We start from the raw sequence: 144179 nt of genomic DNA, 5'->3' as shown, positions 1-144179 counted from the left end.
AAAGAAAATGGTAACTTACTTTTCAAGCTTCTAGAGCATAGCCAAATCTTAAAGGCGTCTCTAATACGGAACACTTATCACAAATTTTTCTAAGAAATGATTTTCTCTCGATAACATTTTAATACTTATGTATATACCTTTTCATATTATATAACAAAAAAAAAACTGTAATTAAAAAAAGCATAAAAAAATTTATGATGTGTTTAAAGATTATATAAATGAGCCAAAATTGTCAAATTAATTATTACAACGTATGCTTTTTTTAATCTCTATGACATAGTTTTCAGGAAATTAACCGGTACTGACTTGTATAGATCCCAAATTTTTCAATCGTGATTTTCTTAAAAATTATTGATATTATTCTGTCTCCCTAAGTATTTCGCTTGTTGAGGGAGCGAAGTCTAGACTTATTTCTTGATAGAGCGGAATCGTAAAGAAAATTATGTTTTTTATTCATGTTAGCATATAATTTGAGTTTTCTCTAATAATTTAATATTTAACTTTTTAAATAAATCTATATACATAGTTTTTTTCAATTATTTTTGTTTGACACATTACAATGTGAATTTTATTAAACACCAAATTATTTTAAAATAAAGTATTATTTTTTTAAAGTATTTCGACAAAATTTCAAATATTGTCTCTTATGTTTTAACTAAATTTTTAGCAATTGTCATTTATTTTTAAAATTGATTTGATTTGTATTTTACATTTCCAAAAACTATAATGGTTGTCCTAGACCTAACCAAAACAGTTTTTCGTGAAGTCAAATCATATGCTTTAGACATGAGGCCAAGTCGGTCATTTTACTCATTTATTTAAATACTCATTTTATAAATAAATTTAAAAGAATACATGACTTTTATACTCTCTTTGTCTCTCTCCCTCTTTTGCTCTCTCTCCCTTTCTCCCTCCCTCCCCCTCCCTTCTCTCCATCTCGCCCTCTCTCTCCCCCTCCCTCTCCCTCTCCTCTCGCTCTCTCTCTCTCTCTCGTATTGGAAATGCATTATGTCGGTCTACGAAATGGGAATCGAAAGAAGTGGATCGGACACCACCATGTGTTGTAATTAGGGGTGGTAATCTTAACCTAAACCATTTCAAATTGGTCAATTTGGGTTGTTTTAAAAATCATATGGGTTGGTTTGGGTTATAGATTTTAATAGGATGGGTCAAAATGGGTCACTTGAAATTCCACCTTCTTATTTTCGGGTCAAAACGGGTCGACAAATTTAAAGAAATGGGTCAATGTGGGTTAGTGTCTTAAGGAAAAGTGGCAAGCGCGGGTTGAAACGGGTTTTGGATTAGAACGAGTTCGGTTTAGGTTTCGAGCCGACCCGAGTTTTCACACCAGACGTGTTGGGTTTCGGTTTCCTTTGTTTCTTTTTGGTCGGTTTCAAAGCACTGGACGGGTTGGGTTTCGGTTTCTTTTGTTTGTTTTTGTTCGGTTTCAGATTCGTTTTCGGCCTTTTGTTTCGTTGTGATCGGTTTTTTTCAGTTTCATTTCTGTTCGGTTTCAGTTTTTTAGTTTCGTTTTGATTTATTTTTTTTCTATTTCGATCAATTCAGTTCAGTTTTGGTTTATGTTTCGTTTTCTTGACTTTCGGTTTCAGTTCATTTCTCGGGGTTTTTTTTTGGTAGAACGTGGGGAAAGGCAGAAACATTTTAGTTTTTTTACATTTTTCGTTTTTGATTTATATTTTGAGTTATGATTTTTTAACCCCTCCAAAAAATATTCAAAAAATTAATAAAAAAATCATAACTCAAATATAAATCAAAAACGAAAAATGTAAAAAAAACTAAAACTTTTCCGCCTTTTCCCCCGTTCTACAAAAAAAAACCTCGATCCGAAACCCGTTTTGACCCGTTTCGACTTTAACCCATTCCAACCCGAACCTTTTGACCCAAACCCGTTCTGACCCGAACCAAAACAACCATTTTTTAAGTTGACTCATTCCGACTTTAACCCGTTCCGACCCATGACCCGTTTCGACACAACCCAGCCTATTTGCCACCTCTAGTTGTAATATTAAAATCACAATACAACCCTTTTTTAAGTTGACTCATTCCGACTTTAACCCGTTCCGACCCATGACCCGTTTCGACACAACCCAGCCTATTTACCACCTCTAGTTGTAATATTAAAATCAACAACATCATGTTGATGATTGTATTGTATCTCATAAAGAGATTGCATGCAGGTCAAGCATTTGTATATGATCTTTTTTATATCAATCAAACTTCGTTTAGAAGATGTTGAAATATTTGAATATGGATGAAGTTCATATCATTTGGAACAAATTACCCTTATTCTAAATAGAAATTTTTGGTCAAGAAGTATAATAATTTATTGTAATTCATGCAATATTTCTTGTTAGTTATATACAATTAGATATATTATTTGTTTATATTTATAGATAAGGTATAATTTGTATCAAGTAAAGAGACATTGAAATGAACAAAATACAAATATGTTCATACATGCAAGGTATAAAGGATATGAGTTAATATTATACTGGATATGATTTTATATTTTAGTAATTCGTAAAAAAAAGTTTTGATTAGTCGTATTAATGCAGAGAATGTAATATAGCAAAGTCATGGATCTCATGTTACTTATTTACAAGATGAGGCACTGCATGTCATTTATTTACAAGATGAGGCAGTACAAGTCATACACGAAGATAATACATCATTCTTCCAAATAAGGAAGTGTACGCTACAAGATCAAGTGGCAGATTGTTAACTACAAAAGTCTTAAACAAATTTTCTCACAAGATCGAAACCCGTCACTATGTATAAATGAGGGGGGAGTTTAATACGTGTTACACTTTTTTCCTTAGCTATGGTTTTATCCCAAGGGGTTTTCCTATAAAGGTTTTTAACGAGGCAACGTTACCAAGCATGTTAAAAGAGTATGATATTATTTTCTTTTATAATGTGGATAGTCAGGGGGTTTATGAACATTTATATTATGGTAACTATCAACATTCTAATTCTCATGTTAGCATTTAGTTTGTATCCATATTATGTTCTATAAATAGAGGCTTCTTGTCACACCACGACTTAGGGAAGGCTGTTAGTACATATTTTGTAAATATATCAGAGTTGCGGGTTGTTTTTAGCGGAAGACTTAGTTTATAATAAAATATTATTTATTTTGAAAACTTCTCGGATAGTGAATATCCAAGTGTTTGATTTATAAATTTTTCGTAAACATGTTTACAATATTGTAATAATTAAAAACTGAGTCATCTCCATATAGCGAGCCTCTAACTCCATTAGTGACTCTAATCTTTGCTACCTGTATTATACTTGCTTTCCTGAAATTTTAGGAAAAATACGTCAGCTATATGCTGGTGAACATGTTGACACAAAATATTTTATATACTTAATTATCCCCTCGGGTATCTTATGACCCGGCCCATCATGGCATCAGAAATAACCAAGTTCTGAAAGTCTGAATTACTATTATAAACATCAGCTCAACTCGAAACCGCTCAGCAAACACCGCAGCGTTCGAGTACTTAGCAACTACCAATATACACAAGATTATCGCCACTCGGGCATTACTTAGGTCTGGCCCAACATGACAGAGGCATAACCAGGCGTGGTGTAGTGTACCCACCGTCTACCCACATATGTAAAAATCCAGATAAACGTATACGATAGCCTGTAGGCCAATGACTACCTTTATTTATAAAATTTTAGGAATACATGTCCCATGTAAACATTTATACGAATCTATTAAAGAGTTTTTACTTGAAAAGAGTTTTTACTTGAAAAGACTATCTTCATTTTGAAGATTATTCCATTATCACACACATATGATATTTGGTGGTGGTAAAAAAGGAAAAGCTCTCTCATGCTTGTATGCAGGGCCGGCCCTTAAGCATTGGCAACCAAAGCCCTAGCTTATGGCCACCACAATTTTAAGGCCCTCAATTTTTACTTCTAGGTTAATTCTCTCGTTTGACAGTCTGGTTATATATAAACAAACATTTATTTGTTGAGCTTAAAAAAAAATAAATGTGATATTGGATTGTTTTTTTTATTGTTGTAAACCTTGATTTTGGATTGGATGTTATTAGCTTTTTGGCTGCAATATCGTGTGTGTATGTGGTAGGTTCTAATGCACATAAGTGTTTTTGATAAAATGTTATATGTTCCATTTTGGATTTACTGTATGATACAAAATTCTTTTCTTAAGCAATTGTTTAATTTATTTTCATTTCATCATTTCTTTTTCTTAATCTATTTTTCTTTCGACCAATTAATTTAGATAAATATCATTAGAACTTTGAACTGACACATTATAACAATATATGAATTGTAGTAGCTAACACAACATTTCACATAAAAATGTATTACCTAATATCATCATATTCCGACATGCGAGGACCGAAAACAAAAATAAAATATATTTTGAAAAAAGGCTTCAAAATGCTGCTTTGTATTGGCCCCTAAAATGATTGAGTTGGCTTTGTTTGTATGTATGTATAAGATAATAGAATGAGTATGGTAAAACTTGATAAACAATTATTCACACGTGTCGTTCAAAATGGTGATCCACCATTTTTCTTATTTTGTTTTACTTGAATTTTGTATTATTATTATTATTATTATTATTATTTAAATAAAAAGAATAGTAAATAAGTCGGTAGTAGAGAATTTGCTTAAGATTTATATATATATTTCGCCCCCTTCTAGTTTACTCATGAACCGAAACAATCCCTCAAGTCTTCTTCCTATTATTTCATTTTCTTTTTCTTCTGTTTCATATGTAACTTAACTCATAATTCATTATATTTATGTATGTTGAAATATTGATAAGAAATTTGTGCTACAAAACAACGTGGACTCTCAAAAATAAATAACTTCATCATGAAGATGTCACATATATTACTTAGAAATATATTATTACTAGCTTTTGAACCTGTGTATTACACAAGATTTGTCAAATAATAAAAATAAATATGGTCTGTTATTTGAAAGAAATAAACAAATTAAAGGTAAAAAGAAAATAAAATATATAGTAAAAATAATAAGAAATCTACAATCTTAAATTTACAAATTAGAAAAAATATCTTCATATACAACATTTGCCAAAATTGTTTTGACATATTAATCTATTACCCATGGATAATTATGATAAATGAGATGAGAGTTAGAGAATTAGAAGAAAAATTATAACTCATTTGTTAAAAGTGTTTTAACCCATGACCCATTGATATGTATGATAAATAAGATGATGAATTAAAGAATTATAAAGAAAATTATAACCTATTTGTCAAAATTATTTTGACTCATAACCCATGGAGAGATAGGATGAATGAGATGAAAGATTACAATGGAAATTATAACCCATTTGTCAAAATAGTTTTGCCCCTTAACCTATGGATATCTAGAATGAATGAGAAGAGAGATTAGACCAAGAATAAATGTGAGATTGCCACATCATCTCCATTATTTTATTTTATTAGTATTATTATTATTATTATTATTATTATTATTATTACCTCTTTGAAAATTTTATACATTCGTATACATATTTCATAACTTAAGTGATCATTTATTTTGCTAGACACTCGAGTAGTAATATTTTGAATATATATTGAAATATTATATTTATATTCAGAAAATAAGCCCACTATATATTTAAATCCACTTATTATGTTGGTTATTACTCTTTGGTCCTTACACTTTTTAAAAGTTGGTATCCTTGCAAGGAATTTTGACGGGTGTTACCCTTCTTGTATTTGATATTATACTCAATGAAGAGACTTCTCCCATTCATCATTCTATACTATCTCTCTATATTATGTTTTATGTTTATCTATTATGAATGTTGGTTGCTAATAGGCCGTTGTTTCACAACAATATACAAACAAAAGTTAATAGATAAAGGTCATATATTCATTTAATTTTATTTAGTAAAATGTTTTTTTTGTAAAAGATGGGTAAATTGACCGATTTGCTCTCATGCACAACGCGAATGACCTTAGTTAACGAGAAAAGCTAACTGAGTTCGGGCCAAAGAACAAATCAAGACAATATTCAAAATAAAGGGCAATCTCTGAAATTTAATACAAACATAAAAGACAATATTTGAATTTTTCATCTCATAAAAAACCTTCATTTTGAAAGAACTCAACACTCAATAAATTTTATTGTATATCGAATATAGGGGGAAAAGAAGCATTATGTTTCTTTAGTTTTTTTATTTTCTTTTTTGTTGAAAAAGTTTATTACAAACAATAAGAGACAAATCAAATTATATTTAACATAAGATGAAGATTAACGTAAAAATAATTACTTAACGTGTATAAGGTATACGAGAAATGCTTAAGGTAAACCAATTGTGTTCAGTTGAAATCCAAAACCCTAATACGCTCAATATGTAAAATGAAAAACGCTCGATAGAATTCCAAACCCTAATACGCTCAAGGTGTAAAATAAAAAAAAATAAAAAAAGCAGTCAAGGTTAAACCCAGTTACGCTAAAGTCTAAATTGATGCTATTGAAGATCCAGATCTGTTTGTTTAGATGAATTGATGATTAATTTGATCAATTTCATAGTTTATTGATTAATTGCTAAAACAAACTTGTGAACAAAGGGAGCGGCGTTTTGTCATTTTTCCAGCGAGTTGTCGGACACTCGTTGTCGATGACGGTGATGGTGACAGAGGAGGGTTAATGTCGACGAGTGGTGGATCGGTAACGGTTGAGATGGCTTGAGGGAGACCGCTGGGAAGAAGAGTGTATTGTGATTTAGGGTTTCTCGCATGTTTTATGAAATCGACGACGTATTAGTTGCATACCTATTGTACGATAACCCACTATTGTATTCTATCCTTATATGTAAAATAAACTATTAGATTAAAAAAGTCAAATCAAATTTGATTTAGACACCACTATATCAGAAAAAGGGCCTAGCTCGCTAGCTAACTCAACAAGCATAAGTACCTAGAAAGTACAAGCATAAGTACCTAGAAAATAGAAGCACGTAACCATCTCATGGACCACCTCGAAACATTTCAACATTTCCAAACCCCCTACAAATACAAAGCATAACTTGTTCTCCACTTCATTGGAGCAACGACGTGTCCTATAGTTGATGCCACTTGGATCATGGTGTCATCACATGCATTCATGTTGTCTTGTATCTATAAATTTCTGGATTATTTACCTGCTCGTTTTGACTTTATTTGGTCATCTTTTTTTGTAATGCTTTTATATCAATTTGCTCATTTCCTTGTATAGGTCTATTTTAATGGAGATAATATTGTAAACCTTTTTTTAACGCATGTAACTTTCATTCGTGAACTCAAGAGACAAAATTATTGATACCAAAATTACATGGTTTCAGAGCCAAGATCCTAAATCGTTCAAAGAAAACAAACCCTAAAAGAAAGAAAAGAAAAACTATCGCCCAACTCAGCAGCCATGGCCGATGGAAAGAAAGAAGAAGAAACCCATGCCAGCACCAACTCGCCATCCTTTATTCACGCTTTCGAAAGCAGTAAACCAATCCAAAGTTTTCTGGCAATAATCGACTCCGACTCGAGCCCAATACCAGGTTTGAACACTGAACAATATCATGCACTCTTGAGTTACCTTGTAAGAAACAGAGATGGGGATGAGCCACCACTAAAAGCCAACATGGCGGTTAAGGGTAATCAATGTGACGAATGGATAATTGATTCAGGTTGCACCGAACATATAACATCAAGCGGAATGGCTAGAAGGTAAAACAGTACCTGTTGAAGGTAATGGAAATTGTCATTTGCCAAACGGAACCACTACAAAAGGGGTTTACATATACCAAGTTTAAGTGTAATCTTTTATCTGTAAGTTGTTTGGCAAATGACCAACAACGCTCCGTAACATTTTTCCCACGATTTTGCTACATGTAAGACTTACGATCGAGGGAATTGATTGGAGTAGGTAAAAGCAAGAGCGGACTGTATCGAATCGAGATGGTACAGAATAAAAGGAAGGCAATGATGTCAACGACTGTCATATGGCACAAAAGACTAGGTCCATTAACTTTCTCGTTTTGATTTTATTAAGAATGTTTCTTAAATTGTGGATTGTGACTCGTGTGCTAAGGCTAAAAATATCACATCACCCTTTCAAATAAGCTCCATTAAAATCAAGGAATGCTTTGAATTGATCCATTGTGGTATATGGGGGAGGTATAGACATCCGTTACTTTTAAGGGCACATTATTTCTTAACAATCGTGGATGACTATAGTCGATCCGTTTGGATTTTTCTTTTGAAAAATAAGTTTGAAGCAGATGACCATATAATAAACTTTCACAAAATGGTTAAAACCAAATTTGGAAAGTTAATTAAAAGGATTTGTTGTGACAAAGAGGGAGAATTTATTTCAAATCGAATGAACGATTTTTATTCAAGCAAGAATGATGGTTGAAATGACTTGTTCTCACACGCCACAACAAAATGGTGTTGTGGAACGCAAGCACAGGCACTTACTTGAGACCACACGAGCCCTTAGATTGAGGCGAATTTGCCAACAAGACTTTGGGGGCGAGTACGTCATGACCACGGCCTATATAATCAATCGTCTACCTTTAAAGACCATTGGCAACAAGCCCCGTTTGTAATCCTATTAAAAAAAACCCAATCATGAACACATGAAGATTTTTGGATGTATCGCCACAACAAAATGGTGTCGTGGAACGCAAGCACATGCACTTGCTTGAGACCGCACGAGCCCTTAGATTTGAGGCAAATTTGCCAACAAGACTTTGGGGGCGGGTACGTCAAGACCACGGCCTATATAATCAATTGTCTACCTTTAAAGACCATTGGCAACAAGACCCCGTTTGTAATCCTATTCGAACAAAAGCCCGATCATGAACACATGAAGATTTTTGGAGGTATCGCATATTTCCGAAACACCAACACCAAGGAGACAAATTTGAATTAAGAGGGAAGCCCGGAATATTTTTGGGTTACCCACCGGAAACAAAAGGATAAAAAATACATGGCATCATTAACAACAAAATTGAGGTATCAAGGGATGTAAAGTTTGTTGAATACAAGTTCCCTTATGGCAACTCTAAACCCATTGACAAAGTTGAAAACAAAAAACTCTTTGATTTCCCTCCTTGGTATCACAAAACAACCGATGAAGTCACAAAGGATATAAGAGATCAAGTTAGTGACCCACAGCAAAATGAAACAAATGTTGATGGACCCGAAATACTAAACCATGATGTCCCTACACAATTTGAAAATGAAAATGAGCTTGATAATGTTGGCCCATCTATTGACAGTGAAGTCCACACATAAGAGGTCCACCAAGACGTGGACACCCACAGTGAAGCCTGCATTGAAACAAACTGTCAAGCTGAGCCCATCACAGAAAATGAAATGAGCCAGAAGGTCAGGAAGTTACCAGGAAACAAAGGGTCAGAACACCCGCCCCCAACGACTAGATGATTTTGTCGTTGACTTACCACCATCCATTGATCATACTCGAGTCCGCTCAACAAAGATGGTTAGCTAATTTACTAATACTCATAAAGCCTTTTTGGCGGCCATCAATTTGAATGATGAGCCAAAGTTTTTTAACCAAGCAGTGCTGAATGTACAATGGAGAGAGGCCATGAAAAGAGAAATAATAGCCTTGGAAGAAAATGAAACATGGACTCTTGAGGAGTTGCCGGAGGGAAAAGAGCCATATACTCGAAATGGGTATATAAGGTGAAGTACAAGCCTAATGGTGAAATAGAAAGGTATAAGGTGAGGCTTGTTGCTAAGGGATTTACACAGATGGAAGGGGTCGACTTTCATGACACATTTGCCCCGGTTGCTAAACTCGTCACGGTTCGAACCCTCCTGGCCGTAGTGGTGAAGAAAGATTGGCTCATTCATCAGTTAGATGTGAATAACGCCTTCTTGATTTATGAGGAAGTATAAATGAAGATCCCAGAAGGCTTTAACTGTAACATTTTGAGTTTTTTCGTATTCATACTTGTATTCGTTTTATCGATTTGCGAACATCATTCGGATATTTATCAATAATATTATTATGCATTTATCAGTATCTAAGAGTTGTATTTCCATTTTATACCCCTTAATAATCTTTAAGTTGCTTATTCTTTAATTTAACTTTAAAAAATATCAATATTTATGAACTTTTGATAGTACAAGGACCTTATTTGCCAAAAACCAAAAGTTCTTCCTCCTTGGTGCCGAAGCACCGCACGGTGGCTGACCACCATGGTGGCCGCGCACCGCTATGCCCACTCTGCACAGATTGTTTGTTGATTATACATTCCTAGTTCGTTTTTGGCATATAAATCGCTTATTTTTGGACTAAATCGAGTAAATTAAGCCCCAAGAAAGTAATATAGACCAAGTAAATGTCCATGTTCATTAACCCTTGCCTAAGAACGAATTTTACTGATCATTATATTGATTTGATTATTAAAAGCTTATTCGATTACTTAAACGAGCAAACTAACCAAAATTGGCTCATTTTTGCATATATTATATAAACACCACTTATATTATCTGCCAAAAACTTTACCTAAGCCCTAATTAAGCATTCCCAGCCATCACCCTCTTCTGGCCATCATCATCTTGCTCGTTTTTGCTTTATTGCTTGAAGATACAAGCTTTATTAGTTGACTTTGCTATCGTACGTGTTGATCTTTGACTCCACTTTGCAGTTGATTCTTTCGATTTCTGAGTAAGTTGTGAATTGTAAAATCATTCATACATATTCCCTAATCAATAACCTTCAATCAATTTCCATGTTTGAAGGGTTTTGACTGGTCAAGTCATTTAAAACCCGTTAAAGGGCAAAATAGTCAACAAGTTTGACTACTCGTTTTCTCATGCTTCTGGTCATAACCAACGTTCGGTCCAGAAGACTTTTATTCTAAAATTTTAAGGCTACTTACCAAAACCCGACTTCCAACTCGCTGTTTGAATTCTGGTCAGTACTGACTCGCTTAAATGTTAAATTTAACATAATTGGAGTTCTAGACATCTGTTTGGAATGATTCCAGTGGCAACGAGTTTGGTTTTACTCATATTTTCTTATCTCAAAGTTTCAGGTTTAGTTGGGTTATCTCATTTGACGCATTAATGGACGATTTGCTTATTTTCTCATAATTCATTCTTATTTTTATTCACATGCCTTCTATTTAAGGTGAGTTTTATCATTCCTCTATTTTACTGAATTTTCACAAGTTTTGGGAACATATACTTATTATTCATATTTCGTATTATCTATATATCTCAAACTAGCAAACATGTGTGTGATTGATCAAATATACTTGTTACATGCTTATTTGTTTACTTTATCGCATTCGGAGGGGCCCATCATATTCTCATTTATAGTATGATCATACGACTGACCAACGCCCCGCTCGCATGGCAACGGTCTAATTACTTGCTCATGGTTTGATTTTATTACCGCGTTTATTACGTTTTGCTTATTTACTATATTATTAATATATCATTGCAAAACTGGTGATAATCTCAATCAACTTTTTGTTGACAAACTCTATCGTATTTTTTACGCATATGCAGGTTTCGCTTGACTTGAAGATTGGAGTTTTAGACACCTAGAAAAGACCTTCGTGTTTAATGAAGACTATTTTTATTTAAGTTTTTATTTGGATTATATTTCTTTGTTTTCGGATTGTTTGTCATGTTTGGATATTGTGTGCATTTTTATGAAATAATTAACTTAATAGATATTGTCATTTTTATTTTATGATGGTACCTTTGAGCTGTGAACAATCAGCTCACGCTCGACAATTCCGCCTTAGGTTGAGGTGTGACATTAATAAAGGACAAGAGAACAAAGTTCGCAGATCAAGGAGATCACTATGGGTTGAAACAAGCCTGGCAGAATTGGTACCAAAAATTAACTTCTGCTCTCCTAGCACTTGGTTTCAAACAATCAAAGGCAGATTATTCTTTTTCATTTGCAAAAAAGGGAAGTCTTTTATAGCCGCCTTATTATATGTGGATGATGTTATCATTGTTGGAAATAACGCTTCAGAAATCAATGAAACAAAGGTTTGTCTTAGCGAGAAGTTTAGCATCAAAGACCTTAGGAATTTAAAGTACTTCCTAGGGATTGAAGTCGCACGGATAAAAGAGGGTTTGGTTCATAGTCAATGGAAGTACACTCTTGATAAATCAAAGGATTGTGAGGTCCTAGTGTCTCGACCTAGTGCGTTTCCTATGAAGCAAAACTTGAAATTAGGAAAAGACGATGAGGAACCGAGGGTAGATGCAACCACTATAGGCGTCTTGTCGGAAGGTTGCTCTACTTACAAGCAACTTGACCGGACATCGTTTACTCTGTAAACGTGTTAAGTTAATTTGTGTTCGACCCACGTCAAAGTCACCTGGAAGCGCCACTAGGATTTTGATATACTTAAAAACAACCCCGGGGCAAGGCATTCTGTTGCCAAAGGAAGGAGGATTAGACCTTGTCAGGACCGTCTATCTCAATTCTCATTCTGGATTGAGCTTGATATGCTACCATGCAATCATCCTCCAAACCTTTGATTTGACTTTCATATGTAGCCTCACTTTCAGCATACACATTTAGAAAGACATCCTTTCTACCACATTCAGTTTTCCATTTTCCAACCTCCTGATTTAATTCTTCAATTTTAGCAAGAAGATCAGAAATAGAAGTATCAGAATGTACTTGAGTGTTTGAAGATTCAGCCTTCTCATTAATTTTGGCCATGAATGCAACATTTGCTCTTTCTATCTCAGTAGCATGATTACTCCAGTCAAACTCTCCATCCTGAGCCACCCTTGCAACGGCCACTTTCCCTTGATCTCTTTGCTGGTTCACACCATTTTGAGATGGTCTGCTTTGATTTGTATGAACCTGCATTTGATTAGTTCTCTGAGGTTGAAATGTTTGTTGCTGGATTCTATTCTGATTTTGATAGGGATTTTGATTGGGCATTTGAGTCCTTTGCCGCTGAAAGTTCTTATTCTGATAGAACTGACTTTGATTGAGTTGATTTCCAAACTGTCTTGGCATGTTGCACTCTCTTACAAAGTGTCCAGTTTTTTGACTGTTATAACAGATGGCCTTGGATTTGTCAAATCCAATTCTTTCATTTGGTCAATTGAAACTACTTCTACCAGTTCGGTTATACAACCTTTTGCTTCTTACTGCCAACATGGTCGCTTGCCATTTGATGTCCATATCTTCTAAATCATCAGCATCAATTTGTTCTAAGTCTTCTTGCACGATGCTTGTGTTTATCAGATTCTTGGCCACAAAGGCATGATACGACTCAGTGAACATTGAGAACAAGGCCTGATAGTCTGTTCCTTGAGTCTGGTTGTCATATGCACAATTTGATTGCCCATTTCCAGTAGATGAATGGTCATCTTCAATCAGTTGCACATTGAATCTTGACTGATTGTTACATGAGGAGTGTGCATCTGATGGTTCCTCAACAATAGGCTGTTGATTCTTGACAGAGAGGTTGCCCATGGGTGCCATAAGTGCATTGTTCATTTCGAAGCTTGGCTTGTCCTCTCGAATCATGTGATTCTCTATCATTTCATGTTCAGCAGCCTTGAGGAAGACAATCACATCATCTAGTTTGAAGGTAGGAAAACTTGCCTTTTCCTTTATGAACTTGCTTGCAGTATACCATTCCCCAGATAGAGATGATAAAAGCTTCTTGTTAAGCTCAAAGTCGGAAATCTGCAAATCAGTGGTCCTTATTTCATTTACAATGGTCATGAACCTTCTCCTTCCTTAAACTTGAACCTGTCCAACTGCTGCTTCAGTCGATCTTTCTTTATGTCTCTTAACTCAGTATTACCTTCAAACATTTCAATCACTGCATCATACATATCCTTAGCATTCTTATGATGATTTACAGTGGTTAGAATCTCCCATGAAAGTCCCAACTTCAGCATGGACAGTGCTTTGTCATCCCTCTTTTTCATTCTTAGATCTACCGCAGCACTGTTATTTGGAACGGCTGAAGGAGTGTAATTCCCTTCAGTAATAGCCATCCAAAGTTCTGGATCGTTGTAGTTCACAGCAGCCTCAAACAACACCTTCCACTTTATGAAGTTCTCTTGTCCAAGTAATCTTGGAATCTTGTTGGTTGAAACTTCTTGATCTTCCATTTTATCAGATCTGATGTTATCAATAGCAATGCACAGTTAATCTTCACTTTTCCTCACAAACCTTCAGTCCCGTGGTCTTCAGTGAGCTTACTCAATCTCTGATACCACTTGTCAGGATCGTCTATCGGGTGCAACCTTAGCAAAGGTTTGATAAGAACACACTGACTTAATTACTCAAAGACCGATTTAGTATCCCGGAATCAGGATATTCAATGATTGAGAATGAAAGCTTGTGGAGAATTTATCAAACACAAAACAATAAATGATAATCGGTAAAGAATATTTCAACGACAAAGATTCACTATATTAAATGATACGTCAATGATACAGTGAATGGAATGTCTAGGGTTTTGTGTGACGGTGGCTTTTGATATTCGTTTGCAAAGATTGTCAGTATGCGTGCCAAAAACCGTCTCCTAGTCGTACCCTAGGATGTCTATATATAGACCCTAACATTCCATGTATACGTCCTAGACATTACATAATGAAAAATAAATCTAATACAAGTGTTTCAGACCTCACCTTGCTCGAGCAAGCTTCCTATACAGGGTGTGCTCGGAGAGTGTCCTCGAGCATACTTTACTTAGAATATATTCTCTTTCGGAGAATACATATTCTCTTCGAGTAAGCTTCATTCCTCTTGACTTGTTCAAACTTTGCTCGAATAAGTCCATCGAGCAAGCTCATTCTTCTTGATGTCTTCAGCTTTTCTTATTCAGCAATCTTTATCATGCTCGGATGTAAATCTTGCTCGGTAACTGAACTGTGCTCGAAGTCTTTGCTTTGATTCACGTGACATCCTCTTATTGCGTCCATGCTCGTCCCCATGTGCTCGATCATCCAGTGCTCGTAACACTTGGCTGGAACTTGTATGATCAAGTTGTTTGCCCGATTGGCAATCCATGCTCGATAGAAGAATACCCTTGCTCGTTGAAGTGTAGCTTGCTCGAAGCCTTCAACACTTAGAAGAATCGACCATTTAAGGTTCAGAACCTTGCTCGAAGTAGTAAAAACCATGCTCGATCGTATGGGCTTGCTCGAATTTCATACTTAGCCGTTTTCTGAGGAGGTTGAGAAGATTACAATCTTCCTTATCAAAAATCCGACTCAACAGACCTTGTAGCCTATAGTGACTCCGATTGGCTCGGGTGTTCTTACTCAAGGAGGTTGAGAACGGGTTATTTATTACTCTTATTGGGAGGAGCACCAATTTCATGTAAAAAACAAACCGTGGTCTCTCGTTCCTAGGATGAAGTAGAATACCACGTAATGGCAACCACAGCAAGTGAAATTCTATGGATGCGTTGACTGTTAAAGGAACTTGATCTACACCAAAGCCAACCGACCCAACTGTTTTATGGCAATCAAGTCGCCACACATATAGCCAACAAACCAGTTTATCATGAACACACAAAGCATGTCGAGATGGATTGTTTTTTGGTTCGTGAACGGATTGAGTCAAGAAATTCAACCAAAGGATATTTCTACAAAATCCTAGATCGCCGACATATTTACCAAGGCCTTGGGCTCGCAACAACTATTCTTTCTCCTAGGCAAGTTAGGCGTTCGTAGCCTACATGCTCACTTGAAGGGGAGTATAAATTTCCGGATTATTTACATGCTCGTTTTGACTTTATTTGGTCATAGCTTTGTTTATAACGCTTTAATATCAATTTGCTCATTTCCTAGTATAGGGTTATTTTAGTGGAGCTAATATTGTAAACCTTTCTTTTAAGACCTGTAGCTTTCATTCGTGAAATCTAGAGACAAAATTATTGATACTAAAATTTACAGTAGCATATGCATATATGATTTTAAAAGTTTTAGTTGTCAAATATTTTCGATACATTAGAAGTGCTTCCCCTCTCATTTTGAAATGTTTGTTCGCTTGAGTGTATCAGTTGATATAGTTGGTAGATAGTATATGCACTATGCACTAACCCTTTTGAAAGGAGTTCATCTCATGTGTCCACAATTAACCTTTAGATATATTATGTGTGGACCTAGTACTTCGTCTATCTTCTTCTTAGATTTTTATTTTATCCCTGAGGAGGAGATGAAAATTCATCCACGTCTTGGTTTATGGTGAATGGTTATAATGAGTGGAGATTGGTTGAATAAGTTTTAAGTATTCGTTATTTTGTGAATGAGAATAACTGGACAGGCGGTTTCACTATAACTAACACTTTCACTAAACGTGTATTATGGTTGGTGAAAATGACTTATCTAATTTTTTTAATGCATATTATTGATTTTCAAACAATTAATATTAATTATTTTTAAATAATTACTTGTCATCCAAATGTCGATCAACCACGTGTAAAAACCACTTACAAGATCAATAATATATTTTTTGAGTAGAACATTTTTTTTTTAAATTTATATTGAAACGTTTAGAAAAAGAAAAGAATATGCAAGACAACATATTTAGCTTTTATTAAAGGGGAAGGAATTTGTAAACGCATTTTGTGTTAATTCTGGTGTAAAAACACGAAGTCGAGGTCGACTAAGGGATAATGGGGTTGAGTGGTCCAGGTTTCCAAACATGAGGGACGTTCCAATGTTTAAGACAATGGGACCTTTTTCCTTCATATGATTGTTCTGATTCAAACTAATATTTGACAATTCTTCAGTTTTTGTTTAGTTACTTTTTTCATCACATTTTTTTTCTCTATCACGCAATCATCGTCGCCATATGTGTTTCTAGAAGAGTCATAAACGAACTTGAACGTAACGACACTTTAACCTATTTTGTAATTTCAAAAACAATTGACTCGCATTAAAAGTATGCTCTCTCTATTGTACTAATATATGTATTACTAGGATAGAGCCTGTGTGATACACCAGTGGTTAAAAAAATAAAAATAAAAAAGTTAAATTTAATAATATACATAATAACATATCTTATTGAATCCTAAGACAAATAATTTCCTAAAATATATAGATTAGTAAGCATAATTTGTATTGTATTTTAAAAGAAATTATAAAGGAAAGTTGAAAATTTATACCAATTAAGAAAAAGAGAAGGCTAATACCAAATCATCCTAGTTGCATTGGTAAGCCACAAACGTTTAAAAAGCAAGGTAGTGAGTTCGATTCCCACCAACAACATATTTTTCATTTTATCATTCATGAAGGGGAAATTGTAAAAATTGAAACGTGTACATTTGAAGCCTATGTGGAGGGTCAAATTGAATGGCATATGAAAAAATTGTATTGCTTTAATAGTATAGGTAGGGGTGTTTTTCGGGTCGGGTTCTTCAGGTTTCAAAGTTATAAATCTTAACCCGAAACCCAACCCAAATCTCTCACGGGTTTTTCGGGTTCGGGTTTTTTCGGGTTAGGGTAATCGGGTTTCGAGTATCTTAAAAAATGAAACTAAAAGCAAAAAAATTTAAAAACTTCAATGCTAAAATTAAAACAACATAATCTTCTTTACTCGTAACGCAAATAATCAAATAATAAACCAACATAACTTGATAAAGTCATAAAACAATTCAAAAGAAGAGTAAAACTAAGTAACTAACTCAAACCATAATCGTTTTCGATCAGACGTGATTTGGTTGTTAGATTACGGTTGATATTAGTAATAGGCGGATAACATAAATTAACAATAAACAATCGATTCATAATAGTTGGAATGACAATAGTCGATTAGGCTCAGATTCTGATAACTTTAGTGACTAAGACTAAGCATATTATACCTAAAAGTATATTTAATTTCAAAACTAAAAGTTTATTCGGGTTGACCTGAAACTTATAATCAAACCCGAGAACCAACCCGAATTACTTCGGTTCGGGTTCGGGTTCGGGTCGGGTTAATTCGGGTTCAGATACGGGTTTTTTCAGGTTGGATTTCGGGTAAAAGTGGCAGCCCTAACTATAGGTAGATTTCTATTTCGAAAAGTTCTAAAAAGTACTGGTTAGCTAACGAAAATAGAATCGTGTGATTTTAATTAGTTATATGCCTACTTTTCTATTTTATGACCAAAAGGGTTGTTAAATGTAATTCATTTATATATCTTCATTCATAACTGAATAAAATGATCTAATTACAATAGAGAGGTGGGTAAGTTGGCAACAAGTTGCGTCACCACCCCCATTTAAATGGCAAAACCGATCCTACTGAAAACAAAGTTATAAGTCTATGGCGTTGATAAGTTACTGTGCACAATCCGCCAAACTCTTTTTAGAAATGAAATAGCTTCGGGGGTATATAAAAGCGTTGATGAAAGTAAGTACGTAAATAGAATCGTGTGAAGTTGTTGCAACTACATTTTAAATATCGAAATGTCGTATAAAAGACTCCTTGCGGTATTCAACAAAATACGCTAAACAAATAAAGATAAGCACGTCACAGCGTCAAAACCGAAATTTTATAAAGCATCATATTTTATAACATGCAATAGGAAAACAAAAAAAAATCCATAAGAAAAGCAAAACAGGAAAAAAAATTCGTAAAAGACGAAACCTTAACGTAGCTTTGATGTTTTGCGTATGCGCTTCGGTGACATGTACATCATCAAGCACAACGAATCTTTGATTGAATTTAAATCAAAACGTTGAGAAAATTAAGTGTGTCGTAATGGTACATTCAAAATTTTATAAAACATCGTATTTTAAATTTTATAAGAAAACAAGTGAGACACCCTGAAACCCAAGGAGTCTCGAAAGTTGGGTAAAACACCGCCGCACCACCTGACCGCCACCACCATCACTGCCATGACAACCGTCGTGGCCTGGTCCCTAGAACTGTTGACACCGCCTCCTTCCACTCCACTGGCGCCACCATCACCACACCGTCACCATTGCCTTTTGTTTTTTTGGTAATTTTCTTTATTTTGAGATAAGGAATTTTTGTCATTTGTATTTCATTTTTGTTTTTTTTTTTAATTTACTTTTTGCTACAAACAACATAATGTAATAATTTATTTCATTCACATTGGTTAACCAAACAAAATAAAAGAATGATAATGATCAATTTCCTCTTAATTCCATTACCCCATATCAAAACCATTCCATTATCTTCTTGGTTACCATATGAGAATGAAATGAATCATTACTTTGTTTTGTTTGGTAAACATGAAAAGACGAAGGAATAAAATAAAATTGGTGCTAGTGGTGTGGGGTAGTGGTGGGTAGTAGTTGTGGTGATGTTTGGTGATGTTGGTGGGTGGCGGCAGCGGTAGTGGGCGACAATGGTGATGGGTGGCAGAGGCGGCGGGTGGCAACGGTTGATGGTGGTGGAAGGTGGTGGCGGTGGTACCTAGTAGCTGGTGGTAGTAGCAATGGTAGAGGCGGCGGCGATTGGTGATGGAGGTGGCGGGTAGCGGCAGCAGGTGGCGGCGATGGTCGGAGGCGGTGGGGTCGGTGGTAGTTGGTGGTGGTGGTGGACGGTGGGTGGCGACGGTTGTAGTGGTGGGAGGGTGGTGGAGGCGATTTATATTGAAAGACATAATGAAGAAAGGAAAAAAAAGTGTTAGATGGTTGAGTTGTTTTAGAGAGAATGAAATAAACTAGGTAATAGATAATTCTATTTTATTAACCAACCAAATACTCTTTTTTTTTTTCATTTCTTAAGAATTATCCATTCAATTCCGATTTCCACTCCTACATACCACGTTTTCAGTTTATGCAAATCTATGACGATCTTTAATGAGTTGTCACATTCCAAGTTTACTACATATGATAAGTGTTTATTATTCTAAAGAGTTTAGCGTCATTTTAATACCAGTGTTTTATCCAATTACGCAACTTTATTATCGTTTTTGAATTTATTGCAAATGACTACCTCACTTTTCTAAAACTTGCCTTTTTAGTACTTTTTAACCCGTTTATTTTGTCCATTAAGTCAGGGGTAAATTGGTAATTTAGTTTATTTTATTTATTTTCTCTTTTAAGCTAAGTGTCATTTTCATACATGTGGTTTGCTAAATCACGCAACTTTAGTACATTTTTTGAATTTATTGCAACTAAATACTTGATTTAGTCTTGGATACATAGATAATCTAAGAGAGACATTGCACATTACAATTAAAAGATAATCTCTAACCCTAAATAAACAGATCACCCCCCCCCCCCCCCACGCACGCACGCTCATCGATCCTTCAAACCCTAACTATTGTTCATCTTCAAGTTTAATGAATTACGATATGGTGTTTTTCCCATGTGGTTCATTAACCGTTGTTCATCTACATGTTCAAATGACGTTATACTGAGAGGTGCGAAGCTATGGGATTGTTATTTAGCTTGATGCTCCGATGTGACAAAGAGCTAATGTTATCATACCCGAACTTTTGAAAAAAAAAATTCAATTCACATGAAGAAATTGTAAGAAAAATGTTCAATTGACCATGTGGTTCGTCAACTGTTGTTCATCTACATGTTCAATTGACGTTATACTGAGAGGTGCGAAGCTATGAGATTGTTATTTAACTTGATCCTCCTATGTGTCAAAGAGATACTGTTATCATACACGGACTTTTTGGGAAAGAAAAATCAATGCACATGAAGAAAATGTAAGAAAAATGGTCAAGATGGACTCAGATATTGAGCTACTATAAGTACTATAAGTAAAGTGACAATAAAAAAACAAAAAGCTAAAAATATGTTATAAATTTCATGGTTGTTTTTCATCTTCTATCATATATTTTAGTTACCTTTTAATTATAATATGTAATATATAATGTCTCTTTTGGCTTGTCTATGCATCCAAAAGTAATCAAAGTATTCAGTTGCAATAAATTCAAAAAAGGTAATAAAGTTACGTAATTGAACAAACCGCATGTATGATAATGACTTTTAGCTCACAAGAGAAAATAAATAAAAATGAAATTACCAATTTACCCCTAGCTTAACGGAAAATATAGACAGGTTAAAAAAAGTACTAAAACGACAAATTTAGAAAGTGAGGTAGTCATTTATAATAAATTTAAAAATAGTACTAAAGTTGCAAAATTGTACGAACCATAAATACTAAAATAACTGTTACCTCTTATTTTGAATGAACTAGGTTATTACCCTGCGTGTTGCGCCGGACTATTCTGTTGGCTGGACGTCGTTTCTGTAAGTTGTCGTGAATTCGGTTGGTATCGGCTACGTTTTTTACGGTACCAAAACTAAACCAAAAATAATTCCTCAAAATAACGTATTTAAAACAAATTAAAAAAACGAAGCATCACACCACCTTACGTTTTTGTTGCTTGATTTAGTATGAAATCTATTTTAAAAAATAAAAAAAAATAATGCAAAAGAACACGGCCTCACAAAGGCTTGAACATGGGACTTCCATATCAACCATATTACAACACAACCACTACAACACCCTCCATTTCTTTTAATTTCACTACTTACAAATAGATAAATACTTTAAAAGATTTCGAAATATTAAAAAAAAAGGAAATTTAGTAGCTGCTACATGGCAGCCACTGATTGGACCAACACCAAAAGAACTGTAGCTAGATGTTTCTCTTTATATATAGTATAATATCGTGGACCTGCAAGCCAGCTGTTTGCTTATTTGATTATTTTATTCCGGAATTTAAAAGTCAATGGCATTCACATCCACATAATAAAACATATATACAATCATAATCGCAATTTCACATTGCTTCTCTATGAAATTGTTTTGTATCTTTCCCCCTAAAATAAAATTAGAATATTTGAAAGGTTCTAGATTTCTAGATCTGTCGTATTATTAAATTTGTCAACATTAAATACTATATTTTTTTTAAAATGTGTCGCACGAGTTTAATAGTATTCGATAACTAAAAATCATTTGCTAATGCTAATACCACAATTATTTCAATTATATGTTTGTTCTCAATTATATCCGAGCATGTATATGGTTATTGTTAAAAATAAACAAGTAATTTAGTTATTATATTTCCAGCAGGGGGGGACCTAAAGGTGAAAGCAATGCTGTCAAAATGATTGATGGACCCATAACCTTAGGGTGAAAAAAGTTGTTAAAAAAGTCGAATTAGTTAGCTTGGTAGCCATGGTGTGGTGTAGTCGGGATTTTTTTTCTTACGGGTTTGAAAATTTTCGAGAGATGGATAGCTAATTGTCTATAACTATCGTTCGGGGTTTTTTATCCGGTACAGTTAAGCGGTTTGGGTTGAGTCACATAATAAAAATAATAAAAATAACAAAAATCAAATTAGATGCAAAAATTAATAAAAGTACGCCGATCGATATTAAAAGTTAATAATAGATTTTCATTAAAGTTTTCATCTACGGATTTCAAAACCTATTCACTACATCTATCGAAATTTTTCTAAGCAATTCACTTGAATTTTCTTGAATCCTTGGAGCACTGCAACACTAGAGCCGTGGAGTATGTCGATGCTGCAAAAGTGTCAATCCCTTTTTTTTAATTAGCCATTTAGGTTTAAATGGTTGTGGGTTATGTTAAAAGGTTATAGGTTTGTGTTTATGGAATAAATGTTTTGGGCTTAACAAGTTATTATTTAATTGAAATGTTGATTAAGATTCATTGTCAAGGTTTATAAAAGTTCGATTTAAAGGTCTCTATAAATTCAATGTTGAGATTTCTGCAGATGCGATATCGAAATACACGAATATATAATGCTAGATTTTTCTTTTACGGGTACCTGCCTATGGGCCCAGAATTCCAAAAATATATCAGTGTTTTATTTTTATGTTCCAAAAATATATCAAGTAGTATTTCTCTTGAAAATACCATTTTCTATTTTGTTTTTAAAAGTTAAAAGTAATATATTCTTTTAACTAAAATATCCAGTAAAACACATGACAAAAACAAAATATTTTGTTTTAGTTGTCGGCATGCCCCCCTTGACACGTCTGCTAGTACTGTGATTGCTTTTTAAAAGTTTAATAAATTAATATATATGCTGGGATTAACTAATCAAAAAAGATAAAACTTAGTTGTAAAGCTTTTATGCTGTGAAGCTGTTTCCGGTATCTACATCCTTTTTAAATAATGTGTTGCTTAAAATTAAAATGTAATTATAAAACTACAAATGCATATTAAGCAGTGTGTTCCTTGCGTTATAATTGAAAATTTTAAGATCATCCGCTCTTTTTATTTATAGAATATTCTCTATGCATTATTATTTTACAAGAACAAACTATAATTTATTAAATTAAAGAACGACTTTTTTGAATTTAGCCTATCATACTTCTCAAATTTAGGGAGACTCGTTGTCTCACTCTGGCTAGACTATGTTCTCTTAACCGGGCTCACACTGGCTTCAGAGTTTGCCTTAGGCGTTCCTCAGGGAAACTACACCGCCAACAACCACTTGACAGTCGTTGTGCCGCTACAAGAGCAGAACTCCTTGATGTAACACACGGTAGGACGAAAACCCGGTGGGCTCGAAATTACTGACACTCTTACACAAGTCCCAGCTCAAACCTTCGTTGTCATAATCCACTAAAAATGACACAAATTGAAATCGAACCTGGGTCTTCACTGCCCAAGTCTTCTATCACTAGACCACAAATGATGAATGTTTAGTCTCCTTAAATTAAAATGTGAAAAAATAATTTTAGAAGACTAAAGGTTCCAACCCATTATTTATATTTTTAATGCCAACTTTCACTAAAACCTGCAAACCAAAGCTAGAGCAGAAAAAAAAAAGTTAGCAAAAATTACAAAAAGAAGTTACACAAATTCAAGTTAAAGGTTTTATTGAGGATCTATTTTTTTATATAAAGACAACCCAAAGACTTAACGTCTTCCTTTACCTTTAAAACTGCAACTACTTTATTTTCAAAGATGGTCTTGTTTCTCAATTTTCAAATACACCAACACACCGTTGTTACGATTCCATGTGAAATGTTTTTTCTCTTTTAATTTAGCGGGGGCAAGTTTTATGAATCTACTAGATATCTTGAACCGTAAAAGCATATATAGGCGGAATATTACACCACATACTTCGGAAACTCCAAACTTGGGTAGCAATTCGGCATGAGGTAAGCAAATGATTGGTAGTTTCCTAAACTTCACCACAAAGCCCATAATTACCCCGAATCAATTTGAATGTTCCGATGACGTAAACCAATCCGAGTCAATATCCTATCCTTCTCCGCTTTCCACAAGAACACGTTAACTTTCCGTGGGACTCAATTATTTCATTTATAGCGAACGGGGCGTTTGGGTCCATACCATTATCTACAACACTAATTACAGCTTCAAATATTGTTAGTTCAAATGATAATATGATAATCATATCATCGTTGATCATACAGAGGAAAAAAAATGTTCATCCAAATTAATTGCTAAAGGACGAGTTTCATCTGGATCAAATTCTATGCTACATATGTGTGTTAGCGAGAGTTAGTTATTGTTTATCAATGCTGAGTTGTTGGTAGTTAAAACATGTTTTATAGTTCCTTTTCATTTGGGAAATCAAGTAATGAAATCATAAAAAAAATTTCTTTGTCAAATCGGCATGAAATCGGTTAACTCGATTTTGGAATCAGATAACTTGGTAACACCTACATGTATCCTTTTGATTCATATTGATATTCATGTGTTTTGTTTTAGATATTAATAAACTTATGATATTTGACAAATACATAATCTTAAATAATAATAATAATCATAATTTCTTCATAATTTACATGAGTACTCGTGACTCCCCAATCGACTGACCTAGAAGCATTTAGCGACTTTTGTAACCTTGGAAACTGGTAACATGCTTGCTCGCGTTGCGACGTGATAAATGGTGTAAAAATTCAATGCCATTGAAAGTCTACGAAAGTTTGAAACACCAAGTGCATGGGTTTAAACAAGAGTAAGATACGCCCAGTAACGAAGCTTGGACAAAACACCGGGGTTGGGGGGGAGGGGGGGCTCAAATTGTATGAAAATTTTCATAAACAAAGGGGCTGGGCTCAAATTTTCGGTTGAAAACGGGTAAATTTAAATTGCGTATACAAATTTTCGACTGACAAATATATTAATTTACACTACGGCGAAAAAAACAGGAGGGACCTGGGCAGCCCCCGCTAATCTCCGCTCATGGATACACCCATTGAGGCAAAGCGTTGAGTTGTTGGTAAAAGTAAGTATTCTGCGCACGTAATACCAAAAAAGCTCGTATTCACGTCTAAATGTTGATAAAATAAAAAAATAATCTAGTGTTAAAACGTTTGTCCCCTTAAAAGTATGGTTGTGAGTTCAAATCATTTTTGTTAAAGACGAACTTTAATGAATTTAAAGTCAGAAAAAAAATTATTAATATATAATATAAATAAGAACTTTGATGCCACAAGTGGACTATTGGGCCATTTGGCGGCACCATATTAGCCGATAAATATATTTTTTTAGTTCAGTTACCATAATAAATGTAATGGAAATCGATCAAACATTATTTTTTTTGTTTTAGTTCCGGTAGCATAACAAATCTGAAAGGAACTGACTGAGTACGCGCATACTCCCGGCCTTATTTAAAGCCCATGACCGACAACGCTTGGGCTTTACCAATGCGCAATTTTACCGACCGCCCCCCCTCCCCCCAAAAAAAATTTGGTCGTTGGTCCACCTCAATTTTTATGTTTTTTTCGTTTTTTTAGTTCTGGTACCGTAATGCACATAATAAAAACCAACCGAATTCGTGTCAAGTTACCGCCTTAATGTTCGGGACAACAACGTTTTACCACCGTCCGGGTTTGCCATCCAAATAAACATCATCTTAAATATTTGTTTTCTTATATGTTAATTTGACAAATTAATTTCTTGTGTTTTAACGCTCAAATTTTGCCAATGGTGTCTGTATCATAACAAACGCAGCTGATACTGACCGAATTCGTGTCGAATGATAATCGTAACCTTGTTTAGGTTTAACCAACGCACGTGTTTTAACGCTGGGGTTTTGCCATCTACCTTGGTGCAATGCGCCAGATAGAAAAATTAGTTGTTTGTAAAATGTTTTTAAGACCGTATGTAGTGGATAGAGTCCTTATGGGGACGTTTTGCGCAATGCGGTGCCACGTCACCATAGGGGCTTTTTGGCTAAAATGGGTATAGTAGATGGAGCCCCTTCAAATCATTACATTATTATTGTTATATTATTATTCTTATATTAAAAAAAACAAATAAACCAACCAACCAATCAACAAACACCTTCTTCTCCCTATCAGGCGCTTTGCGGAAGTAAGGGCGCTCATGGGTCGGTTTGGGGTGATTTTAGGCCAAATCCATAACTATAATCAATATGTCGGTTAATCGATAACCATAACCATAATTGATTTGTTATGGCGGTTTTGGTTAATCGGTTTTGAAGGTGATAGCTAGTCGGTTATAGGTTGGTTAATCGTGACCAAAATAATGTAATTGAGCCTAAACTTTCGTACTAAATATTACCCAGAAAAAAAAATTAAAGATGACATGACATAGTTTAACAAAATATATAATCCATAACCTTAATAATATATACTCAAACAAGTGATAGATAAATGGAAAACTTTTTAGTAAAATTAAATCATATAGTAAAGAAAATAAGAGCATTATATAGTTTATTACCTTCTTTAATTTTTTTCAAATTATCAACAAAGTGCTCTAATTAAAGTTGAGAATCTTGTAAATGAGGCGGTTCGGTTATGGTGGATTTGAAATTATCTTTAACTAAAACCGACCCGAATTTGACGGTTTTCAAAAATTCATTAAACCGACCCACCAGTTATGCCGGTTATTGGTTAAAATCGGTTCAGTTATATCAGTTGTGGTTCAGTAACGGTTATGACGGTTCATTTACACATCCATCATGGGAAGCGCCCCCACCCCTATTAGCCCCGACGCTATAAAGGCTCTTCGAAAGGGAAGCGCCCCATCACGGACGGTTTAATTAGTTTTCTCCATATTTTTCATTAAAAAATAGTCATTGTCATGGCCGCACACACAGTACCTTGTGACACTGACACGTGTATCTTCCATAACACCTGACGTCACTAAAGAAGTCAACCATACCGCGTGTGAACACAACTCCGTTTGCCAGCTCATTCCTTAGCTGAACAGGAGCCACGGATCGGCTACCACGTGCGCGCCAAACCTAGCCCTTTTCAGGAGTTTTCATTCAAATCCGTGTGCGTTCAGTGTCTGAGCTGGCATCCACGTCAACCCCCTTTCATATATATACTTTGACTTCATTCTTCCAAACTCAAGTCTTCAAAAATCTTAGTAGCAACTTACTTTCTCTCTCTACAAAACATGCAAAGGATGATATTCAATAAACCCAAACAAGAAGCAACCGCCACCGCCGCCTGCCACCACCAACCGCCAATGATGCCGCAACCGCCGTGGCGGCGGCTCACGAGTGACGAAGAGGCTTCGGTTATGGTTAATGCTTTGAAGAATGTGATCATGGGAGGCTCGAGTTTAATGACCGCTAACAATCACAATGGATATGGTTTGAGAGTATTGTTGCAGCAGACAGAGTACCCCAATGTCAGTGCCACCAGTCCGGCACAGACAGGATACTCTGGGTACTCTGCTCCTGCGACAATAACTGCTCCAGACACCTGCCCAGTTTGTAAAATTGGCGGGTGTCTAGGGTGTAATTATTTTCACGACGATATGAATTTGAACGGTGTCGGTGTTGGTGACAGTGTTGTTGGTGGTGCTGGTGGTCCGATTAAGAAAAAGAAAAAGAATTACAGAGGAGTACGGCAGCGGCCGTGGGGGAAATGGGCGGCGGAGATTAGAGACCCACGTAAAGCGGCTCGGGTGTGGCTGGGAACGTTTGAGACTGCGGAAGCAGCGGCTCGGGCGTACGACAGGGCAGCTATCGAATTCAGGGGACCGCGAGCGAAGCTTAATTTCTCGTTTTCGGATTACACGACGACGTCTTCAATGCCAGAAATTAATCAGCCGGTGGAGCCGCGAAGAGAAAATCAAAATTTATTGCGAAAGAAGCCGGAAAGTAATAATCGCCGAAAAGTCGAGGTGGCTGGAGAAATGACGGTGACGGAGAATAAACCGGTAATAGAAAATGATTTTTTGGAAGCAATGGGTGAAGAAGACATTCAAGAATGGGTAACAATGATGATGGATTTTAATGGTGATTTGTCTGATTCAACTCTTAGTGGGACTGTTTATAGTGTTTGATGCATCTTGAAGAATACTTTGACCAATTGTTTGGTCAATATATACAATTCATAACCGTTAAGTATTTAGAGTACTCATTTTTTTTTACGCTTTTTTCTTTTCCTTATCATAGTTGCAAATTTGCAATTACTAATTTGTTTAAGAAAGAAGATTAATGTAATTTCTCCTGATTTTATTAAAGGAGATTGTAACTTTTAGAGGTGTTTTAGAGATGAAAATCTATCGTAAAACGTCTTAACTACAAATACAAATTCGTATAATTTGTATTTAGCAAATAAAGGTTTAATTTATTGAACTCTTAGTTGAACCGATTATAAGTAATTGAAGTGATGCCAGAGTGAGCCTACGCCTTTAAAACTAGTGTCGCGTCACGCTGGAAAATTTTAACATATGGCATGTTATTGATATTTGCACGACGTCATTTATTTTCAAACGATGGCATAATAAGCTAACAAAGAAGAAGTCTTAGGGGGCGTTTGGCTCACGGATTGTTTTGGAATTGGAATTGGAATTTAAGAAATCATTTGCAAATCCTTCATGTGTTTGGTTATACATTTGTTAATGAAATTGGAATGAGAAACTAGTTAAAAAAGACACAATTGCCCTTATATGATAAACATGTATCAAAGAAGATTACCCAGGTTATCTTCTCAAATCTCAACCAACCTCCCACTTTCCATCTCTCAAGCCACCATCTCCGGTAACATCCGTCGCCACCGTCGCCGGAAACCACCAACACCTACCCCTCTCTCACTTCAACCTATCTCTCTTTCTCTCTTCTCTCTTCTCATAAGGAATGAAATTTAAATTACAATTTCAATGAAATTCTATGGATTCTATCCAACCAAACAGGTCCCATTAGAATTATAAAATGCCTTTTGACTTCTATCATTACATGTAACCATTTACCATATCGTGTGTGCTATTATTAAACTTTTGATAAACTTCAGATAATTTTTTTTAAGTAGATATTTGAATGAAAAGCTCTAGTCTGACGGTAAAATATATTGAATACTGCCTTGTTTGGTTTTTATAATAATTAGTGATTATTTGAAGTCGTGAAATATAAAATTAGAGCTAAAATTATATAAGTTGCCTTTCTAAAATATTAGATATTTGAGACACGTGATTATATTAAAATAAACATGGAAAAAAACTACGAAATCCTCCAATGTCCGTTTCACATCAGTAGGCCAATGGGGGGCCTCAAATTGTACCATTAATATACTAATAATGATTTGAGTTTGGATAAGTTTTATTATATAAAAGGACAAAAAGGGAAAAGAACCACTTTATCCACTTGGATTTGGGCATCACTTTCATGTGTGAAAATTGAATTTTAACATGTTTTTTTCATGTAATAATGTCTATTTATGCCTCAATTGGTGACAGGTCGGCAGAAAAATCATGGGACTATGCTAAACAAGGAAGCTAGTTCCTTTAAGATAGATACACGGACAGATAGATACATGTTTAGGTTACGAACGTAACGTCTCGCTTGGAATATTTTGATTTTTTTTTATACAAAATCAATTTACAAAATATAAATATTGTAGGGAAATTTGGGTAGAAAAGATGAAACATAATTGGATATTTCGCCGATGGAACATTCGCCGAGGAACAACCCTTCGCACCCCTGTAGAGTGCGTGGAATGGGCTCGTCACGCTGCTCCCAGTGGTGCGTTGGGGGAAGCCATGGCTAGCTACCAGGAGGGTAGGCTAACCAATGAGCTTCGGGTTCTCCTGGCCCGGATGCAGCCCGCGTCGAGCTGCTTTGTCGTGAAAACGACAAGTTAAAAGCAGCTCGCCTTAAAGAAGTAGCTCAAGCGCGTGCTGTCCGGGAGGAGAACCAAAGGCTTTCCGCAGTCGCTGCGGAAAAGGAGAAGGCCTTCTAGGCCCTCGAGGTTGAAGTTCAAGCTCGACTCGAGGCCCGCTCCAAGGCTGCCCAAGCTGTTAATGAACAGCTTCGGCTGGCTAAGGAGACTGCGAGGAACGCAACCGAGAGGGCCACCAAGGCTGAAGCTGTTGCTGAGCCTTTACGCGTGGAGAATGAAGAGCTTAAAGCCAAATTAGAGGCTCTCCAGCAGGCTCATGATGCCTTGGCGATGGAAGACGCCAAAAAGCTCCAGGAGATCTTGGACCAGAGGGGGGTGCTTGACCATACTGAGCGGAAGCTAAAGGGCGTCGAAGAGGCTGCGGCTAAAGAAGTGTTGCTTGCCAACCTTAACAAGAGTGAAGCCGAACGCGCCCGTAACGAAGCTCAAGCTGCCCTCCAAGAAGCTCTGGTTGCCAAGGAATGGCTTCTTCGAGAAGCGTTGTCTCAGGTATGTTTTCATGTCTTTACGCTTTTCTTTGTAAATAGAAAAGGTTTTGACTTATATTTTCTTTTGTAGGTTGTGCATCGGGTCTTCTCAGAGACATCTTACGACGATGCTATGAGCGCAGCCCTCAACGCTTCTCACGAGGATGGGGAAAAGGTCGGCTTCCTGCTTGGTCTAGGGTTCGTTGAGAAAGGCATCCCGCCTTCCAACTTCCCTTTGTATAATGTTGATACTGAAGCTGTTTACGACCAAGCAGTGAACCAGTATGCTGCCATCCCGCATCCGGTGGTGGAGAAGGTGAACGAAGTTGCTGCTGCTGATGATGGGCTAGCTATCCTCAAAGCTTTCCTTGAACTGCCACGCTCTACTGATGGGGCTGGTCCAAGTGGAAGTGGCCCTGAAGCCTGATCCTGAAGATCCCTTCCCACTGCTAGGATAGATTTAGCTTGTGTAGATTTATTTTCTTGTAGGCGGGTAGTTACCCGGCCATTCTTGTAATGAATATTTATGAAATATAAATCTTTGTGCGGGTAAGACCGTTTCTTTTATTGGATTCCTTGCTTTATAAACGTTATATGACTTGCATACTTTAGTTTAAATTAACAATTTTCCAAGTGTAGAATAAGTTAACCTATTAACGTGGTAGATAATAGGTTGAAGTTTTGCTTCCTCTTTCGTGATTGTGCGGGTAGGACCGTCACTTGCACTTAGTAGGATGGCTAAACTTTACCATCTGACCTGCGTGTAGGTTTTCCTCATCTTTTTATGAAATTTCTAAGTGTTTAGGATAAGTTAACCTTTGAACGTGGCAGATAATAGGTGTGAAGTTTTGCTTCCTCTTTCGTGATTGTGCGGGTAGGACCGTCACTTGCACTTAGTAGGATGGCTAAACTTTACCTATATCTGACCTGCGTGTAGGTTTTTCTCATCCTTTTGTTAGAAATTTTCTTGAATTACCGTTCGACGCGCGGTTGTCAATAGGTTAGTGTTCATTTTCCTCATGATTCATGCGGATAGACCGGCACTTTCATTTAATGGGATGACTGAACTTTTCCCCTTCGACTGACCTGCGTGAAGGTTTGCTGGTTTTTGGGTTTATGCGGGTTTTGCCGCCTTCCCCATGCAACGACTTTTCACGTAATTATGCAGTGAAAACCGGCATATCCGTGTTGAATAAATTAACCGTTCGACGCTTGGTTGTTGATAGGTTAGTGTTCAGTTTCCTCTCATGATTCATGCGGATAGACCGGCACTTTCATTTAGTGGGATGACTGAACTTTTCCCCGTCAACTGACCTGCGTGAAGGTTTGCCGTTTTTTGGGTTTATGCGGGTTTTGCCGCCTTCCCCATGCAACGACTTTTCACGTAATTATGCGGTGAAAACCGGCATATCCGTGTTGATAGTTCAAAAAAGTATAAATGTAAAATCATCAGCGTCGATGTTTTAAGGAGAATCATTTCCATTAGAAGTGGCTCTTGGCCTTTTCTTTACAAATTTGGAATTGATTTACATGCAAACTGTGTAAATGAGCTCCTTTCCATGTTGTTGGGATGGGAGTGCCATCGAGCCGATACGCACCTGGTTCGGGATCTCGTTCTTTACGCAGCATGTAGTCTCCACATTGAAGCTGGAATTTTTATTCGTGTTTTCCCCAGCTGGGGTTCTACACGCATCAACCTGCTCAGCGTTCATTGCGCCACGAGGCGCGCGAGCGTCCCATCTCTGACAAATGCTTCGACCATGTCTTTTACGTCTATGCATTCTTCGGTGTTGTGGCCTTTTGTCCTGTGAAAGTCACAGTATTTGCTTCGATCAGCATTGTGACGATGTCGGATTATTGGAGGCTTTGGCCATGGGAGCTCCTCAGTGGCGAATATCTCGGTGACGCTTTTGGTGAGCGGCGTCCATCTGGAGTTCTGGTTCGACCGTACGTTATCCCTTCCGCCTAACCGATGTTGCAAGCCGGATGAGGTGTCAAAGTTTACCCTTGACTGCCAAATGCCTAGCTTTCGCTTTTTGTTTAATCGGGCGGTAAGGACGTTGTCTTCCCTTGTTTTCTGGGTGTAGAGGTTTGTGCTCTGAGGGAGATCTCTACCCAGTTGCTTCTCCGTTTCCGCAAAGCGTTTAGCTGCTGTCATGATGGCATCCCATGTGGATGGCATGCCATCTTTACCCGTTAAGGTGCGGATGAGCTCTGGGTCGTTCGCGCCCTGAATAAAAGCAGCGCGAACAAGATCTTCGCTAATGTTACCCAGGCTTAGCTTCTTCGAGTTGAAGCGAGTGATGAAGTCTAGCAAAGATTCATCTTCCTCTCGAATGCATTTGAGGATTGTCCATTGCTCCTCGGTATACTTTCTTTGCTGGCTGAAGTGTTGGCTAAACTTCTGTTGGAAGTCTGCCCAGTCGTAGATGTGGTTAACCGGTAGACGATCGAACCACGCTCTAGCAGCCCCCACAAGTGTCATTTGGAACATGTAACACCACGTAGGTTCCGTCCAACTACTGACGGTTGCCCCCGCTATGAATCTGTTCAAATGATTATCTGGGTCAGATATACCATCATATGTGCCTATGCTTGACATTTGTTTGGCACTTTTTGGGGCGATTGCTTCCGCAATGTCCTTTGCAAATTTGGACGTTCCCGCATTTGCAACGTTTGGTCTGAATGTTTTGGAGAAGTCACGTGGACTTCCACCTGTGTTTTTTGGTTTGAAGGCTTGTCCAAAATGCCTTGTCGGTTGGGAATCCGTTTCCCTACGCTTCCCTTTTGCCCCATGGCGAGGGTTCGCGTCGGAGTCGGATTCCTCCGAGTCAACGCCCAAGTATTCGAATTCGTCGGCCTGTTGGACGGAACGCAAGCGTTCGTCCAACTCAGCTTGGAATTCCTTTTGTCGTGCCTCCGCCCATGCCTTAACTTCATCGAGAGTTTGGCGGGGGAGTCTTGTTCGTTTCTCAAACTGGGTTTCGGTAAATCCCAGTGGGCGATTATTTACTGCACTTGCCCCAGCTGGGGTAGTGTTCGTAAAATTTACTTCACTTGCCCCGGCTTGGGTAACCGGGGTAGTGTTTGTAAGGACTGTGTTGCCGGTATTCCCCCCAGTAGCTGGGGTTGTGGTTACCGGAGTTTCTTTAACCATCTTAGAAGTTTGAGAAACTGGAGAAAAATGTTCTAGCTTGTCCCACGGATGGCGCCAATGAAGAAACACTAACCGGACCCCGGACAGATTACGGGTAACCTAGGGGTTAGATAGATGTTTCCCACGAAGGGTTAGACCCAGAGAAGATGGTTCTTCTGATAACCTGCAAAACAGATACCGTGAGCTTGTCACTGAGAAGGGGGGGGGGGTTCCTCCTTGTGACCACCCTCCAGCGTGAGAATCAGACTAGATTGCTCTTTAAATATAAATGTATATTAAGAGATTGCTAGAGCAGATATCAGGTATAATATGATATGTTAAGATAAGATGAGATGGTCATACCATTTGTGGTATTTATAGCCGAATGTAGGTTTCCAAGGAGGTGTGGCCGGCTGCAATAGTATTCCTGTTCAACCAACAGTAGCCTACGCACGTGCCCTGCTGGTAGTTGGTGGGTAGGCAGCGGCTGATAGTGACCAGGCCTGCTGTATACTATTCCTTTTCCACCAACTGCCGGCTACGCACGTGGTATGACAGGAGTTGGTGAGTAGGCAGCGGCTAATAGTGACATACAGTGCAGGAGCATGCTGCTCGCCATACTGTTGTCAATAAGCTGTCGTATCTTTAGTCAGATCTTTTGCCCATACCTCGTCAGGTACAGTACAGAAGATCTTCCTGTATTGTACGGACTGGCTTATTTGGGCGGGAGTATTCCCCCTCCCGCCACTGTGCGGGATTGTTCCCGGCTTTGCTCATTCCTTCAGGTGACACTGAATGATTGAGAGCTAAGTGCCTTGTGCGTGTAGCCTTGCTGCGCGGGTGGCCTTCCCTAATGACTTGTATCCGAGGCTGCGGGAACAGGCGGAGTCCTTCACCATTGGGAGGCATTTCCTGCGGGAACAGCTTGCGTACTGCGCGTAAGGACGTCACGTCTCTGAGCATGGTTGGTCCTGCGGATCCAGTTGGTTTCTGCGCAGACGTCCCTCTTCAAGGTTAGTCTTGCGGGTCCAACTGGGCTCTGCTGGGACCTACCACTTCAACCCTACTAGGATTCCCGAATTTTAACTTCAAGATATAATCTATTAAAGTAAATTTGATTATGGCTAATGATCATCAAAATCAAACGAACTGATGAGTTTATGATTTGATTGAAAAGAAGAGTGCTAATCTTTGGGTTTTGCTGGAGGGTATATAAAAAAAATAAAAGTTACGTACATAAAAAGAAAAAAATAACTTAAAAAAAAATTCCTAAAATGTCTCCTTTTAAAAACGAGATTCAAAATTTGTTTTTCAAGTTCAAGTTTTCAAATTTGTCTTCTGCCTATCTAGCCGTTGGTAATGTGTTTGGTATTTTCGCCGACATGTTGGTAAACCAATCAGAAAGTCGTCGCCAACGTGTTCTCTAGCCCACCTCGTCGGCAACGTTATGTTATCCACATCCATGTTTGTAGTCGTCAACGCCGGACTGCCACATCGAACGCCATTGTTCCCATTGTGCGCCGGCGACCTGTTTACAAAGCATGTCGCCGGCGATGCATTTATGTGTGCGTTTTAATTATAAAAATGTCGTCTCGTTTTATGTTAATTCTAGATCACGTCGTCTCCCTTTGGTTTACTAGCACGTTGGCGGTAATACCTAACACATCGCTGACGACTAGATAGGTTGAGGACATAGCTGAAAACAAACCATATTTGAAATCAGTTTGTAAAAAGATGAGGATTTTCTATAAAAAAAACTTATGTTTATATGATTATATATCTGAACTATATCTCCCAAATATATGGATAAGGTTGAATCCCACAAAACCGCTTTCTGTTTAGACGGTTTCAAAGGAAACCATTTACGAAATAAAATCATTTATTAAAAATCAAATAATTAAACCTATTAAAATCATTTTAATTATTTAAACTTAATACCTCTAAATATCTTTTTATTTTTAAACTTGTTTTATATACAAGCGTACACTTCGCATGGTAAGGTTTAAATTCATTTTAGCACACGTGCAAATTCCAATTATCTAAAACTAGCATTGTTACCCGCACGTTGCGGCGGTGTATGTTGTGCTTGGTTACAAATATCATATATGCTTGGTACAATTTAACTTTTACATTCAAATTTAGATTATAGTAGTTAGCAATAATATTTGTGTTACATGTACAATAGTCAAAGGTGAAATTTCTTACAAACAGTTTGTGCTAGCTGATCTACTAACTATCATTCTAAAAGAAAGTTAGCTCCGAGTTTTCAAATATCAGCAATATACATTAATATAATTACCTCACATATATTTAACTTTCCCTATATAACAGCAACCAACCTTGACGTCAAAGATTTCAAATCTGGAATCGTAATCAGATTCGACCTGTTATCAGATACACCCGTAATTTTGCAGTGCAACGAATTTCCGGTTTTCCTCAAGTTACGAATTCCCGTAAATCTGCAGTGCAACAGGTGCGTTACTTTGATTCCTTTATGTCCAGTGAACAACTATAATAACATAAATAGTTTGTGATTAAAATAAACTTAACAAAAAGAAGAATATTTGAGTAAAATCATAACCCAAGTCGGCCCACGTCTCAATTACCTTCGAACTCTAAGAATCAAAGTAACGTAACCGTTATCCATAATCAAAACCACCTTCTTTTATGTTGTGAAAATAGAGCACAACATAAAAATATGGTTGAACTTAAGACCTATAATATAACAATATGTATATTCACAACTGCTAAAAGCCATGGAAAGTCTTTGCAAATAAATGTTTTAATCGTTCTCAACAATCATATTATGGAATGCATATGATGAATAAGTTGCTTGTAAATAAATAAAATGGAAAATTAATTGCCTTTGCACCAATTCTAAAAATGCTGCGGAATTTTATCACCACGGTATTGCTAGAAAGTTTAGTGAATAAGAATTTATACACTTGCTTTCTATTTCACTAAATCAAAACTTGAAACATGGTACAACACATATAGAAACCCAATAAGCCAAACCCAATTTGAACATGATCAATAGTTGAATACACTTCATATCTTTAACAAAATGCTTAACGAAAACTTCCATTAGACAAATAGGCAACCATTCAAACATCAATCAGTTTCCAGGACTTAAGAACACGTACACACTACTGTAGCGTGTTTAACTTTTCTTTGAGATAAAGTGGGTGCACATACTTGTGGTTGATTTCCTCAAAAATGTTGGCCCAACTTGCATGCAAAAGGAAAATCATGGTATTGCATGATCTGTACCATATACATATTGATTGAACCTCGATTCTAAGACTGATTGCACTGCCGTGATCCGCGCCGATGTAAAAGAACCGCTGTAAAACTGAGTACATCGATTGTTAATCACTCCAAATGATTTGTAGCGGATCACACGAATGGCGGTTGAAGGGTATGGTAACAACGACGGTGGTTACGCCGGTTAATGATCATGAGGGCTCCGATGTACAAATCTTCATCTGGTCTCGGTGACGACGGCGGCAGTTCTGCAAATCAATATCCGGTTGTTGCGCGTGACGCTTCATCTCTACAGGCGGCATTTCGATTTACCGATGGTTCTGCAAATATGTAGGATGTATGGCATGTTTGGAGGGGATGCAAAATATATATGGATGTGATGTAGGGCCGACTGTTATATGACATTTAGACTGTATGCTATGGTAAGGAGCATCGAAGCCCCTCCACAGTGCCACGTCAGCGCCACGTAGGCACCGGGGGCTTCGAAGCACTTCTCCATAACGCCCCGCTATGGTTAAAGCCCCCTTAGGCGCCCCATTATATATATAAATGCATATGTATATGTGTATGTGTGTGTATAACAGGAAGAGAGAGAGAAGGCGCCGAAGAGAGAGAGAGAGAAGGCGCCGGTCATCCCATCCACGCTCTCCCTCTCCGCGCCCCTACCCACCGCGCCCCAAAATCTCCCATGAGGACACCCATAGCGACCAGCCTTATTGTGACTATTAATTGATTTGTTACCAACGATAAACCTAAGCGGTTGGCCGGAAACTGCCATACCATAACGGTAATGTAGAAATTATTTATTTATTTACTTATTTTAATCGACAGTTTAGAAATAATTGAATGAAGATGAAATGGAAAGTTATATTTTTAAGTTTTTGTATAATATAACTATTAATTTAAATTTATCACCCCAATTCTAAATGTAGTTATTAGAATAGAATGACCTAACAAACCTTCCCAATTTTAATGTAATTCATGAATTTACACAAACAAATCAAAATTTGTACGTAAATGAAAAGAGTGAGATATTTTTACACTTGACAATGTCTAGCTTCTTATTTTGGTTAATTTATATATTTTTGTCTGTTAAAAGAAGAAACAACACATCTAAAACAATCCATATTAAAAGGAAATCTTTTTTCTTTTTCAGTTCTTTTACGTTCTAATTCCTTTACAAAATTTCAAATCAAACGCCTTACTATTTTTTTAAGAGGCAATTTCATATAATAGTAACCAATTTTCAAAAGTGTTCCAATTAGGTTACTCAACTTTAAAAAGTGTTCAAATTAAATCACTCAACTTTCATGTTTGATTAAATTAAAGGTTTTAACATTTTTTTGCAATTTTCTTTTTTGTTGCACATAGGAAATCTTTTTTATCTTTTTTTTTGAAGTCGACGCTGAGTGGTGACGTGAATTTTATTTTTTATTTTTAAATTTTAATATAATAAACGTTAATTTAAATTTTTTAAATTTAGCTACATATATTGCAAATTCCGACCCCCACATCTTATCCTTCATTCCTTTCTTGACCTACAAAAAAATCGGTGAGACTTGATTTAAAGATTTAGTGACCCGATTTAAGAAAAATATACATCAGTGACCTAATTGGGAAAAATATGCTTTCGGTACCACCAAATTCCATTTTGCTTTATGCATTCAAGTTTCTTTCAAAAAGAATTAATTATAGGAGAACGGTCAAGTTATTTTACAAATAGACCAAAAATGAAAAGGATGAAAACATTTGTAAGAAAAAAAGAAAAAAAACCCTAAATATAAACATTTAATAAAAAAAATCACAATTCAAATTTAATAAAAAAAACAAGAAAGTAAAAACACCAAAAATATTTCTACCGTTTTCCTCGTTAAAAAAATGTTGAGTAATAAAAATTATTATATCTTTTTATTTATCATTGTGTTTTATGTTTATTTTCGTTATTGATTGTGTTTTTTTTCCTTGACATTGTGTTTTTTTTCTTGATATTGTGTTATGTTACTCAACATTGTGTTATATTTTGTTCGGCATTGTTATAGTTTGAGGGGTTTTTTTTATGATCATAAGTCATTTTCATACTTCTCATTTTTGTCTTCCTTTGTATCTACTTTTCCCTATAGGGAAAATCTCCGGTATGTCGATTTTAATAGGGAAACTAAACAAAGCGCTCATAAATCAAAAAATTCTCTAATATGTCCGTCATAATATTATAAGCTCCGATCTTATTATCTGTCGCGCTATCTTTTTTCTGCCAATATGTCCATTTATACATAAAGTTTCTACCTTATCTATACTATATGTAATATATAAGACAAGGGTAAATTAAAACACTTGATTTTAAGAGTTTTACAAATTATAATGCATAAAGTACATGTGTTAATAGGGTTAAACTTGTCTTTTAAACATATCATAACTTATTTAACTTACAAGTTTACCCCCTTATCTTTAACCATATTATGCTTTTAATTTCAATTTTAAACTAATTTCCCACCCATGATTTTTAAATGACAATAAAATTTTCATACATTAATGTTTTTGTAGAAAAATTGCATCATAAAAACGAACATTTTATTCTCTTTAATTTGAATATGATATTGTTATAATTTTTAAATTTTAAACAAATTAATATGTTACGTAAGGGCGTTCAATGCCGATTTTGATGGTTTTTAAGTTAAACTTGTAAGCCTAACGTTAATATTATTTTTTGTCGTCCAAAACCAAAACTTAATCATTGAAAATTGAAACCAAAATGTACTTACGGTATGGTTCCGGTTTGGTTTCACAGTTTAAGCTATAATAATAAATGTTATTTAAAATAATTATAAATTTAACCGTACCATCAATCCTAACTAAGCATCAACAAAATATGATAACTTAGAGGATCATAATATGAAGAATGATAATTTTAGCCAACTGACCAAAAGTAAAAATATCAACTGTGAAACCACACTGATATCCGATTTAAACTGTTTCACGGTTTTAAACCAAACCATAACCATGAACACTAATAAGTGTTACGTGATTAACAGGGTCTACGTGATTAACAGGGTCTGCGCTCAAACACCCGCCGCGTCATGTGAGCACCCGTCTTGTAGGTTAAAAAACACGAGGTGACGATTCTATTGCAATATTCATGTCTCCGTCAGAACCTCGAGTCAGTTATCCTCATGTCATCATCGGAACCTATCTTATTATATTTTATTAGTATTTGTGGTATGTATGCATGTAGCCTCACTTATTTGTCACCTACCCGAATGGCCGAATGTATATGACATACAAATACCATATATTGTTAAAAAAAATATGTTACCCGCACCTTTTGTTTTAAAATGTTGTTGCATGTGGTTGTTTCATGTTTGTATACATTGTTGTTTTATTTTGGTGGTAAACTTTGTTGGCGGTCTCTTATATTATGGAAACGACATTGTTTATGTGGTTGAGGTTGATTGCTTAGGGTTGTTTAGGTATTTTGCAAACATTGTTATTATGGTTGTTATTTGGAAGTTTGTTGTATGTCCTTGTAACGGATCGATACATGAGATCACAAGTTCTAAGGGTTCGGAATCCCCTTAGTATTTGTTTACGAGTATTGACACAATCACAGAATAATAGAACACGCATTAAAACAAACGTTTACTTGTATTAAATAATAAAATAGTATCTTTCAATACACCGTAAAGCACTTCACAAGTTATCACTGCTGGAATGAACAACATTAAACCCTAAGCCGAAGATATGTTTATATACTGCATATCTTCGCCTATTGCAAACAATGTTGCAAAAGTCGCTAAGCGGACCTTAGGCGGCCGACTAGGGAGCTGGGAATAGTCGAAGTACTCGGGGAGTACTCGGGGAGTACTCGGCGAGTACTCAAGGATGGTAATTATAATGAAAATTAATTTTTGGACATTATATATTTGTCAAAATAAGCATAATTCACATCAAAAGGGTACTCTAGCTGACTCAGCAACTTTTGAATGACTTTTAACTGACTTTTAGAGAACCCTAGCCCGACTTTTGGCCGCCTAGCCCGACTTTTTGTCCGACTTTTAGAAATTTCTAGCCCGACTAGCCCGAATTTTGACCGCCTAGCCAGACTAGTCCAACTTTGACCGCCTCCGACTAATCCAGGCCAACTTGTTAAAAGTCTCCAATGTAGGGGTCCGAGGACCGACTAGTCGGAGTCTAGTCGGTCATGGAATCCGACTTTTACAACACTGATTACAGACTAGGCGAAGTTTGGCACAACTTCGCCAAAACCCTAACTTCGCTTAAGACTAACCCGTTTAAACACAAAACATAAACATAACATAATCGTTTATTACAGATAAGACAAACATTAAACCTATGGACCACTGACACACCAAGATGCACCAATAGACTCCCCTTGGCAGTAGCTCCATTTATTTTTTGCTTTCTTCAGTCTGCAAACAAATCCGTCTTCAAGCAAAGCTTCCAGCATACACTCCATGTCTCACACAAACTGAGACCACCTTCTAGTACTTATTTCCTTTTGACTTCCATGCAGGAATATAAAAGATCTTGATGTCACAGAGTACATGCAAATCAGATTTTGAAAGATTCACCAAGTGCATCGGATCATACACTCTCAATAATTCCTGCTCATCCTCATCTTCTATCACTACCTCAGCCGTCTCACTATCAACACACCACAACTTGATGGTTTTCAAGACATTCTGTGGCATCGACCACTTTCTTCAGACATCTAACGGGTTTGTATTTTACCATCATCCATGGTCTCCCATTAGATCTAACACCCCTCTCAGTACTTTCAACAAATTTATATTTTTGAGGCTTCAACAGGGTAAACTTTTTATCTTTCACCTCTTTCCACCTAGTCCTGCTAACCCAGTCAGCAAAGTTATCCTTGCTTTTATTGATCAACTTCAATTTCGCCAATTCCTTTACCTCACATTCCGGTAAAGTGTTCAACGATTTCAAGTACCTGTGAAAGAACTGAATCCCATCAAATCTCTTTAGCACAAACAGCTTCAAACTCTCATCATACAACCAACAAATAATACCCTTCTTAGACTCACTCAACCCCTTGATATTGTAACTCTTCTTGAACGAGGGTGGTACAGCTGGTTTCTTTTGTCTCATAAACTAATTAGCTGATGCTAGACTGTTGATATCTAGTCAAAAACAAGTAAATCAGTGTCCTAATCACCTTAAGCTAGTCAGGGTAAGTAGGGTGTCGAACCACGAGGAGTATGTGGTCAGTGTGCAGTGAAATCGATTCCTAACATTATGAAGTGAATTCTATCAAAGTGCTGATCACACTAGCAAACAATTTAGTTGTTTAAGAAACGAACAAGTACTCAAGATTCAGTCAATCAAATAAAGCAAATCACACCTGGGAATCCAAGTAAGCAATCAAACAACAATCTCATGCAACTTAACAGATTAACTATCCTGTGTCAACTATAATCTACTAACCGGTTAAACCTTAGGCATCCACGCTCGCTAACACATGGCACTGGTTATCAAACGGTCCCTGCCAGTGTGACTCAACTAAGGGCAAACATATGCTTTATTGTAATTAACAGGTCAAACAATCCTATGAGCAATTATTATAGTATTCGACAAACTAATCGTTCTGATCGAAATAAACCTAAATCGACTGATTGTACGAACATACTAAACATCAATACTCATATATTAACATCAAAACAATTACAATTAGTTGTTCTAGTACATGAGAAATGTCACACCCCGTTGAGCGATTTGCGGAAGCGTAAAACGGAAATGTAACAGACACCTCTGATATCAACCACATTGTTTATAAAGCATAATACAAACTAGTTTACAATATTTTACATCGATCTAACTTTGTTTACAACTAGGTGATACAAACTAGATCCAGCTCATTAAGCGACTTTACTTCTTACTAGCACACTTGGATCAATTCACCCAGCATTGATCGCAAGTCAAACACGTAGCACATTGACTTTCTAATCCAATACAGTACCTGAAAAACATGTTAAAACGGGTCAACTACAAATAGTTGGTGAGTTTCACGAGTTTCAAAAATCAGTTGTGCGTACAACAATCACAGTTGTAAGTACGTAAGTATGTTTATATGTACGTTCACAAGTACGTTTGTTTGTATGTTTATGATGTAATTATGCTAAGCAACAGTGAAGCCTTGACTGTCTGTGCTGCGTGCATTCATTTCCCACGCTCAATCAACCACTGTGGCTCCCCTTCCGCCCACAACATGCCCCGGTAGCTATGTCTAACACTACATAGCCTGTTTGTATAAGTATGGTCATGTGCAAACGGCGCTATGTGACACGGCAACCAGGCCGATTCCGTTTGGGTTTGTCAAACCAATAGTACTATTCACAAGCCACTGGCTCGAAGTTAATCACTGTGTTCGTGGGGACTTTCGTGTATTATCACTTAGATAATTTCCATCATCAAACAATTCAGAGTATATATAGATATGTATCAACATGTTTTTTACCCCAAAAGTTCGTAAAAGCAATTAAAAAGCGGGGTCATGAAACTCACCGTTTAATCAGTAATCAGTAGTGTAACAGTTCAGGGTTTGCTCGTCTCGTAATTACTGGTCCCTATAATTAATATTATAATAATATTAATATTTTAATATTATTATAATCTCAATACTAAATTGGGCTGTATAACTAAGCTGGGGAATAGCTAGAACCCCCAGAAAGTGTCAATAGGCTTAGGTTGTGATGTTGTTCAATGTTTAATACTTAAAACCGAACTTGGCTCAGTTTCCAGTTTTCCCAGCTGGGCCAAGTTGTTCGTTTATGCGTTCAGAAAACAGTTATGGGGAAATAAGCTTGCGTAAATGTGTTGGTTAATAAAATGATTAAGTTATCAAAAAAGATCACATATTGGGGTCCCGGATTAGCTACGGGACCCGTTTTCGTTTATTCAGTTTGATTTGAGAAGAAACGCGTAAAATCTATCCAGATTGTCCAAGTTTCTCATAAAAAGGTTCGTTTTTTACTTAATTAATCCAAAAATATGATTTTTGATCACTCTTGGTGTTTTGATATTCCCGTAGGTTCGTTACTCGCGAACTTGCCGGTTTTTATTAAAATTGAATTCGTTTAATCTTCAAATTAGCATAATTAATTAACCATTAATCATTAAATTATGAAAATTTAGCCACTTATCAAATAAAATATGTATATTTTTATAAAAATATTTCTGTAATTATTTAATGATTTATTAATTTATTAAAATTCATTTTATCAGCTATATTTAGCCTGAAAATCGTCTGTTTATCTCAAACGATTTCCAAAAATTCCATAAAAATTTTTGAATGTTCAAATTATATCCCAAAAGCATCTGTGTCAATTCCAGAATGCAACAAGCTTGTTCAATATTCTTTTCGGCCCAAATTCTGCTATAAAAATTCATACGAACGCATATACACAAAACACCCTTAGACTTTTCCAAATTATCTCAAATTTCATATGTGATCAAAATATACCAATTCTGAGTTTCCAACCAAATTTCATAATTTGTCAAGCATCTTAACTATTTTTCCCAATTAAACGTTTCAATTCGGTAATAAATTCGCCAAATATTCTCGGATGGTCAAAAAATTACCAAATTTGAACAGGGACTCAATGACATCTTCCCTGATGTCCCTGACAAAATTTCAAGACCTAACAATATGCACATCACAACCTTAATCTAAATAGCCCGTAATCGAGTGTTTCGGTATTACCTTAGCGGTTACGGTTCGTTTTCGCTCCATTAATCCAATTTCCGGGTTCTCGTGCTTCTATATAAGCTAAGTATAGGTCCTATATCACAAACCAAGCATGTATAATCAACATGGCAGCCTCTTAACTTAGGTTTTCGGCTAGGGTATTAAACCAAACTTTTAAACCGTAAAAACATCGTTTAAACTCTTTAATCCGTGTTTATGGCCAAAAAAAACTATCAAGCCAGGTTCCTAACCATGTGTGGGATCAAAAAATATTTTTGGACCATTTTTAGGATTTTTGCATGGTTAGAAGTGATTTTTGGCAATCAAACTATGTTTTTATATGATTAAACATGATTAACAAGTTGAAAAATTGATTAAAATCAAGAAATTTACCAAGGTTTAGGCTGAGTTTTGTTAGAACCAATTGCGGAGGTCCAGAATCTGTGAGAACTTCTCACTAAAATATCTTATAAATGGTTAAAATAAAAAAAATATGATTTAAGGGGTTTTTAAGTCCACTTTGGCGGGCTAGGATTGTTGGCCCCCCTTTGAGCCCAATTTTGGCCCATTAGTCTCGTTTTGCATGCCTGAACGTGAAATCACGATTCCAAATTTATTTTGGGTTTGGTTTTTGGTGCGAAAAATACATCGGGTACGACAAATAGCGCGAAAACGAGTGTTTTTCGACTATTTTTGTGTAAATTTATAAAAACATAGTATTTATGTGTAAAAATCGAAAATATTTTCATGGATCGCATAAAGCATTCCCAATAATTGTTTTGTAAGTTTTTTCCGGCTTAACGGATGATACAATGCTTGTTTGGTAACTACCTTTCGCGTTTAAGTTCATAGCGAGTAGTTAAACGAGCATGTTTTCGTTTAACTGGTTTGCTTTCTTACTAAAGCCATAATACCAATATGATGGCTTATAATAAACGTATATCACTTATATATGGCCCCTCGAGATATCTGGGTCATAACCATACCCGTTTGGTTATCCGTTCGTTCGTTACGCAATAAGCGGTTAAACGCTTATTCGATTTGTGAATACTGAGGGGTATCCGGATTTGTCACGAATATCACAAGAAATAAACTGAAAGATTACAAACTATACATCCCGAGTATGACTCAAAGGGTCTAGTCGCGTCTCGGCATCTCTCAGTCTTCGATTCGGATGATTTGGATCATATCTATGGCCTTGAGATGAAAAGGAATGAAGGTTTTCTCCTCTTGCTGCTCTAGAAACTGCCTGAAGCTGAATTCTCCTCTCTAGGGTCGCAAAACGAAATAAAACATCAAACCCTAACTTTCCCGACTATGGGGACCATCGCGTAGCGCGATGGACATATGACCATTCCATCGCACTATGCGATGGAAGATAACCTCGTATTTGGATTCCTCTCGTTGAGAAACCCGAAATTCATATATTATGGGTCCCGTAACTCATTTTCTAGCCCAGGATATGCTCGTTTTACTTCCTGGTCGCTTTTCGTGAACCCATCTTGTTCAGTTTTAGCACCGGCTTTAGGTTCCTCATCCAAACTCTTCCCGAATCCTTCTAACACTTCCTAAGACTTCAAGTTATGCTCCAGTCATCCCGAGATATCATTCCATGCTCATACAAGTCTCCAATTTAGCATCTTTAACGATCAATGACCTAAAATACAAAAGCACGCATGAAGTACCAAAGTTCTAACAATATACTAAATAAAACTACATAATTAACACACTAATATATATATATATATACGAAATACCCGAACATCATTAGCACACCCTTCCTTCCAATTTGGTTGCTCCCCCCATTCATATTCATCAACTTCCTCATGAACAAGTCTACAAACCTTGTTCGCATCCACTGATTCGACACCATCAGTGTTTACCCAAACTTACTCATGAACAGGAGACAGTATGACATGCTCTACCCCCTCCTCAACGATCTCACCTTCTTCTAAAGTGTCATCAATCACAATCTTCTCACCTATCTCTCTTACCTCTCCCACTATCATCTGACATCTCATCATAATCATCTAAACCTTGAAGAAAACCAATATCCTCATTAACTACCATAGTCTTATCACCATCAGTGCCAGCTTCCTATTGACTTGACTCCAACTGATCTGTAGTTTGAATACAAAGAACTTGTGAAGTGCTTGGCATCTTACATCACTGATGAACTTGATTCTATCGAAGACCTTAACTTGTGCTCCTATAGCGAATTCTTCAGGCCAGAAATGAGTAGATTATCGTGTAGAAACCGCACCGAAACCGCATTGACCGAAACCCGAGCATCACCTCTTAGTCGTGTCTTCATTCTCTTGGGGAACCCGTCTTGATCACCTGAAGCCATACGTACCTTCATAACTACAAGACTGAACAAATTGTTGTTCCCGGTTGTAGCTAAGGATTTCTGTTAAATAGAGGTCCCTTAAAACATATTTTAGGCTACCTTCGCGAGCTCGTCTGTTTCCCAGGTTATAACAGCTAAGTAGTATCTATTTCCGGGATTACCCTAGCACCCGAACCATATTTTTAACGAGATTTCATGATCATGAAAGTTGGAAACTAACTAAACTATTTGTGTTGTGTGACTCGATTGTTGTGTGTTCGGTGTCGAGTGTGTATACGTTTTGTGACCGATCTGGTTTTCGGTGTGTCAAAACTGCTCACCAACCTTTCTATATATAGTAAGTCAGATAATGAGTCACCATGACACGTATCAGCTCCTGGAGCACACATCAACAAAAGATGACATCTAGCATGCTCACTCATTACAGGTAATGACACTTGACGCAAGATTCATCAGGACATGATATGTGTCCAGTGACTCACCCACATGCATGACACTTATCACAACTAAGCTACACAATCGACACTTGTCATGACACTTTTCTGGTGACGACACATGTTGTGCCCTTCACCCGAGCCCATGTTCGTGCACGTGCGCGTTGGGTGCTTAACACCCCTGCTAATGCTACTAAGTGTGTCTAGTCACACATTTTAAAGTATTGATGTCGCATTTATATCTACTCTTTAGACCCGCTAATAATTAGTTTATTAGCAACATAACCTAATATTTATTATTAGTCCAAAAATTTTCTACTCAACTTTATCACTTCATTCATATTTTACCTTTAAAAGCCTTTTCTAAGAGAAACATTACCGACTTACTGGCCTCAAGATCACTGGCAGACCCTCGAGCCAAACCATCCCTACATCGGCATTCGGCGCTTGCCGGAAGTGCCTACGGGCATATTTACACGCTTACGGGCCGAAATAAATGACATTGCTGCAGCCATTGTACTCGAAACATATTTCGTACTGACCTAATTGAAAAACAAACCCGTCGAAAGTCTACCACACCGCCACTCGCTCACCGGAATCCATATCACATACCGACGTCAGGGTTCGATAAATACAGTTTTATTTTACCAGTTAAGTAACTAACAACTTCCTTTTATTTTCTCTAAAATGCATACACAACTCAATCTTTCGAAGAGAATAAAAGAAGGAATGAAGCAAGTCGCATCATAATTATTTATTTTTTTTCTTTTCTATTATTTAATTTCTTTTCGAAGAAAAACAATCCTTTCTTTTCTTACTTAAAATTAAATTGTTGTTGTAGTTTTTATTTATTTATTATTATGTCGTCGTTGGGTCGTCAAGTCGTCGCTTCTGCCGACTCAATCATAAGTCCTGTCATTGCAATCGAAGCTTCTATCATTACGCCCAGCTATCGTTTGACCACGGTCAAGACGCCGCAGATCGTTTTAAATCTTACAATTGATCGAGTTCCTGCTCTACATGACAGCTTATCTTGTACCTTCATAAGCTTTGTGCTGCAGTCCAAATGTCCAATTTCTTACCGCTCTGACTGCGAGGGAATATTAAAGAATATGTTATTAGAGTATGGTTATTATACTGTTACCATAGTTAGAAGATTGTATTTAATTATGTTTCCTTGTACTATGTATAATTGATCAATAATAAATTACACCTTACGGGTTTTTCATTATCATATTATACTCTAATGGAATCATGTTAATCTACACATTTTAAACCAATACGGATTCAAAAATTCATACATAGAGATATCTTAATGTGTACTGGGACACTTGTTAAGTGGGTCCACTTATACGATATCCAAAAAGATAAAGTAATTTCCAAAGTCTGATTGATCACAAGATCAATATCTGCTCATGGTTAATTCGTATTGTTTGGATCAATTCCTCATGCAAGTAGTGTGACGTTAGATAGTTTTGTACCTATCGGCCCGCTGGTAGACAAACTTCCCTTGTAATTGATCGGACGATTGGATGCTAGAAGATTGGATGAAGAGGACACCATGTACATCTCGAATGCACAATAAAAAATTAAGCATAGCGATAGTAATTCGATGTGGTAGAGACTTACTCAAAGGAATCTATCATCTTGCCTTCGTTACTGATTGTCTGACTTATCGTTTGAAATACTACTATACTTCCATTTGTTGCATTGATGTTTTGACTCAAACCACGGCTTCAATCAACTAACTAAGCAAAAGAAATAAGCATATGCCTCTAGTCCAACTAACATATCTTTATAAGCGATTATTTCCAGCATTATTGTAAGCATGTTGTTTTGAACATCAACTTTGTAAAATAAAGTAGCTGATGAACGGACCAGAAATGTGAGAGTGTCAAAGAATGAGGTTATGTTAGTTATTAGGCTATGATTGTGGGTTAACTAGCATGTGCTAGTAAAGCGTCACATCATTGGCACGTATATAATGGGATTATAACCGTTTTAACTATACCGCTCATTAACTTGGGCGTTCTGGGTTAACTAACTAGTTATGAAGTAGAGAAATTAAAGAAAAATAAAGTTCGATTGGCTGTTTGAACTAGTCCCACACATTAATCATTTACAACACTCATTAAAGGGTAAACACCCCCTCCTTAACGCCAGCAAATATTCGCCTCGACATTATATGACAACACATAACTTACAACAAAATAGAAAGGAGGCGGCGTGCAAAACTGCGAATGCATACGATGTCAATGGACATTGAATATGTATAGTTATGTTTTGGTGTTTTTGTTTCATTTATATGTCTTGAGTATTATTCAATCATACTACAAGCAATACATTCTTCAAATTTACAAATACTTCTCCAAATAAGAAACTCAACGACGCCGAAGAGTTCAGCGGGTCGTGCACAGTAACTCAACGACGTCGAAGAAGTTTTTACTAGGATCTGTTTTGCTATTCAAAAGGGGGTAGCGGCACAACTTGTTGCCCGCTTACCTGCCTCTTTAGTGTAATTGGATCCTTTTATTTTTCAATACATTGAACTTTATGAAAAGAAAAAAAGAAAAAGAAAAGAAACGATATCAAAGCTTCATAACATCTAAACCCGCATTCAAATTTACAGATCCTAAAAATGCCGAACTCATGTTGCATTGAATTTGGTAAGTAAAATTTATGCTTGATGATCACACACGAGTAAAGAGTATATGCGGGTAATGTTTCACGTATGACATATTTTCAACCGTTGTTTTACTCTACTATGCTAGCCAGAGTGAATGAATATACACAACAATGGCTTGTTTTAATTAATAATGATAAATAGTTAAACGAGTAACATAACGGAATTTGAATTTGAATTTAAATGATAAATAAAAATGGGTTAAATTTACCTATAAAGGGGGACAAAAATGAAAAGAACGAGAAGAAGTTATAGCCACACAAAAAAACCTCTAAAAATAATAAATAAACCATAACTTAAAATTTAATAAAAAAGTGAAAAAAGTAAAAATACAAAAATGTTTCCCCCTGTCTTCTCGTTCTTAAAAAATAATAATAAATAAATAAAAGAAAAAATTAAAATGTTGAGTGAAAAACACCATTGTTTCTTTTTGTTTATCATTGTGTTTTGTGTTTATTTTCGTCATTGATTGTGTCTTTTTTCCTTGACATTGTGTCTTTTTTTTCTTAATATTGTGTTATATTTTGCGATCTATTATGCCTTTTTTTAGTTATAATTGTGTCTTTTGATTATTTTCGTCATTGTGTTTTTGATCTGGCATTGTGTCTTTTTGTCGGCCTTTTTTTTGAACAGAAATGATGAGGGAAACATTTTAGTTTTTAAATTTTTTTATTTTTTATTTATATTTTGAGTTATGATTTTTTTTAAATTTATTTTTAAAAAGTTTTTTTTTTCATATTTTTTACTTTTATCCTCTTTTGTATTTAGAATTTATCCAATAAAGAATTTCTTACAGACAACTTCACCTTTTCCGTTTGAGTAAATTAAATATTTAAATGTATAGTCCCTTCTAATTAAATTGGATTTTCATTCAACGTTTTAGTGGTATGGACCCATTGAGTTTCTAGAAACCTCGGTAGGGGTGGTTGTAGCTTGTTGGGAGAGGTAGCGACTTTTCAGGCGAACTGTAATTCTTTTTCTTTATATTTTTATGTTTTATATATTATGCTATCCCTAAAATTATATTACGCGGCCTCTCTATAAATTTTAAAAGCCCAAAATTTCACCTTTCAATTATTAAAAACCCAAGATGGTAAAAAGCCTACTAATTAATTATAACTTAAAAGCCCAACTTAAATAACAGGGCGAATGCGCGTGTGAAACGTGCTACCACGTGCCGAAAACGAACGAAACGGACAACCGGGCGGCCGTACGCGTCAAATGGGTAACCATGCGCGGTACGTATACCAAACGGGTAATCCGAAGCGGGTACATTCGTAACGCGAACCGGGCCCAGAACACAGGAAACGCGTACCCTGGCGCTTGTACGAGCGAAACGGGACACCGAACAGGTATCCCGAGCTGGCACGCATGTAACCCGGAACGGGGCACATGACTCGCAAAATACCTAACTAACCGCCGGTACGGGCGAAATGCGTTACCGGGTACCCACACTCGCAAAACAAGTAAAAAAAATTTCTTATCGTACAATTAAAATTTTTTTTACGCTGCCTCTGAAATTGTGTTCTAGATCCGTCACTAAACCTCGGGATGTGCTGCACGTTGTGTACATGTACATGCTCTACGGGGGAGAGGGGGTATACGGGTACCATGAATCGGGTACCCTACCCGATTCGGTAACGCCGCCACCGTTGGTTATTGGGGAAATCGGCTATAGAAAATTGGGTTATACAGCCCGATGTACAGAAAATTTAAAGTGAACGTTGAGACTTGAGTAGCCGTTGGGGTGTGTGTGTGTGTGTGTGAGAGAGAGAGAGAGAGAGCCAAAAAATGCATCACCGGCTAGAGGGTGGGCTGGGTGAATGAGAGAATAAGAGATGCATCATGCATGTTTTTGTTTATTAGGTTTATTATTTGAGTCTTTAAAGAATATTAAATGGCCTAAATCAAAGCCCAACAAAAATAGTTCAAATTTTATTCATTTATTTTATTTTATTTGAGTGTTAGCCATTTTTCGAAAAATCTGTGTTTTTGTTATGAAACAAGCTTAATAGCCAAACATATGAGCAAGAGGTGTATGGAGAAAAATGGAGATTTCATTAATTATGTACATACTACCATGAGGTATAATGAGATTTATATATAGGATATGAAAACTTGGGGAAGAAGGTAATCTATATTAGGTGTTGATAACCATAATATTAATATATTTATAACACTCCCCCTTGGTTATCAACTTAATACGCTTGGAGATGCTGCATCATTAAAAACCTTGCTAGGAAAACCCAGTGGGACAAAACCATAGCTAAAGGAAAAGAGTGCAGCGCATATTGTCTCCCCCTGATTTATATATAAAATATCGATCTTCTGTGAAAGCTTCAAAACTTTTGTACTCAATCATTTGTGCATTCGTCTCTTGACATGTGAATTGTTAAGTTGAACAATGTTGCATGATCTTCACGTGAAAACTTCTCTTGTGTCATCTCGTAACCATATACTATTGTATTGATACCCTGTTGTATTTCTCTGCATTACAAGACTAACAAAACTTGTTTTGATGGGTTAGTAAAATATAAACGCATATCTTTCATACCTGAAATATATGTTTTAATCCATTTCGATGTCTCCTAGCTAGACATATGCCGATAAATGTAAATAAAGAAAATAAATCATATATAGCTAACAATACGATATAATGCACTTATGCATTTATTGTGGTATTTCAGAATTAATAATAATTCATATTCAGGGAGGAAATGATATTAGAGTGCATTGTTGGACATCCTTTAACATACTCAAAGAATAATTACACATATACTCGAACTATAGGTCGAGCAATAATCACATCATGCAAGGTATTTCAAAAATTCTCCTTCTAAAAGTTCTGCAGTTTCTCTCGATGATGCGTACATCATCCTGTAAACTGTGATTATATAAACTTTTAAGAGTAAAATTTTGGTAAAAGTATGGCTAATTACATCCAACTTATCTCCCTCTTTATCAAAATATTTCCTGATTGTACGTGCTACGTTGAATCTGACTATTTAGTCCATATGCAATATCTTAACCTTGTAGAACATTTATTGATGCTTTCATGCCGATGCTTAGGCATTTTAAATCCAACACAAAATTCTTTCCATCTTAACCAATTATTGATGTGCATTCACTCCTCATGAGTTTTGATACATGAACTTGCTCATTTGCCACATCAATTTATATATCATATATCAAAACTCATATTGTACCATTCCATTAGGTACAATTTATTCTATGTATACTTATTGGTGCACAAGAATTACATCCTTAAGATGTTTCAATTAACCTTTTAAGCATTCACGTGTTAGGAACTCTTCAGGAGTTCCAGCTATATTTAACATATAAAGTAATCATAGCGTATTCAAATATGAATCTGTATACAACATGAGTCATAGTGTTGTCGAGAACATAATTTACATGATTTGATCATTCAAATCCTTAATAGACTTTCATGTAAACTTTCACTATTAACTGAATCTCAATATTTATTAGACGCATATTAATTCTCTCTTTGTATTACCAGACTATTTAGGTATCAGAAAGTAATTGCTTCCACCATTGGAGAATGTGTCTCCTAAAAATTAATCATGGATCTTTGCAAAATCCTTGTGCCATCAATTTTGCCTTATGTCACTTAATTGAATTTTCATAACTCACATAAAAGACCTGTTTGTATCTAACACATTTTACAAGTTCTGTTGTACGGGCTACTGGTTCAAAAAACTTTCTGTTATTTAGAGAATTCAACTATGTCATATTTGCGTCTTTCCACTTTGGCCAATCATTAACATGTTTTTATTCATAGGCAGATCTTAAATCTTGATCCCTGTCATTCCATAATTTTAAGCGCTATATTGTATACAAAAGTATAACGACGTCGATTTTATTTCGATTCCATATATCTCATAGACATGATAATATATATTTATTGAGAGCTCTTTGTTTTCAGGTACCCGAGGTTCTTCAAGAACCATCATGTCTATTGTCTTTCAAGAGACCTTTCTACTATACCTCGACTTGACCATCTTTATTACTTGCTTCAATTTTCGAGGAAATTTTACCTTTGGAACCAATTAGTCTATCACGCTTCATGTGTATGTTGGACTCATTATTAATATGTGATTGCCCTTCTTGGACAATAACATTAATTGGAGCATTAACAGTTAATATAGGTGTCTTAGCTAGACGCTCTATTTTGGTCAGTGAATCGTCTTGTGATTGATTCATTAAGCTTTATGCATGAATTATCCATTGAACTTTTAGTTCATATATTTTAGTTTGAGGATCAATGATAATTCATTCCAACTAAATTCGTTTTTCAACTGCTTTATATCTCCCCTAATATTGGGAATATTGATTCACTAAAGTGAAAACAATGAGTCATAAACACATATTTCATTAGTGGCTCTAAGTATTTAATCATAGGTAATATTTAATACCAACATAAATTCCCAACTTCCTTTGTGGTCTCATCTTTGTGCGTTATGGTGGATTAGTTTCAACATATAACACACACGAAATATAAGATAAGAAATAATTGGTTACTGACCAAAACCAATTGCAATGGGGAGGAAGTAATATAACTTGTTGGCTCGATGTGAATGCATGTAAAATGATAAATACCCAAATAAAACATGAACTTTTGCTCTCATGATCATTGACGTTGCAACCAATTGTAGACGTTTGACGATCGTATCAACAAAATCAATTCGTCTATTAATAGTGATTTACCAAAATAAATATGAAATCTAGAATATAGTGCTTGCTATCTCATTAGCTAAGCCACATATCACACAAACTTTATGTTGTGAAATAGATAACCATTTAGACGATGCATCGATTTAAAACACTAAATGGTATCATGTTAGGATATGTGTATCCTTTTCTCATTCCGTAACATTTAGGGATTCACACCCTCCTTTAGTTGGTAAATAAATAATTCCCTCTGAGAGCAATATTACATGTATAATTACCAGGAAGAATCTTTTGATTCTTCAATAAAATTCACATTGTTGACTCGATGTGGTCTAACCGGTCATGCCATTAGGTAATTATGATCCATAAACTTCAGGTTTATGATCGTATATATATTATGTTTCCTTAATACAAGACTATAAATATGAAAGAGCATTGTATTATCGCTTCAAGCGGTCATGTGGTTTCACATTTGTATTTTCATATTTTGTTCGGTGGATCTAATTATTAGTATGATCATTCTTACAATCTTTTCAATGCCAATGATCACAACAATCAGTATATAGTCGCATTCACTTTAGGGAATGAGGTATAACCAAACCAATTTCATGGTTTGTCGTTATTTATCAAATATACTAATATAAAATCACTTCAAATGTTTCATGCACTTTAATGATATGCTAGGTTTGACTAACGAAAAATTCCTTTGTTTGATTTTTCCTCATGATTAATCTCCTCCTAATATAACAAGTATTGAGAAGTAATTATATGAATGAATCATGTAAGTTTTATCAGGCTAATATTTTAAAACCTTCAATAATGATATTTCGTAAGTGCAATACTTCGAGCGTCATATCTAAGCACGTTTATACTCATTCATGACGGTGATAATAAATCATAAATTTAATTTGGTCATGCATATAAATAAACAATATAGAAAATTATACACGAATACATGATGCACTATTATATCACTATATAAAACGATAAAACGATAATAAAATTTATGAAAATATTGTTCCTTAGATTTTATTGATAGATGCAAAGGGCAAATAAAAAGAAACAAATCAAGAAACTTAAAAATTAATTTAAAAGAAAACATATACAGAAGTCTTGTGAAAATAGAGCATACCCATCCATACATGCTACATCCTTAGGAAACTAAAAAACATCTTTATTGGTTTCTTGAATAGGGATGACAATGGGTCAGGTTTGGGTCGGGTTTAGGTATTTTCAAATCCATACCCGGTTATAAAAATTCATCCCAAACCCGTCGGGTTTTAATCGGGTAATTACCCGTCGGGTTTCGGGTTTTCCCATTGGGTTTCGGGTTTCCTATCGGGTTTTGACGAAATACTCGTCGGGTATACCCGGCTCAAAACACGTAGAGTTTCTACCAGGGTTTTGAAAAAATATAATTAATCGATTACAAAGATGGTTACCTTAAAGGTAAAATATCTCAAATAATTGACATAAACAAGTTTCGACAAATAATATATTTGGAATATAGTAATATATATATATATATATATATATAATATATAATAAGCTATATCGGGTACATAGGGTATATAATCGGGTAAATGGGTCTATGTTATCGGGTAATCGGGTCGGGTAATCGGGTATATTAGAAATCTCAAACCCGTCCCAAACCCGCTAAAAATTTCAAAACTATTCCCAAACCTGTCCCAAACCCTAACGGGTCGGGTATTACCCGTCCCATTTATGTCAGGTTTCGGGTTTTCCATCAGGTTCGGGTTTCATTGTCATCCCTATTCTTGAAAGAGTTTTAACCATATAATTAAATCAGACCCATAAATTGGATTAGAAACAGTTGATCAAATTTTTCAAAAATAATTATTTAGACACAAAATCTAAATTTTAATCAAACCTTCATAGTTAATATCTAAATAAAAATATATAATCAAATTTATCAAATCATCTTCAAAAAATCAAGTCATTAAATCTCTAATTTTGTAGATCTTTTATCAATATATAAAATTTTCTGCAAATAAATATATTCATCTTAAGGAGTCGACCTATTTGATTAATTGATATAAAATCTATGATGAACATATATATATGTTTTACTAAAGTCAAATTTATATAGAAAGAAAACTTTGTTTTTAAATCAATCACAATAATATATGTGTTAGTTAATGGGCTTTGGCTGTACTACATAACTATATGAGTTATGGCTGACCTGTAAATTGTAACCACAAGTAGAAAACGACAGTCGAAAAAAAAATATTTTATATGATCACATACTCAACTAATAAGATTTAAGAGTAAAAGCATTTATATGATCACCACACTCAATAAAAGGGCTAATTTATTTTATTATTTCAAACTTCAAAGTCCTTGAACAACAAAAATATTAACGTAAAACTTTTGTAAAATACGAAATCAATTTTCCGTAGCTAATTAGGATCTACTACTCTAATAAAAGAATACCATTTTGTACCACTTGTCATTCTCTTAGCTCTCCTCTTATTTTTAAACTTGTTTTGTTATTTGGATCCCGTGTGAATCATTACCCGACCCAAAAATATCCATAACTATCTTTCTATCTAATAAATTAATAGGATTTTCACCAAATCTCTTCATACTATCACATGAAATTCTAAACATTGCATCTGTCCATGTGGCATTTTGTAATTTTTCCTTTCATTTTTTGACGAACTATTGTGACGAAATTTTACCCGATTTGAATTTCAAATTACCTTTGCATTTACTATTAAAGGGTTGTTTTAATCATTAACAAACTAAATGCAGCGACCAAGCATAGTATGTCTTCTTCAAAGCGTATATTGTTACTTCAACACCAAACTCCTAATTAGCTTAGTTGTTCAGTTGGTAATGTTGCTTTAACTGAAAGTACTACATATATTCTTATTAAAGTACTTCTTTTTTACTCAAAACAGTATTTTAAATTTTTCAAAGGTTCATTATTTATTTTTTGTACAAAGTGAAGAACTTAACTCAAGTGACGTTGAGGTGGTGGAACTGAGCTCTAATGATGATTGTGAGAAAGTTACTCCTGCTGTTGTTGATATGGTTGTTCATGATTGATAGGTAAGATCATTTATTTACAACCTTTATTCTTTCATGTTATTTATTTTATTTTTTTATGCCACATATTAGGCATGAACATAGATTGGTCATGATAAATCTTGAAGGCGTTGACTTTAATACTCAGGTTCGTGTTGAACGCAATATTTGCATTTGAGAAGTTCAGGGTTCATAATTGGGTAAAGTTTGCTTAAGCAAATGATCTTTAAAAGAGTGACCATTGTGTTTTTTTTATACAACATAGACAAAGGTATTTTGCAACCTATTGATGTTACCAAGAACACCTAATCTATTTCTTTAGATAAAAACATCAATCTTTTCAAAGTTGTGATGTGGATGTTTGTTTCAAAACCGATTTTGTTTAATATTTTGTGACATAAAAATGATAATGTTAAATATTTAATTATGCTATTACTGTATTTTTTTTTATTATTTTGGTTTTTATTAACCTACATTCCTATAAATAGTATTTAATATTACCCGTCATTCATATCAAATTTTTCAAAATTTGATTTATAAAAAACCCCTTATATTCAGTATTTCAGTGTTGTTTTTATAGTTTCTTAAAATAAACAAGAACTAAAATTATAAAACACTAATATCATTAATTTTTAAAATTATTTTTGTTAACACTTGTACCGGGTTTTCAGAAAGCAAGTAAATGATAATATAATATTAAAGTATTTAAGTAAATCAATTTAAATTCTAAATTACCATTATTTTTGGTAAATATTGTTAATTGAATGATTTAATTATATTACAGATTATACTGTTATACTACTTTTATTTTTAAATTTTATGTTTATTTTGAACTTCAAAATAAGTTCTTAAAAGTTAAAACTTTACGTCACCTTTCAAGCTCAAGATTATAAAATATTTTTGTAGAATTTTATTATTTCATTATTTATTATTACTATATTGTAATTGTAATAATATTATTAAAATGTATTACTGTGTAAATTGGATGCCAGTGATCAATGATTATATTTCATTAAATCTTTTGTATTTTAACTTCAAAACTTTTGTTTTACCAACAAAATTTATCAGGAAAAAACTTAAAATATACAAGTTGGTCTTAAAAGTTGATGTCCCTGTGATGTTATCAAGAAATATTAATGACAAAGGTGGCATATGTAAGAGCACATGGTTAGTAATTACATCTCTACGAAACCAAAACGGCCACAAATTATATGATTAATTATGCGTAGTCATAACTTTCCACACTTAGGTGTTTTACGACACGTGACGGTCCAGCCAGTATTGGAGAGTTTTGTAAAATGTGTGTGTAGTGGTAAAAAAAAACCATGAATCATTACCCCTCTTTCTCTCTCCCCCTTCCTCTCACAAAACGCCAACATTAGAGAGTTATGTACCCAACTTTGCACCCAAAATGCTGCCGGGGGAGGGGGGGGGGAGGTTGGTGTTGCTCTCAGCGTTTTAGCCCAAAACTCCACAATAAGGCCACCACTATGGATGGTTTTATTATCTCATTATGTATCATAATTTTCAAATGATAAAATAACTTGTGACTTGAAATGTTTGTTTAATATTATTTTTTACTGGCCCGTGTATCACACGAGTTCTAGCCTAGTTTCATTATAAAATTATCAATCAAATTGTTTAACTTCATTTTGATAAAACACATATGTATATTACATTATGAAAAATACTATGCACAAATATATTACCATATAACTGTCATATAATTCAATTGGAGAGATATTACCACATAATTTAATAACTATATGACCACGTCATTGAATAACTATTTTAAGTTATGGGGTAATGCAATTGAAGGAATATAAAATTTTAGATGGCAAGATATCAATTCAAAATTTAACTAAATCAATTCCAAATTTAACTAAATCAAATAAATTGAAGACATCTATTATATGATTTCCATTTTTTTTTCAATATCATACGACTGAAATATCGTAATAAATCAAACACCAAAATTATTTATAATATGTTCTGTATGCACAGTTTAAATTTTGTATTTATTTAACAATCAATTCATTATTGTACCTAAGATTTTGGTTAATGCTCTACTAATTTATCCGTCTTTACCAATTTTTTGTTTATTCTATTATTACTCACAAAAGAACTCAATTTGGCCTCAAATACTTAAACATCATTACTCCATTAAAATATTATTTTTTGTTGAAGTTACTTTACTCCCCGACGAAGCCAGAGCATACTATTTTATTTTTATTTACGGCTTCAGAAATAGGTATCACATGCAACAAAACTAAATACGATAATTGACACGATAACTCAGACCATAAGAAAAAAAAAAAAGAAACCTGGGCAGAAGAAAAAGAAGCATGGACACATATCCGATATAACTCATAGAAAAAAATACGGGCCTACCTTGTGATAATACAATCCAACTCTGAAAGCAACCCGTGCTGATAACGTGTTGTGAAACAAACTTAATAGCCAAACATGTGAGAAAGAGGTGTATGGAGAAAAATAGAGATTTTATTAATTATGTACATACTACAATGAGGTATAATAAGATTTATATATAGAATAGGAAAACTTGGGAGGAAGCTAATCTATATTAGGTGTTGATAACCATAATATTAATATATTTATAACAGTTTTTTTTAAATTTACTTTATTTTATTTTTTACTTTAAGTGTTTAATGCATTTAAAAAGGAAAAAAAAATGGTCCTCGCGTACCATGCTAGCCAAAGTGAATGCCTCAACAATATACACGCCAATGGATTGATTTAATTAATGACTAGGTTAGAGCCCATGTTTTACACGGGTGAAAATATAATAAAAATAAAAAAATTATTATATGTAATACGTAAATTTAATTGTTTCATATAATAATTTTTATTTATTACTTTTCTACTAAGTTTTTGATATATTATGCATTATAATTTTAGTTTAAAACCAAATCTTGATGTTTGATTTATTTAAAATAAAACATTCATACCGATATGTTATATTAAATATTGTGTGTATAACAAAATGTTGTCACAGATTTAAAATTAAATTTACAAAGACTAAGATTTTGTTGTAAAAGAAAATAAATAAAAATACATTATATTTTAAAATAAAAAGAGAAACGATGAACAATCGTAAATGGTTGTGTTAAAGAGATATGAGAGACAATGTGATATTGTGAATTATGGAAATGCTAACAATTAAATATAATTTTAGTTTTATGAGGTTCACATTTATATATGTTAATTCAAGAACTCAAACACAATTTCCATTTTAGTGGAGTTGGTAAGCATGTTTGGTTAGAAACATGAGGTCTTGGGTTTGAAACTTGTATAACACAATAATTTATTTTTCAAAAATTTATAAAGCCTTACGAGTCATGGTTATAATAGAAAAATGGGTCATGGGTCATAATATAATAGGAAATAGTGACATGGCATCTACTTGACATTCTATGTAGATTGTTTAGTTAAATGTCATATAAACAACCTGTGTTGCTTTAATATAATAGTTAGATGATAAATAGTCAACGACTTTTTCAATTGAGTATGGTAAATGTATGGTCCCTTCGAATTAAATTGGATTTCGGTTCAATGTTTTTGAGGTACAATCAACTGCATTCACATGTGTGAGTGTATGAACCCAGTTGAGTTTCTAGAATGAGGGGCCACATCCTTTCGGACCTCGAGATGTGGTGCATGTATTACCCGGTTTTGTAAAAGTTCTTACTACGCTCTGAATAATCCCCGATCTGTAACGTCTCGGATTTTTCATATTTGTTTAAACCGATTCGAGAATGTAATTCGGATCTTTCGAATTATTTAAAACTTGTATTTATTGATTTTTAACTTATTTTATTTCATAACTTTTAATCATGCCAAATAGTCCTTAACAACCTTTAAATTAACTTATTTTATTTCATAACTTAAAATGACTAAAAATTGCATTTTCGGGAACTACATGGACTAATTTTGCCAATTCTTTCCTATTTTTGATTAAATTAACGAAACTTAAACTCCAAGAAATGTTATAGTTGGCCCAATTTCGTTTTCTTAGTGTCCAAGCCAAATTTTGTTAGTTATTGTACCAGCTTTTCTCATTAAATAGCTTATTTTGTTTCCTAATCAAGCGGATTACTTCATAAACAAGCTATAACCTATTATATTCAAAACACATATCTAAACCCTAAAAACTACTAAATACCAGCCCCCATATCTATATCCCATGAAATTCTTCTTCCCCCATTGTCGGTTTCTTCAATTTCTTCAAGTTTTTCAAGCGTTCGTTGACTTTCAAGTTTCAAGACCTTTTGACACGATTATCTCTTGTTACATTCATCTTTCGGGTAAGTTGTCTTCTTCAATATTGTATATTTTTATTTGTAGGACAAAAGCCCTCAATCAATTTTTCTAATTGAGGGAGTCTCGGTGGTCAATTGGACTGAAGCCCATTAAAGGGCAAAACAATCAACAAGTTTGACTATCCGTTTTCTCATACTTCTGGCCGGAACCGACTTTCGGTTCAGAATACTTTTATTCTCATAACGAAATTTTAAGGCTACTGCCCAAAACCTGACTTCCGAATCGCTATTCGGATTCTGGTCAGTACCGACTCGCTTAAATCTTTAATTTAACATAATCGGAGTTCTAAACATCCGTTTGAAATGATTCCAGCGGTCGCAAGTACGTTTTTACCCATATTTTCTTATCTCAAAGTTTCAGGATCTGTTGGTTTGTTTCGTTCGACGCGTTAGTGGACAACTCACTAAATTGTTAACTCGTTTATCATTATATTTATTCACTTGCCTTAGATTAAGGTGAGTTTTGTCATTCCACTATTTTACTGAATTTTCACAAAGTTTTGGGGACATATGCGCATTATCCGTATTTTGTATTATCTATATATCACAAAATAGCAAACGTGTAATTGTGTGTGAACTATCAAATATACTTGCTACCTACTTATTTGTTTACTTTATCACATTCGGAGAGGTCCAACATATTCTCATTAGTAGTATGATCACACTATTGGCCCACGCCCGATTCGCTTGGCAACGGTCTTATTACTTGCTCATGGTTGATTTACCGACGCCCGATTCGCTTGGCAATGGCTAATTGACACCTTATTTGCTCATGATTTGATTTAATTACCGCAATTTATTACATTTTGCTTATTTCTTTTATTTATTATATTAAGACAGAATTACAAATTTTGTCCTTTAAAAAAAGCCAAATTACGGTTCGTGTACTTTTTTAAGTTTCCTTGCAGGCGGTGTACTTTAAACTTTTTTTTTCTACAAGTTTTGTCCTTTACACTAACTGGGTTAGAAAAAGTCAGTTAAATCCCCTCACGTGAGGTGCATGTGAGGGCATATTGGTCTTTTTGCCTACCCTGCAACTTCTTCTTCTTCATTTTGCAGATCTTTACCTTCCCCTCCTTTCTCTCTTATTTCTCTCTCTACGCCACCACCATCACCATACCACAACCACTCCGCCCATGGATATCCTCAAACACCATCACCACCGCCACCACAGCTCCAGCTCCGACCACTCCTATGACGCAGACGCCGCCACAGCTCTGCCACCAGCCACTCCGGCCATGAATTAAGATCTGCGATTTCGATTTTTCAGATCTGCGACCACCAACCACAGCTCCGTACACCGCCGCCACCAACCACTCCGGCCACCACCACAGCTCCGCCACCACCACAGCTCCGCCACCACCGCTCCTGCTCCGACCACTCCTATATTTTTGTTCATGACATCTAGTAGAGATCCCGATATTGTCCCGAGAAACGCGTCACCACCCGACCCTGATGAAGTTTATGATATGCACACCCCTTCAATGGAGTGGATTCATGGAACAACTCCTCATTTAAGATTACCGAGAACAAAAGACGTTATTGTCAAACATCTGGTGTGCATTCCGATTTGTTATTTTAACAAATTCACTCAGACGAAATGAGGCGATTTCAGAGGGGATTGGTTTTTAAGGGTGGTTGCCCTCCTCTGTGTCAACTCTGATTTTGACTTTTTTTAAAGTCAAACATCACGCCAATGATTTTCTTCACAAACCAACAACCCTTAATATTTTATGACAATGGCTGCTACTACTGTCTACATTATTATTATTATTATTATTATTATTATTATTATTATTATTATTATGACCCGTGTACTAACAGGCTATGATGATGATATTATTTCAATGTGCCTGAGTGAAATCGAACAAAGTTGAGATTATCTGTATCTTGGCGGGGCAACCCGGATGGTCATGTGATTGACTTTGCGCTTTCACATGGCAACCGGTAAGTAACTATGCAGCCATGGCGGATTTATCCTCTTTGCTAGATTGTTTACAGATCTGAGCCTCGTAATTGTTTTGTCCCAATTTTTAGTCACTCCATGGGCGGAGTGGTTGTGGTATGGTGATGGTGGTGGCGTAGAGAGAGAAATAAGAGAGAAAGGAGGGGAAGGTAAAGATCTGCAAAATGAAGAAGAAGAAGAAGAAGTTGCAGGGTAGGCAAAAAGACCAATATGCCCTCACATGCACCTCACGTGAGGGGATTTAACTGACTTTTTCTAACCCAGTTAGCGTAAAGGACAAAACTTGTAGAAAAAAAAAGTTTAAAGTACACCGCCTGCAAGGAAACTAAAAAAAGGACACGAACCGTAATTCGTCTTATTTTAAAGGACAAAATTTGTAATTGGGTCTTATATTAATATTATATCATTGCAAAACTGGTGATAATCTCACTCAACATGTGTTGTTGACAAACTCTATTTTCTACGCATATGCAGGTTGCCTTTGAATTGAAGTTTAACGTGAAAAGGACATCTAGTAAAGACTATAAGGAATTTAATGAAGATTATATTTATCTTGATTGGATTATTTGTTTTAAATAACTTATTTGTGTTATGGATATTTATGCACTGTAATTTGAAATAATTAACTTAATAGATATTGTCATTTATATTTATGATAGTACCTTTGAGCTGTGAACAATCAGCTCACGCCCCGGCATTTCCACCTTAGGTTGGGGTGTGACACGATCAACCGCTAGCCTTCACTCCACCTATTAATATTGGGCTAATCGGTCAATGATCAAGCCCGACCAAAATCATGATTGATCAGACTTAGTCCACTTTTTTTGACGAAGTTTTGGCCAAAATCAGCAGTTTCCAGCGTGATTTTGGTCAAAATCAGCGGTTTCCAGCGAGATACCAACCAACTTCCGGCTAAAATGTGTTTATGTATATATAAATTTGAAAATTATACATTAAAGGCTGATCCGATTAATCCCAATAAATCTTGATTAATCCCAATTAATCATTAGTCCCACCCCACCGCCTGACTAGCGATTTCTACAATACTGATATTACCTCACATTAAAAGTTTGTAAGAGTATAAGACATGTAGGGTATTAGTTGATACTCAACTCAGTTATTCAAAATATGAATATGTGCTAACTAGTTCTTTGCCCGACGCGTTGTGCCGAGACAGGTCGATAAACCTTGGACGGTGATAAACTTAAGGGTTGTCGGTCCCGAACGTTTATGCGGTAAGTCGACGCGAATTCGGTCAGTTTCTATTATTTACGTTATGATACCGGAAATAAAATCCAAAAAAAATTTAAAAATAAATAAATAAATTAAGGTGGACCAATGGGGTAGCATCGGTCGTGAAAACTTGGGCATCGGGAAGACTCGACGTTGTTGATCCCTGACATTGAGGCGGCGAGTCTATGAAAATTCGGTTGCTTTCTGTCACGTTTGTTATGATACTTGAACTAAACCAAAAACAAAATTGGCATGCGATCGGTTTTCGTTACGTTCGTTAGGGTACCGGAATTAAAATAAATTACGATAAGCTTACATGAGTCCGGTCGGTTTCCGTCACGTTTGTTATGATACAAAAACAAAAATAAAAACAAAATTGACATTACACCTGTTTTCGTTACAATACCGAGAGTAAACCAAAAAAGCAAATTACTTTGTACGAACATGGTGCCGCCAAGGTTATAGATAATAATTCAGACAATGCATATAAATTTTTTCTTTCCTTTTCTATGAGATGCTAAACTAATCTACTAATTTTAATTTTTTATATTCTAATTTTACTAAGTAATATAATTGTATAAAGGTTAAAATAGTTAAAATGTATTAGAGAATACACTATCCGATTCCCAGCTGGTTTAAAACTCAAGTTGAGTATGAAACTAAAATTAACCATATCTTTCTATTTCCACACTTTTTATGATTTACACTTTATTGTATCTTATGACTTATGAGTCATAACTCATAATCGTTGCAACAACATTTCTACGCGCATAGATGATAAATGTAACGGCTCACCAACCACCCGAATCATCATTCAATTTTAGTTCACAAAACCATAACTTCGTTCGCCTTATTTCAACCACAATTTCTTCCAATCCTCCATCAAATCATCAATGGCTTCATCAACCGAAATTGCTCATGACTTCCCACCATTCATTCGGGTATACACCGATGGTCGAGTCGAACGCCTACTCACCACGCCCCGTCTCCCACCATCCACTGACCCCGTCACGGGCGTTCAATCAAAAGACGTCATTATTTCCTCCTCCGAAGTCAAATCACGCATTTTCCTACCGAAAGTCAACCCCATTGACCCGCCACAAAAGCTCCCTCTCATAATCTACATCCATGGAGGCCGTTAGTCTCCAGGACTCCTGCAGTTGCAGTAGCCATTGGGTACAGGCTCGCCCCTGAACACCCTCTCCCTGCAGCGTACCAGGACTGCTGGGACGCGTTCCAATGGATCGCGTCCCATGCAACTGGGTTAGGACCCGAGCCCTGGATCAATGACTACGTTGACACGGCCCGGGTTTACCTGGTGGGGGAGAGTGCTGGGGCGAACTTAGCCCATTACATTGCGGTCCAAGCGGGCATCAATAACACCCGTTGGTATTCGTGGGTTGATTGCATTGCACCCGTATTTCTCTCGGAAAGAACCCGATAAGATGATTCAATACTTGTACCCGGGTAGTTCGGGTTCAGATGATGACCCGAAACTGAACCCGTGTTCAGATCCGGATCTTGATAAAATGTGCTGCTCAAGGGTTTTGGTAGTAGTGGCGGAGCATGACTATTTGAAACCGAGAGGGGTCGGGTATAGAGAGACATTGGAAAAGAGTAAATGGGGAGGTAAGGTGGAGTTTTTGGAGAATGAAGGCGAAAATCATTGTTTTTACTTGTTTAATCCATCAACCGAAAAGACCAAGGGACTAATTCAAACAATTTATATCGTTTTTCAACGAGTAATCTTTATCTATGTGTATATTGGTCATTTTCTGGTACAAGTTAAAGTTAAAATAAGTCGTTATAATTCAACTAGAAGTCAGTGTAACTTATGATTAATTAATTAAACGGATGTACTATGAACATCTTGATTTGGTGGTTGTAAGGCTTTTGATATTGTCATCTATTATCATGTAGTGGTGGATGCAGTAATTGTTTGCATGATCTTTAGATCACATGAAACACATATTAGTCTGGGTTCTTTTGTCTAAGATAATAATGCTAGGTGTACTTATCGATTGTACCAAACAAGGTTCAAGGTACATCAAACTACAATCCAACTCGACGGTGGTTGAAACATTACTCCTTGTTTACATTCATTAAATAAATGTACGTGGGTTGTGGGCTCGATTATAGATAAGGAGTCATAATTAGTTTGAGTTAAAACCTTCCGTTTAAAAATAATATCAGCTAGGCTTGGTGGAAACTTGTCTCTAGGATCCCACGGATATCGGTTTTATAAAATTTTCTTTATACTTCCTAGAGAAACTTGCGGTTTAGATTCCGCTTGATTTATTAATATATGCCATCAAAGGGTTTATAACATAGTGATATCAAGCATATAGTAATGTGTTTCTTTAGGAGTTGGTTTGGAGATTTTGTGACGTGTGAGTTGGCAGTTCAAAGGAAAAGTTTCATCATGTACATTGGTGTACATTTAGGAGTTGGTTTGAAGAGTTTATGACGTATGAGTTTTTAGTTCAAAGGAAATTTAATGTTTGCTCACCGTAGTCTTTTGTCAGCATTGTCTATTTGAGAGTATTTAAGGGTCTCACGGTTTAAGCGATTCACATTGGCTGGTTCCATGGAACCTACCAGTTTGAATAAGTCATATCTACTAAGGTTTAGGTTGTTAAAATGCGATAGTTTAATGAATTAATCAACCATCATAACTCTTCATAGAGGTGTTCATTCGAAGAGGTTCTTGGTCATCCAAAGGTTACGAAGACGCCTTTATATAACATTCAAACTTCATTGTTAAAAAAAAAAAAATCTTCATACACGCTGAAATTTCGTATCTCTTATACTAGATTACTACTAATTCTGTTATTGCCAAACATAATTTTTAATCACATAAAATCAGAGCCATCTCTAAGGGAAGTAAAATCAAGTTAGGCCTTTAGACCCTACTTGGATAAGCCTCCGTTTAGACTAAAGTTAGACAAAAAATATACTGAATGATGAAAATTACATCGAAGTTAGACAAAAAAAATACATACTAAAAGACAAACATATTCCTGTTTTGTTATTTTTTCTTTATAACAATAAAATTCAAAAAAGGCCCCGAAATCTCGTTTCGTTTTAGGACTCCGAAAGAATCAGGCCGGCTCTGCATAAAAGAAACTCTCGTTTTGCTTTTCAACAAAGAAACAAACGTGCATGGGAATGGGATTAATAAGAAAGTAAAACAAAGTGTTGAATCAAAATGGGGACCACAAACGTATAACTGGGCTGGTCGACAACGGCCCAATAGTGAATGGACCTGAAAATATTGGGTTAAAACAAACAAACGTACAAGGTAATAAGCATACCTTACAAGTCACAAGCAACCAGTAGCAATACCATCAACGACAATGGCAAGAGAAGTATCAGAGAGCTGTATGGACAGTTTGTTGAGGGAGATAGTATCCTCCTATTCCAATGTACTCTACGCCACTAAGCCGGAGCTTGCGGCTCGGAGAATTGAAGCCATCGGCTATCAGCTCTCCGAAAGGTATTCCATCAGATCACATCGCAATTACTAATTCATTCAATCACAATTACAATTTCAGTAATGCTAATTGATTTTAGGTTTCTAGATCGAGTTAGAGCTCCTAAATATGTTTATTCGTTTAGATCTTAACCTGTTGATTTGTGAAATGTGAATGTACGTGCATTTGATTAGTTTTTAGATCGTGCTATTTATTCGTCTGGATATTGTTGTAGAATGTTGATCTCTGAACTGTCGAGTTGATTAGTTTAGATTGTGTTAGGGCTTGCTAGCAATAGAATCATGTTTATTCGTCTGGATCTTAGGATGTTGGTTTGTGAACTGTCAATTTACCGTCTATTTTATTAGTTTTCCGTTCATGTTGGGGCTAGCTAGCAATGGGATCATGTTTATTCGTCTGGATCTTAGAATGTTGATATGTGAACTGTTAATGTGCTCGTATTTGATTAATTTTTAGATCGTGTTAGGGCTCGCCAGCAATAGAATCATGTTTATTCATCGGGATCTTAGGATGTTAATCTATGAACTGTTAATGTATTTGTATTTGATTGGTTTATTTTAGATGATACAGTATACGAGTGGTTAGGTTTACAGATCTGGATATACATTACCAAATCGATTGATATAAGCATGTTTCTGAATAGAACCTTAATATTAGCTATACATTTTCAGAATGCAACACTAAAATCAACCACAGATACATTATTTCTTGGACAAAGTTGTTCTTAAATTCTGAATGTGTGTTGTTTTAAGGTAGCTAATGAGGGAAACAGATATGATATGATCTGAATTTGGTGTTATTTTCCTCCAATCAGGTTCTCAATAGTGGTTCAACTAGGTTAGAACCCGTGTACTACACGGGATGGGAATAAAAAAATGCATTAAAGTAATTAAAATTAATAGCACACACAATGGATGCATACGATATAAATAATTACAATGTTAAATAAAGTTTGTGTCCTCTACTTTTTACCCTGGATAACGCTACAGATAACTGGTCATGCATGAAAACTGGTTCCTTTAAAAACAAACCTGCGTGATAGAGATTCTCGTTGACTTCTTTGTGCTATTAAATAAACATACTTTCAACGATGCTAATAATCCACGTTAAAGAGTGTCTTGTACGAGATGTACTCTTAGCCAATTATGTCTAATTAATCTCAAAGACCTTAGATACAACGTATATAAAGTCACATAATTAATCTCAAAGTCACATAAACAAAAACCAAACTTAGAAAACAAAAGATGTTTCAAAGGCCACATATTTATGAAAATGTCACATAATTGGCCTTTTACCGATACAACACCACAACAACTATCAAAACATAAATTCGAAGTTTGACAGTCATATTGGTAGCAAAAACAATGTGCATTTAGCATGAGTACAAAAGTGAAAAGGGTTGCTGTTTAATAGCTAATAATAAATGAGCATTTACAAACATCTGCCTTACCCTGTTTTAGGCTTCATAGAATCATAACTTGTACACACTACCAAAAGATGGATCAAAACAAATAAGGGTTTGCATCAAGATCACAACAAACAATAAAAGTAGTGCACAAAATGCAATTGTTTCCTAGGAGAAGAAACACCATTTGAAGAATTTGGCTGCCCCAAATAACAGTAGACATGACCAAACAATAACCACCTGTATCATATAATAAAACCAAAATGGTAAGAGTGTATGAAAAAAGAATGAGAAAATTATGACCCGAATTCAGGGCAGATGTCTTACAAGTTACAAATAAGAATTTCTTTGGTTTGCTGGTGTTATGGCATTCAATGCTAGTAAATGAGTTTTTAGACCTGTGTAACTCTAATGAAGCATCCTGAAAACCTGAAACAATATAAGGTGGTGATTTCAAGTTACATACTCAAGAATAATGAGTAGCACGGATAGAATTTAAACTGACTTGTGTTTTTAATGCGTAAAACTTCCTAATCATTTTATTAAAAATATTTTCTTCTTATTAAAATAATATATTTGGCATACTAACTATTATATAAAAGACTTTACAAATGTCAGACAACATGCGTTTCCGGTAGCCCAACCCAACTCATTTCGACCCGTACTAAATAATAATATTACTCATTTTGCCATGAGCATGTTACCCAATTTGTCAGTACCAGGCATTTGTCTATGATGTTGTTATTGATGACATGATAACTGATTAAGTGCCAATAGTGTGTGTTAATATTACCTTTTAGACAAACATGTCTCTACACCATTGTTTGATGCCATTATCAGTTTCTGGCAGTTCACAAATGAAGCGTTTCTTGATGTGTATACCTACAAGAATCAGTGTTCATAGGTTTTTGTATAGCATGCAGCATCATACACTGAAAATGACTTGAAGTGGAAAAATATATACTTAAGCAAAGATGTCGATGTATTGGTATTTTAAGCCAAGAATATTGAGAAAATACCATCTACTTCAGGCTAAGAAAATAGGTTTCCCCAAGTCCTTTTGATCCTTAGCAAAGTTGACCATAAGAATTGTACATTAATAATGCTGGTTCAGCTACGCCTAATATAAGAAGTTGCTGCCCTCTAATTATAGAGTGAATAACCCCACAAATTGCAGTTGAGGCTAGAGTTTGGACGGCATTTCCCGCTGTATCAAATAAACATATTCAATTTTATTAGCAGGGGTGTGCAAGGGTCAGGTCGGTTCGATTTTGGGCTAAAACCAAAATGTTGGTTTTTGAGTTTTTGAAAACCGTTCAGTTTTAGCTTTCTCGGTTTTTGATTTAGGTTCTACTCGGTTTTGGTTTCTCACTTTTGCCATTTGGGCTAGAAAATTTTGGGCCGACAAAAAATGGCTAAAAATATTGTAAATGATTTAACAATTGCCTCCCAAACACAGGAGGTTAAAATTGGTCACCATCCTAGAAAGAAATAAGCACAAAATGCTCATGTTATACATTATATCCTTCTGAACTTCAAATCCAGGGTATTTTTGTCATTATCAAAAAAAAAAAAAAAAAAAAAAAAAAACCTGACGAAGGCGATTGCTTGGATCTATAGCAGAACTGTATATTTTTCAAAAAGAAATTTCAACCCAATTATCCACTCTGCAGAATATTTGTACTAACTTTTTATTGTAAAGTGAAATGTAATATTAAATGGAAGTATATATTGTCAATGTAGTATAAGAAGGAAAAGAAACACAGCCAAATGAATTAACTTTAACATGTAACTATAACCCTAATAATTGAACCGCATAGCACCAAGATTATGATATGCAATACGACTATTAAATTTTGGGACAAATTAAGGGATTTTAAGTTAAGAAATTGTTAAACGAAATAGAAATTTTTATTTAGGGTTTATATGATTGATACACGAAGATAGATTTATATGAGAACCAAAGTTCTTAAGTTAGAGCATACCTTTTTGAATCGAACGGAGAAGAATGTTGAGATGGCGAATGTTAATCGATGATGGCAGAATTGAATGAGGATACAAAGATTATCAAAATACTTTTAAGGGTTGAATGTAAAGCAGCGAATTAGGAAGAGGAGCCGATGAAATCAGAAAACGTAAGGATCCACCATGAATCGGCTAAGATGATTTCAAGGCATTAGAAAGATCAGGGAGATGAATTCTGGAATTGTGAACAGGGAGATGAACCCTAATCGTGAAAAAGGCTTCGCTGGAGTATAGGAATGTTAGTAAAATTAATGACCTGTGGAGAATAAACTCTAAATAAGGTATGGGCGGGAAAATAAAAATATGGGTGATTGTGGATGGGACAGCTGTCCCATATTGGTTTCCTTTATTACAGAGGTTAGGTTGGATGTGCGCTTAACATAATTGCTTCATGAAACTGAACACTCATATGCAATCTGACTGGTTTTTGTAAATTACTCTGTTAAAAAGTTCCATATTTTGTTTCTAGTTTCTAAATATTTCTTGCTGTTAAAGATAATAGTTGTTACCGAGTTTAAATCTTAATTAGGTACACAATGGAACGACCACGGTTTAGTGATCACTTGGAGGCAATCAAGTTCATCTGTAAAGATTTCTGGTCTGAGCTTTTCAAGAAGCAGATAGACAATTTAAAGACTAATCATAGGGCAAGCTTCAGCTTTCAGTTTTCACACTCCATATAGTGTATTACAGTTATAAATTTTGCAGAGGATTGATGAAGTGGCTTATTTATATTCTTTTAGGGTACATTTGTTTTGCAAGATGATAAATTTGCATGGCTTTCACGCATGTCGGGTGAGGGCTCTACTACTGATGCTGGAAACAAAGCTGCGGAAACAACTGGCATGCATCTTTACTTCCCTTGTGGGATTATAAGAGGGGCTCTTTCAAATCTGGGCATTCCTTGTGCTGTTTCCGCAGATATATCCAATCTTCCTGCTTGTAAGTTTTCAAGTGCTTCTTAGTAGGCCTGTAAACGAACCGAATGTTCATTGAACCATTTGTGGACCGTTTACTGAGTGTTCGTTTGTTTAGTAAACGAACAAACATGCACAAATGTTTGTGTTTTAGTTTAGCGAACAAGCATGTACAAATGCTTGTGTTCTTTAAGTTAAACGAACAAACATGTACAAATGTTGGTGTTCATTTAGTTAAACGAATGAATATGAATGCACGTCTGGTTCATTCATTAATGTTCGTGAATGCTTATTATGTTTGTTGTACATGTTTATTTTTGTCGGTTTACGTTTGTTTATATATTCGTTTAAAATATTTAGGCCTATTAGACTTTAGTCTAGTTTTATGAAATGAAAATATCACATCTTACAGTTTAGTCTAATTATATTGACTGTTTGTGATCAACAGATTGATGCTCACATTTTTTTTAATTGTGTTCTGTTGATCTGTTCACACCATTATGTTCGTCCATCTATGTTTATTTGTTTGTGTTCTTTTACTTTCGTGAACCGTTCATTTATACTATTACAAACGAACACGAGTGCATTCATTTTCTTAAGGAATGAACGCAACAAGAAAACCTTGTTCGTGCTAGATCGTTTGTTCAGCTAAAGTTAAACGAAGGAACACAAAGATGCCTCGTTCTTCTTTGTTCGGTTCATTTATGGGTTGAAAATCGCCAAAAGTTAAGCGTAAAATGTAAATAAAATATAAATGGTTGTACGGGCTAAAAATCATAAAAAGTGTATTCATTTACATAAGCCCGCCTTACTTACGCTAGAAAAAGGTTAGATTAGTATTGCTATACTATTAGCATCATCAAAATATAATATTTGCAATGTTATTTAACATGCTATTTATTTTGCAAAAAATTGATGAGCAGGTTCGTTTGTGATCCGGATAAAGGTGTAACAAACATCAACTTCTTTTGGGCTGCAATTCAAGCTCTGTATTTTCCTTTTTCAGTGCTACAGCAATGTAAGTAACCAAGTTTGTAACTGTTGTTTCTGTTTTAACTGTTGATAGTTGAAATCAATCAACAAGACTTTTAGAAGGTTGGAAATGTGTGAGATTTTATTATTATCGTATCAAAAAGACGACCATATGATCATTTTTTATGTGCAATGTGCTCGCAAGTGAGACTGACTGATTGCTTCAAATGATTGTGATTGCTTCAAATGATGCTTTAAAGTACTTCTAAATTTGATTATGATTGCTTCAAATGATGCTTGAAATAGCTTTGTTTTTGTTTGAAACTTTAAAAAACCGGCGGGGTTTGTAGTGACGGATCCAGAAAATATTTTTACAAGGGTCATTTTAATAAATGAGTTAACCTGAAAATGGCTTGTTTAACATGCTAATCTGTTTAAGGGTTTCATATTTAAATAACAAATTAGACTTTAGAGATAAAAACTTTGTTATAATTTTATTGTTCGATATATTGATTATTAATTTTCATCATAACTATTCATTTCTAGAAGCGGTCTTAAATTTACCTCTTGAACTTTTCATTTTCATCAATTTATTGCATAAGTTCTAACCCATCTTTCAACTATCTATTCTGCATTAGTGTTACTTTTTTTCGTACCTTCTCACCCATCGCAAAACCCATGATATTCGTCTTTTCCATCCCTAAACCTTTTTTTAATTGATAAATTAAAATACACAAAAACTAGTGTAGAATTGATTTAAAAAATATATAACTATAATTACAAATAAAATAACATTTCGCTTACTAGAAACAAACAAGAAGACTCAAGACTAAACACAATTGTGATTGCATCACGCATATTCGTTGTTACTCTTTCTAAAGGCATAACTTCTCCGGTCATATCCATTTTGTTTTTGTCATTTATCTTTGTTGAGTGCTAAATATGGAAACACTCTTTATCATCTCTTGTTGCCTTGGGGGTATGTTTATTTTGCGAGAACTAGGGTTGATTTTGCGAACCCTTAGCTTGTGTTTCGGCTTGGATTAGTTTTTGGCATTGTAAGGGCTGAATCCATTGATGGGCTTTGAAAATTTAAGAATCCGAAGAAACAATGATTTAAGATTGGTGTAAAGAAAATAAATATTTTAGTTGGTTTATACAATGATTAGGGATGGTTTTTAAATTAATTAATGGCTCCATTTTTAACGATGTTATGGTCGTTGCACATTGGGATGGTGTTGTGAGCTACTCACCGATTAGGGAAAGATAATGGTGGTGTCCACTAAGCATGCCAATGCTATCGCATGCCCCTAGCTCTCATGCAACACCCATATCGTGTCGCTAACTGTTGATTTTTTTGATTATTTTATTTGGTTCCTCTAAACCCGGCAAGATATGTAACCTAGTTTGTTGATTGAAAATTACAGATCAAGAAGCAAAGAATAATAAAAAAAGATGCCATATACAAAATCGTGCATTTGAGCTTGAGTTATTGGTTGATTAATTTGTTACTAAATTACCATGTATTACTCACCATTAACCAGGTCAACCTGAAACACGATACAAACCGATTTTTATTATGTCCAATACAAATGCAACATGAATAAATATATGGGTAGGGTTAGGATTCGTCTATTCAACCCGCCAATTAGGCACGTTTGACACCCCTAGCAAAACCGGCATTTTAAAATGAAATTTAGAAATAAAAAATCCAGTTTATTAAAAAATAAAAAAATATATATATGAATAGATGTAAAATATAATTTACAAAAATGTTAAAAACTTACAATTCGTATAATATTAGATGGTTATACGAACACGTAATAATGTCACAAAGAGGAATCAATACGTTACAAAATTATTTACGTATGTGATTGTGACATTCTGAATAACCAGAATTATTAAAAAATTGTCCTTTTGGCACATTTTCCAAAGTGTTTTTTTAGTATAATAAAGCAAGCAAAATCAATTTTGTGTAAATAAAGAAATGAAAGAAATAATGCAATCGGTGTTTGTTTTAGGTTATAAAGTCATTAAAAAATTACAAAATGTGTGACATCTTTTTTTTTTCAAATTGGATTTTAATGGCGATAATAATCTCAAGTAAGTTTATTTTTATTAGTGGTCCTAAATTTTGAAAAATATATTTTTATTGGTCCCGCGTTAATAAAAAAAACTTAACGGGTGTGACAACTGCCCGATCCGACCCGACCCAGGTACCCGTTTTCGAATCCGATTCTTTTTATGATTTAAAATTTGTTTATTAATCTTTATAAATCTAACATTAAATAAATTATATATATATATATATTTTTATATTACTTACTAATAATAATATTTCCTTTCCGCCGTCCCGCCTCTTTCTCTCTCTTGTCGCCGTCCCGCCCCTTTTTCTCTCTTGTCGCCGTCCCGCCCCTCTGCTTAACCCTTAAGCCTTGAAACCCCTTTTTCTCTTAACTCCTTGCTTGTCCTTTGGTTCTTCCCGCCTAAGGATGTCTGCGCAGCTCCACGCGCCAGACTCCTTACAAGGAAGCCTGCGTGAAGACCAGCTGTTCCTGCGATACGCGAGACGAATTCTTCTCGCAGCGCGCTAAGAACGGTAGTTCTTCCCGCGACGCGCTAAGGATTGTAGTTCTTCCCACAACGCGCTAAGAATTGTAGTTCTTCTCGCAGCGCGCTAAGAACGGTAGTTCTTCCCGCGACGCGCTAAGAATTGTAGTTCTTCTTGCAGGGCGCTAAGAATGGTAGTTCTTCCCGCGACGCGCTAAGGATTTTAGTTCTTCCCGCGGCGCGCTAAGGCTTGTTCTGTCTACCTTCGCCCTCGCGCGTGCGCTCGAGTCTTCTCGCGCTAGACCTTAAGTCTTTTCTTCTGTTTAGGTCAGCCTGTATTCTTTTGAGATATCTTATCTTTTGTTTGAGCTCTTTAGGTCAGTTCCAACATCTGTCCGAAAAGCCACTTTCGGCGCTGCATGCGCACCAATCCTATTGGTTGACAGAAAAAGTGATTGACATAATCTTTTGATATCTTCTTTTGCATGTCTTGAACAGTGTTTTCTCTGACACCTCCCATACTTTAATCTGTAACCTGTCAGCCTTCCCCATCCCCTGCAGCTGCCGCCATATCTTTTAATATCTTTTGCTTTTGGATTCTTGTGCTTTTTAATATCTTTTGTCTGATTTGAGAAGATCTTTTCCCCTTTTCTAGGGATTGTGTTCCCTAGGGTTTCCCTATATATAATACTATTTTCTTGTTATTTAACACAACACACACAAACACTTAAACTCCCCTCTGCTCTCTTCTCCTTGCCCTCTGCCGTTGTTCCTCAGCCGCCTCCTCTCTCTGCCTTCGTCTTTTCCCTTGTCCTGCCCAGATTTTCCGGTAATATATATATATAATAATTTGTTAAAGATACATATTACTATGCTAACATATATTCAAGGCATAAAACAAATCGTTAAACCAATAACCTCTTATTTATAGGTTAACTTGTGCTTGTTTAAGAGTTGGTTCTTGCATTATCTTTCAACACACCTTTTTCAGGTGAGTAATCTCGTACCTAATCCCTTTTTATTTTTAATGTTTTGGGATGTTCATGTGTTCGTACAAACTTGAGTCTTAAACTTGTTTATAAACTTTTGTCGCGCAAAACCCCATGTGTTATGGACGTAGACTTGGCTGTTTATTTGTATGTGTGGATCATTAACCGTCTTGTCGGCCTATTCCGCAGTTTTCATGGATCCATTAGATGAACACGGGAGAACTATCGTTTATGATTTCTCTTTTGTTTACACTTGCACAGTTTTCTTGTTTTTGTGCTCAATTGGGAGCACGGATTGAACTATGAGCTATGATCTAAGGCTTGATCACAATCTGATTACACCCTTGTTGAACACCAGTTATACACATGATGCGCGCAGTGTTTGTATTATCTATTTATATCTATTAAACTTGATTTCTCACCGACACGCAAGTGTTGACGTTTTATTTTAACACATGTTCAGGTTTGCTGTAGCTGTTTCTGGAAGCTTGAGGACACATTGGATGTTTTCTTTTCTTTTGGACCTAGTTTAAAATGTAACAAGACAAGCTTATGTTATTTGAATATTTTAAGTTATGATATGAATTATGTTACTTTATGTCATGTTCTGCGCGTGCGCAATGAAATGTATTTATTAAATATTGACACCCAAATAGTGTCGCGAGTAATGAAACAATACGTGGCGCCCCGATGTATAATCTGCCATCGGTCGGGGTGTTACAACGGGGGCGTTAAGTTTTTTTCTAAATTCAAAATAATGTTTTAGGGTTTTTGATCGAATAGAAAACAGGAGGTTCGACCCAATTGTTGATTGAGTTTTATCTTTGTCGGTGAGTCTTTCTCACTAAGGAGGAAAATCGTTGTGAGGATCTCAATGGTATTAATTTAGTTATTTGCTGAAAAACCAATTGATGTGCCATAGAAAAAATGAAAAAGTGAGGAGCTAAGGAATTGTCTGGCAACCGAATGATCGATCGGTAGGTGGTTGTTGTCTTTGTTAATGGTATTAGTGGGAAGTATCAAGGAGTGTGACAGGGCGATAAAACTGCAATCAAAAGGCTTTAACCGAAGAAGTGTAATAGGTGTTCAAACCCTGAAGTCCTAGGATGTGACCATGGTGGCGGTCAGGGGTTTTGCAAGAGGTTGATGGCAAGTTTTAGTACGATAAAGTTTGTATGTATGTATGTATGAAAGGAATATAAACAGGCTAAGTATGTAATGTGTATCTCCGGATACGTAGGTGTAAGTATGTGAATGTATGGTATATTGCCTGTTAAACTATAACTCACTCAGCGTAGTTGACTTTTAGTATACACGCAGATAGATAGAATGAGACAGCTGGCTTGAGGAGCACACATGGCATTGAAGAATAAAGGCTGGCATCGGAAGAAGGAGACCTATCATGTTTTATTATGTCTTGAATTTTAAGACATGGTTGAATGTTTGTTTAAGTTGAGATTATGTAATGATCGGTTGAAGTTTGTTATTCCCCAAATATAATTCACTCTGATGTTTAGAACTGCATTTATAAGTAAACCAAATATCTAAGTAGCACATTCGGATCCAAGGCCTTACAATTAGGGGTGTTAATCGGGTCAACCCGATCAGGTTTCGGGTTAATCGGGTCGGGTTAGTCGAGTTGTGAAAAAAAATAATCTAACCCACGACCCGACCTTATTAAGGTTCGGGTTTGTCGGGTTTGGGTTAATCGGGTTTCGGGTTATTCCGGTCGGGTTAGTCGGGTTAATTGGGTTGCTATATATTTTTAAGTTGAATTTTGTGTTGGTAACCAGTGGATTACAATATTTATCTTATTATTGCATATAGGATTGTAGACAAACCAAACGATTAGGAATGTTCATGGTTCGATACTTCGGTTTGAAACTGTTTAAACTGATCATTTGTTTAGTTTCATGGTCGGGCTTTCTTATTAACTTTCGGTCGGTCGGTTTCAAAAATTTCAAACCGCAAAGAACGGTTTGGTTTAGGATTTTAAAATTTTCAAACCGTATAACCAGATCAGACCGTAAGATGAATACACTTTATTTTTTGAAATATATATATTATACTACATGTAGTTAATTAGTTATATTTTGTGTTAGACTTAATAAAAGTAAAACTTGGCTATGACTATTAACTTGCTTAAACTGTACTGCTATAATGAGGCGTGTTTATGGTATTAAAATTTTCAATTCTATTTGTTATTTCATTTCAGATTAAGATTGAAGCTGATTTGTTGCATATCTATTATCAGTAGATCTAGTTGATTATTGTTAATTTTTAAGAACCTTACACATTTTCACTTTAGACAACACCACAAAACTTGAGTAGATCCTTTGTAGCATGATGGTATGCAATAAAGGAATTTTTGTAACTAATATAATTTGTTTCGTACCTTTTTTATATATATACCCAAACCGTGAAACCAAACGGTTAGTAACGGTTCAGTTTGGTTCGGTTTCCTATCTTAAAGGTTCAGTTTTTGTTTTTTATTAACGTTTGGCTCATGGTTTGTCCTAAAAACCGGACCGTGAACACCCTTACAAACGATCACGTACAAGGGCATATTTGTCTTCGTTCATTTAACTTTAAACGAACACGAACACTTAATCGAACAAATATTTGTGTTCTTGTTCGTTCGTTTAAAAAATGGACATGTTCATGTTCGTTTATATTCATTCATTTAAAATCTAAATGAACAGTTCACAAACATAAACGAACGTAAATGAACATATACGTGCATGCGTAAATGAACACAAACAAACATAAACGAACACAAATGAACATAATTAACTGAACACAAACAAACACCACTAGTCGGGTTATTCGGGTTAACCCGAAACCCAATTTTTTTCCAAAAACGAACCCGAAACCCAACCCTCTTAACAATTCGGGTTATTCGGGTCAACCCGAATAACCCGATTAATACTTTTTGACCATGTTTAACCCGACCCTAATAAGCTTATTAGGGTTCGGGTCGGGTCGGGTTAATCGGGTTCGGGTATTTTGAACACCCCAACTTACAATGCTTGCAAGCCCTATTGATTGTGAAAACATTTAAGCATGCGAACCAAAAATAAAAACAAAAACGGGGAGGACACCATAAATATAAAATGTGTGACATAAAAATGATCTTTTTAAATTCTCGTTTGCATATGATATAAGTAAAATTTTATGCCACTGGTAAATAAAAAGGGAAACAACTAAAACAATATTAAATTAATATTTTATATTCGTTATATAGGTATAACATTTTATACGGTCCAACGGATACGTGCCGACTGTTAGATTCTCTTTATTAACATTTCCTTTTGTAATTACTTTGTACTTAGTTAACTACACAACGTTATTTTTATATATAAGTTAAAGGTTAAAACATAAACTTATTTTATGAAACCACTCTAAGTTTGCCATTATAAATTAAATTAGGTAATTGACATAAATTGAACAAAAGTTAACATATGGTATAATGCATATAAATTCAAGGGCTGCTTAATCATGTGAAACTATACTAGTGAGTGTAATTATTATTAGAGTGGTGACGTCTATACAACAAAAAAATAATTTGTATGTGTAGCTATAATTCAAATATTTTACAAAAGAGACAATAACTCAAATAAGTTATAGGTGTTTTTGTAAATCTTAATATAGATATTTGAACTAGCCGACTATTAGCGATAGATCTCTTGCACTTGTCAAACCTATCAAGAGTTCCTAAATTGATTCAACTTCAAATACAGAAAAAGAAAAGGAAAAATTGAATCAAGATTTTATATTTGTAAACTTTTGTGGTTAAATCTTTATAGGGTACAATGTTTTTTTTTTCTTTTTAAGTTATAATTTAGCATTAATCTATGGGAATAATATATGTAACGGTGTGATAACTATTTTTATGATTCAGCAAATTAGACAAATGGTTTGAGCATTCTTTGATCACTTTTATTTAAATTGGTTGGTTATGTCACTGGTCGGTTGAACCAACTAAACAAATGAATGATTTATTAATTTTGTCCACTTTTACTTCATCGTTTGTTAGCATTTAATATTCGCACCAGAAGATAAGATAGTTTCACACAAATAGATAATTTATATTTGAATTACTCATGATGCCATTCAGTTTTTCAAAAACAATCTGACCAGCAAATCAGTAAAACTACAAGTTCAATAACCGATCGTCTTAGAGCATTCTCATCCCATTCTTTATCTCCAAATAAAAAATTACACTAAAACTCACTTTATTTTCTCTCTCTATTTCAATTAAATAATATTTTTTATATCTTTTATCATTACCCTTTCTCTTTCCTTCACTCACAACCACTTTCAAATTATATTAAAAAATTATAGGGGATGAACAGTAACTTTTCAAATATACAGAAAAAATTACTACTTTTTCTAAAATATAAAAACTCTTCACTCACAACACCCTGAATCACTCTATAAATAATAAAAACACCCCTCACATAATATAAGGGGTTAGATAAGAATGGTCTTACACTAACATCACAACTTTAACAAAATATTAAAAACACCCCAATAAGACAATTTCACATGTGAAGTCATACTGTCATTACAAACAATCGTCTTCACACACCCGTCTCTAGTTTCATAACGGTAGCGGTCCTCCTTCTCTCCTCCGTACTGATCAAGCCAATGCTAACAACTCGCCACTTCCTCATCATATATGGCCAAGAACAAAACCGTTGTTTTTTTTGTTGGAAAGAAAAATTAATTTCCTAACAAAACATAAGGTCACACATCACAACTTTTTAAAAGAGACAAAAGCCACATAGTTACGGTATTGTATTTGAAAATACAAATATCTTATCAATTATCATAGAACGGAATGGATGCATGATAATTAATTGGGATATGTTATTCACACACGCTTTGGCTATTCACAACCCTAATTTTATCACTCGATCTCGTTAAATCATCATCATCATCATCATCATCATCGTCATGTTCTCCTGGAACTTTGCTAAATCGGCTGAGGCTGTGTTCTCACGGTTAGCCGTGAAGAAGATTTGCAAGTTCTTATTGAAGAAGAAATTAGGGCAATTCATTCTCGGTGATATTGATCTCGATCACCTTGATGTTCAACTTACTAACGGCACCATTCAGCTCTCTGATTTGGCCATTAATGTTGATTTTATTAATCACAAGGTTTGTCTTTCGAATTGTGTTTTCGTATTGTTAATTTAGGGTTTCGTAAGTTAAGTTAAGTTTAGAATCTGATTGTGATATGAAATTGATGTCATTTGTTGAGGTAATTTAGGTTATGAACTTTTGTTTTGAATAAATTGGTAATAGTTAAACAATAGAGTTTGATTGTGTCATGAAATTGACCTAATCTGTTATGATAGTTAGGTTATGATTATGAACTTTAATTTTGAATGTAAAGTAGTTTTTAAATTGATGATAGTTATAGAGTTTAGAGTATGAAGCATTTGATGCATTTACAATTGTGTTTTCAGTTTGGTGGATCATCTATTTTGGTTGTGAAAGAAGGATCTATTGGAGCCCTAACTGTTAAGCTTCCATGGAAGAATAGAAATTGTGAGATTGAGTTGGATGAACTTGAGATTGTAGTCGGTCCGGGCCAGAAAAGAGATTCACATATCGTGAATGAAGCCTTTACGTCAGGTCAAGATGAGTTTGTGACACCTGGACATGAAGCGGTTAACAGTAGTATGGCAACTAGTACTGTTGATCTTCATGAAGGTGTTAAAACTATTGCTAAAATGGTTAAATGGTTGCTTACAAGCTTTCATGTCAAAGTTAGAAAACTAATCGTTGCTCTAGATCTGCCTGAAGAACCGGATGGAAAACGGTGTTCAACAACTTTGGTTTTGAGGTTTGGTGAGGTGGAATGCGGGACCGGGATTTCTGATGATGTTGACTCGAAAAGTCAGCAGACGGTTGACGGGTTTCTCGGGTTAAGTCGGCTTACAAACTTTGTGAAATTCGATGCGGGGACACTTGAGTTTATTCGACCGGACGGTAATGCAACGACGCCTGTCATTACAGGGCAAAAAGGTGGAGTTTCAGGGACGATTAAACTTAGCATACCATGGAAGAACGGTTCTCTAGATATCAGAAAATTGGATGCTGATGTGAATATTGATCCTTTAGAGTTAAGATTACAACCGAGTTCCATGAAAAGTGTTATGCATTTCATGAATGTTTTTGAGGAACTTGATAAAGATCGCAAGAGTTTTATGCATAACAAACCCACGGAATCTATATACCACAGTGTCTCATCATCTCATGGTTCATTTGAGTTTTCTTCTCAAAAACCTGATTCATATTCTCCCATTGAAAAAGATTCCGTATTTAACGCGTTGTTGCGAAGCTCACATTTAATATCCGACTGGATGACATCATCTGCCATCCCTGACCAAGAACAAAAAAATGAAGAATCAGAATTTGGGGCCAGGTATATATACTCTCAATACTTTTATATATTTGTATAGTTGACGTCAGTTTTGCTAACTTGTAGTTGGTCCCATCGTATTACAGTGTGGATCAATTTTTTGAATGTTTTGATGAATTGAGAAGTTCACAATCTGCATTGGGGAATAGTGGGATGTGGAACTGGACATGCTCGGTTTTCAGTGCAATAACTGCTGCATCAAATCTTGCTTCTGGGTCGCTATATATTGGTACGTGCCTTACAAATTTACAATTTTTGTGATATCTTTAGAGGTTTTAAACTTTAATTTATTCCTTTTTTTTCTAATCGTGATGCAGAGCAGAAACATGTTGAAACCAGTCTCAAAGCAAGGATCACACAGATTATGATTATGTTTTCATTTGTGGATGACGACGAGAAGAAAGACGTACATTATATAAACGCAGATATCAATGACATGCAGCTTGTGTTGCAGGTAATGAATTTTATTTTCAAATCAAGTTTTTCTTTAAACTTTTGCAAATGTTCAATCTTTATGTTCATACTAAGTTCATAATTTGATAAGGTCAACAGGTCTGTCCTCAAGAGTCGAACTTTGAAGCAACAGTCTACAATCTTGAAGTTTCTGATTGTTTTGGTAATCACAGTCTGCAATTTCAACTGATAAAAAACAAACAAGATGAAGTTGAACGCGCTTGTCCTCCTTTAGGCTTCTTAAACAATCACACGGTGTATTCTAGCGCCCATCCAAGAGAAGGAAGAGGTATTTACAGGAGTGACGTGGCGAAGGTTTTGTTGCTCAAATTTTCTTCCGTCACGCGGTTCCGATATATCTCACCTTCAGTTTCCCAAGATATTAAACCTGGGCCAAAATCGTTTTCACTAAATCTCCCACCACTAATTTTTTGGGTTAATTTTCAACTTATAAGCACGGCTTTGGATTTTTTTAAAGAAATTGAAAATTCGGTTAAAAGATATGGCAAAAAGGATCTCTCTATATCTCCAGATGATAGCTTAAAAGGTTCACCTAAAGAAACAATAAGAGGCAACATTTCACTTATGGATGCAAGACTCGTGTTATGTTTCCCGTGTGAAAAGATTGAATGTTATGGAAGTTACAAAAATTACTTATCTTGGAACAAGTTTATTGTCATTGATCTTTCGTCTCCAGCGGGTATAAAAGATAGAAAAACTCGATCGAGAGACCGATTTCGTGTGACGGTTTCGAGTTCTTTGCATATAAACGTGGGAAATGTTTCGGTTTACTTTGTTTCATCAAATACTAAGCTTAAATTTCAAGCTGAAAGGGTTTTAACTGTGTTTGATAAAACTGGTCATCCTTCTGTTATCAGCATGATTTGGCAAGACAATGCTGTTACAGGCCCATGGATCACAAAACGGGCCAAGGTTGTTGCTAGTTCAGGCGGTACTACTAGCAGGAATAATAGATCCAAAGGAAAAAGCCATGGGTTTGCGTTTGTAACTACCACTAAAGATATGGAAGACGTTAATTACCAAACACGTGAAGAATTAGTTTCCAGCTCTTCTTTTATTCTTCATGTGAATCTTGCACCCGTCACTATCAATCTGGACCGTTCATTATATCAAACTTTGCATGACCATTTACACCAAGTCACTATTTGGTTATCGTGCATATCACCAGATCCGGTTGTAACTACAGAAAATCAGTTATCTCAATCGTCAGTTATCGTGGAATGCGATCTTCTTGAGATTTCTGTTAGTGTATCACCAGTGGAGAATATTAAGGCCTCAATTCAGAGCGAGCTTCCAGGATCTTGGTGCAATTTAAGGTTAAAAGTTGTAAAATTTGACTTGCTGACTGTATCAAATACAGGTGGAATATCGGGTGCTAACTTTCTTTGGGTGGCCCACGGTGAGGGTGATCTGTGGGGATCCACCACAGGAGTTCCTGGTAAGCAGTTTCTTCTTATCTCTTGTGACAAGTCGAATCGGGGACGTGGGAACGGTGATGGATCAAATATATTGTCTTCTCGGTTTCCAGGGTCCGACATCATACACATGTGGGACCCAGACACGCTTGCGAGTCAAATATCTGTAAATATAAAGTGTGCTACTATTGTTGCGGTTGGGTGTCGTTTGGATTGGTTCGGTACCATCATATCATTTTTTAGTCTTGAAGGTGACGGTTCTAAGAATGAAGAGTCTAGAAGTTCTGGGTCTTCTTCATTCGTTCTTAATTTGATCGATATTGGCTTGAGTTATGAACCATACTCGAGTCACAACAATTCTTTTCAAGAACTGTGCGTTGGTGCTCTTTTAGCAGCATCAAGTTTAAAACTTTTAAACGTGTTTGAGACGGACTATGAAATCAAAGCTCACGATCTGGGTTTGCTGCTTTGTGAAGAGTCGGGGGTCAAGAATCTTAACGGGTCGTACAACGAGCAAACTCTTAGAAATAACGGGTATGTGAAAGTGGTGGAAGGGTCACACCTTGAAGCGGTTTTAAGAACTGATTGTAAGAACAGGTGTGAATGGGAATTAAAATGTTCCGATTCCCACATTGTTCTAGAAACTTGTCAAGATTCCACGTTTGGATTCGGTCGTCTTGCAGCTCAGATCCAGCAGATTTTTGCTCCCGATGTTGAAGAGTCGATGGTGCATTTGCAGACTCGGTGGGACAATTATAAGCTGGCGTTAAGTAAACATTCCACGTCATCAAGTTCCGACACAAATCAAGAAGTGTTTACAGTCAACTTAATGGATGAAATATGTGAAGAAACATTTAACTTGTCACACAAGTCATCTGCTAAAGTGTCGGTTCCTGTCTCGGGACCGGGTAATATAGAAACCTTGTCTTCACATGCAATATTTCCAGAGTTAATAGACGGGTATTTCTTATCTGACTCCTGCCCGTCACAGAGCGCCAAGTCAGCAACTGTTAAGGACCCCGAGGCTCAAACTGGAAGTGGATGGTACGGTGATTCACTGCTGAACATTGTTGAGGATCATGTTTTAGGTATTTGTGAAAAAACCAGTTCCAAACTTGTTGGAACCCAAGATTCTGTTTCACAAACTGGGAATGTAAAAGTTAAGGGTCTTGTCGTTTTAAAGAATATTGATGTAAGGTGGACACTTTATGCGGGTTCTGACTGGGAATATACGAGGAATAAAGCGGTTTGTTTAGAGTTTGCATTGTCTAAATTAGGTCTCCGATGCAATATATTCCCTGATGGTGAAATATGTGTTTCTAAGATGTCGCTTTCGGTTCAAGATTTTTCTCTTAATGACGTCAGCAAAGGTGCACCCTGGGTACAGGTCAGCAAGATTCTAGAATCAAGAATATTGATCATCGTGCATTTTGTTTTTTGTATAAGTTTTTTAATTTACCTTATAATGTTTTTTCAGGTTCTTGGTTGTTATCAATCGAAAGATCGGCCACGAGAATCACGTTCTAGAGCATTGAAACTAGATTTAGAATCTGTTAGACCGCATCCTTCAACCCCTCTTGAGGAATATCGGTAAGTTTAGATTTCTTATTACTTTTTAATATTTTCTATTGTTTTTTAATTCTTATTTAAATGTATCGAGTATTTTTTAGGTTACAAATTGCAGTGCTTCCGATGCGTTTGCATCTTCATCAAAGCCACCTTGAATTCCTAATCAGTTTCTTTGGAGGAAAAAACTTATCTGATCATCCTCAAGATATACCTGAAACCGATATATCCGCAGAGGCGCTACTTCCATTTTTTCAGGCAAGTTACATTTAATTATTTATGCATACGTGTTTATCTTTTATTATTAATGTGCTCATTTGCTCAATCTTGGTTGTATTATTGTTTCAGAAGTTTAGCATATCACCTGTTGTCATTCGGGTTGACTACATTCCTTCTCATGTGGACTTAGTTGCATTAGGCCATGGGAAGTTTGTGGAACTTGTTAATGTATTTCAATGGAAGGTAATAGTAATATTCTTGATTTCAAGGTAATAGTAAAACCCGATAATATACAACTAAACAAGTAACCCATTATTTACTTCCTCAGGGAGTAGAGTTAAAACTGAAACATGTTGAATCTGTTGGTGTTTACGGTTGGAGCAGTGTGTGCGAGACAATTATTGGCGAGTGGTTGGAAGATATTTCTCAAAATCAGGTATTAGACTTATTATATAACTATCATATCTATAGGGGTATCCACATGTAATGTTACTTTCGATATAATATATATATATGGTTGTATTGTTTACAGATTCATAAACTGTTGAAAGGCCTTCCGCCAATTAGGTCACTGGTTGCTGTCGGTTCTAGTGCTGCAAAGTTAGTTTCTTTACCCGTGAAAAACTATAAGAAAGATCGCAGAATAGTCAAGGGTATACAAAGGGGTATGTAATAAATATATAAAATGGCCATTGCTTTCATTTTTTTTTTCCCTTCTTTTTTTTTTATTTTTTTGTAAATATATGTTGATTTGTTTTATGTTAAATCATCAAAATTTGAGCAGGTACAATTGCATTTTTGAGGAGTGTATCACTTGAGGCTATTGGACTTGGAGCACATTTAGCAGCTGGGGCCCATGCTATCCTTGTCCAGGCAGAGGACATAGTTTCAACCAGTCCCCCGTCCTCACCTATACATATGCGAGTAAATCCTAATAATGCAAGATCCAGTCAGCCTAAAGATGCTCGTCAAGGAATACAGCAGGTAATTAGTCAACAACACAAACACACACACACACATATATAGGGATAGGTTCATTACAAAACAGTAAATTATTGCGAGAACCAAAAGAAAAAGAAAAACTTAAATTCAATTTTTTTATCAATGGTTCACGTATTTTAAAATTTTTACTTCTTACATACAAATCATATATGTGTGTGTTGTACATACACCCTCCCCAGACCCTGCTAACAGTTTTGCTATTGGTGGGATTTATACTGGGTATGGTGGTTGTTGTTGTACATACAAATCACTAAACTAATTTTTTAATATGTTTTTGTTTGTTTTACAATTTTTACCGATCATATATGTATATGTATATACATCTTTATGTGCATCTATATACGTGTATGTGTTTACAGACACATTATATGTATGTATAAGTTGATTATGACTTGATTTACTTGATGACAGGCTTTAGAGACCATGGGTGACGGTCTAGGAAAATCGGCTGCTGCTTTAGTCCAAGCGCCTCTGAAAAAGTATCAACGTGGGGCCGGTGTAGGTTCGGCTTTGTGCACTGCGATTCAGGCGGCTCCTGGAGCCGCCATAGCTCCTGCTTCAGCTGCTGCACGTGCGGTTCACTCGGCTCTTCTTGGTGCTAGAAACAGGTCGGTTTCTCTCTTTATGTTGATATCATTAATTAAGCCCATGACAGCAAATAAACTGACCGAGATTTATTTTTTACAGTCTTGATCCGGAGCACAAGAAAGATTCAATAGATAAATATTTAGGCACGACTCAGGCTGAGAGACGTTAATATGCATACAATAGGTTATATTAAAGTGTGAAACTAACAAGCTAGCTAACTTGTTTAGCAAGAAACAAGATGAATGATGGGCACTCGAAGGGAATGACAAGTGGTAATTTTGGTATTGGTTAAATTGGATTGATGACTCCCTGGAAAGGCTAGCTATTGTGCAGATTATCCCTGTCACAGGTCATTGGAATGGTTTGTTTATGATTGTTATTGAGGCCAGGGTAGGCCAGCTTCATATTCTGATGGAGTTTTTGTAGATATTAATCATATTAAAAATTATCTATTCATATCTTGTATCTCTTGAATTCTCAAGTTGTATAAAGTTCCACATTATTTTTTGTACATAATTTATAAACCGGACTGTTATAAAGCTTGATTATTACTGTAGACCGAAAGTTTGGCAGGATAGACTTGCCATGTTGGGTTACAGGTTAAAACGGGTCTGATCAAAACAGGCTAGAAGCTTGATGGTATAGAAGTTGGTTTGTCCTTTATATGGGTTGTCGGGTAAGGTTTTGTGACTGTCCGTAGAAACGGGTCAGTTTGGACAAACTTAACCTGGCATTCTTTTTCAACGTTTAGGCATTAGTTGAAGAACTAGTATTTTTACCTGCTCGTGATGAATTAAATAATTAAATAAAAACAAACAAAACATTCTGTATATTAAATCATTTATTTATTTACTAAATACAAAACTTAAAGCCATCACAAGAGGGTGTGGTAAACCTTATTTTGGACAGGTAGGTTGGGGAGTGTGCAAAAATTCCCGTTACTGTTTAATTTGGAGAGAAACAAAAGGTGCACGATTAGAGAGAAAACGATGGAGGGTCTTCAGTTAATTGGACCTGGATTATTGAGCCTTCCACCTCTCTAGAACTACAAAAATTTTGGGATGATTGCCGGGGGCGTAGGTGGAAATGGGCACTTTGGAAAAGAGGGCCGATTCACTACAAAATAGGTGGGTTCCATTGAAGATCAACCTCTTTGGATGGCGGGCGCAATATGGGTAGAATCGCGATATCGGATGCTCTCTTCAAAAGGAATGTTGTGAATGAAATAAAATGGTGCCCGCTATATGAAGAAAACGAATCGGCGGTTCGTAATATGACAATCCATTAGTAGTTGGTGTGGCATAAACTCGGTGTATGCTTTTAATATGACCTATTCACCTGGAGTTGATAAGATAAACCAAAGCTATCATCCTTCTAGCGTGTTGGTGTATTTGGAAGGCTAGAAATGAAACACTTTTTTATAATAAAAGAGTCTCAGTTAATAAAATCAAGGAAGACATCAAACATCTTAGCTTTCTATGGGTGAAAAATAGGGGGAAATTTTGAATTAGGAAAGTTGTGCGCTTTTTTGTTTTGATTTTTTTGTTTTGGGTGTTTGTTGTGTTTTGTCTAGCCTCTTACTCTAGTTTTTTTTTGGTTTAATAATATCAGCCGTTAGAAAAATAATAAAAAACTTAAAAAAACACAAATTACATGTGTCGTACAACTAAGGCCTTTAGAAACTGTAAATCATCATGGAGAAAGCATATGATGTTATGAACAATTATGAAAGGCAAAAGTAATATACATGTAATATTACAAAGATGCCAACTAAAGGCAAAGTAACTAACAAAACTATCATTACTATTAAAATATTATAAATGTTATCTACAGTAATATTTACTGAGATAACCGTCACTTCTCTTTTAATAGTTATTATATAACAGGTTAAGATTGCCATCCCTTGGTACAATTATATTTTGTTAAGTCAAAAGCCAATCGATATAAGAAGGAAAACATTTGAATATGTAGGTTTTAATGAAACCTATATCGTACACCGGATTTCCATCACTTCGATGCTTTTAAACCGTTTCTTTTACAGTCGGGTGGTTGTAACCCAGTTAGTAAACATAAAATTTAAAAAAGATTGACCTGACCTACTAACTTAGTAGGTCAGGTCAATCTTTTTTAAATTTTATGTTTGTATTTGAGAGTAGACAATTTATGTAGTTTAGCCGAACTTTATTTAAATTATGGGATCGATATGTCATGTTTGACTTGACAAATTAATAGAAAATTGAATTCAAGATACCTATAATAGTGAGTGTTGGGGAGGTGGGTTAGTTAAAGAAAACTTTCAACAAATAAAAAAAGAAAAAGAAAATATATTATTCGTTTTAAAACTTTTTATAATACCAGTATTCTTTGTTGCTTCTTAATTTCGTGTGTGAGGCATCTCATGATTCTCAATTCTCATACCACCAACTGATACTACTCAACCTAAAGCAAACGAAAAGATGTTCCCGTGTGGTAGCGGTACACTTTGCCTTGTCCCTTCTCAACCCATGCTTGTTTTGTTGCTTCTTCATTCCAAGACGTGTCTCACTTGTATTGATATAATGCGGTATCAAAGGCTAAGTGGTGGTGTGCCCCCTTGGTCTTTCTTCCACACCATCCAATATGCTAATAATTTAGGGCTGCCAAAATGAGTCTAATCTTATTTAAAAAAAAAGCCAAACACGATACGCTTAACACAAATACTAAAGTAATCAAACCCGAACAAAATAAAATAAACGAAAAGAGTAAAGTGTTATTTTCGTTCTTGTGCTTTGGCAAATAATGACAATTTAGTCCAAAAAGTTACTTTGTTGTATATGGACCATCCGCGTTTCCCAATTATTGTCAATTACATCCAAATCACTAACCCCGTTAAATTGAATCGTTAAGATGTCTTTTCACTCTTTCTTTATTATATATATAATATAATGAGCAAAGTGCCAAAATCGTCCCTGGGGTTTGGTCACATTTGCGAATTTCATCCAAAAGTATTTTTTTTCGCAATTAGACCCTCGATGTTTCCCAACCGTTGCCAATTTCGTACAAATTGTTAACTCGGTATAAATTCAAAGTTGACTCAGGGGGGTTACTGTATTTTTACATGTTTGTTTACGTTGTTGTTGTTATTATTATTATTATTATTACACTAAGCTAAACCCTTTATATGACTAAAATAAAGAAGAATAAACAAACGGATACTATATTGGATTCAAACATAGGAATCGTGAGATGTTATATATGTCATCGAACAAACATATACTAAATAATAATAATAATAGTAGTAGTAGTAGTAGTAGTGGTAGTAGTAGTAGTAGTAGTAAGCATGTAAAAGGACGGTAACACCCCCGAGTTAACATTGAATTTAGACCGAGTTAACAATTTGGAAGAAATTGGCAACAACTGGAAAGGTCTAATTACGAAAAAAAAATATTTTTGGACGAAATTCGCAAATGTGACCAAACCTCAGGGACGATTTTGGCACTTTGCTCATTATTATATATAATAAAGAAAAAGTGAAAAGACATGTCTACTTTTGACTTAACAATTCGATTTAATGAAGTTAGTAATTTAGATGCAATTGACAAGAATTAGAAAACATAGATGATCCATATGCAAAAAATGAACTTTTTGAACTAAATTTGCATTATTTATCAGTATTCTCGCAGCTACCGTACCCGACCCGTGAACCCCATATTAATCCATCTCTCACCTCATTTCACACATATCACTCATAATCATTAGGGTTTAACACCACAAACCTCAGCAATGGCTTCTCTAATGGCGATTCGCAGAGCCACTTCATGCAAGGTACGATCTTTACACTCTTCCATCTTCACTCGTAACGCTCTCAAATCATTCTCCACATCAGCTGCCCCAAACCACTTCAATTCCCAACCTCAATCAAACCCTAATAATCAGTGGAACCCACAACCCAATCACTGGAATAATAATAATAATCCAAATCAAGGATACCCAGTTCGCCAAAACTATCCCCCAAATGTTCCCAACCAAAACCCCAATCAAAGGCCCAATTTTTACCCACAAAATCAGTACCAAAATCCTAACCCTAATCACCGTCAAACTCAAAATTATCCACCGCAAGCCCCAATTCAAAATTATCCACCACAGCAACAAAACCCTAATCCTAGTGTCAAGAAAGTTGATTTGTTGAGTGTGTGTAAAGAGGGAAAGCTTAAGGAAGCTATTGAGTTACTGGGTCAAGGTGAGCTTGCAGATGCTGAGTGTTTTAATGTTCTGTTTGGGTTATGTGGGAAATTGAAGAAGCTTGAGGAGGCTAAGAAGGTGCATGATTACTTTTTGAGGTCGAGTTATCGGGGGGATGTGCAGTTGAATCATAAAGTGATTGATATGTATAGTAAATGTGGAAGCATGGTGGATGCACGCCGGGTGTTCGATCATATGCCTGAGAGAAACATGGAGTCTTGGCATTGTATAATTAACGGATATGCTGGGAACGGGTTAGGGGATGACGGGTTGGAGATGTATGAGCAGATGAGAAACCTCAGGTTACAACCGAATGAAGAGACTTTTCTTGCGGTTTTGGACTCTTGTGCTGGTGCGGATGCTATTGAGGAGGCGTTTCTACATTTTGAATCGATGCAGAAAGAGTATGGAATTAGCCCTAAAATGGAGCATTATTTGGGTTTGATCGGTGTGTTTGGAAAACCGGGGCATCTTGCTGAAGCTTTGGAGTACATCGAGAAGCTTCCGTTTGAACCCACATTAGAAATATGGGAAGCTGTAATGAACTATGCTAGAATTCATGGAGATGTTGATCTTGAAGACCGAGCCGAGGAGATATTAATCAGTTTCGACCCGTCCAAAGCCGACCCCAAGAAAATCCCAACCCCACTTCCTAAAAAGTATACTGCTATCAGCATGCTCGAGGGTAAGAACAGGGTTGGTGAGTTTAGAAACCCGACACTTTACAAAGATGAAGAAAAGTTTAGGGCTGCTAATAAAGAACAGAGCTATGTACCGGATACTAGATATGTTCTTCATGATATTGATCAAGAAGCTAAAGAGCAGGCTTTGCTTTATCATAGTGAACGGCTGGCGATCGCTTATGGGTTGATATCGACTCCAGCAAGAACGCCGTTAAGGATTATCAAGAATCTTCGTGTTTGTGGTGATTGTCACAATGCTATCAAGATTATGTCAAGGATTGTGGGTAGGGAGTTGATTGTTAGAGATAATAAAAGGTTTCATCATTTCAAGGACGGAAAGTGTTCTTGTGGAGATTACTGGTGAACGGTGTTATTGCTCCAACATGATGTGGTTATGATCTACTAGGTTATGTTTGAAGCATTAATAGATGGATCGTTGTTCTAGTGCTAGCAATGAATTCGGTTTTATTGTGGCCAAATAGGGCGAGTGATGATGTTTGGCGGTTTATGATTTGCTACATACATTTTCATGTATTAAGTTTGTTTTCCTCTTTTGTTATATTTAATCCTAGTTTTATCGTTGTAAACGGTTTCACTCGACTGTTTGATGCTAAACAACACATGATAGACGAGTAACGGATATTAAATAACATCAATGCATAACAAAGTGCTATATATGTAATATAAAACCAGCATCCTTGTATGAAGCTTAGTTGTTATCTTTTGTTTTCCAAACAGGAAACATGGTTTTTATCATTAAAAACTATAAAATGGTCAAGGACAAACCTCGTTATTTCCCACAATATTCATATGCATATATAAATGTTTCTGTAAACATCTAAATAGCAGAACAACATAACTACAATCAATGAAGAACGGATTTCAACTGTCTATTCATTTTAGTCTACTTGTGCTTGTGTATTGCTACGGTGGCGATGGTTATGACCCTCTTGAGAACACTTTAAAGATCCAACGTTCAAGAAGACCAACGTTCAAGAAGACCGGCATTGAATCATGCAAGCAATGAAGGTAACACAGTCGAGTATCCAACCTCACCGGTCTACATGGGCCCACAAGGCGGGTTGAAGGATGCTGACAAGATATCAGAGTTGCCAGGTCAGCCAGCCGGAACAGAATTTGACCAGTACTCGGGGTATGTAACTGTTGACCCGATCCATGGAAGAGCACTGTTCTACTATCTTGCAGAGTCACCGGTCAACTCTTCCACTAATCCTCTTGTACTCTGGCTCAATGGAGGTAATTATAATATTTTCAATTTTTTAATGTCAAGTGTGTTCATGAACTAACAAATGATATTAACCGTTCTAGGGCCGGGCTGCTCATCGTTTGGAAATGGGGCCATGATGGAACTTGGACCGTTTCGAGTCAGTGTCGATAATAAGACACTGTCACGTAATAAATATGCATGGAACAGCAGTAAGACTCCTTATTGTGTGCGTGTTTATACATATATATGTAACATTTTTGAAATGATGGATTGTAATCTTTGCAGTCGCAAATGTCTTGTTCTTGGAGTCCCCGGCTGGAGTTGGATTTTCTTGCTCAAACACGTCTTCCGATTATAAAACCGGAGACAAACAAACCACAAAAGACTCATACACGTTTCTAGTTAACTGGTTAGACAGATTCCCGGAATACAAAACTAGAGATGTTTACATAACGGGAGAAAGCTATGCCGGGCATTATGTGCCTCAACTCGCGCAGTTAATTCTTCAAAACAACAAGATCACTAAACAAACTGTCATTAACCTTAAAGGAATTGCTGTAAGTATTGGATTTACTAGTAACCTTTTGTTGATACCAAAGTGAAGAATGAACATGTGCATGTTATGCTTCAGATTGGGAATGCATACGTTGATTATGAAACACGATACACAGGAATGTTTGATTATTTCTGGACACACTCGTTAATTTCAGATGAAATCCATGAAGGAATCATTTCCAACTGCAATTTTTCTGAGGGTGCAACCGTAACAGATGCATGTCTTGATTATCAATATCAGACACGCGCTGCTCTGAGCAACTTCTTCCCCTATGATATCTATACCCCTTTATGCTCACCATTCAGCAATAGCACTCCATCAGTAAGATTTAACCTAAATACACATTTTTGGAGGACTGTAATCTAAATACTTCACATAATTGATACAGATATCAGGATTTGATCCATGCACTGACACTTATATTCTCGGATACCTGAACACTCCTCTTGTGCAACAGTCGCTTCATGCAAAACCGGTTCAGTGGGAATCTTGCAAGTAAGACTAACTTTTAATCTCAAAGATGTTCATCTAGCTAAAAGATTTTGTATTTAATGTAGTAAATTCATCGGTCTACACTGGAAAGACATGCCTTTTACAGTGTTGCCTGTGATTCAGGAACTAATGGCGAGTGGAATAAGTGTTTGGATCTACAGGTGACTTAAAACAGTATATGTCTGTGTGTATATACCTAACTGACTATAACATAACAAAAAATATAAAATCACAGTGGAGATACGGATGGGAGTGTACCAGTGACGACAAGCCGATATTCTATAAACAAACTGCAAGCATCAGTCAAGATGCCATGGTACCCATGGATGTACCAAGTGGAGGTAAAAGGCCTTATATTCAATCCTTATGTAAATAGTTTTCTATTATTAAGTGATATATTGAAACTTGCTTATGTTATTTAGGTTAGTGGATATGTTGTTGGATACGAAAACCTGACATTTGTGACCATAAGAGGATCTGGGCATTTCGTGCCAAGCTACCAACCAGGGCGTGCGCTAGCAGTCTTCACTTCTTTCTTGGAGGGAAAGCATCCTCCCAATCACTAACTAAAACTTGAAGAATAGTATGTTAAGATTGATCCACACACATGGGTTCAAGCAGTAACTTTGATGTGAGTTATCATAAGTTGTATTACATCCATGATGTTTTTATCTTCTAGTTGGTATCAATTTTACATGTGCAACATACCATGAAAAGTTGACATAAATGAGTGGTGGTACAAAATTTGGATAAATGGTGTGTGGTGTTCAAGCTAAGCTAGTTGTCTTCAAGGCCCTATGCATGCGGCACCCTTGGGTGCTCGAGGACAAGCCGTACTGTCCCACCACTTATTGATATGGGTAACTGATTTTGTCCTGCCTCGGACTCTTGGAGTCACCAAGAGTAAAAGCCCAGATCGAATTAAACACGAGAATATATTTGGCACAACTCACCAGTTTTATTAATCAAGAAAATAACTCAAAACTTGATCAATTCTCTTAACCCTAACATGAATTCTTTGGGCTATATAGAGGCTCGATTACAATTAGAGTCGCACACAACTCCTATTTATCTATCAAACAAAATTCCATCTCTACCTAATAAATAAAATAGATAATTATCTCTAATTACAATAACTAATTAATTAATGAGATTGATCCATTAGCTTAAACCGGCCCCACCTTCCCGACCCACAACTAGGTTCGGGAATTAACTCCAACAAAGAGTGGCCCCAACTCCCAATCAGTGGTACAACCAGATGTGCAAGCACTTGTAAGGATTGCAAAGTTGGCAATTAACCCGAGCGTTTCAACACAACCGAGTAGATATTATATTCAAACATTTGTGCCCTTGGTAGCACAGAACCGGGCATACATTCCCCTGGCTCTTCTAGTTTAGTCTTTTTCAAAATGAAACCAAAATTTACTCATTGATGTGTCTATGAATTCAATAAATATCTGACTACCAATTGATGCCAATCTTTCACCGCATATTAATTCTAGTTGTTGCACATGTAATATTGATATCGACTAGGAGATGAAAACATCATTAAAGTTTATGATCACCCGCAAAATGATAAGCAGCAACAAACATAGATTTAAAGAAATATTGTTCTGAAAATTACTAGCAACGAAAGTTATCACTTGAACAGTCGAACCCCCATGTGTTAGTGATTGGTAGGAAGCTTTCCCTTCAAGAAGGAAGTGAAGAATGCTAGAGCACGCCCCGGTTGGTAGCTCGGCACGAAATGTCCAGCTCCTCTTATCGTCACAAATGTTAGGTTCTCGTATCCCACAACATATCCACCAACCTAACATAACATAAATAAATTTCAATATATCATTTAGTGTTATATAATAACTATTTAAATAAGGATCATATAGATGGCTTTTTACCTCGCCTTGGTACATCCACGGGTACCATGGTGTCTTGACTGATGTTTGTCGTTTGTTTATAGAATACCTACTTGTTGTCACTGGTACTATCCCATCGGTATCTCCACTGCAATTTTATAAGTCCTTTTTCCGTTACGTTATAATCGGGTTACATAAATACACACATAGATGTTATTAAACTTAGTTACCTGTAGATCCAAACACTTATTCCACTCGCCATTAGATCCTGAATCACAGGCAACACTGTAAAAGGCATGTCTTGCCAGTGTGTATTGATGAAGTAACTGCATTCAAAGACGATGTCTTGTATAAAGATCGACTGATCGAGCTAGATAATGTACATTTGTACTTGTTTTTATATATGAACATATATCTTTGAGAATAACGTTATGTCCAAGGCTTGATGCAAAACTACTATCGAGCCGGGGGTCTCACCGGAAGCAGCCTCTCTATCCCTATGGGATAGAGGTAAGGCTGTCTACATCTTACCCTCCTCAGACCCTACCATAGCATTGCTATTGGTGGGATATACTGAGTACGATGATGATGATGATGATATATCTTTGAGATCAAAAATTTTATATTAGTGTATTACTTGCAAGATTCCCATTTAACTGGCTTTGCATGAAGCGACTGTTGCACAACAGGAGTGTTGAGGTATTCGTGAATATAACTCTTGGTGCAGGGATCAAATCCTGATATCTGTTACAATCATGTAAAATTGTGAATACAGCTTTGCAAATATGTGTATTTAGATTAAACTCACCGATGGAGTGCTATTACTGACTGGTGAGCATAAAGGGGCATAGATGTCATAGATAAAGATGTTGCTTTTAGCAGCGAATGCCTGACTTTGGTAGTCAATACATGCAGCTGTGATGGTTGCACTCTGGGAAAAATTGCAGTTGGAAATGATTCCTTCGTGGATTTCATCAGAAATGATCGCGTGTGTCCAGAAATAGTCAAACATTCCTGTGTTCTCCGTTTCATCATCAACATATGCATTTCCCATCTGAAGCGTAACATGAACATGTTCATATCACCAAATTAAATAGTTCAAAGTTACTAGTATATTCAACACTTACAGCAATTCCTTTTAAGTTAATGACAGTTTTATTCGTGATCTTGTTGTTTTGAAGAATTAGTTGTGCGAGTTGAGGCACATAATGGCCTGCATAGCTTTCTCCTGTGATGTAGAAATCTCTAGTTTTGTATTCCGGGAATCTTTCTAACCAGTTAACTAGAAATGTGTATGAGTCTTTTGCGGCTTGTTTGTCTCCGGTTATATAATCTGAAGACGTGTTTGAGTAAGAAAACCCAACTCCAGCCAGGGATTCCAAGAACAAGACATTTGCAACTGCAAAGTTTATAATCCATAATTTAAAAATGTTACGCATGTGTATACACACACACACGAGCCTTACCGTTGTTCCATGCATATTTGTTATGTGACAGTGTCGTATTATCAGCATTGACTCGAAACGGTCCAAGTTCCATCATGGCCCCGTTTCCAAACGAAGAGCAGCCCGGCCCTGCAAGGCTATTTATCATTTTTTAGTATATGAGCACAAATGAATTAAAAAGAAATTATATTTACCTCCATTGAGCCAGAGTACAAGAGGATTAGTGGAAGAGTTAGCTGGTGACTCTGCAAGATAGTAAAACAGTGCTCTTCCGTGACTGGATCAACAGTCACATACCCTGAGTACTGGTCAAAGTCAGTTCCGGCTGGCTGACCTGGCAACTCTGATATCTTGTCAGCATCCTTTAACCCGTCTTGAGGGCCTACATAGACCGGAATATATGAATTCTCATACGTAGCAGCTTGTTTACTTACATGATGCAATGCTCTTTTCGAACGTTGAATCATTAATGCGTTCTGAAGAGGATCATAACCATTGCCACCGTAACAAGACACGAAAATGAGTAGACTGAAATGAGCAAGCAAATGGGATGCAATCTTCATTGATTTAAGACTAATGTTGTGCTGTTGCTTAAAAGATATAAAAGTGTTCATATATATATAGAGAGAGAGATGGATACTCGTGGACGTGGTAAGTAACGACGTCTTGTTGAGTTTACAGTTGGAGTGACAAATCCTATGTTTTCATTGTTTGAAAACCAAAAGAAAACAATAGAAAGAAGACATCAATTTTCATTTTAATATACTTTGGATGCACAAGTTTGGGGGACTAGTCCAGAGTCAACCCCGTGCTTTTGGGACAGGTTTTAGAAATCTTATTTCCGTACCCAATTGTAAAATTGTGTCTCATCTATCCGTCAACTCATTACTTGTCGGCTTCGTGGATTCCCACACGGGTAATAGGTATATCCGTTTATTATCTTAGGTGGTTAAAGTTTACCTGTTGGGATTCTCTTCACCCGAGTCCATCTTAAACTCACATGAAAAATGACTTGAAATATCAATGCACTCTACTACACTTCTAACGTTTTTGTATTTTTAATAATTTCAATATTTATTATTATTTTTTTCATATGTGGGTAAATGCAGCAAAAACCGAACAACATATGAAACGAATCGGCCCAGATGGAACTGGACCGATCCAACCGGTTCTGGTTTATCTTTTCTAACCAAACCGATCAAACTGGACCATAAACACTATTTGTGTCTTATATGTCGTTAAAGATGGTACCACCATTAGTAACTGCGTGGTTTAATTATAGGAGTAGATTAGGAGCCATTCAAAGGAAAAAAATAGTAAAACAAACTATTTATATTTTCTATTACTAGGGTAATATTATTGTAGTAACATAGAACCGAGCATGCATGCCCTTAGCTCTTCTAGTTCATATATGAAGAAACACGAAACGTACCAGGCATAGTTCGGATCGTCTTCTACTTGATGATGTAACCAAATCTCGCTCTCCTCCGCTCAGATCTGCAATGGTTTTTGGGGGTGTGGAGGTGACTGCTAAGAAATCTCGAGGATCTCTTGTTTACAGACACAAAAATGGTTATGGTGGTGGCTTTTATTGAGAACAACCTTAATAAGGAGGTGGAGACCTCCTTATATAGGGAGCCTCATGGCCACCATCATGGTACCCTAATGGGCCTAGCCCAGTTAGGGTTACCTCCACAAAACCCCCTCAGCCCAATAATATTGTATTAGTCCATACAATAAAATAAGCCAAACATAATAAATTAAGGTCGTAAGCCGGGTTTAGTACCATACCCCTACAAGCCCCCCAAGTCAAGTGTTGCTCCTAGGCGTGCAAGCGTTTAGGTGGAGCGCTGGACTTCATAAGGTGTGTTAGGATATGAGGCGGTTTTTTCCCCTTTCTTCGGCCTTGTCTTTATTGTCTTTGAGTTTTGAGAGGTTTTCTCCATGATGGTGACATGTTGTGATCCTTATGATAATAATGGTGCACTGGCATGAATAAGATATAGCACGCATCATAACAATAGTGGCGCGGGGCCTGATAAAAGATAGAGTGCGCATCTCGATAATAATGTAATGCAACTTGCGCGCGAGGCAGCTTACGAGCTATAAAAATAAAGAAGCTTGCGCGCGAGGCGACTTACGAGCTATAAAATAATGAAGCATGCGCGAGTTGCGGCTTATGAGCTATAATATGATGATAATGACTGGCCCACAAGGGCCTCTTCTACGCAGGATGACTATCCCGGATTGTCTTCAAAATAATAATGGAGGCACAAACGGCCAGATAATAATAATAATGTCATAGGTGCTTGTGCGACTCGTAGCCGAACCTGCAAAAACATATCAACTAAAAGTGGATGTATTACAAGGTTCCCATCCTCGGGCAAATTATGAGGTGTGCCCAACCTACGTTGGCGCGTGGCCGTTTGAGATATTATTAGGCTCCCGACCTTTATGTTTGGCGCGTGGCCATGTGGGATATTATTAGGCTCCCGACCTTTATGTTTGGCGCGTGGCCATGTGGGATATTATTAGGCTCCCGACCCTTATGTTTGGCGCGTGGCCGTTTGGGATATTATTAGGCTCCCGGCCTTTATGTTTGGCGCGTGGCCATGTGGGATATTATTAGGCTCCCGACCTTTATGTTTGGCGCGTGGCCGTTTGGGATATTATTAGGCTCCCGACCTTTATGTTTGGCGCGTGGCCATGTGGGACATTATTAGGCTCCCGACCTTTATGTTTGGCGCGTGGCCATGTGGGACATTATTAGGCTCCCGACCTTTATGTTTGGCGCGTGGCCATGTGGGATATTATTAGGCTCCCGACCTAAGATTCGGATGTCTTCCATCGCGATAATGTAGTGGTGGTATACCACGATAGTCCCCCAGTTCATTGCTGCTAAATAATGTTAGGAGCATTGAACTTGTAATAATAAACTTGTTAATAAAGTTTTAATCACATGGGCGGATGAGGGGCTGTTATGAAAAATTGGAAATAATTCCTTCCTCTTTTAAATCATTTTGCCTCTGCACGTTCCTGCCACCATTTTGAACATTTGGGATGGTTGGATGGAGTTCGTAATTGCCGGAGTTAGCATTGAACTTCAAGAAGGTCGCATGCATTCCGCGACGGCGGAGTTTTACCCACCGGATCAAGTTGGTGGAATGGGATACGTGACTGCGCGCAAGCATCATGGCGGTGCGCGTGTAGAGTGGCGGAAGGGTTGATCTGCGACTGCGGTGGCAGAATGTTGATCCGCGGTGGCGCGCATGCGACGTGACTTGTATTCCACCCTGCTATAGTGGCGCTGTTGGTATGCTAGTGTGTATGTGATCCGCGGTGGCGGGTGTTAATCCGCCGTGCCTGTTTTTGTCCGCCTACGCGCATGAGAAAGCGGTTGACACGCCGTGAACGGATTACAAATAACAAGCATGGTGGTCTTCGTGATGGCGGCCTTCATGTCTTCCCACTTGAACAGTGATGCGGATGTAAGAAACCAAATTTTTGGAGGCGCCCATCCATAATGACGCGGTGTTGTTCCGCGACGGCGCCCACGCATGTGGCGCAGTGTTCTTTTGTGACGTGATTGCGTAGTGGTGATCCGCAAGTATGATGGCGGTGTGTTGTTTAGCGATGCGCATGCACGGTGGCGAGGTGTTGGATCGCGGTGGTGCGGTGCTCGGCGCCAGCGCGCATGCGTGATGGCGCGCTGCTGCTTCATAGCGGTGGAACTCATGCATGGTGGCATGCACCATGGCGGCCAGATGGTTATCCGCGGTGGCGTGTACGCGTGGTGGCGCAATGACATTACGCGGTGGCGAGGTTCACTTGTCGTGGCGCGCATGAATGTTGACGGAATGTTAATCCGCGACTGTGCGCATGTATGGTGGCGGAGGAGTATTGACTCGCGACGGCGCATCGTGATCCGCGGCGACGCGCTGCTGCTTCATTGCGGCGCGCTGTTGCCTCAAGGTGGCGCGAATGAATGGTGGCGGAATGTTGATCCGCGACGGTGTGCATGCATGGTGGCGGAGTATTGGCCCGCGACGGTGCATCGTGATCCGCGGCGACGCGCTGCTGCTTTATGGCGGCGCGATGTTGCCTCAAGGTGGCGCGAATGAATGGTGGCGGAATGTTGATCCGCGACGGTGTGCATGCATGGTGGCGATGTATTGAACCGCGGTGGCGCATGCGTGGTGGCGATGTATCGAACCGCGGTGACGCACGCGTGGTGGCGGTGTATCGAACCGCGGTGGCGCACGCGTGGTGGCGGTGTATCGAACCGCGGTGGCGCACGCGTGGTGGCGGTGTATCGAACCGCGGTGGCGCACGCGTGGTGGCGGTGTATCGAACCGCGGTGGCGCACGCGTGGTGGCGGTGTATCGAACCGCGGTGGCGCACGCGTGGTGGCGGTGTATCGAACCGCGGTGGCGCACTGTTGCTTATGGGCGCGGAATGGACATCACAGTGGTGGTGTTGGAAAGCCAGAGCGCTTATATGGTCCGCAATGACGCGCGGTGTTGATTCACGCCAGGGCTCATGGATGGCCGCGCGGTGCAGATCCTCGGCGGCGCACATGTATGGCGCCTTGATGGCGGAGACATCCCCGACGGAGCTGAATAGAAGAAGGAGGCGGAGTCTATCTGGCCAGCACTGTTCTGATGAGATTTGTACAAGACATCCCTGGATGACAAGACAATTGAAGCTGGGACCCACATGTCATGTAATGTCCCCTTTTACGTGACAAAATTGCACAGAAAATGAAACAACCACCATCCTTTTTTTTTTGTAAGGTAGCAGATCTAAAAGCTCATTTTTTGCATTATGAACTCGTATATGAAGATTTCTGCGCCGGATCTTGGCTGTATTACCGGAAAAAATGCAAATCTTGCACCGTTAGAATTTTTGGCCACAGAAATAAAGTAGATCTGGACGTCACAGTCAGATCTAATTAAAACCGTCACAGATCCGGAGCATTATTGTCCGAATCTGGTAGCTTTTTCTGAAAAATTATCAGATCTGAAAAGGTTTTCAGATATATTTCACCCTCTCATTCTTCCAAAAAGCAGATCTAGAAGTCAAAAAAGGAGAGTCGAAGATGCGACTCGTTTTCGATGTGGTCCCACGGATGGCGCCAATGAAGAAACACGAAACGTACCAGGCATAGTTCGGATCGTCTTCTACGGGATGATGTAACCAAATCTCGCTCTCCTCCGCTTAGATCTGCAATGGTTTTTGGGGACGTCGCAAGACTTGCTGGATGTTGTAATCAGTCAGGACTTCAATAGGATGACCATTGAAATATCTGTGAAGCTTGCGCGACGCATGCGTTAGTGATAAAACTAACTTTTCTATGATGGTGTAGCGCGTCTCAGGATCTGTCAGCACCCGACTTACATAATAAATTGGTGTTTGGATTCCCTTGCGATCCACCAATAATACTGCGCCAATGGCGCGCTCTCCTGCTGACAGGTACAACGTTAAAGTTTCACCAGGTAGTGGAGCTGTGAGCACAGACAGATTTATCAGACATTCTTTTATCTCACTGAAAGCTTGCTCGGCCTCAGACGTCCACTTGAATTGGCTTTTCTTTAAGCAATTTCTCAATGTGTTTATGAATGGGGTAGATTTGCTTGCATGGTTTGCTAAGAACCTGGTAATTGATACCAATCTACCATTCAACTTTTGAACTTCCTTCATGGTGGATGGTGAGGGCATGCCGAGGATAGCCTCCACCTTCTCTGCGTTCACCTTGAAACCATCCTTGGTGACCATTACGCCGAGAAATTTCCCTTCTTCCACGCCGAATGTGCATTTGCTCGGGTTGAGCTTCATGTTTACTTCCTTTAGGCGCCGAAGGGTTTCTTCGATGTCTTTGAGCATTTGTTTTTCCTCCCTGCTTTTAATCACCAAATCATCCACGTAGACTTCTAAGTTTTTTCCAATCTGCTCGTTGAAAATTGCATCCATGAGTCTTTGGTAAGTGGCTCCTGCATTCTTCAAACCAAAGGGCATTTTTGTGTAACAGAAAACACCCTTGTCAGTTCTGAAAGCAGTCTTGTCTTCATCCTGTGGTGCCATTTGAATTTGGTGATAGCCCTTATAGGCATCCAGGAAACATTTGAGCTTAAATGGCGCCACAGAGTCCACCTTCATGTCAATGTTTGGGAGGGGGTAACAATCTTTTGGACACGCCTTGTTGAGGTTCTTGAAATCAATGCACATTCTCCATGACCCATTGCTCTTCTTTACCATCACAGGATTGGCTACCCATGTTCAGTAGATCTTCTACTTGCTCATTCATGGCCTCTGTCTTCTCGTCTCCCATGACTCTTTTCTTTTGAGCAATTGGCTCCACGGACTTGAATGTGTTGAGAGAGTGCTGCGCCAGGTCTCGCGGAACCCCAGTCACATCAGAATGTTGCCACGCGAAGACTGACATATACGTTGTGAGCAATCTTTTCATTCTCACTCTTGTGTCATCTGATATCGTAGCTCCGATTGTGATTGTTTGTTCTGGGAATTTTGGGTTGAGAATCCATTCCTCTGGCGCGTTGTTTGCCACTGGAAGCTTCATTCTCCCCTCTCGAGGTATACTTATTACTGCGCATAAATGATCTTGGTACACAAATGTTACTCCTGTTGGTGTTGGGAACCCCAACGCGCCATGCGCTGGTGACGGTATGGCGTTGAATTGGGCAATCGTTCCTCTACCCAAGATCATACTATGGCATGAAGTGGTGGGCAAGACCAGGAAGTTGACAATTTCAGCTCGTTTGTGCTTCTCATCCCCCATAGTTAGTTCGAATTGTATCTGACCTAGGGGGTGAATAATTTCGTTTGAGACACCCGAGATTGGTGCACTCACAACTTCGAGCCTTGCTTGGTCTGTTGGATCCAACTTCCTGAAACATTGCTCATACATGATGTCTGACTCACTACCGTGTCCACCAGGACTCTTGACACCTCATAATGAGCGATGTGTGCAGTGATGACTAGAGGACTGCTGATAGACGGGCCTCCTCTGATTCTTGGAAAGATTACTTGTTGCTCGCGCCAATCCCCTTGGATTTGCGCGCTTCTCTTCCTCGATCCTTGCCCTTGCCTTCTTCCTTCAGCTACACAGATTCTTTTGAATTTTTTACTGGTTGAGGCTCCGTCTGGTTGTTCGTTCTCTGGTCTTGAATTTTTTACCAGGTGAGCCAACTTGCCTGATTTCACATCTTTTTCGATCGCATCCTTCAAATGATGGCATGCATCGGTGTTGTGCCCTGTGGATTTGTGAAACTCACAATATTTGCCACTGTTCGGTGGTCCCTTATGGAGTAATGGCCTGGGGTTTTTAAACTAGATATTCTCTGTGCTTAACACTTGCGAAGGCGTTTTGGTGAGGGGAGTCCATATTCTTGGTAGAGGTCTGTTAGGCTCTCTGCCGCCTTCCTTCTTGTCACCTTCTCCGCGATTAAGAATGTCTTTTTGGGGTTGGGGTGAACTTTGTTGCGCTTGCTTTTCTGCGGGAGAATAATTGGTTTGTTGCAACCTGGACCATACGGAGTTTTGTTTGCCCCTCCTTTCATTGTTGCGTGGTGCTTCTGTTTGATGCCCTTTATCTCTTGCTCTGTCTTGGGCAATTTGTTTTTCATTTCGCGCGAAGACTCGCGATGCTTCCATAAGCTTAGCCCAAGTGGTTGGCATGCCTTCTCTGCTCAAGAGAGCTCTGCGGAGTTGATCACTGCGCGCACCTTGTATAAAGGCCACGCGCAAGAGTTGTTCAGTGATGCCTCCAATTGCAAGAGATTCCTGATTGAAACGAGTTATGTAGTCTTCAATGGTTTCATCATTCCTGCGTACGCAGTGCATGATGTCATCGGGGTCGCGTGTGTGTCTGCGCTGCTGTACAAAGTGAGCCTGGAACTTTTCCAATAGCTCTTCGAACCCATCGATTTGTCCTGTCGGCAAGCTTTCGAACCAGACACGCGCTGCACCCGTGAGGCAGCGAGCAAACATGTGACACCATGTTGGCATCGTCCAGCTTTCGAAGTTTCCAGTGTTATAAAAACCTTGTAAGAAATCATCTGGATCTGTTGTACCATCGTACTTGCCTAAACCACTTGGCATCTTGGTTTTGTGTTGAATGGGAGCCTTCGCAATGCGCTCAGCGAATTTTGAATGTTTTACCAAGATGGCTGGCCTATATGGTGTGGTTACGTCCACTTGCCCTTTCGCTTGTGGGTTGTATGGTGTGTATAAATCCATATCAGCTTTGGCTCCAGGTGCTATGTGCATGTGTGCGCGAAGCTGTGAACCTCCTACATGAGTATCTCGCGTCTTCTTCATGCTGTGCACCTCTTCCTCATCACTAATATCAGCTTGTTCGGTGTGAACAGAATGACCGTCTTCCGGCGCGCGCGTCTTTTTTGTTGTTCCCTGAATGGTTTGTTTATCAAATGCGAGCCTTTGTGTTAAATCGGCTAACTTTTTGTGTTTTACCAACTCATTGTATTTGTCCATTAAACGCCGTTGTTCGTTTATGAGCCATTCTTTAGGGTCATTGGTTTCAAATTCCGGGCCCATTGGTCCTTTTTGTTTTGTACCAGTCAGATTTTGGAACGTGAGATCGTCTGGGGGAGTTTCAGTTTGACTATGAGGTGTTGTGTTGAAGGGATGGTTACTGGTGGTGCGCGTAGTGTCACGCGGCGCCTTCAGAACCTGATGTCCCTCATTAACATCCTCAAGCTCATTATCCTCCAGAACTTGATCGTTGTTTCGAACACCGGAAACCATGGTGAAGATTTTCAGAGAGAAAATTGATGAAATAGTGGTTTTGTTGCCGTTGTAACAGGTGATGGCGCCAATGAAGAAACACGAAACGTACCAGGCATAGTTCGGATCGTCTTCTACGGGATGATGTAACAAAATCTCGCTCTCCTCCGCTCAGATCTGCAATGGTTTTTGGGGGTGTGGAGGTGACTGCTAAGAAATCTCGAGGATCTCTTGTTTACAGACACAAAAATGGTTATGGTGGTGGCTTTTATTGAGAACAACCTTAATAAGGAGGTGGAGACCTCCTTATATAGGGAGCCTCATGGCCACCATCATGGTACCCGAATGGGCCTAGCCCAGTTAGGGTTACCTCCATAAAACCAGCTCAGCCCAATAACATTGTATTAGTCCATATAATAAAATAAGCCAAACATAATAAATTAAGGTCGTAAGCTGGGTTTAGTACCATACCACAACAATATACTATGTCAAAATGAAGCCAATATATATGCTTTGTCAAGGGAAAAGCGAATATTCATCATGATATAAGGAAGGGATTAGGAGAAAAGATTGCCACTCATTGTGTATATCTATGAATTCAAGTGAATATTTACTGCAGAGTTGAAGTTAATCATAATTATTGACTAGTGAACTTTGATGTTTGTGCTCGCTACCACGACAAAGATTCACATCAACCGAGTGAACCAGGTAAAATTCTTGGTTTTCTTCTTTGAGTTTATATTCGTGTTGCTAATTTTAGCATGTAGGTAGCATTATATCTCTGATTACCAAATTATGCCAATCTTTTCATGGGTTATTATAACTGTTGCACATATAATATTGATACTGATACAGACTAGATGGTGTAAACATCAGGGTTGTAATACAACTTATGATCACTCACAACAAAAGTATAACTAACTTGAACCCATGATTGAAGATCAATCGTAACATACTACTATATATTACAGTTTTACTTAGTGATCGGCAGGAAGCTTTCCCTCCAAGAAGGAAGTGAAGAATGCTAGAGCACGCCCTGGTTGGTAGCTTGGGACCAAATGTCCAGCTCCTCATATCGTCACAAATGTTAGGTTTTTGTATCCCACAACATAACCACCAACCTAAATACAACATATATAAATTTCAGTGTATCATTTACATAAGTAATATTTTAATTAGGAACGAATCTAAGGCATGCTACCTCGCCTTGGTACATCCACGGGTACCATGGTATCTTGACTGATGTTTGCAGTTTGTTTATAGCATACCTACTTGATGTCACTGGTATTCTCCCATCTGTATCTCCACTGCAATTTCATGAGTCTTTTTTCTGTTATGTTATAGCCCGTTTGGTATGTACACGCACATATATCACTAAGTTAAGTTACCTATAGATCCAAACACTGATTCCACTGGCCATTAGATCCTGAATTACAGGCAACACTGTAAAAGGTATGTCCTTCCAATGTGAATTGATAAAGTCACTGCATTCAAAAACAATATATATGTAATTGTTTCAAACTTTGCTTAGTATAAACATGTTTAAGATCAAAGGTTAGTATTACCTGCATGATTCCCACTGAACCGGTTTTGCATGAAGCGACAATTGCACAACAGGAGTGTTAAGATATCCATGAACATAATTCTCTGTGCAGGGATCGAATCCTGATATCTGTATCAATTATGTGAATTAATTACTTACTTTCATAGTTGCATGTGAATATGTTTCTCCAAATCTGTATTTAGATTAAATCTTACTGATGGAGTGCTTTTGCTAAATGATGAGCATAAAGGGGTATATATGTCATAGAAGTAGATATTGCTTTTAGCAGCGAATGCCTGATTTTGATAGTCATTACATGCATCTGTTCTGGTCGCACCCTCTGAAAAGTTGCAGTGGAAAATGATTCCTTCATGGATTTCATCAGAAATGATTGCGTGTGTCCAGAAATAATCATATATTCCTGTGTATGTGGTTTCATCATCAACATATGCGTTTCCAATCTGCAGCATAACATGAACAAGTTCATTCTCATAGCCAATATCAACAAAGAGTTTAAAGTTACTGGTAAATCCAACACTTACAGCAATTCCCTTAAGGTTAATGACAGTTTGATTCGTGATCTTGTTGTTTTGAAGGATTAGCTGTGCGAGTTGAGGCACATAATGTCCTGCATAGCTTTCTCCCGCTATGTAGAAGTCTCTAGTTTTGTATTCCGGGAATCTTTCTAACCAGTTAATAAGAAACGTATATGAATCTTTTGCGGTTTGTACGTCGTCAGTTATATAATCTGAAGACGTGTTCGAGTAAGAATATCCAACTCCAGCAGGGGATTCCAAGAAAAGAACATTTGCAACTGCAGAGTTTATAATCCATAATTATAAATATGTCATATGTATATGTATACACACGCACAAGAGTCTTACCTTTGTTCCATGCATATTTATTGTGTGACAGTGTCGTATTATCAGCGTTGACTCGAAAGGGTCCAAGTTCCATCATGGCCCCATTTCCAAATGAAGAGCAGCCAGGCCCTGCAACGGTTGATATCATCTTTTTACTTCATGAACACAAATGATTAAGAAAAAGAGTATTATTATTATTACCTCCATTGAGCCAGAGTACAAGAGGATTAGTGGAAGAGTTGACTGGTGACTCTGCAAGATAATAAAACAGTGCTCTTCCGTGGCTTGGGTCAACGGTCACATACCCTGAGTACTGGTCAAAGTCCGTGCCGGCTGGCTGACCTGGCAACTCTGATATCTTGTCAGCCTCCTTCAACCCGTCTTTTGGGCCCACGTAGACTGGAGTATACGAGTTCCCGACTGTTGCATCTTCTTTAGTTACATGATTTGGTATTGTTCTTTTTGAACGTTGAATCTTTAACGCGTTTTCAAGAGGGTCGTATCCGTAGCAAGACACGAACACGAGTAGACTGCAATGAACAAACAAATGAAATGCAATCTTCATTGATTAAATGTATGTTTTGCTGCTGCTTAGATATAAGAGCATTTATATACTGTACACATGGATAGTTGCAGGAAGTAACTGGGGTGGTTCTTATAGTTAAATTTATGGTCAAAGTGACAAAACTATGTTTTCATTGCTTGAAAACTGAAAGAAAATGACAAAAACAAGATACAAGGTTCTATGGTATATAAACAAGGCGTCAGTTAATATACTTTGAAGATGCACAAGTGGGGGATTGACCAGAGCCCACCTCAAAAGTTCAGTTTTGGACTATTGTAATGGATATCCGATATACCTGTTTATAATCTTAGGTGGTTAAAATTTACTCATTGGTAATAAAATTATTGTATAATTAAACTCGATCTTAATCTCACACGAAAAATGACTTGAAACTACAAATACTAAACTATACTTATAATATTTCTTTATTTTAAGTTTCAATGTCTAATATATTTTTTAAGATTGCTTGCTCTATATTATTATTATGTTGGGAATTTCGGTTCAAGGGCGTTACTTGGCATGCAAGGCTAAGTAAACATGATTTAAGGAGTGGATAACTATAAACAATTAAATGTGCTCAGATTTAATTTTTAGTATAATTATCATGTCTTATTATTTAGCAATCCTAGTTGTAGTCTAAACGTGATAGGTTAGATTATAAATACCCGTGCTTTGGGCTTTAGGAGATTGAAATCTGAACAATTGAGTTTTATGAAGTTTTCTCAATAACAAACGTGTTCTGTGTGTTCGTGTTCGTGTTCGATACCTGGTACCAATTCCATTAGTTTTCTGATATCAAATGATACTCGTTTCCAAGGTAATATGCTTGTTGCAGGGTAGAACATGACCCCTTATTATGATCATACACAATAAGATTATCTTTAAAGTAATATTGTCCTAAAAACTCAAAACAAATAACTAGAAATCGAGGCCGTGACTGAAGATCAATCTTAACACTTTCATCCTTGAAGTTTTAGAAATCCAAATGTGGAGATTGGATAATGGTTCATGGAAGCTTTCCCTCCAAAAAGGACGAGAAGAATGCAAGTCCGCGAGCTGGTTGGTAGCTTGGGACGAAGTGTCCGGCTCCTCTTATGGTCACAAACGTTAAGTTTTCGTATCCCACAACATATCCACCAACCTAAAAACCCCAAACAAACATATATCCGTAAATAATTTAGTTAACTAAAAAATTAAGGATTGCATAAAACGCGTTCGACCTCGCCTTGATACATCCATGGGTACCAAGGAGTCTTGACTGATGTTTGCAGTTTGTTTATAGAATATCTACTTGTAGTCACCGGTACTCTACCATCTGTATCGCCACTGCATTTTTATGTTTTCTGTATGTTATAATCGGTTAAGTATATAAACACATATATTATTAAATTAATTTACCTATATATCCAAACACTTATTCCACTGGCCATTAGATCTTGAATCACAGGCAGCACCGTAAAAGGCATGTCCTTCCAGAATAGACCAATCAACTCGCTGCATTTTGTATAAAGATTATATGCACGTTTCAAAGTGTTCACCTTTTTGAAATTATAAACATGATTGTGATCAAAAGTTGGTATTAGTGTATTACTTGCAAGATTCCCATTGAACCGGTTTCGCATGAAGCAACTGTTGCACAGCAGGAGTGTTCAAGTAGGTATAGATGTATTTGTCCGTGCATGGATCAAATTCTGATATCTGTATCAACCATGTTAAGTTAATATTACTTCCGTGTGAATATAATATGGACTATGTTGAGAGCTTACTGAGGGGGTGCTATTGCTTGATGATGAACATAAGGGAGCATATATGTCATAGAAGTAGATGTTGCTTCTAGCAGCTGTTGCTTGACCCTGATATTCATCGCACGCCTGTGTTATGGTTGCATTCTCTGAAAAATTGCAGTTAGAGATGATCCCTTCATGAATTTCATCAGAAATGATCGCATGTGACCAGAAATAATCGAACATTCCTGTGTTTTCCGTTTCATCATCAACATATGCATTTCCAATCTGCATAATAGATAATACCAACATCAACATATCAAAAGGATACTTTCAAACAGATGCAGATAGATAATACATTAACACTTACAGCGATTCCTTTAAGGTTAATGACAGTTTGATTGGTTATCTTGTTATTTTGAAGAATTAATTGTGCGAGTTGAGGCACGTAATGCCCTGCATAGCTTTCGCCAGTAATGTAAAAATCTCTAGTTTTGTATTCCGGGAATCTTTCTAACCAGTTGACCAGAAATGTGTATGAATCTTTTGCGGTTTGTATATCTCCGGTTTGATAATCTGTAGTCGTGTTTGAGTAAGAAAATCCAACTCCAGCAGGGGATTCCAAGAACAGTACATTTGCAACTGCAAAGATTATATATAATATAATGCTTACCAGGTTTATGTTATTATTAAAGATATAAAAGAATTATGATTCTTACCATTGTTCCATGCATATTTATTCCTTGACAGTGTTGTAGTATCAGCATTAACTCGAAACGGTCCAAGTTCCATCATGGCCCCATTTCCAAACGAAGAGCAGCCCGGCCCTGTAACGGTTGATATCATTTTTAACTTTGCAAACACAAATAACTTAACAAAAAAGAAAATATTATTATTACCTCCATTGAGCCAGAGTACAAGAGGATTAGTGGAAGAGTTGGCTGGTGACTCTGTAAGATAGTAGAACAGTGCTCTGCCATGGTTTGGGTCGACCGTTACATACCCCGAGTACTGGTCAAAGTCTGTTCCAGCTGGCTGACCTGGCAACTCTGATATCTTGTCAGCATCCTTCAACCCGTCTTGTGTGCCCACGTAGACCGGAATATACGAGTTCTCGACTTTGGCATGCTCTTTAGTTACATGATTCCGTATTGTTCTTCTTGAACGTTGAATCTTTAACGCGCTTTCAAGAGGGTCGTATCCGTTGCCACCATAGCAAGACACAAACACGAGTAGACTGAAATGAACAAGCAAATGAAATGCAATCTTCATTGATCAAATATGTATGTTGTGTTGTTGTTTAGAAGATATATATAAAGGCATTATATATTTATTTATATATACATGTGGGAAGTAACGTTTGATGTTTTGTTGAGTTTACAGTTTAGGTGACAAATCCTATGTTTTCATTGTTTGAAAACTGAAAGAAAACAACAAACTTGATACAAGGTTGCCGCCTCTTCATGGGCTTAGATGCCCATCCTCGGCTCCTCCCGAGTCGAGAATGGGTCAGTTCGGTTTGATTATTGTCTTAAACTGCACCATAACCGAACACTTCGGTTATTATAACCGAACTCTTCATGGGCTTACGCTAAATTTTTTTTTAGCGTTACCCTTGACATTTGGTTCTAGATCCGCCACTGTTGCATTCGCTGAGGCGTTCATTTTGGTCACCGCGAGCTCCAGGTCAGCTGCACTTACAAATCAAGCTTTTCTTCAATCCCTTAACTATTTTCCAAGGGTTATTAGATCGACTAATCAATTTTTTTTTTATTTAGTGTTATTAAGTGATATATAATTCTTTTCATTGTAAATTGTAGTTGTTGCACATATATAATATTTATACAACTTATGATGATCACTCGCTAAAATGATAAGCTCTAATAGAAGATTGATTTAGAGCAATATTGTCCCAGAAACTACTCACAGCAAACGTATAACCCGAACCCATTTGTATAGCATATTATTCTTCAAGTTTTAATCAGTGACTGGTAGGAAGCTTTCCCTTCAAGAAGGAAGTGAAGAACGCTAGAGCACGCCCCGGTTGGTAGCTCGGGACAAAATGTCCAGCTCCTCTTATTGTCACAAATGTTAGGTTCTCGTATCCCACAACATATCCACCAACCTAACATAACATAAGTTAAGTTATTACGTATCATTTAATATTATAAACTATTTAAATAAGGATCGAATATAATTGCTTTTCTACCTCGCCTTGGTACTTCCACGGGTACCATGGTGTCTTGACTGATGCTTGTAGTTTGTTTATAGCATACCTACTTGATGTCACCGATACTCTCCCGTCTGTATCTCCACTGCATTTTTTATGTTTGTTGCTATTTGCTATGATATAATCGGTTAAGTATATGCACAGAGATATTATTAAACTTAGTTACCTGTAGATCCAAACACTGATTCCACTGGCCATTAGATCCTGAATCACAGGCAACACTGTAAAAGGCATGTCTTTCCACTATAGACCAATCAATACACTGCATTTTGTATAAAGATTATAAACGCATTTCAAAGTTTTCTTTTTTTTTGTTAGATAAAAAAGTTGGTATTAGTGTGTTACTTGCAAGATTCCCACTGAGCCGGTTTCGCATGAAGCGACTGTTGCACAGCAGGAGTGTTCAAGTAACTATGGATGTAGTTGTCACTGCATGGATCAAATCCAGATATCTGTATCAATCATGTAGAATTGTGAATTACTTCCATGTGAATATAAATATGTCTGATTAGATTAGTTCTTACTGATGGGGTGCTATTGCTGAATGGTGAGCATAAAGGGGTATATGAAGAGGTAGGTCCCAGCATAGCCCAGTTGGACCCGCAAGACTCACCTCAAAGAGGGACGTCTGCGCAGTTGAACCCGCAAGACTCACCTTCAACAGGGACGTCTGCGCAAAGGCTAAACTCGCAAGACTCACCTTGAAGAGACGTCTGCGTAGAAACCAACTGGATCCGCAGGACCCACCATGCTCAGAGACGTGACGTCCTTACGCGCAGTACGCAAGCTGTTCCCGCAGGAAAAGCCTCCCAATGGTCGACGTACTCCGCCTGTTCCCGCAGTAACGGATACTAGCCATCAGGGAAGGCTACCCGCGCAGCAAGGCTACACGCACAAGGTACTTAACTCTTAAATAATTCAGTAATGTCACCTGAAGAAGGAGTGAGCAAGCCGGGAACACTCCCGCACAAAGCCGGGAACACTCCCGCACAAATGAGCCAGTCCGTACGATACTGGAGGATCTTTTGTACTGTACCTGACGAGGTATGGACAAAAGATCTGACCAAAGATACGACAGCTCACTGACAACAGTATGACGAGCAGCACGCTCTTATACTGTATGTCACTATCAGCCGCTGCCTACTCACCAACCTGTCGGAGGACGTGCATAGCCTGCAGTTGGTGGAACAGGAATAGTACACAGCCGGCCTGGTCACTATCAGCCGCTGCCTACCCACCAACCACCAGCATGGCACGTGCGTAGCCCACAGTTGGCAGAACAGGAATACTATTCAGCCGGCTGTACCTGCTTGGAAACCTAACTTCGGCTATAAATACTCCAACACCTTGGAACAGTATTATCATCTCATCTCATACCATCATATCTGCTCTAGTCATTTCTCTTAATATACACTTATATTCAAGAGCAATCTAGTCTGATTCTCACGCCGGAGGGTGGTCACAAGGAGGTACCCCCCCCTTCTCAGTGACGAGCTCACGGTGTCTGTTTTGCAGGTCATCAGAAGAACCATCTTTGCCGGACCTAACCCCTCGTAGGAAACATCTATTTAACCCCCAGATTATCCGTAATCTGCCCGGGGTCAATTAGTGTTTCTTCATTGGCGCCATCCGTGCATAAAAGCTAGAACTAATTCTCAGTTTTTTCAAAACCTCCGAAAAGATGGTTAACGTTACTCAGGTCCCCAGGCCAGGGAGTAACCAAGAAACCCCGGTAACCACAACCCCAGCTACTGGGAGGAACACTGGCGAGCACACAAATTTTACGAACACTACCCCGGTTACTCAAGCCGGGGCAAGTGCAGTAAATTTTACGAACACTACCCCGGTTACCCGAGCCGGGGCAAGTGCAGTAAACAATCCTCCCCTGGGATTCATTGATACCCAGGTGGAAAGACAACAGACGAGGCCCCCCCGCCAAACACTTGAACAAGTTAAAGCGTGGTCGGAAAAACGTCAAAGGGAATTCCAAGCTGAGTTGGATGAACGCTTGCGTTCACTCCAACAGGCTGACGAATTCGGAAGCACTCAACAGCTCAACATGAGCAATGAGTGCGAGTACTTGGACGATGATTCGGAGGAATCCGACGCCGACGCAAACCCTCGCCATAGGGCGAAAGGGAAGCGTAAGGAAACGGACTTCCAACCGAGAAGGAATTTTGGAGAAACCTTCAAACCAAAAAACGCGGGTGGAAACCCACGTGACTTCTCTAAAACCTTCAGACCAACCGCTGCAAATGCGGGAACCTCCAAGTTTGCAAGGGACATTGCGGAAGCAATCGCCCTAAGAAGTGCCAAACAGATGTCAAACATCGGCACCTATGATGGTATATGTGACCCAGACGATCATTTGAACAGATTCATAGCGGGGGCAACCGTCAGCAACTGGACGGAACCCACGTGGTGTTATATGTTCCAGATGACGCTGGTTGGAGCAGCCAGAGCGTGGTTCGACCGTCTATCGGTCCACCACATCTACGATTGGGCAGACTTCCAACAGAAGTTTAGCCAACACTTCAGCCAACAGAGAAAGTATACCGAAGAGCAATGGACAATCCTCAATTGCATTCGAGAGGAAGATGAATCTTTGCTAGACTTCATCACTCGCTTCAACTCAAAGAAGCTAAGTCTGGGTAGTATTAGCGAAGATCTTGTTCGCGCTGCTTTCATCCAGGGCGCGAAAGACCCAGAGCTCATCCGCACCTTAACGGGTAAAGATGGCATGCCATCCACATGGGATGCCATCATGACAGCAGCTAAACGCTTTGCGGAAACGGAAAAGCAATTGGGTAGAGATCTTCCCCAGAGCACAAACCTCTACACCCAGAAAACAAGAGAAAACAATGTCCTTACCACCCGACTAAACAAAAAGAGGAAGCTAGGCATTTGGCAGTCAAGGGTAAACTTTGACACCTCATCCGGCTCGCACCCTCGGTTAGGCGGAAAGGATAACATGCGGTCGTCGAACCAGAACTCCAGATGGACGCCACTCACCAAAAGCGTCACCGAAATATTTGACACCGAGAGGCTCCCATGGCCAAAGGCTCCAATAATCCGATAGCGTCACAACGCTGATCAGAGCAAATTCTGTGACTTCCACAGGACAAGAGGCCACAACACCGAGGAATGCGTAGACTTGAAGGACATTGTCAAAGCATTTGTCAGAGATGGGACGCTCACGCACCTCGTGGCGTAATGAACGCTGAGCAGGCTAATGCGTGAAGAACCCCAGTTGGGGAAAACACGAATAAAACTGCAGCTTCAATGTCGGAGACTACATACTGCGTAAACAACGAGATTCCGAACCAAGTGCATATCGGCTCGAAAGGCTCGATGACACTCCCAAGAACATGGAAGGGAGCTCAATTACACAGTCTGCATGTAGATCAATTCCAAACTTGTAAAAGAAAAGGCCCAGAGCCACTTCTAATGGAAATGATTCTCCTTATCACATTGACGCTGATGATCTTACATTTATACTTATAAACTTTCCACACTGATATGCCGGTCTTCACCGCATACATAAGTGGGGAAGTCGTTGCGTGTGGAAGGCGGCAAAACCCGCATAAACACAAAAAACGGCCAACCTTCACGCAGGTCAGTTATAGGTAAAGTTGGGTCATCCCACTAAATGAAAGTGCCGGTCCTACCCGCATAAATCATGATAGAGGAAACCGAAATAACCGATTGACAACCGCGCGTCGAACGGTTAATTTATTCAAAACACTGATGCCGGTTTTCACCGCATAAATAAGTGTGAAGTCGTTGCGTGTGGAAGGCGGCAAAACCCGCATAAACACAAAAAACGGCCAACCTTCACGCAGGTCAGTTATAGGTAAAGTTGGGTCATCCCACTAAATGAAAGTGTCGGGCCTAACCGCACAAATCATGATAGAGGAAACCAAACTAACCTATTGACAACCGCGCGTCGAACGGTTAATTTATTCAAAACACTGATATGCCGATTTTCACCGCATAAATAAGTGTGAAGAAATCGTTGCGTGTGGAAAGCGGCAAAACCCGCATAAACACAAAAAACGGCAAACCTTCACGCAGGTCAGTCATAGGTGAAGTTCGGTCATCCCACTAAATGAAAGTGCCGGGCCTAACCGCACAAATTATGATAGAGGAAACTGAACTTTAACCTATTAACAACCGCGCATCGAACGGTTAACTTATTCAGAACACTTAGAAAATATCTTCAAGGAAAAAATGAGGAAAACCTCCACGCAGGTCAGATATAGGTAAAGTTTAGCCATCCTACTAAATGCAAGTGACGGTCTTACCCGCACAATCACGAAAGAGGAAGCAAAACTTTAACCTATTATCTGCCACGTTGATAGGTTAACTTATTCAAAGTACTTAAGAAATTGCTAAGTTAAACTAAAGTATGCACAAGCGAATCATATATTGTTTATGCGACAAAACAAGTGCCAAATTAAACTATAATATGCATGAGCAAGTCGTATAACGTTTATAAAGCAAGAGTGACGGTCCTACCCGCACAAAGGATTTACATTCCATAAAAATTCAAGTATTACAAAAATGGCCGGGTATCTACCCGCCTACAAGAGTGTAAATCTATACAAAAACATAAACCTATCCTAACAGTGGAAAGGGATCTAAAGGTTCAAGCTTCAGGACCAACCCCTCCAAACCCACTTGTACCCGCACCATCACTTGGCTGTGGCGGTTCAAGGAAGGTCTTGAGAATGGTTAACCCATCATCAGCAGCAGCAACTTCGTTCACCTTCTCCACCACTGGATGCGGGAAGGCAGCATACTGGTTCACTGCTTGGTCATAAGCAGCTTCAGTATCCACATCATATAAAGGGAAGTTGGAAGGCGGGATGCCCTTCTCAACGAACCCTAGACCAAGCAGGAAGCCAGCCTTTTCCCCATCCTCATGAGAAGCGTTGAGGGCTGCGCTCATGGCATCGTCATATGATGTGTCCGTGAAGACCCGATGCACAACCTACAAAACAAAAATACAAGTATCAAAACCTTTTCTAAGTATAAAGAAAAGCGTGAAGACATTATGAAGCTAAGCTTACCTGCGACAACGCTTCTCGTAGAAGCCATTCCTTGGTAACCAGAGCCTCTTGGAGGGCAGCTTGAGCTTGGTTACGGGCGCGTTTGGCTTCATTTTTGTTAAGGTTGGCAAGCAACACTTCCTTAGCAGCAACCTCTTCAACGCCCTTTAGCTTACGCTCAGTATGGTCAAGCATACCCCTCTGGTCCAAGATTTCTTGAAGCTTCTTGGCGTCTTCCATGGCCAAGGCGTCATGAGCATGCTGGAGCCTCTCTAATTTGGCTTTGAGCTCCTCATTCTCGGTGCGTAGAGGCTCAGCAACAGCTTCAGCCCTGGTGGCTCTCTCAGTTGCGTTCCGAGCGGTTTCCTTAGCTAACCGAAGCTGTTCGTTAACAGCTTGGGCAGCCTTGGAACGGGCCTCGAGACGGGCCTGAACTTCAACCTCAAGGGCCTTGAAGGCCTTCTCCTTCTCCGCAGCAACGGCGGAGAGTCTCCTGTTCTCCTCCCGGACAGCCCGCGCCTGAGCTACTTCTTGGATACGAGCTGCTTTTAACTTGTCGTCTTCACGACAAAGCAGCTCGACGCGCGGCTGCATTCGGGCAAGGAGAATTCGAAGCTCGTTTGTCAGCCTACCCTCCTGGTAGCTTGACATAGCTTCTCCCAGTGCACCACTGGGGGCGGCGTGGCGCGCCCACTCGACGCAGTCCACAGCCGTCCGAAGGGTGGTTCCCCGGCGGATGTTCCACCGCGGAACAAACACCTCATTCGAATCCGACACTGCAAAAACAAAAAGCAGTTAGGAAAAGATGATATAAAAAATAAAAAAAATAAAAAATAAAAAAAAAAACATAACAGGCCAAAATAACCCTACGCACCTGTAGGGTCGACGACAGGCCTGTAGCCGCCAAACCCATCACCCGAACCTAACGGATATCCATCCAAGAGGTCAGGCAGATGGGAAGGAAGCAGAGATTGGCTAGACGCCCCAACCCCAAACATACCTGCTGAACCGGCCGGGGGCGAGGTGGTCGCCGGTGCCGGAGGTGCGGTTGAAGCCGCCGTCGTAGGAACCAACGGAGGTGAACTCACCGGAGGTGAACTCACAACCGTGGTCGCCGCTGTGGAAGAGCCCACAGAAAAACTCACCGCCGGCTCAGTGAAGGAATCAGTGAATATGGCACTGACAGCCGGCGAAGACGACGTCACAGTTGGAACAGTTGCCTCAACCGAGTGAGCAACTGAACCAACACGTGAAGCAGGCGCAGTCGCCTGGGTCATCGCCTCAAGTAGATTGACCAAACCTACCGTCATGGGTCCGGAGGTGCTCCTCCCCGCTCCACCCTGGAATGCGGTAGCATCCACGCCTACACGAAGACAAGATATATAAGTATAATGGCGGAAAGATATGAAGTTAAAAGTAAAGGAAGTTTGTACTTACGAGTCCTCTTGAGCTTGAAGGTACGAACAGGCGGGGACGAACCCGATGGAACCGGCCTCTTTACGCCGGTCACCGTCGCTGTACTGGGCTGCCCGGAGGTGACAGCCGTCTCAACCTCCGGAGCAGTGATCTCAACATCACCAGGGTTCCCCGCCACCTCCTCGCTTTCGGTCTCTGAGTCAGACCGATTCACCGGATCGGCAGTGAAGGCAACCTTTGCCTTCCCCTTCCCGCCAGCAGCCTTCTTCTTCCTCACGAAGAATGGACCATCTGCGGATTACTCATCAAAAGATGACAAGATTAGAGGAATTCCAGCAGAGGTTTGAGCATTGAGAGGGCGAGGGTCAAAAAGTTCTTTACCTGGCCGCCTGGCGCTCAGGATCTCGTGGCCTGGAGGGTAGACCTCCACGAACCGATCCGCCGTTTGCTCAAGGATGGGCAACTCGTTCTCATCTAGAGCACGAGTACCCATCCGAGCGGGACCATCACTCTCCCGCGGCTGCAGGAGAGACTGCAAGTCGTTTCCCTCTGAAAACAAAAATAAAAAACGGTTAGAACAAAAACCCTAAATTAACGGATAATATGAAGCATACCGTAAGGGACAGAGTTCAAACCGTATTCGAGGACGATGGGAATCTGTGACGCCTCCTTCCACACCCGGCTCATCCCGAGCATCACCATCCCGGACTCCGCAAAGCGGTAAACCGGAGACTGGATCCGGGAAACCTTGAACCATTCCGCCTCCTGGTAGTTGGAGGCGTGAAGGTTCGGGAGAGCTCTCCCGTTCTTGAACGTCATCACTATGGGGACGACGCGAGCGGAGATATAGAAGAACTCCCGCTTCCAAGATCGAAGACTGCGCTCGGTAGCGCAGATCTTCAAACCCTTGATCCGATTGACCAAGGTATACCACCCCTGGATGCACCTCCAGGAATAGAAGGTCATTAGGCGGTCAACATGGGGCTCCACACCCAGAATGAGACACACCCACTCGAAATGGCGGATCTTGGCGATCGCCATTGGGTGTACCTCAGTCAGATGCACACCGTGTCTCTCCAGAACACGGTATACAAACTTTGTCAATGGGAACCTGAGATTCCCATAGACGAAGAATGCTGCGTACACCCCTATCTTGCCCTTGGGGGCATCGTACACCGTCTGATGAGGTGCAGGAAACTCAGGCTCGAAAGGCTCGAGCATGAACTTCCTGACGACGTACTGATAAAGGTCGACCGGAAGAGCACACTGGCACTCGCCAGCAGTACTCTTGTCATCCTTGTTCGACGTGGACGACGGATTCTCGAGGTATACATCGGACTCCTCGACAGTAACCTCAGGATCATGAGAAGACATGTTTGGGAAGTAAAGAACGATTTCAGGAGAATGCTCGGCGGAAACGTTAGAGTATTCGCCGGAAATCGTTTAGAAGAAGAGAAGTGAAAGTGTGGATTAAGCTGCACCCTCTCCCCCTTTATATACTCATCGCAATGAATGCGATGAATTTAATGCGGAGGAGAGAGGAAAACGCTGGTGCAATGAAACTATGACACGTGGAAAAAGCAAGCTGGCAACAGCTGTTGACAGGACGCGTGCCGTAAACTTCGCGGCCACGCGCCCGAAAAATCGCGCCCACGCGCCTGAAAAGCGTCTGGAATGACCATATACTGTCACGTCGTCATAACTTCCTGCACGTCCTGACACTGTCAGAAGAAACCGTCAGAAGACGTTTCAACAGTTTGGACTGTTCTTATCCTTTCACCAACTCTTCGAATTTCAAAAAAAAAAAATTCAAAAAAGATTCAAAAGTAAGCGGGACTATACCCCTTACCTTGGCAACCAAGTAACTATAAGACAGGTGCGAGTACAGTGTTAAGGCAAAACCCTTCACATACTTAGCACCTGCAGGGAATTGAAGCCAAGAATACCTCGGCGACCAAGTAACTATAAGAGGGGTGCGGGTACAGTATCAAGGCAAAACCCTTCACATACTTAGCACCCGCAGGGAACTGAAGCCAGGAATACCTTGGAAGTAAAGTAACTATAAGACGAGTGCGGGTACAGTGTCAAGGCGAAACCCTTCACATACCTAGCACTCCGCAGGGAATTGAAACCAAGAATGATCTTCTGGGCCATGCTTGCAGAAACGGGAATAACATCCCCGCATAGCGGGAACGTCGAGAACTAGATTGTCTGAAGCTCCAAGATGAAATTGGTTGTTTTAACATAATTGATCACTATGTTCAAAACTACCAAAACCTCATGGAGAATCTATACAAGTGGAACTCAACGCTCCTGACTTGCGAGGAGGTTACAGACCTACCCGCATCATACCCAAAGATCAAGCAGAAAAGTCGGGAATTTCTGTACGTGACATTAGGACTTCCGCGGGAAGAATCCCCATGGAAAACCTTAAAACTAAACCCTTTTCAAAACCCTTTGCTTAAGTCCAAAAGTTCACCTCACTTATTAACAATTCATGAGAAGAACATTGGACTGGGGGGACTTGAAGAGGTAGGTCCCAGCAGAGCCCAGTTGGACCCGCAAGACTCACCTCAAAGAGGGACGTCTGCGCAGTTGAACCCGCAAGACTCACCTTCAACAGGGACGTCTGCGCAAAGGCTAAACTCGCAAGACTCACCTTGAAGAGACGTCTGCGCAGAAACCAACTGGATCCGCAGGCCCCACCATGCTCAGAGACGTGACGTCCTTACGCGCAGTACGCAAGCTGTTCCCGCAGGAAAAGCCTCCCAATGGTCGACGTACTCCGCCTGTTCCCGCAGTAACGGATACTAGCCATCAGGGAAGGCTACCCGCGCAGCAAGGCTACACGCACAAGGTACTTAACTCTTAAATAATTCAGTAATGTCACCTGAAGAAGGAGTGAGCAAGCCGGGAACACTCCCGCACAAAGCCGGGAACACTCCCGCACAAATGAGCCAGTCCGTACGATACTGGAGGATCTTTTGTACTGTACCTGACGAGGTATGGACAAAAGATCTGACCAAAGATACGACAGCTCACTGACAACAGTATGACGAGCAGCACGCTCTTATACTGTATGTCACTATCAGCCGCTGCCTACTCACCAACCTGTCGGATGACGTGCATAGCCTGCAGTTGGTGGAACAGGAATAGTACACAGCCGGCCTGGTCACTATCAGCCGCTGCCTACCCACCAACCACCAGCATGGCACGTGCGTAGCCCAGAGTTGGCAGAACAGGAATACTATTCAGCCGGCTGTACCTGCTTGGAAACCTACCTTCGGCTATAAATACTCCAACACCTTGGAACGGTTTTATCATCTCATCTCATACCATCATATCTGCTCTAGTCATTTCTCTTAATATACACTTACATTCAAGAGCAATCTAGTCTGATTCTCACGCCGGAGGGTGGTCACAAGGAGGTACCCCCCCTTCTCAGTGATGAGCTCACGGTGTCTGTTTTGCAGGTCATCAGAAGAACCATCTTTTCCGGACCTAACCCCTCGTGGGAAACATCTATTTAACCCCCAGATTATCCGATTCCCACTGAACCGGTTTCGCATGAAGCGACTGTTGCACAGCAGGAGTGTTCAAGTAACTATGGATGTAGTTGTCACTGCATGGATCAAATCCAGATATCTGTATCAATCATGTAGAATTGTGAATTACTTCCATGTGAATATAAATATGTCTGATTAGATTAGTTCTTACTGATGGGGTGCTATTGCTGAATGGTGAGTATAAAGGGGTATAGATGTCATAGAAGTAGATATTGTTCAAAGCATCGTATGCCTGATATTCATACTCTAAACATGCATCCGTTCTATTTGCACCCTCCGAAAAATTGCAGCTGGACTTGATCCCTTTGTGAATTTCATCAGAAATGATGGCGTGCGTCCAGAAATAGTCAAACGTTCCTGTGTTTGCCGTTTCGCTATCCACGTATGCATTTCCGAGCTGAAGCATAACATATTAACATGAACATGTTCATTCTTATATTCAGGATCAACAAATAGTTTAAAGCTATTAAGAAGTTCATTGTTCAATACTTACAGCAATTCCTTTAAGGTTAATGACAGTTTGATTCGTGATCTTGTTGTTTTTAAGAATTAATTGTGCAAGTTGAGGCACGTAATGCCCTGCATAGCTTTCGCCCGCAATGTAAAAATCCTAGTTTTGTATTCCGGGAATCTTTCTAACCAATTGACTAGAAATGTATACGAGTCTTTCGCTGTTTGTGTGTCTCCGGTTTTATAGTCTGAAGACGTGTTTGAGTAAGAAAATCCAACTCCAGCCGGGGATTCCAAGAAAAGGACATTTGCAACTGCAAAGATTACATACTATTCATACTCGGTTTTTGTTGCTATTAAAGATATATACAAGTCTTACCGTTGTTCCATGCATATTTATTTCGTGACAGTGTCGTATTATCATCATTGACTCGAAAAGGTCCAAGTTCCATCATGGCCCCGTTTCCAAATGAAGAGCAGCCCGGCCCTGCAAGGTTATTTATCATTTTTTAGTATATGAACACAAATGACTTAAAAAAAATTATAATTACCTCCATTGAGCCAGAGTACAAGAGGATTAGTGGAAGAGTTGACCGGTGACTCTGCAAAATAGTAAAATAGAGCCCTCCCATGGTTTGGGTCAACGGTCACATACCCTGGGTACTGATCAAAGTTAGTTCCGGTTGGCTGACCTGGCAAACTGGATATCTTGTCAGCCTCATTCAGCCCATCTTGAGGGCCGATGTAAACCGGTGAGGTTGAATACTCGGCTAGTTGAACTTCGTTACTTACTTGATTCACTGCCGATCTTCTAGAACGCTGGATCTTTAAAGCGTGCTCAAGAGGGTCGAATCCGTTACTACCGTAGCAAGACACGAAAACAAGTAGACTGAAATGAAGAGACAGTTGAAATGCGATCTTCATTGATTATAGGTGTCTTGCCCTGCTGTTTAGATGATACAAAAACATTTTTATATAAATGCTAAAATTATGTTGCTTGTAATGGAAGGCAATATTGTGAAGAAAAAAGTTACTAGATAATAACCAAGTTTCATAATTGTTCTTTTTAGTTCATTCAATTTAAACACTTATGAAAAGTTTTAGAGCAATAAAACAATATTGAAACTTAAGTGAGTTTTATAGTTAAGAAAAGTAAGCATTTATTAGAACAATATTGAGACTTGGTTACTATTTTGTGTTTCTATCCGCTAAAAATATGTTTTTTTGTTTGAAAAACGAAAGATGACAACACAGGCTTCACAGTAATATGTTATTCAAAGTTTTTAGTTTTGTAGCTAAAATTATGAAACAAAATACCAGTACATCAATGAATGAGACAGAAAAATGAAACAACACATCCAAGTTCTGTAAACAACCAAAATAAATTTATGAATTTGATTTGAATAACCTGTGAAGTTGTAAAATTTTCAGAGAATGAGCAGTGGGATGATGAGATTGAGATGATTGGTGAATCCAAATATAAGAGTCAACAATTGGAACTTTTGCTTTTTAGAATGGCAGTCAACATTTGGAAATTACTATGTAGAAGCTCAACCATAAGCTAGTATTAGAACATAAGTCCACAAGTCAAGTTGATGTTGATGGAGGGAGTGAGTTAACACCTTAAATTTGTATAATACAATATGATATTATCTATAATATATATAAACGAAAGCCTTTAAAAGCTCTCTGGTTGCTCTCTAAATTCTCTCAAGCCACCAGATTAATTTATTTGTAAATGAAGGTTTCTCATGCATTTGACCCAAATTCAAGGGTATGGGTCTCACCAAACCCAGATAGCTCTTAAACGGGTTATAACATCTCATTAAATTAAAAATTAATCTTACCAAATATTTGATGTGAAGATCCTATAAAATAGGGATATACTAAAAATCAATATTTGATTTTTTTTAAAAAAAGGATATTATTATTTATAATTAAGAAACAATTTTATAGTAAAAAAATTAAACGGGTCATGGGTCACCAAATCCAGATAGCTTTTAAACGAGTTATAACATATCATTTATTTGTGAAACTCTTTCATCATCAAACCCTAATAGGGTATTTGGGATTCCTTATTTTTTCCAACTTGTAACTTATTAACTTTTATAAGTTAAAAAGGTGTTGGGTAATGTGACTTTTTTAAGTTTTTAAAGAAGGAAAAAGGAGGTTTTGATAAGTTTGGAGGAAGTAACTTATAAAAAACAACTTATATAAGTCAAAAGGAGGTGCAAATAAGGAATCCCAAACATAGCCTAAGTATATTATTAACTTTCTTAAAATAAAAAAAATTTTAAATCTAAAAAATAAATATTAAAAACGAAAAATGTAAAACAACTCCCGTAATACGGGAGATAAAACCTAGTTATTATATAAAAACTATTGTTTAAAATATATAATTTAAATTATTTTTTAATCAGTTTTAATGTATATTTTTGTGAAACAATTAAGCATACATTTGTATTAGTCATATTTTTACATTGTAAATGTAACTATGTTATAATTTGTTTTGTTTGTTACTTTTCAATAACATTATCTACTTAGAGCACTTCCAAAGCTTGCATTTGTTGGGGGCGTTCGCTCCAAGCGGACACCTAGGTGGCAGACTAGTGGCGATGTTGAAATCCCAACGTGGAAACAGACAGAAGTTTTTTAAAAAGGCTACAAGTTTTAAAATATTACCGTTTTGAGATAGTTAAAAAAAATCTTTTCACCGCATTAATCACTTATTCTTCTCTAGATAAACCACCTGTTATAAATGGAATCCAATCATCGCTACCCTTTCAAAAAGGTGGAACAATACTTCGATTCCGAAACCAGATCCATAAAATGTATATGAAAAACCCCCAGGTTGTTGAGCCGAGCACCACTTTGGTTGGCGAACCGTACAATTATCTAGTTGTTGAACCAAACAACTCTTGTAGTTAAACCGCACACGCTCTCGTTTTAGAAGATGATCAAGCGGACGACGAGTGGGATTTATGATGGTCCCGATATAGATGGTTGGCATTATAATAAATTAGATCATCCATGTTTTGATCCTTATACCCATGAGGAGAGTTCAAACTCCTCAAGTGATGATTGCCACCGGAAGTAATCAAAGGTTATTTAAAGTATTATTTTTATTTATGTGGTGTTTTTAATTTCTGATTTTAAATTATGTTTATTATTAAAATATATACGAAATGTAAAAAAACAAAATATTATAAAAGTATTTTTATTTATATGAATTAGTTGTAGAAGTAGGTGATGATGTGAACTAAAGAAACATGAGTTCAACCATGGTTGGGGTGGGGGGGGGGGGGGTTATTTCACAGGGTGTAGCTAACAGAAAGTCTTGAATCTAAGGGTGTTGAGTATTGAGATCTACGAGTGTAAGATATTGAGAAAGCAATCGTGTAGTGGATGTTAGAAGGAATAGACGCTTTCAGCTCAGACTAGCGCCATCATCACCTTCATAATGGTTTCCCCGTGCATATAAGTGTATACAGTACAAAGAGGTAGTAGGAGTTTAGAGAGAGTTAGAATGGAATCCTTTATCATTTGGTGGAGCCTCCTATTTATAGCTGGAGGTGTGGAGTGTTGTGAAAAAAACTATTAGGCCACGTGACGAGGGAATATCCGGTCTGTCCATTCTTAAGCCGCCATAGTGGAGGTCGTGGATGCCTTTTTGCGTAGGGTCCATTGTTTAGTACTATTGTCTCCTTTGTGTGGCCATTGTGGTGGTCCCTCGCATACCTTCCGTATAGGCGCCCTTTCTCTGTTGGTGCCTTTACCTATATAGTTCTGGTGTTGCCAGTGGTCCTAGTTATAACCTTCTCTTACGCAATGTATTGGATGTATTCGCTCTGGTGTGCGCTTGCAGGTGTGTTCCTGGTTCATATCTAAATCTAGGGTTTTGGTTTTGTGGGGTTTTGGTGTTATAGAAGAATTAGGTGTTTATTAAGGAAAGTTTAGAATCTATTACTGTAGTTGATCCAGCAATTTTGTAGAGTGTTGTTCGTAGATGCTCTCAGCGACTTACTGAAATCACAAACCAAAGTTGAAGTTTGGAAGCCCAAATTACAATCCAAATTACTCGGCCCCACCCCACCCCACCCCACACTTGGACTTACATAGTCAATCACCCTTAAAATCTACGTTTCATTTATCACAAAGAGACACATGGTTGTGACTTCCATGAGCCTTCTCATCCCTTTATAGCACACGACACGACTATTTTATTTAAACTTACATAGGTATAGGGTATGTTTGGCAAGGAGCTTTTATAAGTTTTTAGGGGCTTCAAGCTTCAAGCTTTTAAAAAAAACTCCTACCTAACAAAAAACCTTGTTTGGTTCAATGAGCTTGAAGCTTTTATATTATGAGAAAAAACTCTTTTTTTAAACGCTACCACTACTAGCTTTTAGCTTTGTTTGGTTCAATAAGCTTGAAGCTTTTATATTAGGAGAAAAAGCTCTTTTTCTAAACGGGTACTACTACTAGCGTTTGAGAAAAAGCTACTAGCTTTTACAATTGAATTTATAATTTTAGTACTTGAACTTTCATCAACTTTTGTTAATTTATATAATAGTTACATATTTTACCCTTATTCAAAACTAATTACCCCCATGACTCTTTAAAAATCCATAACTTTTTCACACGTTAATATTTTTTTAAACACATTACATCATAAAAAAGAGCATTTTATTCTCTTCAATTTGAGTATGATATTGATATACTTCTTTACCGCTTATGATGGGCAACAAGTCGAGTCAGACGAGCTCGGGTCATGTTTAAGACCAAATTAGGGTCGGAACGAGTCGATAAAAAAGGGTTAATTTAGTTCGGTTCGTGTCGGTACGGTTTTGGGTCGAAAGAGGCCACGTCAGAACATGTATCAGATTAAAACGGTATCGGGTCGGAAAGGGTTTCAAATCAAAAAAGGTGGGTTTAAAAAACTATCTATTTGAAATTACTGTATATTTTAGCTTTGTTTCTTGATTTTCGTCACGATTACACGCTTGCTGCCTTTGCACGAAGTACACGTCTGCATTCGGGTTATGCGTGCACTAATATCAAGTGAATCACGTACTGACACTGATTATGCGGTTGATCTCAGGCTAGGCGCGCACTCCGCCGCACCGCGCTGGCACCCAATTAGTTTTATTAAAAGCTCCAGCTACTCTGCCAAATATCTAAATATATCTAAAAAGTTTCAGCTACTCTGTCAAACACCTAAATATATCTAAAAAACTACAGCTAACAGCTATCAGCTTCCAGCCTCTAGCTACCAGCTTCCAGGTTTCAGCTTCCAGCTAGTTTTGTCAAACATACCTATAGTCTTGTGAATCATTGTCATGTTTTCTTTCTTTCCCTACGACATATGGTGACACAATATTAAATACTCTCGGATTTAGACAGAAGTTTTTTGGATCAATTACAAATAGATGTAACGTGTTAAATATAATTAGAGTAATTATATTAACGCTAGAATAACTATTAGGTTTTGAACAACAGTGATTATTATTAGTTTGTTAATCATAATACATTTTTAGTGTAATTATGCTAGTTATTTGTATGCTTAATAGATTAATTTCATTTTTACCGTATATACATGGCCGATCATAGGATAGTGCGAGCCGAACAACCAGCCAAGGTTTGTAATTTTTGGTGGCCGAAATTTTATTTTATATATATTTTAATTTTTGTGTTATAAAATAGGTAAGGATCTTAATCATCTTAATTAAATATATTGGGTCCAAATCTTTTTTTATCCATCATTCTATTGAGCCCAAACTTAATTTAAAAACTTTAAAAAAAAATCAAATAACTCTTTAGGACCTACAAGCACTATTATTTTGGCTCGACTGAAGTATTTAAATCATTGGGGCCGGCTGTAAGGCCCCGAACCCGGTAGCCCTACTTTAGCGTCGGATTTACTCATAAACACAGTTCGTACAAATCAGAGTTCATTAAAACTTTCGCGGAATATAAAAACTTTCATAAAACATTTCATAACAAAACACGTCTTGTCTTAAAACATCATTTTGTCTTTCAAAATAATCGAAACATTTAACTTAAACGTCTTGAGTCTTCCGATGCCAGCCTCTTATTCAGTGCCACGTGTCTCCTCAAGCGAGCTGCCTTATCCTACTCACTTGCGTGCATACTAAAAGTCAGCTACGCTGAGTGAGTTCTAGTTAATCGAACGCCATACAATACAACACATACATACATATCCGAAGATACATATCCATACTTCACTAGTTACCCTTCTGTTCTACATACATACTTGCTACCATACATACATACATATCTATAATCACTAACCTCAGTCTACCGAGAGTACGTTCATAGTCCGCCGTCTATACCTGTACTCACGATCGTGAACACGAAAAAGGTCCGCAGTCCGTACCTATGTTAACCATTCATGGTACGTACAAGGTCCGCGGTCCTTCCCTATACCATCATACATCCACAACACGTACAAGGTCCACGGTCCTTCCCTATGTTGCAACCTAATTCATAGCACGTACGAGGTCCGCAGTCCTCCCCTATGCTAAAGCACGTATAAGGTTCACAGTCCTTTCCTGTGCTGACGCCTATCTATTTTACGTATAAGGTCCGCAGTCCTTATCTACGTTACGTATAAGGTCCGCAGTCCTTATCTACGTTGGCGTCTATCTCATATAACACGTATAAGGCCCACCGTCCCTATCTACGTTTACATCTATCATCTACATCACGTATAAGGCTCGCAGTCCTTAACTACGCCATCACCTGCCAAGTCTATGTCCAACAGAAGTTAGAGGGATTTGCCATCCTAACTTACTATGTCGAACGTAGAACTCACATACCATTCGTGTACCTGTATACACATACTTCACATATACAATAATTACATTATAGCATAAAAACACTTTAGGCGTTCTTTACATCATTCATTAACAACCATACCCCTTGTCGATACGTGCAATATCCGAAGATCGTTCACGCCCCGACAAGTATTCATTTGTAATGTTCATACATCTTCGATATATAGTATTCGTACTTTTATTTTCAACCTGACAGTACGCGCAATATCCGAAGATCGTTCGCGTACCGACAAGAAATCATTCATATCCATCACATATATCACATATGGCATACACTTATCACTTAGGATAAATGTATTAACAACACATCGAGTATGCACACAGCCCCGAAAACATAACAAGGAATGGGGCTAGAAACTCACCTGAACTCTGCTTCTTCCTCTGATAGTTGTAAATCCCTTCTTTAACTGTGCTCGGCTGACTGTATAAGTTACACGTATCAATACTCGCCTGATCTAATCTGGTGGCCTAGTATTAGCTTACTTTTACTTATCGTTTTAATCTATTCTCTAATCGAACTTGACTTTAGGCGAAGTTAAACCTTAGGCGAACTTAGCTTTAGGCGAAGTTAAACCTTAGGCGAACTTAGCTTTAGGCGAAGTTGTCATCAGGCGAACTTGGCTTTAGGCGAAGTTGTCATCAGGCGAACTTGGCTTTAGGCGAAGTTGTCATCAGGCGAACTTGGCTTTAGGCGAAGTTGTCATCAGGCGAACTTGGTTTTAGGCGAAGTTGTCATCAGGCGAACTTGGCTTTAGGCGAAGTTGTCATCAGGCGAACTTGGCTTGCAGGATAAGTTCATCAGGCGAACTTAGCTTGCAGGCGAAGTTGTCGTCTGCAGCTACTGTTCGTTCTTAAATCCCTTAATCACCTTCGTTTCTTAACCAAATAACTCGATTTAGGTACCCACGGGATCGTCTGACCAGCGCCTACAAACCCCAACCATCAAATCGACCTAACATCGATGTTTAAAGGGTGCGATTTAGGCATATAGGTTACGGGTTCTTTTTATCAATCGATTAACCCATCAAATCATAACCATTTTCAGTAAGATTAGCTTTGTTGGATTCGTTTTTACCATAAAAACTCAGATCTATCATTTCTCAAATCAACCCGAACCTACACGAACGATTTCTAACTATAAACGTACCTTGAACGAGTCGAACTACAAACACGGCTAAGCCTTGATGTTGTTTTGGTCCGTCACAACGTTCCAGCACCGACAAGCTCGGGTTTTCGCCTTCGGATCTTGGTTCGGGTCGTGTGTGTTTTGGGTGTGTGTGTATGGAATATGTGAGAATGAGGATTAAATGGTGGTTAATGGTATTTATATTTAGGGATCATGGGCTTAAGCCCATGGACTCTCCTTTCTTCTTTCATAACCCAAGTCCATAACCCATATCCATTACCCAACACTAGCCCGACCCATACCCACTCCTACTCTATTTATTTATTTCCCGATAACCCGAGTAAACTTTCCCTCTATTATTAAGTAATATAATTAATATCATTTTGGAAATTTCGGGATGTTACAAGTCTTCCCCCCTTAAAGAGGTTTCGTCCCCGAAACCAAACTTATTCCCTATAAAAGGAAAACTTCTTATATTTACACACTTTATCGAATCGCCTTTGCCTTCTGGGTTATCCTTCTTACTCCCGACTTTGCAGCCATCGAATGGTGGTCATGTGTTTTAGCTATTTAAGGTAGCTCGTCCATGAGACCCTCGATGTACCAAGACTCATCTCATCCTTCCAAGGCTTCGATTAGTACTTTTAACACTATTGTTTAAAACAACCTTTCATCATAGCATAATAATCATTCATAACCAAACTCAATATATTACACGTCACTGATAAACATAAGTTTTAAACCTTAACACAAAACAAGTCCTTAAGTAAAAGTAACTTAATAAAACCATTGCATGAGCAATTATTCCTTCATCAAGTGTTCCTCTCTGCAGTTTCCCCAAGTCTTTATCCTTTCGCACCTCCCGCCCCTGATTCCTTGCAATCCCTAGCCATGTGGTCAGCTTTTCCGCATTTGAAGCACTTTGGACGATCAGGGCATTCTCGAGAATAATGCCCACTCTTTCCACACCGATAGCACCTGTCTGTCCCAGTCTTGCATTCTCCCCGGTGCACTCGCCCACACGTCTTACATGCATCCTTGTTCCCAACCTTGGCCTTCCTCTCATCAGTTGTTGTCACCATCTCGCCAGACCGCTTAGCAGAGGTAGCCCATTTCTACTCCTTCTTTTCCTCCACCACCACATCGTCCTCAGCCAGGTCAGCATAAACCACTTCTACAAGTTCAACAGCAGAGTCAAAAGTAGCAGGTTTATTTGCCCTGACTAACATGCGGACATTTTGTGGCAATCCCCTCACATAACATTTGATTCTCTGGACCTCAGTGTCAACCATATCAGGCACCAACCTAGATAGTCGGTTGAATTCAGTAGTATACTCACGATGCGTCATCATACCGGCCTTTAAATTCAGGAACTTCATCTCCGTCCTTTCAACCTCGGCATCTGCACAAAACTTCTTCATCACCAACTCTTTCAGATCGTCCCATCTCAACGCATTGATCTCATCCCTAGTCTTTCTCTGCTCCACACTTTCCCACCAATACATAGCTTCTTCCTCAAATGACTGAGTAGCATAACCCACAGCTTGGTCGGGACGGCATTCGCTAATGCGGATAATCTTGTCCATAGTGGTTATCCATTGGAGAGTAGCGATTGCGTCTCCCAACCCAGTCAGCTTTGGCGGGTCGCATCCTTTGAAGGACTTATAGTTGCACCCATCTTGGCCTCTTTTCCTGTCATCGACCTTCACAGACTTATCCTCACTCGAGGCCTCTCTTTCTCCTCCCCCATCCTTCCCACCATCACCACCTGCCCCTTCAGCAGTTCGTTCACGGCTTCCAGCAGATCTTTCGGGATTCAGGTTCTTCACAACAGCAACTACAGCTTGAACAATGGCTGCTTGAACTGCAGGGCTAAGTTGAACCTCTTCGTTGTTGTTCTGGTCTCCTTCAGCTGCGCTTCCTTCATCTTCGGTGTGGGAAGCTTCTTCTACCGAGGGTTGCCGGACAAGACGAGGCCTGCCACGACGTCCAGTGCGACCCCCAGTTCCAACAAATTCTCCAGCTCCAGCCATTAATATTCTAAAAGGGAAAACACAAACATCATCACTCAAGGAACTATTTAGTACAAGGATAGCAAGGCTAACAGGGAATAACAGTGGCCAGCTGTGACTAGCTGATCACGTTGCTTTCCGTGTCCTATACACTTCCCTTTATGAGTCTATTTGTGCTGGTTCTACTTAAGCAGTTAGTCAAATCAAACAATCAATTATTCCTATCCCTGCCGTTCACGTATCTTTTCTTTCTCATTAACATATATCATTTAATCATACACTTTACCTTTACTGATCTTGCTTGAGCGACACATGGCGTTCTTGAACTGGCATCTTCTTTCTTTTCTTACTTAAACCCCATTCTCTGTTCGAGTCTAAGCATGTATGATGCTTTAATCTCTCGAACTTTGCTCCGATACCAACTTGTAAGGCCCCGAACCCGGTAGCCCTACTTTAGCGTCGGATTTACTCATAAACACAGTTCGTACAAATCAGAGTTCATTAAAACTTTCGCGGAATATAAAAACTTTCATAAAACATTTCATAACAAAACACGTCTTGTCTTAAAACATCATTTTGTCTTTCAAAATAATCGAAACATTTAACTTAAACGTCTTGAGTCTTCCGATGCCAGCCTCTTATTCAATGCCACGTGTCTCCTCAAGCGAGCTGCCTCATCCTACTAACCTGCGTGCATACTAAAAGTCAGCTACGCAGAGTGAGTTCTAGTTAATCGTACGCCATACAATAAAACACATACATACATATCCGAAGATACATATCCATACTTCACTAGTTACCCTTCTGTTCTACATACATACTTGCTACCATACATACATACATATCTACAATCACTAACCTCAGTCTACCGAGAGTACGTTCATAGTCCGCCGTCTATACCTGTACTCACGATCGTGAACACGAAAAAGGTCCGCAGTCCTTACCTATGTTCACCATTCATGGTACGTACAAGGTCCGCGGTCCTTCCCTATACCATCATATATCCACAACACGTACAAGGTCCACGGTCCTTCCCTATGTTGCAACCTAATTCATAGCACGTATGAGGTCCGCAGTCCTCCCCTATGCTAAAGCACGTATAAGGTCCACAGTCCTTTCCTGTGCTGACGCCTATCTATTTTACGTATAAGGTCCGCAGTCCTTATCTACGTTACGTATAAGGTCCGCAGTCCTTATCTACGTTGGCGTCTATCTCCTATAACACGTATAAGGCCCACCGTCCCTATCTACGTTTACATCTATCATCTACATCACGTATAAGGCTCGCAGTCCTTAACTACGCCATCACCTGCCAAGTCTATGTCCAACAGAAGTTAGAGGGATTTGCCATCCTAACTTACTATGTCGAACGTAGAATTCACATACCATTCGTGTACCTGTATACACATACTTCACATATACAATAATTACATTATAGCATAAAAACACTCTAGGCGTTCTTTACATCATTCATTAACAACCATACCCCTTGTCGATACGTGCAATATCCGAAGATCGTTCACGCCCCGACAAGTATTCATTTGTAATGTTCATACATCTTCGATATATAGTATTCGTACTTTTATTTTCAACCTGACAGTACGCGCAATATCCGAAGATCGTTCGCGTACCGACAAGAAATCATTCATATCCATCACATATATCACATATGGCATACACTTATCACTTAGGATAAATGTATTAACAACACATCGAGTATGCACACAGCCCCGAAAACATAACAAGGAATGGGGCTAGAAACTCACCTGAACTCTGCTTCTTCCTCTGATAGTTGTAAATCCCTTCTTTAACTGTGCTCGGCTGACTGTATAAGTTACACGTATCAATACTCGCCTGATCTAATCTGGTGGCCTAGTATTAGCTTACTTTTACTTATCGTTTTAATCTATTCTCTAATCGAACTTGACTTTAGGCGAAGTTAAACCTTAGGCGAACTTAGCTTTAGGCGAAGTTAAACCTTAGGCGAACTTAGCTTTAGGCGAAGTTGTCATCAGGCGAACTTGGCTTTAGGCGAAGTTGTCATCAGGCGAACTTGGCTTTAGGCGAAGTTGTCATCAAGCGAACTTGGCTTTAGGCGAAGTTGTCATCAGCTGAACTTGGCTTTAGGCGAAGTTGTCATCAGGCGAACTTGGCTTTAGGCGAAGTTGTCATCAGGCGAACTTGGCTTGCAGGCGAAGTTCATCAGGCGAACTTAGCTTGCAGGCGAAGTTGTCGTCTGCAGCTACTGTTCGTTCTTAAATCCCTTAATCACCTTCGTTTCTTAACCAAATAACTCGATTTAGGTACACACGGGATCGTCTGACCAGCGCCTACAAACCCCAACCATCAAATCGACCTAACATCGATGTTTAAAGGGTGCGATTTAGGCATATAGGTTAAGGGTTCTTTTTATCAATCGATTAACCCATCAAATCATAACCATTTTCAGTAAGATTAGCTTTGTTGGATTCGTTTTTACCATACAAACTCAGATCTATCATTTCTCAAATCAACCCGAACCTACACGAACGATTTCTAACTATAAACGTACCTTGAACGAGTCGAACTACGAACACGGTTAAGCCTTGATGTTGTTTTGGTCCGTCACAACGTTCCAGCACCGACAAGCTCGGGTTTTCGCCTTCGGATCTTGGTTCGGGTCGTGTGTGTTTTGGGTGTGTGTGTATGGAATATGTGATAATGAGGATTAAATGGTGGTTAATGGTATTTATATTTAGGGATCATGGGCTTAAGCCCATGGACTCTCCTTCCTTCTTTCATAACCCAAGTCCATAACCCATATCCATTACCCAACACTAGCCCGACCCATACTGTTGGTGCATGATGTCAGTAGTTCAGTGTCGAGTGTCTGTAATCGTGTTAGTTAGATTTGAGTTTTGTATGTAAGCGAAGTTATCACAAGTTCGCTAGTTATAGGCGAACTTGTGGAACAAGCGAAGTTAGGAACAACTTCGCCTGAACTTACCAGGCGAAGTTGTCGCCTATATATTCAGCTAGGTTACGGCTGAGTTAGAAGTAATTCAGTTTTGTTATTCGTGTATTCGAGTCAGAGAGTTTGTATTCAGTGATCATAGTATCACGTGTTAACGGTTGGAATACAACGTGTGTTTGATTATCGTATCGTGTGTTAGCTCGTATCGTTTTCTATACTCGTAACGTCTTACGCAGGGATTCCGCACCTACGTAGAACGCGATATCTCGTGTAGATCCGGCTGGGAACCTACAATTGGTATCAGAGCTTTTGCTCGAATGTGTGGTTCGGGATTATCACGCGGGTGTAGAAATCGTTCCGTTCGACTATTTGCAGGACGAGTTTTCTGAGTTTTTGTGTCATACTCATCTCCTACAATCATAAACAACCCATAACACCTTCACAAACCTAGTAAAATCCAGAAATCAAACCTGCATATTCATCGTGTTCATCAGGCGAAGTTGCCGTCACTGTTCGTAGGGTTTCAGCGAAGATATAAGGTTAAGCGAAGTTATCCACAACTTCGCCTACCTTCTCAAGTTCGCTTATCTCAAGCGAAGTTACCTATAACTTCGCCTACCTCTCAAGTTCGCTTACCTCAAGCGAAGTTATTCACAACTTCGCCGAATCAGGCGAATTTAAAAAGGAAGCGATGTTCATAATCAGCGAAGTTCAGACTTAAGCGAAGTTATCCACAACTTCGCCTACAGTACTGTTTAAAATAAAATTTTTTATTTTTCGAGTTTCTTTGGGTTTCGTGAAAGATGTCTTCAATAAACATTACGGAACTAGTTAAGATGGAAGTGCAAGCGGGTTCGGCTACAAAGGCACCGAAGATGCTTAAGAAAACCGATTATGTAGCGTGGAAAGATCGTTTTGAACAATATGTCAAGTACCAAGATGCTAAGATGTGGGTGTGCATACAAGATGGTTACATTCCACCTACTGCTGAGTATGAGGGTCGTGATCAGATCAAGAAATACAAAGAGATGGAAGAAGAAGAGAAGAAAATGTATGAGGCCGAAAGCAAAGCTCATGCAGCAATTACAATGGCTCTTCCACAAGAGATTCTGCACACTTTCAGAAAGTATAAAACTGCCAGAGAGCTTTGGGAAGCGCTTGAAAACCGGTTTGAGGGCAATGTGGGAATTCGTGCATCGAAGATTAAACTTCTAAAAACCCAATTCTCGGTCTTCAAGTATCTAAAGAATGAATCACTTGATGATATCATCACTAGATATTATCATCTGATGACTGAACTCAGCAACTATTCAATTGTTTACAAAAAAGATGAGATTGTTGAAAAGCTTCTTGATGCTCTCCCACCGAAATGGGAGATGTATACTGTGTTGATGAGAGAAGACAAAGACTTTGCTGACTATGACCTGGAGACAGCAGTTAACAAGCTAAGAACGTTTGAACTGAACATGGTACGAAAGGAGACACCTACCGATCAGGTTCAAGATCCGGGTATGTATGCTGCAAAGGTTAACTCAAGATCAAGTTCGAAAACTGAATCATCTGCTTATTACTCTAAGGGAGAGTCAGGCGCTAGCTCAACACATGAAGGACATGTATCTCTCAACATGAACGGTGATGTGTGCTTTGTAGCTGGAGGATCAAATGCTTCTCAACCTCAAGCGACCAAGAGTAGTTTTTCCCCAAGTGTTTCAAACAACAACTACTCGAAGATGCCCATGAGTGTTAAATCTGCTGAACAGCAGTTTGCTCTCTATGCATCTTTTATTGCTTCGTATGAGAATTACATTCAGGGTAAGATTGTTGATCCTGCAATTTTGGATGAAGACTATGATCAGATCGATGCTGATGATCTGGAGGAGATGGATCTGCAGTGGCAGATGGCTATGATTGTGAGAAGGGTTAAGAGGTTCATGAAGAAGACTGGCAGGAAGTTTGTCGGTGAGAGGCTAGGGTTTGATAAATCGAAGGTTCACTGTTACAACTGTCAGCAGAATGGCCACTTTGCAAAAGAGTGCAAAAATGAACGTGTAGAACGCAGTCAAAACAGATCTACACAGCAGAGTGGTAGTGGTAATGACTATAGAGCCACGATTTCCAGACAGAATGAGGAGTACAACTGGAATCTGCATGTTGAAGAAGTATTTGAACAGGCCAATTTGGCAAACATCGAAACTGCAGATAGTGAGAAGGTAACTGGCGAAAATGAAGCTTACATGGCAGATGTGGCAGACCAGCTCTCCGAGGTAAGTACCGTACTCCCTTGTACTAAGTGTGAACATCTGTCTGAACAACTGACAACTATAACTGATCAGTTTGTTAGTTTGGATGCGCAATTTAAAACTTTAAAAGAAGATCATCATTTCACTAAAGCTAGAGAAAATAGTTACAAAGTAAAAATTAAAGCTAGTGAGAAAGATATTAAAAATCTTAAAGCAAAGCTTGCTGAAAAAATTCAAGTGATTGATCTTAGCTATGAAGTTCTAGAAGAGAAAACCAAACTAATAGCTGAAAGGGATAAACAGATAGCTGATCACCAGGTGAAAGTGGTGGAACTTAAAAGGAAACTTGAGCAATTCAGAAATTCCTCCGCTATACTTGATCACCTCGTTAGTGATCAAGGTTCCCCAAAAAGGGGAGGAATTGGTTATCATGAAGTTCCACCACCTTTCAATCATAATTACACTTATGACCCTAGTAATCAGAAATCTGTCGATGTTGACTATGGTCAGACAGTTCCGGTTAAGGTAACGATTAGAGAACCAGAAGTTAGTAAAGGCGAAACAAGTAAGCCTGTTACTAGTGTTAAGATTTATGCTCCGAGTCCTGTCTCATCAAACTTGGACAAGTCATCTGAGTCGAGTGAGACAAAACAAGAGGAAGTGTTACCAAAAAGTGGAGAGAAAAAGAAAACACCTGAAAAGAAGTCTCCACTAAACCCGTATGTCCCACCTTAAGTGAGACAAACGGGCGGTAATACAGCCTCAACATCTAAAACAACTATGGAAAAGAAAGTTGAACAAAGAAGTTGTTTCAGATGTAATCAATTAGGACACCTTGTTGCTGATTGCCCTCTGAAGCAGAGATTCAGAGATGTGAGGCCTTCGAGAACTGAGAATAGAACTAACGGAAATGTTAAAACTGAAAACCCATCAAAATTCAGAAATTGGTCTAATTCAGGTTTTCAAAGAAAAAGATCTCAGTTTTTCACTGCTAACAACCAAACCATAAGTAATAATTCTTTTAATTCACGAAGGTTTGAATGGCCTCATAGACAATCCACAAGAAGGTATCCTATTAGGACTCACAGAAATTATTATGATACTAACTTTGGACAGCCAAGGTACGGGATGTATCGACCCAAGACCAATCGGTCTTGGGTCCCCAGATTTTAATCATCTGCTTTAATCGTGCAGGAACAGTTGAACAGGGCTGCCAACAATCAATGGGTTGTGGATAGCGGCTGTTCCCGGCACATGACAGGTAACAAGAAATTGTTACACGACTGGAAACCTGTTCAAGGAGGAAGAGTGAGTTTCGCAGGAGAGAGCGGTGGAAGGATTACAGGAATAGGGACGGTGTCGAATGGAAAGATGACTTTGGAGAAAGTAAATTTTGTTGAAGAACTGAAGCACAATCTGCTGAGTGTTTCGCAGATCTATGACAAAGAGTACACCGTACATTTTACAAAGAATGAGGCGATCGTGCTATATCCTGGTTTCAAGATACCAGAGAATTGGATTGTTATGAAGGCTCCAAGAGTGAAGAATACGTATATCATGGATATGAGGTCGACTGAGATGGCCACAGAAGAATCGTGTCTTCTGTCAAAAGCAACTGAATCGGAGTCCGAGTTGTGGCATAGGAGAATGGGACATATTCATCTTCGGAAAATGAACTACCTTGTCAAAAATGGGCTTGTGCTGGGTGTTCCCTTGAAGAATTTCAACTTTGAAGACAAATGCTTATCATGCAAAAAGGGAAAGCAACACAAGAAATCTCATCTCACCAAGAAGGTCAATTCAATTGTCAGTACCCTAGAATTACTTCACATGGATCTCTTCGGTCCCGTGAATGTAAAAAGTCTAGGAGGAACATCTTACTGCTTGGTGATCACTGATGATTTCTCTCGATATTCCTGGGTATATTTCCTGAAGTCAAAGGATGAAACAGTGCAGATGGTAAAGAATTTGATTACCAAGGTTGAGAATATCATGGGGAAACGGGTTAAATTCATCAGGAGTGACAATGGAACTGAGTTCAAGAACTATGAGATGGAGATCTTCTGCTTACAGAAGGGGATATAACACCAAAACAGCGCACCGTATACACCGCAACAAAATGGAGTGGCTGAGAGGAAGAACAGAACCTTAATTGAAGGAGCCAGAACCATGCTGGCTGATTCGAAACTTCCCGTGGTGTTCTGGGCTGAAGCTGTTGCAACAGCCTGTTATATCCTTAATAGAGTGTTAACTGTTAAAAGATTAAATAAAACCTGTTATGAACTTATGCATGGGAGAAAGCCCAACTTCAGTGGTCATGAACCATTCGGGTCCCCGTGTTCGATATTGAAGATCAATTCTAAATTTGGTGAAGTAGCCGACGAAGGAATCTTAGTCGGATACGTTGTTGGGACTCCCAACAGACGGGTCTTTAATACATCGACCAGCAAGGTTGAGGTGGTGTGTAACACTGATATCACAAGTTACAAATCACCAAAACCAAGCACGGGACCCGCTGGGGTTTTCGACTATGATAGACTTTTTAAATCTTTTAACATACCTTATCTGGATTTTGCAGAAGTTGAGGAAAGAATTGCTACGAAGATGATATGCGATGAGGAAGACACTTTGGTGCAACGACCACAGTATGATGAATGTCAGCCTTCCTCGTCAAATGCTGTCAATACCACTGCTGCCTCTACTGAAGAGGAATTCATCAATCCGTTTCACTCTCAACATCAATCACCCATTGATGAGCTATCTTCGAACTTGAAAGACAATCTGAATGTCAGTTCGGTTCCGACTACGAGAATTCACAAAGATCATCCTTTGGAGAACGTGATAGGTGATCTGTCC

The 144179-nt window shown here is 37.9% G+C and overlaps 5 protein-coding genes and 5 pseudogenes across 7 annotated transcripts; 6 read left to right on the top strand and 4 right to left on the bottom strand.

Annotated features, from left to right (window-relative positions):
- Nucleotides 1-27349: 27349 nt before the first annotated feature.
- LOC143624591 (ethylene-responsive transcription factor ERF109-like) lies at nt 27350-28304 on the top strand. Its single transcript, XM_077095188.1, has one exon. The coding sequence runs from the start codon at nt 27370-27372 to the stop codon at nt 28264-28266; it is 897 nt and encodes a 298-aa protein (XP_076951303.1). The 5' UTR covers nt 27350-27369; the 3' UTR covers nt 28267-28304.
- Nucleotides 28305-66330: 38026 nt separating this feature from the next.
- On the top strand, nt 66331-67275 carry LOC143624651 (putative carboxylesterase 12 pseudogene; annotated as a pseudogene).
- Nucleotides 67276-68793: 1518 nt separating this feature from the next.
- Nucleotides 68794-74424, top strand: LOC143624590 (uncharacterized). The gene is made up of 4 exons (XM_077095187.1): nt 68794-68933; nt 72891-73008; nt 73105-73303; nt 74202-74424. The coding sequence occupies exons 1-4, from the start codon at nt 68794-68796 to the stop codon at nt 74228-74230; spliced, it is 486 nt and encodes a 161-aa protein (XP_076951302.1). The 3' UTR covers nt 74231-74424.
- An 8305-nt stretch (nt 74425-82729) lies between these two features.
- On the top strand, nt 82730-89935 carry LOC143624614 (autophagy-related protein 2-like). The gene is made up of 13 exons (XM_077095200.1): nt 82730-82952; nt 83264-84225; nt 84309-84451; nt 84540-84676; nt 84775-87498; nt 87589-87701; nt 87782-87935; nt 88026-88139; nt 88225-88332; nt 88429-88561; nt 88681-88880; nt 89310-89506; nt 89586-89935. Exons 1-13 carry the CDS (start codon nt 82749-82751, stop codon nt 89653-89655), a joined length of 5259 nt encoding a protein of 1752 aa, XP_076951315.1. The 5' UTR covers nt 82730-82748; the 3' UTR covers nt 89656-89935.
- A 3313-nt stretch (nt 89936-93248) lies between these two features.
- LOC143624589 (pentatricopeptide repeat-containing protein At2g15690, mitochondrial pseudogene) lies at nt 93249-95093 on the top strand (annotated as a pseudogene).
- A 165-nt stretch (nt 95094-95258) lies between these two features.
- LOC143624587 (serine carboxypeptidase 1-like) lies at nt 95259-97256 on the top strand (annotated as a pseudogene).
- Nucleotides 97257-98332: 1076 nt separating this feature from the next.
- Nucleotides 98333-100527, bottom strand: LOC143624613 (serine carboxypeptidase 1-like; annotated as a pseudogene). The gene is made up of 8 exons (XR_013152146.1): nt 100159-100527; nt 99986-100093; nt 99647-99918; nt 99328-99573; nt 99157-99263; nt 98750-98845; nt 98562-98667; nt 98333-98476 (listed from the first exon to the last, which is right to left on the bottom strand). The product of XR_013152146.1 is annotated as a serine carboxypeptidase 1-like (transcript).
- A 9175-nt stretch (nt 100528-109702) lies between these two features.
- Nucleotides 109703-114726, bottom strand: LOC143624611 (serine carboxypeptidase 1-like). 2 transcript variants are annotated; one of them, XM_077095198.1, is made up of 8 exons: nt 114322-114726; nt 114142-114249; nt 113793-114064; nt 113465-113710; nt 113290-113396; nt 113097-113192; nt 109929-110034; nt 109703-109848 (listed from the first exon to the last, which is right to left on the bottom strand). In XM_077095198.1, the coding sequence occupies exons 1-8, from the start codon at nt 114692-114694 to the stop codon at nt 109798-109800; spliced, it is 1359 nt and encodes a 452-aa protein (XP_076951313.1). In that variant the 5' UTR covers nt 114695-114726; the 3' UTR covers nt 109703-109797. The 2 variants fall into 2 exon arrangements, with proteins under 2 accessions (XP_076951313.1, XP_076951312.1); XM_077095197.1 differs by lacking the exons at nt 109703-109848; nt 109929-110034 and adding exons at nt 112700-112839; nt 112919-113024.
- LOC143624607 (serine carboxypeptidase 1-like) lies at nt 110112-111698 on the bottom strand. Its single transcript, XM_077095194.1, has 6 exons — nt 111335-111698; nt 111155-111262; nt 110813-111084; nt 110486-110731; nt 110293-110399; nt 110112-110211 (listed from the first exon to the last, which is right to left on the bottom strand). Exons 1-6 carry the CDS (start codon nt 111696-111698, stop codon nt 110112-110114), a joined length of 1197 nt encoding a protein of 398 aa, XP_076951309.1.
- Nucleotides 114727-115403: 677 nt separating the features above from the next.
- Nucleotides 115404-127278, bottom strand: LOC143624612 (serine carboxypeptidase 1-like; annotated as a pseudogene).
- Nucleotides 127279-144179: the final 16901 nt, after the last annotated feature.

This window comes from Bidens hawaiensis, unplaced genomic scaffold, assembly GCF_021521415.1.
Source record: "Bidens hawaiensis isolate Kalapana, Puna unplaced genomic scaffold, B.hawaiensis_p1.1 tig00003902_1, whole genome shotgun sequence".
NCBI classification, from domain to species: Eukaryota; Viridiplantae; Streptophyta; class Magnoliopsida; order Asterales; family Asteraceae; genus Bidens; species Bidens hawaiensis.
Note: the sequence above shows the minus strand (reverse complement) of the source record. Positions and strands in the feature narration are given on the sequence as shown.

What these genes read in the sequence shown, in the direction of transcription:
- LOC143624590 (XM_077095187.1), top strand. Translation starts at nt 68,794, where the DNA reads ATGGCAAGAGAAGTATCAGAGAGCTGTATGGACAGTTTGTTGAGGGAG. An exon ending in GGCTATCAGCTCTCCGAAAG is followed by an intron (nt 68,934 to 72,890) that starts GTATTCCATCAG and finishes AATCTTAATTAG; the next exon opens with GTACACAATGGAACGACCAC. An exon ending in TATATCCAATCTTCCTGCTT is followed by an intron (nt 73,304 to 74,201) that starts GTAAGTTTTCAA and finishes ATTGATGAGCAG; the next exon opens with GTTCGTTTGTGATCCGGATA.
- LOC143624591 (XM_077095188.1), top strand. Translation starts at nt 27,370, where the DNA reads ATGCAAAGGATGATATTCAATAAACCCAAACAAGAAGCAACCGCCACC.
- LOC143624611 (XM_077095197.1), bottom strand. Translation starts at nt 114,694, where the DNA reads ATGAAGATTGCATTTCATTTGCTTGTTCATTTCAGTCTACTCGTGTTT. An exon ending in CAAGCAATAGCACCCCCTCA is followed by an intron (nt 113,397 to 113,464) that starts GTAAGCTCTCAA and finishes TGGTTGATACAG; the next exon opens with ATATCAGAATTTGATCCATG. An exon ending in CATGGATGTATCAAGGCGAG is followed by an intron (nt 112,840 to 112,918) that starts GTCGAACGCGTT and finishes TGGGGTTTTTAG; the next exon opens with GTTGGTGGATATGTTGTGGG.
- LOC143624614 (XM_077095200.1), top strand. Translation starts at nt 82,749, where the DNA reads ATGTTCTCCTGGAACTTTGCTAAATCGGCTGAGGCTGTGTTCTCACGG. An exon ending in CGCTACTTCCATTTTTTCAG is followed by an intron (nt 87,936 to 88,025) that starts GCAAGTTACATT and finishes TTATTGTTTCAG; the next exon opens with AAGTTTAGCATATCACCTGT. An exon ending in CTCGTCAAGGAATACAGCAG is followed by an intron (nt 88,881 to 89,309) that starts GTAATTAGTCAA and finishes ACTTGATGACAG; the next exon opens with GCTTTAGAGACCATGGGTGA.
- LOC143624607 (XM_077095194.1), bottom strand. Translation starts at nt 111,698, where the DNA reads ATGAAGATTGCATTTCATTTGTTTGTTCATTGCAGTCTACTCGTGTTC. An exon ending in TTAACCTTAAGGGAATTGCT is followed by an intron (nt 110,732 to 110,812) that starts GTAAGTGTTGGA and finishes GTTATGCTGCAG; the next exon opens with ATTGGAAACGCATATGTTGA. An exon ending in TTAGCAAAAGCACTCCATCA is followed by an intron (nt 110,400 to 110,485) that starts GTAAGATTTAAT and finishes TAATTGATACAG; the next exon opens with ATATCAGGATTCGATCCCTG.